Below are 118,925 nucleotides of genomic sequence, written 5' to 3' on the forward strand. Positions count from 1 at the left end.
AGTGTTTCCTATCCTGCCCCAGGGACAGATATATTTGGTTTCTATTACTTCCTTACGTGCAATGGAATTTTGTCTTGAGTGTTGGAGATTAAGAGAGCTTGTTGCCCCTGCTCTTGCAGCTTTAAGGCTCTTAAGGCAAGGGTCTGGGAAAGCAGGTCATGCATTGGGCATATCACCTAGTAAGTAGCAGCCTATCACTTCAGGTTTGCCTGTACCACTAAGGGCATCTCTTCAGGCCTCCTACCTACTCCCAAAGTTTCTTGTAGTTAGTAGAGGTCTAAATTCTCCTTCTGGCTGAAACTCCTAGATATTCTACAGACATGCTACCCCATACTTGGCCTTTAAGAATTTGCTAAAATTTTAATTTCTTATTCCACCACCTTTGTCTCCTACACTCTACTAAAAATGAAACAGTTCTTTTCATAGATACTGAGACCAATCTCAATTTACTTGATTGTCTTGAGGCTTTAACTATCTGATAGGTTAAAAAAATCATTTTTGTAAATTACCTGGCATTTTTTTTGTTACTTAGAATGTAGCTTTCTACATTCTAAGTAAAACCAGAACTGTCAACCGCTTATTCACAGATGGATTCTATACATTTCTTTTCCAATTATTAATAAAAATTATATTAGGATTTTTACTAGAATTTTACTAAACTCAACTTTGGGGGAATGAACATTAAACTATTTGGTCTACCCAACCAGAAATACTGGTATTTCCACTCATTTATACAAAACACACACTCCAGGTTCCTTAGATGGAGTCCATGATTTGTTAATTGATTTTAACTTAAATTCCATATTGTTGCAAACACAAATAGTGATTTCTGCTATTAAAACACAAAGATAAAATGAAAAAAAAGAAAAAAGAGAAAAAACTAAAACTAAAAAAAAAAGAAATGAACAAAAAAATAAAAATAAACACAAAGATAAGTAGGGAAATCAGATATTATTAGGTTGGAACCAAATAATCATATAGGTATTATAACAGAAGTTTCATAACAGAAATTAAGCATTATATTTAGCTCTGAGATTCCTAGGAGACAAGACAAATAGGGAAATAGTGGCTTATACAGTTCTCAGAAAGAACACAATTTTATCTGGAGAAATTTTTCTTGCATTGAATCCTAGGATTTTTTAATGTATTTCCTTCTAGAAATAAGATAGAAATTGAGTTCAAACAATGTTTTGTAGAAAATAGTCAAATGTCCTTCAGTTGACATTTCTTTTCCTTACCTTAACAAAGGTAAAGAGTACACTTCCTATATTAATAGAAAAATAGGAATTCTAATAATGTGAAAAATTGAAGTAACCCTGACAAGTTTTTCAGAACTGTTAAAAATATTTATTCAAAAACACCATTAACTGGAAAACAGAAACAAAAAGAGAAATACTACATTTTATAAAAGCAATAGAATGACATACTGAGTTTAGTTCCACATAAAAGCCACACCAATTTGTGTATGTGGCCAGGGACAGACGTGTGGAAAAAAAATGAAAACAGAATTGAGATAGAGGTAGAAGATAACTCTTTGCTTACTTCCTGCAAGTCTTGTTCGGAGAGGAACCTCTGAAAAACCATGAGTTAGGAAAAGTCTAGTCTACTAGCATGCCAGAGGCAGAACCAATATCATCTCCTGAAATGTAGGATTTGTGTCATTTCTCAGAGTAACACCTTAGGGGGGTTTAGTTCCACCAATGAATAAAGTTCCTAGTTCTACACTAAGCTCATCCTTTGGGACATCAATCTCATCATCTGCCTCTTCCCCAAGCTTTTTCCACCAGGGTGCTTGTACATGCTTCAGAGTAGTGAGATGGGCCTGCTTGGCCTTGGCCGCCACAGGTCTGGATCTACTTAGGAAGAGCTCAGGTTCTTTCCCTTCTGCCTCCTTCAGACTTGGTGCCTCTGTAGTAAACAGAAAATAAACAGATGAGTGGAAGAGTTCTGTACAAACAAGTAGGAACTTGGAAACTATAGAGTCAGAATTCTGTAATAGCAGGCAACGACAGGATTCTAACTGTGAATCTATTATCATTGCTAGGTCTAGATGGCATGTGACTACTCACAAGTTATAGCTGTGGCTGGCAGCAACTGCACCCACCCCCTCATTCTGTGTTTAAAAGAATAAGATGTAGGTTTATTTAAAAGCAGGAATATTTAAAATAATAGCAGAACTCCACCCTACAGATGAAAGGCTCAGCTATAGCCACCTATTCATTCAAAAATACAAAATTTGCAAGTAATGGCATTAAATAGAGGACCCTCTCTCTGCTCCACATATACTTCAAATGATTCAGATGCTGACTGAAACACTGTGGTTTCAGGATGGGATATCTCAGTAAGTGCACCAGTGAGGACCAGATGAATAATTTTGAGAAAGCCCTTCATTAAAAATTATATAAAATGGCACTGTAATCACTGTCATCATCTACTTCTAAAATATGATCAACAGCCCAGCTGGTGTAGTTCAGTGGCTGAACGTCGACCCATGAATCAAGAGGTCGCCAGTCTGATTTCCAGTCAGGGCACGTGCACGGGTTGCAGGCTCAATCCCCAGTAGGGGATGTGCAGGAGGCAGCTGATCAATGTTTCTATCTCTCTATCCCTCTCCCTTCCTCTCTCTAAAAATCAATAAAAAAATTAAAATATGATCAACAGCTTTTGAGACTACATAATAAAATCTGGCTAGTAAGTCTTAGCATCTTTAAAGTTAATAACTTTGTCTGAGTTGATACACATGAATGATAGGAAGGCCGGAGGAAGTAGTCAATAAGGAGGTTATGGGATCTGCATCATTTGGAAACACTGTGTGCTGGTGTGATCTAAAAGTAGAAATTTCTGAGGATGGGAGATGGACTAAAAGATCACTAAATGGTGTTTTCCTTCTGAAGATTTTGGATGTCGCAAAATCTTATAAAGGTTCCTTTTAGAAAATAAAAATGGAATGAGCACATACGCATTAACTGTTCAATGTTGGTGCTGATCTGAGCCTTCAGAGCCTCCCTGTGCTGCTGGGCTCTATCTTCTAGGGCTCTGCTCATGAAGTAGTGTCGTAGTCGTTCTTGTGCTTGGGAATGGAGCTCCCTGCTGGCCACATCTGGCATCTGAGAGGCCTTGGAACAGAGCACAGAAAAAATTGTTACAGGAAGGACATATATACCAAAGTATGTTTCACTCAAACACTTAGCAGAGGCTCCAGAATGCTTAGCTGTCTCTCATCAATTGAATGTTATAACTGATATATACCTTCTACTCTTTAGCAAGCATTTAAATAGAGTTTTAAACGCAGCTTTAGATGAAAATATAGGTGGGGAAGTTTGTTTTTAGTATGCTCCCATGCCTCACTTCCTCACACAGTGTGGTATTCTGGGAGAAGAGGTAAGATCTAGAAACCACAGAATTATAAATGGCTTGGTAAAGACACTGCCCTCGAAGAGAACTAACAAGGCCAATCCATTTGTTCTGGACACCACCTGATAAGACTTTCTTAAATATCTTATTCCCACTCCCAAACTTTTTAAAGCCATGTTATAACTCTTCTGATTTCACAGAACAAAAGACAAAATCAGCCAAGGACCATGTTCTTTTGTCTAGTCAACTACTATAAAGTGAATTTAACTAATTAGTTAGTTAACTTTAAAGCAGGTAAAGCTTCTGATACCACAAAAATTCCAATTCCTAGAGCTTGTTCCACCTAATACCTCACTTTTCAGCCATGGAATTTTACAGTATGGCTAAAGCAGCACTTATTTTTTAAACAGGAGTATGCATGAGAATCACATATAATGCATTTTTAAAAAAGGACATTAAAGACCTAAATATAAGAGCTAAAACTATAAAACTCTTAGAAATAAATGGAGGAAAAACTTCATGAATTGGATTTTGCAATAATTTCTTGGATATGACACAGAAGTACAGGCTACAAAAGGAAAAATAGACAAACTAGACGTCACCAAAATGAAAAACTTTTGTGCATCAAAGTTTTGTACTATCAACAGTGTAAAAAAAAAAAAAGCCCAATGAATGGGAAGAAATATTTTCAAATCATATATGTGGTAAGGAATTAATATATATAGAGAGAACTCCTAAAACTCAACAACAAAAATAAAACCAACCTGATTAAAAATAGACAAAGAACCTGATTAGACATTCCTCCAAAAAAAGATACCAAAATGGCCAAAAACCACGTGAAAAGATGCTTAAAATCACTAATCATTAGGGAAATGCAAATCCAAATTCTAATACCACTTCACCCATTAGGATGTAAAAATAGCAAATGATGGTGTGGATGTGGAGACAGTCTTGCTAATGCAGTATGGAAAATAACTGACTCGAAGCAAAGTCTCCTTCTGTACTACTGACTATGCCTTCTACGGCCCATGCAATTATAAAGACGACTCCAAATCCATTAGCTCTATAGTAAAAAGCAACTGCTTTACCTTATACCATCAACATATATTCATATATATTTGAGACGCTGCTTTGTTGGTGAATAACATATACTAAAATAATGTAACATTGATATAGCATAAAAGGGTACATACTGGATGTCTTCTGACATACTCATCCACTTGTTGTTTCAATTCAACTCTACGTGCATCAGTGAGTTCTCTGAGTCCTTGCCAAGGAGCAAATAGTTTCTTCTTATTACGGCATTTTGCTAGGAATTTAAGAGTCTGAAGAAAAAAAAAGATTTGTGATTTTTCTTCCCTAAGAGAACTATTTTCTTCCCAGAACAACATATGGTAGCAATAACACTGCAATAGTTGTTAACTCTGTGTATATGAGGAGAGGGATGGGACTGTGACAGGAGTGAGAGAGAACAATTAGTTTGTTTTTTTTAATCCTCACTGGAGGATATTTTTTCCATTGGTGTTCAGAGAGAGAGAGAGAGAAACATTGATGTGAGAGACACATCTACTGGTTGCCTTCCACACATGCCCTGACCGGGGCCAGGGATTGAGCCCGCAACCGAGGTACGTGGCCTTGACTGGAATCAAACCCAAGACCCTTCAATCTGTAAGCTGCACGCTCTAACCACTGAGCCAAACTGGCTAGGGCAACAATTACTTTTTAATTACATTCTTCTGTAGTGTTTTAATATTTTACAAGGATATATTCATGTATTATTTGTAAAATAAACAAAAACAAGGAAAAAAAGGAAATAAGCATTGAGTTCTAGTTTCAATTCTAGTCCCTTATCTACTTAGTGACCCTAATTCTATTTAGTCTCCAGGATTACACAGATCAAAGAGACAATCTGTAAGTAAAAGCTATGTAAATGAATGTTTGTCCTCATGTTCTTTAGCATGGAATTCTTGTAAAAAGGCAAGAAATTATTCTGCCCAGTTTTTTTCACTCTTCTCCCTTCTTTGTAGTTTTTATTTTCACTGAAGTTCAGTTTTTAAAGCAATGATGTTCAACCTTTTTCATCTCATGGCACACATAAACTAATTACTAAAATTCTGAGGCACACCAAAAAATATATTTTTTGCTGATATGACAAAAAATAGATATAATTTTGATTCATTTACACTGGACAGTTAGTGTTGTGCTAGCTGTTGTCATTTTTTTATTTGACAAATCTAAGGGAAAAGAGGTCAGTGCCCCTGACTCAATAGTCAGGTACTGCATGTTTTTTTGTTTGTTTTTAAAAAATATGTTTTTATTGCCCTAGCCAGTTTGGCTCAGTGTTTAGAGTGTCGGCCCGAGGACTAAAGAGTCACGGGTTCAATTCTGAAGGTCAAGGACATGTATCTCAGTTGCAGGCTCAATCCCTGGCCCTGGTCAGGGAGTGTGCAGGAGGCAACCAGTCATTGTGTCTTTCTCACATTGATGTTTCTCTTGCTCTCTCTCTCCCTTCCACTCTCTCTGAAAAGCAATAGAAAAAATATCCTTGGGTGAGGATAAAAGTATATATATATATATGTGTGTGTGTGCACATATATATATGTTTTTATTGATTTTTAGGGGGAGAGAAAGGGAGAGGGACGGAGAGATAGAAATATCAATGAGAGAGAAAGAGTATCCTGGACACCCCCTACTGGGGATCAAGCCCACATCCCAGGCATGTGCCCTGGCTGGAAATCGAACATTTTTCTGTGAAACTGATGGATTATTTCCTTTTCTTTCTTACCAAGGTCAACTAGAGAGGCAATAGAAATACAGGGTGGGGGAAAAGTAGGTTTACAGTTGTGAGTACGCAAAACACAGAGTTTTTTCTTGTAATTATTATTTATTAATTATTCTATTATTTTTCCGTATGAACTGTAAATCTACTTTTGCCCCACCCTGTATAATGGGAGTCACACATGTAATTTTGAATTATCTAGTAGATATATTGAAAAAGTAAAAAGAAACAAGTAAAACTAATATTTTGGACAGTTATTTATACATGTAACTCAATATATGTAAAACACTAGCATTTCAACATAAAATCAATATAAAAAACTTGATAAGATATTTTATACTCTTTTTTTTTTTCATAGTAAGTCTTCAAAATCTGGTGGGTATTTTACACTTAAAACACATTTTCATTTCAACTAGCTACATAAAAGTACTCAATAGCCACATGTGGTTACTCGCTACTGTATTGGGCAATACAAGTCCAATTAAGTGTATGTCTTAGAAATGGATGCCTCAAAAATGTGGCAAATGTATCCTTTACTAACCATTGCCCTATTCTGATTTTCTCTACTAGTTTCCTTTTTCTTTCTAGTCTGTACTGTCATTTTTCTTTCTCCTTTCCCTGTTTTAAAGTAACCCTCTTCTTTCCTTTTCTATTATTGGCTAGCTTTGCTTTGGCTTCACTTAATTTTTTTAGAGATAGAAAGGGAGAGACAGAGAGAAACATGGATGTAAGAGGGAAACATTGATAGGCCTCCCGCACATGCCCTGACCAGGGATCGAACCCATAACCTGGGTATGTGCCCTGACCTGGAATCAAACCCACCACCTTTTGGTCTACACGATTGATGCTCCAACAAACTGAGCCACACTAGCCAGGGCTTCACTGTTATTTTTAGTAGTAAGCTGCAAAGACTATAAAAAAATGACTTTTTACCAAAAAAAAAATCCTTTTTGATCTTACTTCAATGGAGACTCATTATTCCTCTTTTTGAGTGGTTAAGATATAAGGCAGATCTGACAAATATTTTTCCTCTTATGTCAAAGGAAAGCATGAAAGCCAAAACAACTTTGCTTTCACAGCCCTCAGATAGTCTTCTATAATGACCCTGCTTTTTTGTCAAAGGAATGGTGGACAAATGGGGGCATCTCACTTTAGGGTAGAGGGCCCTTTTACAAAGTACTGGGCTTATCTAAATCAGGCAAGGTAGTGAGTAAACTTAGTAAGGACCTAGTTAATTCTTTGACAGGAAAGAGTTTGAAAAGGAGGTTGCCAGGAGGTAAAAGTATTAGAAAGAACCCAAGGGTCCCTCTAAAAAAATGTCTCCAACACTGACATCCATGGGTTAATTCTTAGATGGTCTTATTTAGCAGAGGGTAAATATCAGGTGTGGGCGTGATTCAGTAGAGAAAATCAGTGGTACAGGACTGTTTGAAACAGATATAACCTAAGATTAAGAGCCTGAGGAAGGAGACTGCAGACATCTCTTCCTATTTTCCTATAATTTTCTTTTTTTTGAATAGTTTTAAAAAAATCTTTGTAAAAGGTTAATCAGACAATTCAGCAAAGAGACTTCAAAATCTACCACTGTGAAAAAACAAAACTGACCTAACATTCAACAATAAAGTGTTGTAAACTAAATGCTATAGGACCTGAAATGCTAACCATGTATTAGTAAATAACCAGATATTAGGAAAACTAGTCATTAAATGAAATAAATACCCTTGTGCTGTGCTTTTTCCAAGGTAGAAAAATATATAACTATATTCAAGATAAACCACAGGAAAATTATCATTTAAGAACACCTTTCTGTAACTCAAAAATTATAATGATCCAATTATACCTAAATACATTATCTGTGCATTAAAAACACCAAATGTGACATACTGCATTTGCAGAGAACTTGGCAATTTAAAAAACACTTTCCCATAAATTAGGTCATCTGATCCAAATAACAACTGAATGAAAATGGTAGGGTAGACATCCATTCATACATGGAGCATGTGCTGAGAGTTGACATAAATAATACTTAGTTCCTTAACCTTGAGATGTTCACAGCCCAAGTAAGAAAGAAAAAAAATTTAACAAATAAACACTGCAGTATGATAAATGTGTACAAGGGTCTATGAAAGTACTAAGGACTGAGCGTCTAAATTAGTTTGGCAAGTAGTAAGAAGGTCCTTATTTTATAGAGGAGAAACTAAGGCTCTGGAAAGCTAAATGATTTGACCAAGATTTTACAGTAGGTAAATAGCAAAGTTAGGTTTGAACCAATGCTTTTGCCTCCTAACCCAGTACTCTTTTTACTACATCAGACTCACTGCTCTCTGAAGTGTGACAGCTGCTTTATACTCCATGAGAGATGGCTTCTGTTGGTGAAAATTTTTCCTTTCCCTGTACCCTCTCCAATGTTTCTGGATAATCAATGCTGATTTCTCTTCTATTTCCCGATTATGTTTTTCCACCTGACCTAAAAGGAGGATAGATACTATTACAACCTACTCACTTCTATGCTTTCTCAAATTCTGGAATGAGGACAACAATAGTAACAAAAATCTTGCAATTTTTTGAATACTCTACTTATTTTCCCAATTTTATTTTATAATGGTTCTAAAATTTCAGAAACAAAGAGCTCCAAAAGGTTTCTCAGATTTCAGATTATACAGCTTCTTTAGAGAAAAGACTCATATGTTTTGTATCACAGAAAGAGAAAAGGGCTGAAAACCCACTAGCAAGAAAATTTAGAAAAAAGAATCAAAAGTAGTCCATGGTAAATTCATTTAGTACCACCAGAGGAAAAGGGCAAAACATATGCATGTGTTACTATTCTGTGTGCTTCTAAATTTCCCTGTAGTCACTCACTCAGTTCTACAGATGACTTTCTTTTTACTTTCTCAGAGTTTGTCAGCACATAGCCCAGAGTTCACAGTAGCTAACTGATAGAACAAGGCAGTAGAAGATAACAATAAAATGCGATGTATTTGAGAAAGAGTAAAGAAAAAAATTTGATAGGATTTAATGACCAGCTGAATGTGGTGGTAAGATAGGGAAAGAACTCTAGGATCTCTCACAGATGAGAAACTGAGTAGACTGTTGGTGCAGTTACCTGAGATTAGGAATACAGAGAAAAGAAATTAAAGGGGAGAGATAAGGACTAGATTTTGGGATGTTTGTGGACAGCTAAGTAAAGCTAATCCAAAAAGTAGCTGGCCACAGAGCTATATTGTCCAATATAGTGGGCACTATCCATAAATGGTTACTTAAATTTAAATAAAGTAAAATTAAAAATTCAGGTCCTCAAGTGCACTAGCCACATTTCAAGTACTCAACAGCCACCTATAGCCAGTGGCTAAGTATTGGACAGTGCAGATACAGAACATTTCATTTTGTAGAAAGTTCTGCTGGGCTAGAGCTTAGGAGAGAAGGTGAGGATGGCGACAAGATTTCAGAGTGCTCAGCACTCAGTAACTGAAGCCACAGTTATGGATGGGATGTCTTAGGAAGAGCAACATGAGAATAATGGGATGGAGCTGGAACACCAAGAAACATCTCGATTTATGGAAAGGAAAAGAAATAAAAAACTAGTGAAGGACACTGGGAATGAGTAGTAGGAAGGGAAGAGGAAGAACAAAAAAAAGAATTTTGAAACCAGTCAGATTTCTCAGGCTACACTTTAATATATTTTTAAAAGATATGTCTTTATTGATTTCAGCGAGAAGGGAAAGGAAGAGGGAGAGGGAGAGAGAGACAGAAACATCAATGATGAGAGAGTCACTGATCAGCTGCCTCCTCCACACCCCTCACCAGGGATTGAGCAACTGGCATGTGCCCTGACCAGGAATCAAACGTCGATCTCCTGGATCATAAGTCGATGCTCAACTGCTGAGCCATGCCAGCCGGGCTTACTTTAATATTAATTTCAACAAACAAGTACTGGCAAGGGAACCCTTGTGCACTGTTGGTGGAAATGCAGATTGGTGCAGCCACTGTGGAAAGCAGTATGAAGTTACTAAAAAAAAAAAAAAGGAATTTCTAGGAATTTCCATTTCTAGGAATTTATCCAAAGAAATCCAAAACACTAATTTGAAAGAATATATGTACTGCTATGTTCACTGCAGTGTTATTTACAATAGCCAAGATATGGAAGCAGCCCAAGTATCCATCAGTAGATGAGTGGGTAAAAAAGCTATGGTACATTTACACAATGGAATACTACTCTGCCATTAAAAGGAAGAAAATTTTAACCTTGCGACAGCACAAATGGACCTGAAGGACATCATGTTAAGTGAAATAAGCCAGTTAACAAGTACCATATGATTTCACTCATATGTAGAACTTAACGAACAAACTGAACTACTAAACAAAATAAAGACTCATAGACAGAGAACAGCTCTGGTGGAGGGGGCTGGTAGTTGGAGGGTGGAGGGATTGAGCAAAAGAAAAAAAAGAGAACTCATGGACATAGACAACAGTGTGGTGATCATGGCGGGGGAGGGTAGTGGGTGGAGGTGGAAGAGGGCATAGAGGGGATAAATGGTGATGGAAAAAATAAAACTAAATTATATTTAAAATTTCAGTTTAGGCCCAGCAAGCATGGCTCAGCAGTTGAGCATCAACCTATGATCCAGGAGATCATGGTTTGATTCCCGGTCAGGGCACATGCCTAGGTTGCGGGTTCGATCCTCAGCAAGGACCGTACAGGAGGCAGCCGATCAATGACTCTCATCAATTATGTTTCTATCTCTCTCTCCCTCTCCCTTCCTCTCTCTGAAATCAATAAAAATATTAAAAATAAAAAATTTTTAGCTTAGTGTGTCAAAGGTGGCAAGTAGGTGTCACAAGATTTGTACTGGGGTATGAGTCAAGTTCTTACGGTAGAAATGGCGCTATTCTAACTCCATACTTCAATTCAATGGATTCTTTCTCTGTCACTGACAGCTATCTTTAAGAATATGTGTAACTATTTCACTAATTTCTCTGAATGACAAAAATAGAAAAATTAGTGGAGAGATAGCTCATTATTAACTAATAGGTCTTAATCAGAAAAAATAGTAACTTTTTTTGACTCTAGATTTAATAAGGTTTATCTGAAAAAGGAGAAACCAAGAAAAGGTGCACATTTTAAAAAAAACAAACATCAGGTAGCTAGGAAGTTTGGTTTATCAAAAGATATCTTAAACATCCTTACACTTATAAAATTGATACTGCCACTCACCTGGATGAACTATTTCGAGCATACTCAACCGTAATTCTCGGGAAAGTCTCATGGCTCTCTGTCTTTGAAGTTGCAGTTGTAATCTGTGGTCCTCTTCTTCCTTCTGCCTATTTAGCTCTAGTAATATCTTTGCTCGTTTGGACCTGTGATGGAAACATTAAGTACCATACGTACAATTTTCATAAATCATATGTCCACTCAGAAGTGTATGAAAAATGCTTAAATTCATTAGTAAATCATATAAATACAGGTAGAAAAAATTTTTTAAGATAATTCTTAGTGTTGTTAGAGTATGACAAAATAAATTTTCATGTGCTGCTGCCACACAATCTTCTGGAGAAATATTTAAAATACATATCACCCTGGCCAGGTAGCTCAGTTGGCTGGAGCATCATTCCCATATGCCAAGGTAGTATGTTTGGTCCCTGGCCAGAGCACATACAAGAAACCACCAATGAATGCATAAATAAGTGGAACAAGTTGATGTTTCTCTCTCTCTCTCTCCCTTACTTTCTCTCTAAAATCAATAAGAAAAAAAATACATATCAAAAGCCTTAAAGATGTTAACGAATTAATTACATTTCTAATAATTTTCTTAAGGAAAAACCTAATATGTATGTTCTCCATAGCATTACAATAGTAACAAGTTGAAAACAAACTGTTAAGTCCCACAATGAGTTGGATAAATAAATATTCAAAGAATATTCAGTAACATGGGAATGTACCAACAATCTAAGTCAAATGAAAAAAAATCAGGATGTAGAAGAGATACAAGTTGTTTTAAATATATATAAAGAAAAGTAAATGATTAAAAACAAAACTTTCAACAGAGATATTCACTGCATGGCATGATTATGGATGATTTTATTTTTCTTCATATGCTTACCTATTTCTCAATTATTATTTTTATACTATGTGGTCACAAAATATTATTTAATTAGCATTTCTGTATTATCTGCTTTTACTCACCAAAATTTCTCCTTGACCATTTCTAGCCAGTTTTGAATGCTTCCTACATCACTATGTAAGGAGATCACATGTGTCAGTCTCTAGTAAATATGCTATACTCAAAATGCCTTCAGATAACCATATAAAAAGAAACCGAAGAGAATAAGAAGAGAAGCAGAATACATTATTTATTTTATCTCTAGACTTAATTTGCATGTATCTCACTCAAGAGCATTTGCTTTCTCTTAGATTCTTATAATTAAATTACCAACAAATGTAGTTAATTTGGCTGTATCTTTGTAGTCTTAAAAGGCAGACTTCATAGAGAAGAAAAATTCACAAAATAATTTCAATAACATTTCATGTGTGTTGTTTTGTTTTCTTTCAATTTCTTAACTGCTACTATTACAATTTATTTTCTTTGGTTGTTTTGTTTTCTTTCAATTTCTTAACTGCTACTATTACAATTTATTTTCTTTGGTTTATTTTCTTAGGCCAAAGTTCACTGTTTGTTTCAAAATGTCTTTCTTAACGATTCCAAGATTGCTGCGGAGTAGATGGAAGCTGCACTCACCTCCTCCCCACACCAAACCAGATTTACAGCCAAATTATAGAGCAATTAACCTGAATAACCAGCTGAAGGCTAGCTAAATAGAATTAATATAACCAAGGATTTGCAGAAGAATACACATAGAGAGGGATGAGTGGAGACAAGGAAAGGGCTGGCCCCTGCGCCCACGTGTAGCAGCTGAAAATCTAGAGGGATATCTTGGCTGCAAAAGTCCCCCCTGAGGAGTGAGGGGTCTCAAACCCATGCCAGGACCCCCAACCCAGGGCAGCAGAGCCAGGAAGAGTAGCCCGCATAGCATCTGACAGTAAAAATCAATGTGGGCTCTGACTGCCTGGGAGCGAAGGGAGTGTGCTTTTAGAAACCCAGGCGCTTTCTAAAAGGGCCAATGCACAGGATCTTGACCTCGGACACTCACCCGGTGCGCTGGTAGAGAGAAGGCGAATCGGCATATGGCAATAATACAGAGATGATTTGGGTAGCGTGGCCCTGAGGAGATCTGGAGAGACAGTCACCAAGGTCCCTGTGCTGAGTCCCTCAGATGGCATCATCCCAGGGCCAAGCTTTCCTCTTCTTACAGCACCAGCCTGGAAAGTGCACTAGCCAGTCCTCCAACTACTGGCAGCACCACCCTGCCAAGCTCAAGTCCTGCAGAAAGGTCTGTTGACTGCACCCAATAGGGACCTTTGGTGAGCTCTTTTTTTGGAGAAACTCTTGGCAAACAGTGAGTGAGCTGTGCTGCTTTAGAACAGGGGCCATTCTTCCCCCCGACTTGCGTGCATAGCCCCTCCCCCAACAGTAGACTCATTTGGCCTTTCTGATTCCCGGAGCCCCCACCCTGTTGAGCTCAGTCCAGCAAGGCAAAAGGAGTGCAGCACAGATCTGGGACCTTTGGAGTGCTCCTCCCTGGTAGGCTGTTGTTGGAGACTCAGATGGAGGCTGGGTTGTATGGCTTTGTGCTGAGCTGTGTAGCTCCAGTTGGAGGGGCATTCTTCCTCCACTCCCTATAAGAGCAGCCGGTGCCACTTCACCTGTCTTTCCAACTCCCAGTGGCCCCAACCTGTTGGGCTTGCTCCTTCGGGGAAGCTAGCTGGCTATACCCAAACTAAACCTGTGGTGCACTCCTGTTGGGGTAGCTGGGGGCAGAGACTTGGGCAGAGATTGAGTAGTATGGTTCTGGAGTAGGGGCCATTTTCTCCCCATTGAGTGCCTGACCACACTGCGCCCAAGCAGAAAACCCACTAGCCACACCTACCTGACACCAGCTGCCCAGCCCTACTGAGCTCACTCCTTGTGGAAGAGACTGCAGGTTGTGATCAGCCTGGGCCCTCTCAAGGAAGACTTGGCAAACTCAGGGGGTGGCAGAGAGGCCAGCAGGTGGAGGCAAACCTCAGGGGGCCTTGGGCCTTTTACTAATCTACCCATGGCTTGGAGCTGGAAGAAGCCAACCTTTGTACACAGCTTGGCTGCTCTCATGCACACCCAGGCAAAATAAAGACAGCCACAAACAACAAATCATGTGGTAGCTCCAGACAGGTAGCCCAAGGCTGGTTACAGGCAGTGTCTGACATCAACCTGCACTGGAACCCCTCCCAAGTGGACCCAGAACCATTACCAGTGGTGGGCTTCATACCACACCAGAGCTTGACCAAACTAGCCACACAAGTGGTACACCCAAAGGGAGATCTTGGCAGGCACTAGATCCTGCTGGGAACAACTCCGCTTCAGGGAGCAGCCCCCACATTTCGGCTGATACATGGTGACCAAGGTCGATCCTTAAAGTCAGCCAGCCTGAAGGTAACCCTATTCGAGAATGGGTCAACAGCATTCAAGACTCAACTACAAAAGGAGGGTACACATAACTCACACAAGAGACATTCCTGAGCATCTGGCTCAGATGAACTTGAAGACTGTGCCACTGAGCCCAACAAGACACCTACAACTTAAAACAACCATAACAAGTTTGAGAGTCATAGCAGATATACCTTACATAGACAAACAAAAAGGCAGACAACATGGGGAAACAAAGAAACAGCCCCAAATGAAAGAACAAGAGAAATCCCTAGAAAAAGAGCCAAATGAAATGGAAGCAACCAAGATACCAGACACAGAGTTCAAAACAATGGTTATAAGGATTTTCAAGGAGCTTAAGAAAAAAATGGATGATCTCAGCGAGAACTTAAACAAAGAGATAGTAGGCATTAAAAAGGACATAGAAGCCATAAAAAAGAAACAGTAAGAAATGAAGAATACAATGTCTGACATGAAGAATAAACTAGAAGGAATCAGCAGGAGGTTAGATGAAGCGGAGGATCGAATCAGCAATTTAGGGGACAGAAAACACACAAGCAGAGCAGTAAAAAAAAAAAGAATTTTAAAACACAAAAGTCTAAGGGACCTCTGGGACAACATCAAATATAACAACATATGCATCATATGAATACCAGAAGGACAAGAGAGAGAGCAGGGGGTCGAGAACCTGTTTGAAGGAAAAAATGGCTAAAATCTTCCCATACCTGGTGAAAGAAAAAGACACACCTATCTAGGAAGCACAGAGACTCCCAATGAAGACGAACACAGAGGCCCACACCAAAATACATCATAATTAAAATGGCAAAGGTTAAAGACAAAGAGAGAATCTTAAAAGCAGCAAGAGAGCCCAGCCAATGTGGCTCAGTGGTTGAACACTGAGCTATGATCCAGGAAATCACAGTTCGATTCCCAGTTAGGGCACATGCCTGGGTTGCAGGCTCAATCCCCAATATGGGGTATGCAGGAGGCAGCCTATCAATGAATCTCTCATCATTGATATTTCTCTCTCTCTCTCCCCCTTCCTCTCTCTGAAATCAATACAGAAATATTTAAAAAAAAAAAAAAAAAAAAAGCAGCAAGAGAAAAGCTACTATAAGGTAGTTCCCATAAGACTGTCAGCTGATTTCTCAACAGAAACACTCCAGGCCAGAAGGGATTGGAATGAAATATTCAAAGTTATAAAAAGCAAAGACCTACAATCAAGATTACTCTTTCCAGCAAGGCTATCATTTAAAATTCAAGGCAAAATAAAGAGCTTCCCAAACAAAATAAGCTAAAGGAGTTCATTACCACCAAACCAATATTATAAAAAATGTTAAAAGGTCTTTTTTAAGAAGAAAAAGAAGAAAAAACAACAGAGGAACACAGTTGTAAAGAATAAAATAACAATAAATAAGTACTTATCAATAATCACTTTAAATATAAACAGATTAAATTCTCCAATCAAAAGACATAGGGTAGCCCAGCAGGGGGTGGCTCAGCAGTTAAGCGTCGACCTAAGATCCAGGTGATCAGGGTTTGATTCCCAGTCAGGGCACATGCCTGGGTTGCAGGCTCGATCAATGACTCTCTCATCATTGATGTTTCTATCTCTCTCTCTCCCTCTCCTTTCCTCTCTCTGAAATCAATAAAGATATATTTTATAAAAATAAAAAAAAAGACATAGGGTAGCTGAATGGATAAGAAAATAAGACCCATACATATGCTGTTTACAAGATACCTATGTCAGAACAAAAGGCACTCACAGACTGAAAGTAAAGAGATGTAAATAGATATTTCGTGCAAATGGAAACAAAAGAAAAACTGGGGAAGCAACACTTGTATCAGATAAAACAGACTTCAGAACAAAGACTATAAAATAGAGAAAGAGGAAATTAAATAATACTAAAAGGATCAATCCAAAAAGAGAATATAACCTTTGTAAACATATATGCACCCAATATAGAAGCATCTAAATATATAAAGCAAATCTTGATGGACATAAAGGGAGAGACTGGCAGTCAATAGTAGGAGATTTTAACACCCCACTGACAACAATGGATAGATTTTCCAGACAAAAAACAACAAGAAAACAGTGGTCTTAAATAACACACGAGACCAGATAGATTTCTTGGTGGGAATGCAGATGGGTGCAGCCACTGTGGAAAGCAGTATGGAGTTAACTCAAAAAGTTAAAAATAGAACTGCCTTATTACCCAGCAATTCCGCTTCTAGGAATATATTTGAAGGAACCCAAAACACTAACTTGAAAAAATATATGCACCCCTATGTTCACTGAAGCATTATTTACAATAGCCTAAGATTTGGAGCCAGCCCAAGTGCCCATGAGTAGATGAGTGAACAAAAAAGCTGTAGTACATTGATACATTGGAATACTACTTGGCCGTAAAAAAGAATCTTACTTTTGCTATAGCATGGCTGGACCTGAAGAGTATATACTACATGAAATAAAAGAGTCAGAGAAAGACAAGTACTATATGATTTCACTTATTTGTGGAATCTAATGAACAAAATAACAAACAAAATAGAAACAGGCTCATAGATATAGAGAACATACAGCTGTCAGAGGGAAGGGTAGTTGGGGACTGGGTGGAAAAGGTGAGAGAATTAAGCAAAATAAACCGAAAAAAGCAAACAAAAACTCACAGATACAGAAAACAGTACTGTGTATCAGAGGGAAAGGGGATGGGGGAAGGCAGAAGAGAGTAAAGGGGGGGATAAATGGTGATGAAAGGAGACTTGAGCTTGGGTGATGAACAAACAATATATAGAGAATTGTACACTTGAAACCTATACAACTGTATTAACCAATGTCACTCCAATGAATTTAATAAAAATTAAAAACAAAATGTCTTTCTTATCCTTATCAAAAGTAGAAAAGACCTCAAGTATGTCGGTGCCAAAAGAGAAGGTGTTTTAGAGTGGTTGTAGGGTGAGTTGAATAGTTTCTAAGTGTCTCTTACTTCTCATGATAGACAAAGTAAGAACCTTTCCCTCCCTTCCCAGTAGCTGATGGAAACATGTCTCACCCATGGAACCTGCCTCTAAAACTTCTGGGTTGTACAGCACGTAGATAAGGATGTTTCACCCTTTACCTACTTCTAGAGGGTAAAAGAGAACAGGCCCTAAACAGTATCTCCTTTCAATTTGATGAACATCAAAACAAAAAGACATTTGTTTCTAACCGAAGTGATCATAGATTATAACATCTAGTATGCAATACCATTATCTTTAATATACTAAACATAGCAATCATTGGAACTGCATCACTAAAATATTTATATGTCAAAAAAACTGAGTTCAATAAACAGCTTAGGCATATAGGCTATGAAATATGGCAAAACTGAAAGACTATGAAGCATGCAGGTGGAAGTAAGATAAACCAACAAGACAGTAGAAAAGTGAGGTTTGGTAATTGAAATGATGACTATAGATTGTAAATATGTGTTTCTGGATTCATATGCTTTAATTTCATGTTTAAAGGCATTTATAGGATTTAAAAATATATATATTTTATTGATTTCAGAGACAGGAAGGGAGAGGGAGAGAGAGAGAGAAACATCAATGATAAGAGAGTTATTGATTAGCTGCCTCCTGCACATCCCCGACTGGGAATCAAACCTCGATCTCCTGGATCACAGGTCAATGCTCAACTGCTGAGCCACGTAGGCCAGGCTATAGGATTTTGAATGTTTCCCCCGCTTAGTAACATTCCAGTGGATAAGACTGTCTATAATCATTCATCACTCAAAAATTAAAGTATTAATTTAACTGGTTTAGTAGGCATATGACCATCTGGCATTTATATTGCACTTCTGAAAAGGAAATAAGTGATCGAATATCATATTCTCAAATTAATTTATGTAAGTATATTCCTTGATTTACATTTAACTAATATGAATCTTTAACATAAAAGAGGGAGTTGACCAAACTATCTCCTGACAAGACATCAGAAATTCTTCAGGAATTCCCTTGTTGTGAAATAATACATATGAACCTGCAGAGTACCATATGAATTAATGAGGAAAGTCGTTGATGTATCCTGTTCATTGACTCAACAAACATTTTTCTGAGTAATTGCTGCCTGCTTGGTACTACTGTCCTAACAGAGAAGAGAAACAATTCTGCCATTAAGGAGCTCAGTTTCAAGGGGTAGTTAAAATGTGGCAGATCATGTTAGAGGGGAGTGGGGTGCGGGGGGACTGAATAAAACAAAGTGAAGAGATTAACCAAAGAACATATATGCATAGCCCATGAACACAGACAACAGTGTGGTGAAGGCCGGGGGTGGGTGGGTTGGGTGGAGGTGGGCAAAGGGGGATAAAATGGGGAACATCTGTAATACAGTCAACAATTAAAAAAATAAAAAGTAGCAGAATATGCCACTTTGGTATAAAGATTATTTTGAATTGGAGGCAAACAGGAATCAACAAATGCAAAAAGACTTCTCGGAGCTTCCCTCATCAAACTAAAAGCAAAAAGGTCTGAGAAACAAGGAGTACCATAAATCCCCCCATCCCAATAAAGTTTTATGGCCATGAAGAAGATGGATGTCCACAAATAACCCCCATCTTCCATTAATTTCCCCAATATATTTACCTTCTGACAGTCTGCTGGCCCTAGAAGCCTAAAACCCCTTTTTTTGTACCCATCATTTCTCTCTAAACTTATTACTTTGTTAAAATCTATATAAGCCCAAGCTCTAACCACACCTTTGAGTCATTCATCACGTGAGGTTTATTCTGTGTGATATGCACTGCATGAGTAAATAAACTGTTTTCTCTTGTTAATCTGTTTTTTTTCTTCTTTTTTTTTTTCTGTTAGTCTAATTTTCAGGGCCCCAGCCAATGAACCTAAGATGGGTAGAGGAAAAAATTGTTTTCTTCTCCTACAAAGTGAAAGACATATAATTAAAACACATAAATATCAGCTGACCCATAATAAAAGTAGGTAAATTGTGAGGTTTCATGAAGATAACTGGAGCAGCTATTAGCTGCTACAGAAAACAATGCTGAGGAAAAGAGTGCTTAACAGAAAATAAAGTTTCTGACCATGAGAAATGATTAAATAAACAAGAAACAGCCCTGGCCAGGTAGTTCAATTGGCTGGAGCATTGTCCTGATACACCAAGGTTGCGGGTTCAACCCCTGGTCAGGGCACATACAAGAATCAACCAATGAATACATGAATAAGTGGAAGAACGAACTGATGTTTCTCTCAAAAAATCAGTAAGTAAAAAAAAACCCTGCAAGAAAGTACTTTAGCAAGGGTGACTATGAAAAAGTGTCTCTTGCTAAATCTAAAGTAGCTTTGATGAATCTGGGCCCATAATTGTGAGTGGTGGGCAGTCCCTCCCCCTCCAAAAAAACAAAAAAGGGGAAAATTAATATGAAATAATGACCTAACCACAAAGAGACAGAAATAACCTTTGCAGAAAGCCCAGCTGTAAAGGAAGCAAGAAAAATTTGCATAAACTGTTGCAACTAATAAAGGAGGAATGCTACTGAAGCCTGAAGCAAACTTGAAATTAAAAATTAAAATAGAACCGGAAGGGTAAAACTATACTGCAGCCAGTCTTAAAACTTCAAACCCAAGATGCTGGAAACAAATTCATTATATAATGTGAGATTTAAATAATTTTGGTTTAAAAGCTTTTAATGAAAATATTTATAACCAATCTGGTTTGGTTACATAAAGCAATGGAATTTCTATTTTAAAATAGTGTAATATGAATTAGATTCCATAGACATCCTTTTAAGTGGACAAAATATGTAATCCTGGGATACTTTTAAATAAAGATTTAATAATGCAAGAGAAAGTAATCTGGCAAATTTGACAACTATTGTCAGACTAAACATTAAAGGTCTGAATTCATGTATGGGGCACATTTAAATGTAAGAGGATAATAGCTGAGAATAATAGCAGATAGAATCCGTAAGTAATAAGTACTCCACAGAAGGCAAGGCTATACTAAGAACATCTCAGCTCCTGAACAGAATATACATTGTGACTCTCAAAGCATTCATCATTTCCCTAATTTATGTGAACAAAGAAATCCTTTTTAAAATTTTAAAGGAGGCCCAGCCAGGTGTGGCTCAGCGGTTGAGCTTCGACCTAGGATCCAGGCGATCAGGATTAGATTCCTGGTCAGGGTACATGCCCGGGTTACAGGCTCACAGCCGATCAATGACTCTCTCATCGATGTTTCTATCCCTTTCTCTCCCTCCCTCTCTCTGAAATCAATAAAGATATATTTTAAAAATAAATAAATAAATAAATAAAATTTTAAAGGCGTTTTTAGGATAGACAATAAACTTTGAGCAATGCTGAAATGGATTATACTTTCCTCTCATGAAGACTATTTAACTAACTAGATTTGCAAATCTTTAAGGGCAAAAAATGTGCCATATGCATTTTCCTACCATTTTCTAAGTGTCAGGTACTATACAAAAAAACACTTTATATTAATCATATATAGTACATAGACAATTATCCCCAGTTTAGAGATGGGAAATTTCAGGCTGAGAGAGGTAGGGCAATTTGTCTAAGGTCATTCAGCCCATAATTTGCTGAGGGGGGATTCAAACTCAAGTCCGTTTAGCTCTCCCAATATCCAGCATAGCCTCTGACATACATTTGGCACTTGAAATATGTTTAAAGAATTAATGCTTTTTTTTTTTTACCACCAACAAAACTCATGCCCAATAATATTAATATCCTATCTTTAAGTCTTCTGTGAAGGAAACTTTCATCAATAAAAAGAATGTCTGCTAAGGGACATAGTTAGCCAGAGTGGCTTCAATAACTGCCACTAACCCATCTAGATTCTTACAGGCAATGAAAAGCTGTGTGTGCATGTGCTCACACACGTTAGCTCTTAGGTCATCTTATGAAAAAGTCATTTATGATAAAGAATCTGTTTGTCATGCAGTCTAACTTAAAGAGAAATTTTAGTTCACTATTTTAAAATATTTTTAAAACTGAGAAATGCAGCTGCAGTTATTAAAAGAACAGTTTCAGTTGTTGTTGTTTTTAAATTGACTTCTAGAACATGCAAGTTTCACTTTAGTAAACTAAAATTTAGCTTTAAGTTAGGCTGCCTGAGATGTAATCTCTGAGAAGGCTCAACTTTATCATAGATGACCTGGGAGCTAAGTCATTTGTGTGTGTGTTCTCTTCATTGCCTCTAAGAATCTGGATGGGTTAGTCATATCAAAACCTGGACCATGTCTTTAGTGTTTCATTTTTAGTCCACTTAAAATACAGACAAATGACAAACTATGTCATATCTCGATAACCATATCTATCCATGCCTTACTTACTGAGGGAGATTAGGTTAACATACTTAAATACATATACGTGTTTTTATCATAATTACATATAAGCAATTATGGCAATTTTTTATGTTAAGAGCTTAAAAAGGTAATTGATTATAACTGGCTCCCTCTGTTTTTGGCCCAGAAAAACATCTTATTAAGTGAATAAGAGTGTGTATTTGTTGTATTAGATTCTTTTCTTACTTTATGGCCTTTACTTTGAAAGAACATCTGGTTACTGGAGTGCTGGTACTCAGAAATGTATAGAACAATGAAAGTAAGGATAAAAGAAACAGATAAGAAAATTGAAATAAATAAACAACACATACAAAAAAACAAAATTTCTGTTTTCACTCAATTGTGCTCTAATAAGATATACCTAGCCTTCTTAGGTCATCATTCCTCTCACCAAAATTTTTTACCTGAAATTCCTCTGCAAAGTAATCACAGCAGACGGAAGCTTCTTTAATCTCCTTCTAGTTTGAAAACCCTTCCAATAAGCTTGAATCAAGCATGCTGCTTGATGTAGTTTCTGAAATTAAATGCCAGAATTAATTTAGAGACATCTCTAAGAAAGACTTTTTAAAAAGTTTCTCTCTTAAATTATCAGGCCTGAAGAAATATTAATCCCATCTCTAATAAATTGAGCAGGAGGCAACACTTTCATAGGCCCATGACAGGGAAGGCCTAAGAATATTAAACCTGACCTCCCAGACGAGGTATGTTAGGCTCACTTAGGCAATACCTATAATGTATTCAAGATATAATCTGATAAGCTTCAAATTCTCCAATTAATCTTACTTCTCAGTCCCTTTATAAGTATTTCATAGTTCTGCTTATTTAACATCTTTGCTTGACATCTTATGCCTGGCCTCACTTATTTAAAGATTCAAGGTATAAAGAACTCTGTACAGGCTAAAAAAGACAAAAAAAGGCTCTGGTGTTAAAAATTTAATCCATAAGTAACCCCTTTACCCATCAAACTATGACTGCTCTGGATCTTAGGGGGGATTAACTCAAAAAAGGGGGAGAGAGCAAATAAAAAATTTAAAAGGCTATCACTCCAATATTTTGAAACTAAAATATTTAGTGAAATGTTAGCAAATATCATGCATATTATTTTTATAATTTAATACCTGCTCTTCTACTTCCTGATAGACCTTAGGGCTTAACAGGCTAATGAGCTGTCTAAATTCATGACGAAACTCTGTCCCAGGCTTTTGTTTATTTAGTAGACTTCTGAGTCCTGAAATGGAGTAACAAAGATACAGCTATTAATAATAAAATATTTTGTTATCTAATCAGTATTAATTTGAGGTTAAAAATGCTAATTTAGAAACAAATGAATACAATAGGATTAATCACATTTTTCTTTTTCCTTCTCTCAAAGACTTTCAGATTGAGGTCTTTAGGATACTCCTCTGTCCTAAGAGTTCTTATGTGCTCTGTGTCCTAAGAGTTCTTGTGCGATCTGATGCAAAATTTATCTAATCAATGTCTTTAATTAAAAAAGGGGGAGTGGAATCATTGTGGTAAGTCTAAGAGTAGAGATGCATAATTTATTTTCTGTTTGAACATAAATACCTTAGATTGAAACATTTAAAAAAAGATAATGAATACATACTAAGTAATACCTACCCAGTGAAAACACTTAAGCAGGTTATTTGCCATTATTAATTAAAGTTATTATTAAATAAAATATACAGTAATATAAATAACTTGGGGCAAATCAATAGTTTCCTAAGCAAATATTACAGAAATGCTATAACACTATAATGCTGCGTATTCATCCCAAAATAAAACAGAGTAGTAGTATGAGGTACAAAGTAAGTACAATTTTCAAGATATGTTGAGATTATATATTATATGTATTCAATGTAAATAAGTAAGCTACAGTGGCTTTGGAGTGTACAAATAGGGAAACCACTATATGGATCTTTCCATGATTTATACTCTCTTTTAAGACTGTTCTCAGCAGTATTAATAATTGTAAAATAAATTGAAGAAATTGATTAAGTTCTACTATTGCGAAAAGAAAGGGAGGAGGATTGTTAAGGTGAAATTCCTTTATAATGAACTCTATTGTAACATTCACATTTCTATGGAAGAAATCTATTTAGATTTTTTAAAATGTACATTTGGCATAATATCTACTAGAGGGTTTTATTACTGGTACTTTCTCTCCCTCTCTAGCCCTTTAACAAAAGAATAACAACGTTCACAGTGATGACTGGTGCAAGGCAAGTACTAAAGTGCCATCAAGAATTATAAAGGGTTTTATTACTGCCATTTTCTCTCTCTATCCTTAGAACAAAATAATTACAATGTTCACAGTAATGACTGGTCTAAAGCAAGTTACTAAAGTGTCATCAAGAATTATAAAAGGCCGTTGTAATAATTTTGGTATTAAATGTGTCACATTGTATTATAATCTTTTAAAATTTCCAAATATAACCCTGTATAAATAAGTATTTTTAACAAACTAGAACCCACTTCCTCACCATGTTGAATACAAAAATATACTGTAATGAATTCATGGCTCTGGCTAGCAAAGAAATAAAACAAAACTAACACATAACTTTGGCAACTGGAAAAAAAAAATGTGGTCTTTATAAATTACCTAATTTTTCTGTGTCTCTGTTCCCACTGCTATAAAATAAGGATAAGAGTAAATATCTCATAGGGTTGTTATGAGGATCAAATATTTAATGCGTGTACAATATGTAGAATATTATCTGACACACAGTAAATGTTCAATTAAATGGAAGCTATTATATGGGAACGGTAATACACTGAGCCCTTTCCACCTTAAATTTTCTGACTTCTTATTCACATATACATTTAATATAGAAATAAGGGAGATGTTTTGTTTTTGAGGAAAGACAATGAGGGAGTTAAAGAGTAATTATTAATTGATGTAAAGATCAAAAGGACTGCCAACCTCTCAGGCACAGCTCTATTTTCTCCAGTAAAGTTAATCTTGGTAAGGTGACCAATCTTTTTGGTCACAATTTTATAACACTATATGGTATATTCAATATACAACCTTTTTTCGAGAGGAGTAAATATTCATTGTAAACTCATCAACAATGTACCATATGCCGTCTGTTGTGACATGAAGATAGCTTGATTACACGTATAAGGACTTTTTCCTGAATTGATTATCTGTTATGATAGGGTTTTATTTGCACATTTCAGTTACTGACTTTTTCAAAACATAGGAACTGTTTTCAATAAACCATCAATAAAAATGTTATTTTTTTGAATCTCAAGAAAAGAAAGAATATGTGTACTACCTTTGTAGCAGGCACTTAGTCTTAGTAAAATCAAAATTTCCTGATGGGATTCTGCCATCAACAGTAGGAGCTTTGTAGCAGTACTTCTTAGGACTGGACTAGGAGTTGATAAAAGCTTGAAAATAACTTCATCTAAAATTGAATGCAGGGTTTTTGCTTCTATTCTGAGTAAATCACCACTAATAGAACAAAATAAAAAGTACCATTACTAATTGATACATAGATATCAAAACAAATTAAACATAAAATGTTCAGCAACTGGATGCCTGACTGTGGCGTGAGCCAAAAAGGTAACCATTTTTAAAAAAAGTATAGCTTAGTTCCAAGAATGCAGCACAATAAATCAATTAATATTTATTGAATACATACTGTAAGGCACCATGCTAGGTAAAATAGGGAATACAAAGTAGCAAAAGGCCTCCTCCTCAGAAAAACCTACAATCAAATTATGGAGTAAAGATAAATGTGCAAAACATTAAAGATTATTCAAAAGCTTCAAGGCAACAATAAGAAGCAGAAGACAGTAGTATATGGTTCACTGCTTAAAGATGTATGAAGACAAAAATGTTATAGGAATTCAGTTATCAAGTACTTAATATAGAAGGAACATTATCTTTCTTTTGGTATTTCCTTCATCACAATAATAACCTTATCTTGCAGTACAGATATCATGAAAAATTATCTGAAACTTAGAAATAATCAAAAGGGATTACTGGGGTCCTTTACTCAACCAAGGAGTATTCGGTTTTCTCGGTGCGTGCACCTTTGTTTGACTATCTACTTACCATTGATTAGGGAATTTTGCAATTCTTAAAAGTAGAGGTTTCCTTGTAGAAAATAATGGCAGTGGTGCTTATCTGAGAGCAAAAGATTCTTATTTAATATAAATGACTTTTGTGCTGTAGGAAAAGGTTCCTACTAGTAGTCTCTATCTGTTCAACTTCTGTGATACAATGTTCTTCTGGTTCCCCCTCTACCCTCCACCCAGAGATTTCTGACCATTCTTTCTCAGTCTTCTTCATTGGCTCCCTTTCCCCATTATAAAGGTTATTCCCCAGGACTTCATTTCAGCCAATTTCCTTTCTCACTTTATTCATATTTCCCACTGAGCTCATCTTCTCATGGTTTTAACTGTCATTTGTAGGCTGATTACTCATAAATTTATAACTCTAGTCCAGGTCTCTTCCAGGAGGTCACAGTTTATCTATTCACCTGTCAATGGACATTTGAATCATCTTGTCTTTGGCCATTACAAATAAAGCTGCTATAAACATTTGTGTACACAATGGAATACTACTCAGCCATATAAAAGAATGAAATCTTATCTTTTGTGACAGCAAGAATAGACCTAGAGGGTGTTATGCTAAGTGAAATAAGTCAGAGAAACACAAATATCACATGATTTGGCTTATATGTGGAATCTAAAGAACAAAATAAACAAAATTGAAACAGATTCATAGATAAAGAGAACAGACTGATGGTTGATAGAGGGGAGGGGGTTTGGGGGACTGGGAGAAAAAGGTGAAGGGATTAAGAAATACAAATTGGCAGTTACAAAATAGTTACAGGTGATGAATTTCAGAAGGAAAGGGAGGGTGGGAAGAGATTAGCCAAAGAACTTATATGCATATGTGTATAACCCATCGACAGACAAGAGTGGGGTAAAGGCTTGTGGTGGGAAGGGAAACAGGTGAAGGGGAACAATGAGGGGAAAAAGAGGGACATCTGTAATAACTTTCAACAATACAGATAAATTAAAAAAAATAGTCATGGGATGTGAAGTACAGAATAGGAAATATAGTCAATAATATCATAACTATGTATGGGGCCAGGTGGGTACCTGAAATATCGCGTGGGTCACTCTGGAAAGTACATGATTGTCTAACCACTATGCTATATATCTGAAACTAATAGAGAATAATATTGAATGTAAACTGTAATTGAAAAAACAGGAATACAATAAAACATCCCTGAAAAACAAGTTTGCCACTTTGACTACATAAAATGCCACTAAATGGAAAAGTCTGAATGAGTTAAAAATAATTGAATCTATGCTAGTTATTATAACATGATGCTGGAATCTTGTACTTAGAAACACAGTATTTAAATATAATGATAGCTAAAAGAAGAAGACATGGCTTTATTAGTATGTAATATTTTCTCTGACTTTTATAAACTCGAGGAATAAACAGCAATTTTTTATTCAAATAAAAAAGTAATAGAATATAAACATCTTGAAAATTAAAAAACAACTTTGTGTACAAGTCTTTGCAGGGACTCTTATTTCACTGTCTGATGAATATATCTATCTTTGTTCCACATAACTCATGCTGAATTCGTCATCAGTCTCCCCAAACCAGCTCCTTATATATTCTTTGTTTTAGTTATACCACTATCTAATTTTTAACAACTTCATTAAAGTTTAATTGATATAAAACAAATTGCACATATTTAAGGTGCTCGATTTGATAAATTTTGACTTGTTTTACCACCATAATCAAGATAATGAATATATCAGACCTGTCACCCCCCAAAGTTTCCCTGTGCTCCACTGTAGTCCTTCTCTCCTTGCCCTCCCTGGCACCGTATCTTTAGACATGAAGACAAAAATACTACAGGAATTCAATTATCACTTAATGCAGAAGGAACTTTATCTATCCATTGGTATTTCCTTTATTACACTAACAACCTTATCTTGCAGATGTCATAAAAATTATCTAAAACTTAGAAATAGTCAAAAGGGGTTACTGGCTATCTTTACATTCACCTCATTGAGGAGTATGTGATTTTCTAGGGGTGTGTAACCACTGATCTACTATTTGTCACTAAAAATTAGTTTACATTTTCTAGGATTTTATGCAAATGAAAACATACAGTATGTACTTTTTTGGGCTGGCTTCTTTCCCTGAACACAATTAGTTTGATAATCATCTGTTTTATCACTTGTATAAAAGTTCCTTTTTTTATTGTTGAGTAGTAATCTATTGTATGGCTACACCAGCTTATTCACCTGGAATGGACATTTGGGTCATTTCTAGTCTTTGGCTATTACAGATAAAGCTGCTATGAACATTTGGTACAAGTCTTTGTACGGACATATGCTTTCATTTTTCGTGGGCAAATAAATACCTAGCAGTGGAATGGATAGGTAATATAGATGTTTATGTTTGCTTGTTTAAAAACTGACATACTATTTTCCAGTGATTGCATATTTTACTACTCCCACAAGCAGTGAATGAGTTCTTCCATATCTTTAACACTTGGGTCAATCACTATTTTAGCCGTTTAACAAGTGTGTAGTAGTATCTTCCTCATTACTAATGTTGCTGACCATCTTTTCATGTGCTATTTGCCATATATGTATATCTTCTTTCATGAAGTATCTGTTCAGATCTTTTGTCCATTTTCAAACTGTTTTTATTATTAAAATTTGAGATCTCTTTATACATTCTGGATACAAGTACTTAAGATATAAGCTTTGTATATATTTTTTGCCAGTCTCTATCTTGTCTTTTTTATTTTGTTAAACAATGTCTATTGAAGAGCATACTAAAATTTTGAAATCTAATTGATTTCTTCTTTTATAAATTTTACTTTTGGTGTCATATCTAAGAAATTTTGTTCAACCCAAGGTCATAATAGTTTTCTACTAGTTTCATTCAAGTAGTTTTATAGTTTAAGTTTTATATTTAGATCTATTATCCATTTTGAATTAATTTTTGTATATGGTAAGAGGTATAGATCAAAATTCTTTTCTTTACATATTGAGAGCAAATTGTTCCATCACTCTTAAAAAGACTATGCTTTCCTCACTGAAGGACCTCTATACTTCTTTTGAAAATCAATTGTTCACATATGTGTGATTCCATTTCTGGATTCTACTGTTCCAATGATACATTTGTATATCTTTGTACCAACACCTCATTGTCTTAATTATATTTGCTTTATTAAAGAAGTCTTAAAGTTAGGTAGTGTTAGTTCCCCAACTTTGTACTTTATTTTCAAAGTTGGTTAGAATATTTTATATTTTAGGTCCTTTGACTTTTATGTGGATTGTAAAGATTGGCTTGTGAATTTCTGCAAAAATGGGATTTTGATTGGGACTGTGTTTAAGGAATACAGTAAGTCTTCAATTAATGTTGTCGACAGGATCTGTTACTTTAAGCAAAAAGATGTGTAACCAATATTACCATAGGCTAATTGATATAAACAAGAATTAAGTTCCATCTCATCAATGTTATAATGAAACGATAAACAAAATGATGCTATTCAAAGACCTGCTGTGTATCCATTTGGAGAGAATTAAAATTTTAACAATATTGCACCACTGATAAACACAGTAAATCTTTTCATTTCCACATTCTTTATTTCCTTTCAGCAATGTCCTATAGTTGTAAGTGAATAGGGATTTCACATCTTTTATCAGATTTAATCCTACACATTTCATGTTTTTATGCTATTATAAATAGCAATATTCTGAAATTTCAATTTGAGTATTAATTGATGGATATAAAATTTTAATTTATACTTTTATACTGATTTTGTATCCTACTACCCTTGCTATATTCACTTAATTAGTTTTAATGGCTCCTTTGTACATTAGATTTTCTACATGGATAACTGCCATCTCCAAATACAGAAAGTTTTGACTATTCCTGTGTATATGGATAACTTTTCTTTTTCTTGCTTGACTGTACTGACTAGAAACTCCAGTACAACGTTTAGAAATGATCAGAGTGGGCATCCTTGTCTTGTTCATGATCTTACAGGGAAAGCATTTAGTAATTTACCATTAAGTATCCTAGCTGTAGGTATCCTAGATGAACTTCAAGATGATCATTAAGTATCCTAGATGTCCTTCATCAGGCTGAGGAAGTAGTACCTTCTATTACTAATTGACTGAGAAATTTTTTTTAAATTGAATTTATTGAGGAGACATTGGTTAATAAAATCATAGGTTTCACATGTACAATTCTATAATACCTCATCTGTATATTGTATTGTGTATTCATCACCCCAAGTCAAATCTCCTTCACTCACCATTTATCCCACCTTTACCTTCCTCTACCTCCCCTATCCCCCTTTCCTTCTGGTAATCACCATACTGTTGTCTGTATCTATGAGGTTTTTTTTTCTTTTTCTTAATCCCTTCACCTTTTTCACTCAGCCCTCCAACCCCCTCCCCTCTGACAGCTGTCACTCTGTTTTCTGTATCTATGAGTCTGCTTCGGTTTAGTTTATTTTCTTAGATTCCACATATAAGTGAAATTGTATGGTACTTGTCTTTTTCTGACTGGCTTATTTCACCTAGCATATACTCTCCAGGTCCACCCATGCTAGAGCAAAATATCTCCTTCTTTACTGCCAAGTAGTATTCTACTGTGTAAGTGTACCATAGTTTTTTATCCACCCATCTACTGATGAGCACTTGGGCTGCTTCCAAATCTTGGCTATTGCAAATAATGCTTCAATGAGCATAGGGGTGCATATACTCTTTCAAATTAAGTGTTTCAGGTTTCTTCAGATATATTTCCAGAAGTGGCATTGCTGGGTCATAAGTTCCATTTTTAATTTTTTAAGATAACTCCAAACTGCTTTCCACAGTGGCTGTACCAATGTCCATTCCCACCAACAGTGCAAAAGCGTTCCTTTTTCTCCACATCCTCGTCAACAGTTGTTGTTTGTTGATTTATTGATGGTAGTCATTCTGACAGGTGAGGTGATAACTCATTGTGGTTTTAATTTGCATCTCTCTGATGATTAGTGACATTGAGCATCTTTTCATATGTCTATTGGCCATCTGTATGTGCTCTTTGGAAAAGTGAATATTCAGGTCCTTTGCCCATTTTTTAATTGATTGTTTGCTTTTGGTGTTGAGCTGTTTAAGTCCTTTACAAATTTTGGATATTAACCCCTTATCAGATGTATCATTAGTAAATATGTTCTCCCATTCAGTGGGTTGTCTTTTCATTTTGATGGTTTTCTTTGCTGTGCAAAGTTTTTAGTTTGAAGTAGTCCCATTTGTTTATTTTTTTCTTTTGTTTCCCTTGCCCTGGGAGATACCAGAAAAAATACTGCTATGAGAAATGTCCGAGATTTTACTGCCTATGCTTTCTTCTAGGATTTTTATGGTTTCAAATCTTACATCTAAGTCATTAGTCCATTTTGAGTTTATTCTTGTGTCTGGTGTAAGAAAATGGTCTAGTTTCCTTTTTTTGCACGCATCTGTCCATTTTTCCCAACATCATTTATTAAAGAGACTGTCTTTATCCCATTGTATGTTCTTGCCTTTGTCAAATATTAACTGACAATAAAGGCATGGGTTTATGTGTGGGCTCTCTATTCTGCTCTGTTGACTTATATGTCTGTTCTTATGCCAGTACCAGGCTGTTTTGATTACTATGGCCTTGAAATATAGTTTGATATCAGGTAGTGTGATTCCTCCAGCTTTGTTCTTTCTCAAGATTGCTGTGGCTGTTCGGGATATTTTGTGGTTCCACATAAATTTTTGGAGTATTTGTTCTAGTTCTGTGAAATACGCCATTGGTATCTTGTCAGAAACAGAGCAAGCAAAATGACGGTTGAGCAACATTTTTATTTCTTTAAAAAAATTTTTTTATTATAGTTGACATACAATATCATATTAGTTTCAGGTATACAACATAGTGATTGGACACATGTATCTTACGATGTGATCATCATGATCAGTTTAACAATCATCTGTCACTCTGCAAAGTTATTATATGTTATCGACATATTCCCTATATTGTACATTACATCCCTGTGGCTTATTTTATAACGAAGTTAGTTGAGCAACAATTTAAAAATACTGAAAGAAAACACTGTCAAACTAAAATTTTATACTTAGCGGAAATGTTTTAAATAAAAGGCAAAATATTTCTTCAGAAATCACCAGCAGATCCACACTTCAAGAAATGGTTAAGGAAGCCCTTCGGCCAGAAGGAAAGATTTACACAAAATATGAAGAATATCAGAAATGGTAATTAGAGTAACTGTGGCTCTCTTTTCTGTGATATTCTGTCTTGTGAACTCTAGCCATTTTGTTTTCCCCAGACTCTCAGCTCTATCTCTTCAGCTCACTCTGGCTGGGATACTTCTCCCTGCATCACAGCCTAGAAATTCTCTCAGTGCTATAAGTTACAGAAATTGTTAGGTTCACCTTGTTTTTCCTTTTTCTCAGGGCTCACTTCCTTTCGCTGACTGAAGTCCAGTTTCTTGAAAACTGTTGTTTCATGTTTTGCTTGGTGTTTGTTTTTTTTCAGGTTGTGGGGTAAATCAATTTCTATTATTCCATCTTGATCCCAAGTACAAGTAAAGTCCTGATGATTTTTATTCATTAGTTTTAAAAATCCATTCCCGTGGTACCAGTGCCAAAGGCCAAAATGTTATTACTTTCACTTGGATTACTATGGTTTCTTTCTTTAACTGCCTCTTTGTCTAGAGCCTTATTCCCCCTTAAATTTTTCCTCCACAGTGACCAGAGTGACACAAGTGAAATATAATCCAATCATTTTATCCACTTTAAAAATCTTTCAGTGGTCCCCATTTCCTATAGGATAACACTAAGTTTCCTTTACACAGCATATAAACTCTTCATGACTTAAGTCTCTGTAGAACTTACTACCCACCTCCACATACCGAACTTTATTTTATTATTTTATTTTTTTAAATATCTTTATTGATTTCAGAGAGAGGAAAGGAAAGGGAGAGAGAGAGACAGAAACATCAATGATGAGAGAGTCACTGATCGAGCCCGCAACCCGGGCATATGCCCTGACCGGGAATCGAACCCCGATCGCCTGGATCCTATCTTAGGTCGATGCTCAACTGCTGAGCCACACCTGGCCGGGCCACATACCAAACTTTAAATGCCAGCAAGAATGAACTGTACCTACTCTCCACCCTCAGCATGTTGTTTCTTATCTCCAAGCATTTGCTTATTTTGTTACCTCTACCAAAAAATAATGTTTTCTCTTCTTCCTCTCTGGCTAATTTCTCAATCTTAAAAGTTTCATCTCAGGTGTTACTTTCTCCAGGAAGCATTCCCCTTCAGTTTGGGTTAGGAGCTCCTTTAACACTGGTGCACACCTTTAAGGTCATAACTTAATACCCTCTCTTCCACTATATTATAAGCTATTTGAAGACAAGGTTTATATATTAATCAGTTTTGTAAACCCAATAACAGACAAATACTGGGCACATAGCAATACTTAATAAATCCATATTGAACTTAAAAAAATCAATTATTTCAACTGTGTATGTTCTGCTTTTCCATTTTATCTTGGGGAAATGGCCTATGTTGATTTTTTTTGTCTAATCCCTTCACGTTCTATCATCTAGTCCCCCAACCCCTCTCCCCGCTGACAGCTGTCAGTCTGTTCCACGTATCCATGCCTCTGTTTCTATTTTGTCAGTTTATTTTGTTCATTAGATTCTGCATATAAGTGAGATCATATAGTATTTGTCTTTCTCTGACTGGCTAATTTCATTTATGACCTTCTAAAGCACGTGGCACAATACTGAGCTTGCAGTTTGCTAAATAAACATATGATTACGCACTTTTTATTGTGACCTCAAAATTTTTCTTCAGAAATGACAGTAATTTTTCTTCACTGTGAGATTTGTTACAAAATCTTAAGCTCTCAGATTAGATACCAATTCAATATTAAATTTCCAGTATTTTAAGGTATTTTACATTCATTTTTTGCTGAAAGACAATGGTAATAAATGTCATATACAACCCATATGCAATTGATTTCAGCAAAACTGGAATAAAATTGGTAATGCTGCTAATAAAAAATTAAAAATATTTTGTAAAACCAAGTCACCTGTTGATCTGTAGTATGTTCTGTACCATAGTCATGACTGTAGATCCTATTTGAACATTATCAGTTTGCAGTAAGTGCAAGAAATGATCACTTTGTAGTACTAAAGTAAAAGAACAAAAGAAAAATTAAAACAAAGATTCTACGATGATACAATTGGGATTTACTTATCCTTTCAAAACCAAATCGAAGCATAACTACTGCTGCTAAACTTCCTGCCTGTTTATACTTAACAATAAAGATTTTAAGACAGGAAGCTTCAATAAGCATAAATAAGTCATTCCATTTTTATGAAGTTATTATAAATAGAAAGCGTCCACCAACACTAAGCTAAGAATCTCTTATCTCCCCTTAAATGAAAAATAAAATATATCCTAAATTTGAATCTCTTTTTCTAGTAGTGAATTTAAGTGAATAAAATTTTCTGTGACCTCTGAGAGAACATGGAAATGGTACAGACAACTATAGTCACACATCCCTAAAAAATTTAATTCTGTTATACAAGTTTGCTAACATTTTGTCTTAAATAATAAAAATCATTAACTACAAAACAACATTTGCCTTTATTGGTTAATAATTTTTAGACTCTCAGCAGCCAGTTACAAAGACTTGGCATGGGATGCTTACTGCAAGTTGTTTAACCTCTTAGAACATTCATTTCTTCACCTATAAAACCAGAAATAACAGTTGTCTCACAGTCTACTGTAGAATGTCCTACAACAGGGTAGTTTCCCAGTAAATGTCAGTTTCTATTCTCTTCTCCACTAACTAATCAGAATTTTAATTAAAGTGGGATCAGGTGTGTGGCAAGGAAGGTCTGTGAACACTCCCCTAATTTCTACAAAACAGCTTATTCCTTTCCTTTTTCTATCTCCTGAGGGAACTTATTTGATTTCTTTCAGATACTGACTACTGTTCTTCATGTCTATTTATATAGTCTAATATTTCGATATTTCACTAGATACCAATTTTTAAAATGTTTAACAACTTCCAAAACAGTTCCACTACTATTAAATATTTCTATGGCTTATTTTCCATTACTTCATAGTAAAAAAATTCTTCTAAATAGCTGGGAAAAGTACATCATTCCATTTGTACCTACTTAAAGATGTTTTATGAACTCTTTAATTAACTTTGAATTCACTAAAATCATGTAATATATATTCTGTATATTAGTTTATCTTTTTTCTATATTGGAAAAATTTATGCTAAAATAATTTGTTAGTCATTCCATTTTATTTATTTTTAATTTTTATTTTTATTTCATCCTCACCCAAGGATATGTCTACTGATTTTAGAGACAGAGACAGGGAGACAGGGAGAGAGGGAGACAGGGAGACAGACACACACACAGAGACATGGGTATGAGAGAGAAACATCAATTGGTTACCTCCCGAACTTGTCCCATCTGGGGATTGAACCCGCAACTGAGTATGTGCCCTGACTGGGAACAGAACCTGCCACCTTTTGGTGCACAGGCCATGATCCAACCAACTGACTGGCCAGGGCTACTTAAACTTTTTATAATGAAAGTTTCAAACATACTAAGAGTCAAGAAAATAGTATAATGGCCTTGCATGTACCAGTCATTCAACTTTAGCAATGATCCTGGTTCACTGGCCAAACTTGCTTCACCTACCACCCACTTCCTACCTCCCATTTTATTTTATTTTTATTTTTTTAAATATATCTTTATTGATTTCAGAGAGAGGAAAGGAGAGGGAGAGAGAGAGCCAGAAACATCAATGATGAGAGAGTCATTGATTGGCTGCAGCCCGCAACTCGGGCATGTGCCCTGACCGGGAACCGAACCCTGATCACCTGGATCATAGGTCAACGCTTAACCACTGAGCCACGCCCGGCCGGGCCTTACCTCCCATTTAATCTGAAGCAAATCCAACAAATGGATTCATTTTATCTACAAATATTTCAGTATATATTCACAAAAGATACGAATTATTACATAATAAAACACAACGATTAACCTAAATAACCACAATTTCTTTTTTTTAAAGTGATCTTTTTTAAAATTAATTTTAGGGAGGAAGAGAGAGAAGGGAAGGGGGAGGGAGGGAGGGAGGAAGGAAGGGGGAATAGGAGAGAGAGAGAGAGAGAGAAACATTGATGTGTTGTTCAATGCTATGCATTCATTTGTTCACTTTTGTATGTGCCCTGACAAGAAATCGAACCCACAACCTTGGCGTATCTGGAGGATGTCCTAACTAACTGAGATACCTGGCCAGGGCACGATGTGTTAATTTTATCAAATATCCAGTTAGTGCTCCAATTTCCAGTTATTTTGTGAATTTTTAAGTTTATTTGAATTAAGATATAAGTAAGATCCACACATTGTAACTAATTAAATTTCTTTTAGTCAACTCAATCGCAATCCTCCTTTACCTTCTTATTTCCCTTGAAATGTATTTGTCGATGAAACTATGTCAATTGCCCTATGAGCTTCCCAGTCTATTTTTGCTAACTGCATTCCTGGGGTATAATTTAATATGTTTCTCTGACCTTCTATAAATTAGTAGTTGGAGCTAGAGAATCAAAATGATGCAGGTTTGATTCTCAGCCCCCGTTGGGGCCTGTATCGGAGACAACCAATCCATGTGTCTCTCTCACATAGATGTTTCTCTCTCTCTCTCCCCCTCCCTCCCTTCCTCCCTTTCTTCCTCTAAAAATCAATGGAAAAAAAATATCCTTGGGAGAAGATTAACAAACAATTGATGCAGGTTTGAATTTTTAGCATATATATTTCATATGTGAGTTTATGATGAGCCATTAGGAGGCAATCAGTATCTGGTTGTCTCTCCTTTTCTGATGGATGATTAATTTCTAAATCTGTTAACTAAAGGTTGCAAAATAGCACTATTCTATCATTCTTTTTTCACTTATTAGCTGGAATTCTTTTACAAAGAGAAATTTCTCATCAATTATGTAAGAAAAGGCAGGATAAATGCTGGTGTCTCTGTCTACCAAAATTAACTGGTTCCTAGCAGACTCTAATGATAATTTTTAAAAATAGTCTGACAGTATTTGATGTGTTTCAATTTCACTGTGATTATTATCCTGATTACCATTCAAATTTACCATTTTTGACTAGTAGATGCCTCTTTATGTTGGCTTCTGAGTCCTTTTCACAGAATCCTAATACACTTTGATTGCTACCTTCCTATCTGGTATTTCAGATACTTCCTACTCCAGATACTTCCTACTCCAGACCTATAGTCAGCCATTTCTCAAAGCAACGGACTCTTTAGAGAGAAAAGGTTATTGGAGATTCCAATTTTGTACCCACTTATTTTCTGCATATAAATTTCACAATCGCTTAATTTAGTTTTAATATCTACTATTGATATTTTAAATCTACAGATGATCTGAGGAATATTGTCACTTTTGTTATAGTTATTATTTTTTAAGGAAAATACGGCACATGTTTTAAATTATTCAAGTATTCTCTCTCTTGCTCTCTTTTTATGAGGCCTTTTACATCCCACTATAGTGAGACTAAGTACTTTCTATTTTTTGTAAAATAGCTCTTTATATTGGGAACTTTATAGTAATAATATTTATTCCATATGGGAAAAGAATGTTTTATTTATTTATTTGCTTATTTATTTTTGTGAATCCTCACTCAAGGATATTTTTTTCCCCCACTGATTTTTAGAGAGTGGAAGGGAGGAAAGGGGAAAGAGATGGGGAGAGGGGGAGAGAGAGGAGAAACATCGACGGAAGACAGACACATTGATCGATTGCCCCCCACATGTACCTCAACTGGGGCCGGGATTGAACCTGCAACCCAAATACGTGACCTTGACCTGAGAATCAAAACTGCGACCCTCTAGTCCAAGGGCCAATGCTCTAACCACTGAGCTACACCTGCCAGGGAAATAATGTTTGTTTCTTTAAAAAAAGGAAGTATCTAAGCATGTTCCTTAGCTCTATAGGAATATAACTACCAGTTGTATTATTAGTTGTATAAACTGAAAGTAGTTGCCCTGGGAAATGGGACATAGAATAAATGAAGCATGAGAACCAGGGATTGTGTTTTTGTTTAATAATCTTCATAGAACTATTTGACTCCTTAAATTATATGCATGAATAATTCTAAGAGAAAAAAATAAAAATTCAGTTTATATTTTAATTTCTAAAATAAATCAGTGTTTTTGTATTATTCTTATATAATTATATTAATCATAGCTTAAATCTTTCAAGAAGATAGAAATGCTGCCATAATAACCATTAAGGATTACTTTCTCAGTCTTAAGAAAACATAATATAACACTAACAAATACTTTATTTTTCAATGTAAGTGTAGAAATATCCTATAAGATAGCTTTCAAGTTAAATGTCATTATATAAAGGTTTACTCTTACATGAATAGTCTATGAGTTAAATTATATATACTCTGTACATAGGGATTTCTCTCAAACTAAGTCTAAAACACAACTGTAATCTTTGAAACTTAAAAAAATTTCCTCCCTAAATTATTAAAATTATCATTAATTCTTACCTTGGATTTGCTAAATAGAAAAAGCTAAGGAGAAAGTTATAGTTTAGCAACTTCACCCTTAATATAGTATTTACATTGTCAATGTTGGCTATTTGAAGCTGGAATGTTCAAATGGGCTTTTATTTTGTTGTATGTGGTGTTATTTCAACATGGTTTCATTTAACTATGGTTATGCATATAGTTAATGAGGTACGTACTTTTAGAAAAAAAGATCAACTTGTTAGCAGATGAATTTATAATGACTATCAGTTACATTAAATATCTTTTCTCTTACCATTTTGGATGAGTTGAACATGGCCTCCCACTAGCCAGAAGAGAGAATCAGTAACAATTTGGAAAAAGTGTAGTAATTCATCTTTTTCTTCACCCTTAACACACACAAAAAAACCAATTTAGTTATCTGTAGTTGCTTTATTAAAGGAAGAGAGAGAGAGAGACACCTCTCTCTGAGGAATTAGAGGACCTGGTTTCTAGATCTAATAGTATTTATGAGGTAATGATCTGGAAGCCTTTACTTTCTTAATTTATAAATCTTGTGCTTACAGGCTAGCAATACCTACTCTACTTACTAGAAATGGTTGTTACCCAGAGGTTAAATAAGACAGTGAAAGTAGTATAAAAACTACCAGTGTTTACACTAGGATTTCTCCGCACTAGCTATGCATGAGAATCACCTGTGGAGCTTTTAAACTATACCATGCACAGGCATTGGTGCAAACATACTGATTCTGAATCTCCAAAATTAAAGTCTGGACATCTGTATTTTTACAAAGTTAGGTGGGTGGTTTGGTTATAAGCCAAGGTTGAAAATCACTACAATATGCATTATTAATAGTGGCTTCAGTTGCAGCTCTTTGACTCCCTGAGGGCAGAGACCATGTTATTTAGCTCTCCACTATACACTCAGTATCTAAAAACAATTCTGATACATAGCAAATATTCAATCAATATTTATTCAATATATAAATCACAATTTTCCCTGCCTCTTTTCTGGAATATAGGGTGAAAAATTATTCTAGATTAGAGTATGTGTCACTATGGGAAAGAAAACACAGATTCCATTCACAATTCTGTCATTTACTAGTCACATAGCTTTAGTAGAAAGTTGTATAAAGGCCACTAATCTTTTTCATATCCTGATGTTTGTGCTGCAGCACTAAAGTAATGACAACAGCAAAAGCATTATGATTGCTATGATCAAGAATTTCTTTAGCCTAATAAACTGCCTTTGCCAGTTTTACCAAAACACACAGCAGGTAATCCTCACTGTTGTCAACCTCAAAGGACAGTGCTGGGTTCCTACACTTCTTTCTTTAAAAACCCATTAAATAACGTCACCCATAAATTTATGGCCTCTAAGACTGGTTAAACAATTTACCCTTAAATCATTCCGAAATTCTCCCATAGGTGTTTTCTATTCTTATATATCATATATATTATTTATAGCCTTATATGATACATTCATATATATAAATATATATATTAGACCAGAATGTCCTGCCATGTAATCTCCTACCTATATGCCAGCTAATTTAAAAAATCTGATTGGGAAACACCTACGTAGATAGAACTAATAAATAAATTCAGTTTTCTTATTACTTCCTTTTTATCCCCCTTTTCAATTTTGTTCTGCGGTCAAGTAGTCCTCCTTTTCTGTAGCTGATTTATTCCCTTTGATGTATGTACTAAACAATTTTTTTCCTCTTATACATTATCACATATTTTTTATTTTTAAAAAATCTAATACTTTAGTATTAAAATAAGCTTTAGACACAACATCCTTTTCTCATCATTAAAAATAGGCCCACTTGAGACAATTATTCTGAAATCTATAAATGTGTTTATAGAGTGCATTGAAAAGCTAAGTATGTCAACATCTGTTAGGCTTTTTTTTTTTTTTAGCATAAAACATGCAACTAGTAGGTTTATTAAATCCAAAATCAGCAATTTAGTTCCAGCAAAATATTATCCATCACATTGATGTTTTCCATTTGAACTCTAGTGATTTTGTAAGTTTGTTTGTTTTTAATTAACATCTTTAAGTCCTTTAGCTAACAGTATTTAGGATTTTTTATTTCTATACAAATACAGTAACAAATAATATGAAAGTATAATGAAAAGTATTAAAGGACTATATGTAAATGGAAAAACTATAATTATTATTGCCCTTAAAGAGTGAATATTAAAGTGCTTTGAAGAAGACATAAAGCTTTCATAATGGTCTGAGCTATTCATGAGATAGAAATCATTTTACAAAGAAACTGCAGTACAGTGGAAGCAGGTGATAAAAACCCAGAGTTAGTCTGTGGCACAGCCAGAAAAAGAAATCAAGTCTAACAAAATTTCCATAGTTCATGCCACTTTAATCAACCTGAATAAAATTAAATCTAGCAAATATACAAATACTGGTTTAGTGCTAGCATCCCTCAAAAATGGCAGTGGACATTCTACAAGTAGAGTTTGTGACCTATAACACAGAAAGCATATATTCTACCACTAAGTTAAATCTTCTGCCAACAAGTCTTACACTCAAACCACTTGTCCATATTGTTGTACATGTCATTCAGTTTCACTCACATAACTTTTTTATTTCTTGTTTGTTTGTTTTTAATTAATAATACATTTGTCTTAGGTTTTTCTACAAGAAATGTCTAAATATCATCTATTTTACTAGCCTGGGAGTTTTTTCAAGTGCAAGACTATGTCTATTCCTTATATACTCAAAGCATCTGAAATAAAACTTAATACCCCATGGTGACTTGGTTATTTCTCTTCATATTTCACAAAAGTTGTGAATCTGCTCAATGTCCAATGTAGCAGTAGGTCCAAATGAACATATAGCCAAGAACTCTTCCAATGTAAAGGAGTTTCAGCCTTGTAGACCTATGATTCCTTATGTATTCTATAACCAAATTGATCTAATTGATATTAATGAAACATTACACAAACAACTGCAGAATTCATATTCCAGTATACATGGAGTGCTTGCTTTTGCATGTACCATGTTAAATGAAACTTGTGCATATTAAAACCTTTACAATGCTCTGACATGTGTGTTTCAGTTGAGACTGCACTGTGCAACGCAAGGACTGCTTGTGATGAAATATTCACCAAGAGCCCTGTCGGCGTGGCTCAGCGGTTGAGCATTGAACAGTGATCCAGGAGATGGCAGTTTGATGCCCTGTCAGGGCACATGCCAGGGTTTCAGGCTTGATCCCCAGTAGGGGGTGTGGGTAGGCAGCCAATCAAGGCAGCCAATCAATGACCCTCTCATCATTGATGTTTCTATCTCTCTCTCCTCCTCTATCTTCCTCTCTCTGAAATCAACAAAAAGACATATTAAAAAAAAATATTCACCAAGATAAAAACATATAGAGGGCCATAAAAAAAGTCTGAAAACATTTCAAAGGATTTAGATGTATAGTGTGTGTTATCTGACCATGAGAGAATTAAATAAGAAATGGATAACAATAAAACATCAAGAAAATCCTCAAATATTTAGAAATTAACAATATACTTCCAAGATAATTAAAGTTAATTCTTAAGTCTAAATTCTTTTATTATTACTATTTTTTTAATCCTCATCCAAGGATATGTTTTTTAATTGATTATAGAGAGACAGGAAGGGAGAGGGAGAGAAAGAAACATTGATATGAGAGAGAAACATCCATTGGTTGCCTCCCGCGTGCACTCCAACCGTGCCCACCTTTTGGTGCACGGGACAACACTCCAACTGAGCCACACCGGTCTGGGGTTAATTCCAAATTCTTAATTCCATGGGTCAGAAAAAAAGGACATATAGCATCTAGTACAATTCACCCAAGAAATACCTGTTGGATTGAAATGACCCTATGTTAAGGTTGAAATATTTTGACTAGAGAAGATTTAAAAGATCAAATAGGAAGTTCACTTTTATTTTGCTTCACCATTGGAGTCACTCGCCTTGGACCTAGAGAATAACACTTTCCTCTACTGTTAATCTAAGCAGAAGGTATGTTTTAGGAAAATGCTATAGAAATAAATGTCTACAGGTGCCGCTCAAAGCTGAGTAGTAAGGCAGATCCTTCAAAAAGTCATACAGTATGTTTCAGTCAGCACTTAAAATTTTTTAATGTAGCCATTTTTTTTATTGTAACTTTAAAAATGTTTGAATTGACTACTGTAATTGTACTTTCAGCCAAATATTGCACATTTGAAAAATAACATGGAACATCTTCTCAAGAATTAAACTGTTTTGGCTACAAAACACAAAATACTAAATAAACACATATACCTTAGCTGCATTGATGAAACATGTTTGCAACTGCCTCCCCAAAATCAGGAAATTTTCTGCAGCTGATGGAAGTAATTCATTATAAAATTCCTCTGCATCTTCTCCTGGCTCTAAGCCCACACAGCAATGGCTGAAATAAGAGCACAAGTTTGTGACTCAGGTTGTGTTCATTATAAATTTCAATTGAATGCTAAAGCTTCTATAGACACTGTGCCTTAATAAGAATTTTTAATATCTTCCTTTGGTTGTCAAGCCAATAAAGAACTTTTGCTGGAAAATTATTTAACAACTTTCTAGAAAAGTAATAGTCTTCTGGGCTTTGCCTATACTTAAGAGATAAGATTTGTGTGTCCTAAAAACCTACTTGTCAACCCTTCAGGAAACAAAATACACTTGACTCACAATAAAGAGAAATAAGGCAAGTTTTCAGAGAATAGGATACAAACGCTCTAAAAGCAATAGGATACCTTGATTAGTCTAATTCATTAGTCTCATTTGTATTAACTTATACGTTTTAGACATCAAATAGCTGAAAAATACCCAGGGTGAGATTAGTCTGCAAGGGACAGATTAGAAAATCAAGCACTCTAATTTTATACCAATTCTACTTTCTAATAGATCTACTTTCCTAAAATCTGCAAAATATCTGACTGCATATCCCTTATATCAGAAGAGAAAACCCAAAAATGGTGTCTATATGTGTAATGAGTAAGTACTGCTATCTGAGGCTTTTCCACAAAATGTGCAGACAATGATGAGCAACAGTGACTACATACAAGTACACTAAAAACTTAACTGGCTAATGCTCAACATATCTGTTTTGTTTTTGCATATCAATTCCTAAAGTTAATGGAGTAATGTTCATATGTATCAGTTTCTGTTTGGTTCCTAAAGTTACTTAGTTAAGAGTACCTATTTTGACTGAGAATACTAATAAATGAAATTACATTTTCTGAATATTCACAAACACTGGATTCCACTCAAGAGAACCAGATCAACCAATATTTTCATGAGCTTACATATCTGATCAAAACAAAGACATAAAGCTTTATTTACTTAAGGAAATAATCTTGAAAATCAAAGTATAAAAAAGAATAGTATGTACACTATTAACTGTTTTTTTCTAACAGTAGACCTTGAATCTGTCTTTCATCTAGTAACAAATTAGAAATAAGCAGTTTCAAAGCTAAGATCCACTTAGTAATGTCCATTTTCAGTTAGTTAAATGGGAAGTGGTTTAGACACTGAGAACATCTGGTTTATTTTGACTTCTTTAAAATAAAAACATTTTGATCTCTTTTCTCTTAATTTCTAGCATGGCAGTAGATCAGTAAATGCTCCTTCTAAATTCTATTGACAGGACCTGGGTTACCTAATAAATATACAGTTGAGATGGCTAAGTCAATACAAAGTGAAATGAATAGTTTCTATATCAGTTTTTCTATACTACTTTGCTTATACCTTTCATTTCAGCATCTATTTCATTCCTTATACAATAACTTCACATGACTGTGACTCCACCTCTATTGTAAATTTTTTCAGTATAGAGCCAGTGCCTTAATATCTTCATTTCTTCCTATATTCCTTAGTGTCAATAAAGAGTTTACTGGCACTTGGAATTCAATGGTGAGCAAAAGACATGATCACCATCTTCACAGAACTTATGGAGGAAAATTTTCATGAAATATTCACAAATATATAGTTATAAACAACATATAGTATGGAGAAGAATTACAACCATAACCTACTACAGGAGGTTGCCAATGCTTGTTAGGCAGGTGAATAAAAAGAAGCAAGTGTTGAAAATAAGAATCTACCAATATAGTCCTCAAGAACAAGCTGACTTGCTTCATTTTACCTTAATATCTGTGTAAGCTGGGAAATTGTAGTCCAACCACCCTGGATTCGAGAACAATCTTGACTGAGCACCAAGAGGCAATATCGAATGAGGTCATAACAATATATATCTTGTTTGATTTTCTTCAACTCTGAGCTTCCTAAAGGTGTGTTGTTTATTATTTCTAAGGCAAAAGAAAAGAAGATGTAAAAATTAACACCATTAATTTTAAAATGCTTTTAACCAAGATTTAAATTAAATTAACAGGTTATTTTTTTGTTTGTTATTAATTCACTGTTATTTTTAACAAATTTTAGTGAATAGGTCATATGTTGGAAAAAAACACTAGTAATTTCGCCAACATACATAAGTATTACATATCTACAACTATAATCTACATATTTAAATCCAAGAGTCACCACTCATAAACAATGTTCGGCAAATGACTACACCCCACCATGCTCAGTAACTGGTTCTACTGTCATGTGGCATGACCTTCTGCAGCAATTTTAACATGTACTGGCAAATGTTCTGACAACGTGAGCCAAGCCATGCCCCAGATGTGTGCATTTGTTTACTTGAGATGACTGGTGAATGTGAGACCTATTTAATATAAATTTAAAATTACAGTAATACATATAGAAAACCTTTCTGTGAAGTTAAACTTTTCATACATAGTTAACCTTAATTACACAAACATGTCTGTTCTACATAAGTAAAAACAGGTACACTAATTAATTTGTCAATTTTTTAACGTAAGCACTCTGAAAACCTACTTTATTATATAACGGACTTTTGGCTTTAACAGACAACCCCTTGCCCGAATTAGTACATTATATCAAGGTTTCACTGTAGAAACAAATACTAAAATTGTACACATAATGGAACTGTTTTATTCCTTAAACAGTGTTAGCCAATCACAAAAAGATTTTCTTACCTTTTAACTTCAACAGTATAACAGGGACATTCTGCTCAGGACTTTTTGCAACTTCAGCAGCTAGAGATAAGATCCTTGGGTCTGTACCTGTTGGCTTCATTTCTCATATCACCTGTATTTTAACAGAATCAGGAAAATAAAGGTCAAATATAATACCCTAAAATATTCACTCCCTAAATGTTGAAAATATAGCTTCAATATAAACAAAAACTTAACACCTTGCTGACCAGCTATTTCAAGCCCGAAGTCACTCACCTGTGTGGCCAGCTACTTTGGTCAACAAGGTGTTTAAAATGACTTAAATTAATGTAAGTGCAGACATGAGTTATTTCGTGACTGGTTAGCAAGGTGTTTAACTTTGCTTGCTTGCTTTGAGAAACGAAGAGTAGGGTTTTGTTGTTGTTGTTGTTTTCATTTCTCCCTTATAGTAAACTCTAGTTTTTCTAACTAGTGTGTCTCTAAAGGAGCTAGAGCCCCCTATGCTTTATTCTAACAGCTACAGCAGATACTGTTTATTGTGTACTCACTAACAGTCAGGAACTGTACCTAGGGCTTCACATTTGCTCTTTTTAATCTGAACAACAATCCTAGAATAGGAATTAATATTTTCTTTTATCATAAAAGAAAAACCCCATATGCATAAAAGAGTGAGCATAGGCCTGAGAGTACTATTTTTTCAAGTCTCCTTACAAGGCTGGCCCTTGGCTAGTGTCTAGGAACTTGGATTTCAGGAGGTTTCTACCATTCCCTAATAAGAATGACTCACTGTGCCTAACAGTGTGATTTATGCTGAATGCCTGCTTTCTTTCCTGAAGTTTGGGATTCTGGTACATGGTAGCAGAGGATGCCTACATGACCATCCTCCAATAAAGACTCTGGTCACTGAGTCTCTAGAGAGCTTCCCTGATAGACAACACTTTAATATGTTTTCACAACTCATTGCAGGAGAAATTAAGAATGTCCTGTGTGACTCTACTGGGAGAGGATTTTTGAAAGTTTGCACTTGTTTTTCTCTAGATTTCGCCCCATGGGCCTTTTCCTTTTGCTGATTTTGTTTTCTATCTTTTTGTCACTACAATAAATCAGCCATAAATATGACTATATCCTGAGAACTGTGAGCCCTCCTAGCAAATCACTGAACCTGGGGTTGGTCTTGAGGATCGCCAACACACAACTCAGAAATGCTGTGTAATTATCAAAGCTTGATTATAAAAACATTCTGAATAAAATCAATTCTCTTAAACATTTTTTAAAATCCACATCCCAATTCAATTTGTTGCTAAAACTTTTCTTTAAAAAAAATTTTGCCCGGCTGGGCAAGGTTCAGCAGTTGAGCAGGATCCAGGAGACCGTGGTTTGATTCCCAGTCAGGGCACATACCCAGGTTGCAGGCTCAACCCCCAGTCGGGGCATGCAGGAGGCAGCCGATCAATGATGACACTCCCATCACTGATGTTTCTCTCTCTCTCTCTCTCTCTCTCTCTCTCTCTCTCTCTCTCTCTCTCTCTCTCTCTCTCCCCCTTCCTCTCTCTGAAATCAATAAAGATTTTTTTTTTTAAATTTAATTTAAAGCATTCAAAGCCCAAAGATATCACTTTAAAAAGTATAATCTTTACTTACTTGTAATAAACAGAAGCTAACATATATTATTTACTATGTACTAAGCATTGTGCTAAGTACATTTATATGCATACCTTATTTAATCCTCACAACAAGACTATAAGGTAGAGCCATAATCATCTCTATTTTACAGATAAGGAAAACAAAGTTTGAAGAACTTAAGAAACTTGTAATGGGTCCACCAGCATGAATTCAAATCCAAATCAGTCCGACTCCAAGTCTGTGGTTTTAATTACAATGTTTAAAATTCCCTCCTGTGTAAAACAGTAAAAAACACAAAACATACCCCAAATCACTTACTTCTAACTCACTTTTTTAAGCTATCATTCTCTATAACTGTCCATCCTTTATACTGAAGAGCTGGCCATAATACAGGCACCCCAAATCATCCCTTATTAGATAAAATATGAATCATTAAAAAAAAACACAAATTTTCAGGAAATATTTTAAACAAAGTCCGGCACAACTCCAGCACATAGCTGGCATACAACTTTCCAAGAATGTGGATATAGTTATCTCATTCTTTCCAATGGCGGCATTAAGCTATGCTTCCTCTAAAAGAGTGAATCAAAATACAGTAGTTCCCCCTTTATCCACGGTTTTGCTGTCTGCAGTTTCTGTTACCTGGGGTCAATAGAGGCCCAAAAATATTAAGGGGAAAATTCCAGGAATAAACAATTCATAATTTTTAAGTTGCAGGCCATTCTGAGTAGCATGATGAAATCTTGAACAGACCCACTCCCTTCTCCCCTGGATGTGAATCATCCCTTTGTGCAGCGTCTTCACACTCTTCCTGCCCATTAGTCACTTAGTAGCCTTCTCGGTAATGACATCAACTGTCCTGGTATCACAGTGCTTATATTCAAGTAACCCCTATTTTACTAAATAATGCCCCAAAGCACAATAGTAGTGATGCTGGCCAATTTGGATATGTCAAAGAGAAGCTATAAAGTACTTCCTTTAAGTAAAAAGGTGATTACAGTACAATAAGGTATTTTGAGAGACCACATTCACATAACTTTGATTAGTTTAATACTGTGATTGTTCTATTTTATTATTAGTCATTGTTGTTAATCTCTTACTGTGCCTAATTAATAAACTTTATCATAAGTATGTATACATGGGAAAAAACATAATATGTATGGTTTGGTGCTACCTGTGGTTACAGGCATCCATTGGGGGTCTTGAAATGTATCTCCCATGGGTAAGGGGGAAGGGACTACTGTATATTTAAATATCCCCTCTATTGGAAAAGTCATTCAGAGTTTATGCTATTATAAGCAATACTGTAATGAATATCAATGTACATGTCTTTATGCTAGTACTTTATAGGATGAATTTTCCTTGAAGTTGGATTTATCATAGTTTTACAATTTTTATGTAGTCAAGTTAAACAATCTTTTCCTTTATGGCTTCTGTCATTGGTATCACGCTTAGAAAGGTCCTCCCTACCCTAAGAGCTAAATATATATTCTCCTAATTTTTTCTAGTGTTTTTTATGGTTTTGTTGTATTTACATATTCATTTAACTTACATCTTTATTTATATCTTCAATACACATGAATTTATTTTTATGAATGGTGTAAGATAGGAATCTTACCTAATTTTTTAGGTTAGATGAGGTTATTGATTAATGAAAAAAGAACAAATGTACATGGCTATCATAAATTCCTGAGGGAATTAATCATGAAGAGGTATAACAGAAGCAATCTGAAATTAAACTTGGGTATATTTTTGGACTGTATTTAGTTTATTAATCTATTTGTTCATTCCTAAGCTAGTACAACACAGTTTGCAGAAAATTCACACTAGAAGGTAAGCTCCATGAGGGCAAAACTCAGGCCACCCTTGATAGCTGCCTTCTTCCCTCCAGTTCACTGCTATATTCCCAGAGGCTAGACTAGAGCCTGGCATATGGTAGGAACTTAATAAATACATGTTAAAAGAACAAATAAAGGCACAAACTTTGAACATTCCAAAATTCAATTTCTTGACCCTCTGCTTTTCTCCTTGATACAAAATGGAAACCTCAGATTTCTGGTTGGAAGCCTTACTTTTTAGGTAAAATAGGCTTAAAACATTGTTCCTGTCCTCTGACTAAAATAATAAAACATCACTGAAACATTATCACCCAACGTGTGGGGAGCACTACTTTAGATGCAAAGGTCACAAAGATTTTATATAGTACATATTCCCTGCTAATGTTCTGATTGGGAAGGAAAAGTATACATACACACATAAACACAAAAATACATATATGTAGAATAAAATAATTATATAAAATGTTAAGTGCCAAACAGATGATGCAGCAGATAATACAGAGGATAGGGTCAGAGGACTGGGCTTCCCTGAACCAATTTTCTTATCTGTAAAATAAACAAAATAAGAATTCCTACTTCCTAGAATAATTCAAGATTTAGAAGAGAAGGCAGTCACCACAGATGGCCCTAAAATGTTGCATTAGAGTTAAGCCTCAATAATAATAACAGTTTGGAGAGCTTTTATTATGAGTTTTAAATGCTTTTATGTATTAATTCATTTAATTCTCCCAACAACTCTAAAGTGTAAAAACTATTATCTCCGCTCCCCCTCCCCAATTTTAACGAGAGTATATAACTTTGGTTTGCACAAAGTCACGCTGTAAAATATTAAGTTCAAACCCAAAGATTCTGGGTTTGACTTAACTACCACAAAAAACAGTCTAGTATACTTTAAAAGAGTCAAATTTAGACAAGCACATAGATTGTGGGAAACACATTCATCTACCTGCCTGGAACAATAAACTGACAAGTTAGCTAAGGTATTAGAGAGTAGAGTTTGATTACAGCATTAACCTTTTTGGAGGTGCTTCTCCTCTAATACAACACTTCTCTCATCTTTACTATTATTAAAATCATGAACTTTTTGACAGAAAAAAAGAGACAACTATTTTCTATTATAAATGCTTTTACCCTGTTGCCAGAGCACAAGCTCCGGCCTTGATCTTTCGGGAATCTGGTCGTCTTGGCTGTGGGGTTACTGCCTCCACGGATCACTGTGAAGTAAATAAATAAGACAACTCAGCAAATCTAGTTGCAACTGATTCTAAACATCTGCAGTTTCGAACTCCGAATCTTTCCGCCCCCTCCCCCTCCCCCCGCTTCACGCGCCCTGACCCTCTGGATCCTAACAGCACAGAGAACTCCCGCTGGAACAGGTTAACAAAACGATTGCCTAGGTAACGGCGTCGCCTTCCAGCCAGGTCCAGGGACCGAGGCTCTGAGGCCGCGGGCTCCTTTCTTCCTCATTCCAGACCCAACTTTGGCGCTCTACCAGGCCTTGGGCCAAACACCAGGCCTTGTGCCTCGAGTCCGCCCGCCCCCGGGCCTCAGTTTCCACACTAAATCTCCACAGAAAGGACGTGGAGCAGGCCTATTCTCCCGTTAAGAGCTCCGACATTCGGGGTTACTTGCCCCAAAAGTCTGGCGTCCCAGCCTCTTGGTACCTTGGGGCCCGCTCTTTCCCCAGCCACCACCGCAGTCCCGTTACCTTGCCCAGCTTCGCGTTCTTCCACCAAAGCACCCCACTCTTACCGAGCACCTCCGTGCCGCGGCTTTCCCAGAGCGGCGTGCGTCGCAACGCGGGAAGGAGCCTGGAGGCCGGACCAGGATCCTCGAGTCAAGGGGCGGGGCGTCTTTCTCCAGGCAGCCAATCATCACGCGAGATGCTCCCGGTGGGCGCGCGCGTCGAGCGCGGGGCGGAGTCTGGGGTGGATGCGCCAGCGGCTGCGAATGCTGCCCCTCAGGCTGAGGTGGCAGATGGTCCTGAGGAGCGCCGGCGGCGGAGGCAGAGCCGGAGCCGAAGGGGATGATGAATGGACCCTGGTACCTCGACAGACGCGAGCGGGTTCTCAAGTTAGGCGACAGTTTTGAGAAGCTGCCGCGCTGCGCCTTTCACACTGTGCGCTGTGAGTGAGGACAACCCTGGGAAAAGAGGGGAGCTCTGGGGATGGGGGTTTAGAGGCACAAACGTCTCCGAGTTGTGTTCCCACAGACTCCCTTCATTCTGCTGGAGAATGGGGTGCCCTGAGAGGCTCAGTGCCCTGCCTGGAGTCCTAGGGGGGTCGATGTGAAGAGCTGGAGTCCAGCAGGTGTGGGTAAACCTTGGGCAGAGAGATTTTAGTGAAACAAAAAGTCGAAAAGGAAATTTTGTGGAGAAGGTCTGCAGGAGTGACTGTGGCTACAGATGTGACTGATGGATGACAGAAAAGTGGAAGGCAAAACTGTAAGGTGACAAATGGCAGGGCGCAAAGGACCCAACTTAGAGGGATGGGAATGCCTTCAGGCTGGTGGAGAAATAATTACTTTTTTCTTCACTTTTTCTGTTTGGCTAATTAGGGTTCTTATTTAGTGTGTTCCTGGGGAGAGATTCTGAACCATTCCAACAATCTGCATCTCTTTTGGATTCCTGGTTCTCAAATATTGATTATCAAAGTATTGGAGGGTGTGTTATTTGTTATTGGAAAGATATTTACCTCCCTATGATTCCTCCTTTTGATTTTCTTTTGGTCATCCTCTGCAACTAGCTCTGATAAATTATTTTTTATGTTGTTGAGGTAGAAAAGGGAGCTCTTTTGCTTTAATAGTTGGATGGTATAGATTCCAGGAAGGAAAATATAGCATATTATGATTTGGTATGTAAAACATTCATCCTTTGCATAATAACCCTCATAGAATTATAGAGCAGAAAGGAAACTTGAAGATCATTGAGTCATAACCTCTTATTTTTCTGTGCCAGAATTGTAAAGTAGGTTGTTGTTTTTTCACTTCCTTTCCCCAGCTCTGACGTTCCTTAGTGTCCAGCATCTCATCATTACACTTTTTCAGTCATTCTGTTCCTAGACCATCCAAAGATCTTTATGGTTTTTACTCTTCGGTGTTCCATGCGTCAACCAAAACAACCAATTAAAAATTACATTCCCCAAAAGTTTACTTAAGTTTCAGTCTATTTATAGTAACTCACAGTAAAGATATGAAGAACCAATAGGTTTCTAATTTTCCAAGGATATATTTACATTTTATGAAGGGTTTTGTTAAGCAAAATTTCCAATTGATGGAAAAAATGGGGGAGATATTTTCGAACAGAGGTTCTTAATCAGTGTCCCTTGAGTATTCCTCTTCTCTGTTGTTCTAAGCTCCCCAGAGTGAGACAGTAAGTGCTGGCTGTAGAATTTCTTGCCTTCTTCAGTCCCATTTTACAAAAGTATGTTGTAGTTCTTATCTGGTTTCTCCGTGTGTTTCTCTCAAATAGTATTGCCTTTCTCCTTTCCTCTTCTTTCTCAGGTATGCAGTAGTATTAATTTTTCAAATTACAAAATTTAAGATTTAAAAATTTGCTCAAGAATATATTTTCAGGTAACTTAGGTATATACTCTCTTTTTAAGGGTGTGAATCCCAAATTAAGTGAATAAAAATAGCCTTTGAAAAGCACTTTGCAGGTGCTTCAAAGCCTTTCATTTATAAAAGTTGTCAACATGCTGGAATTGTGTCTCAAGAGTCTGAGAATCAGGTGATCCATCTACAAGAATGAAAATAAACAACCACGCCCTGCCAGCATGGCTCAGTGGTTGAGCGTTGACCTACTACCCAGAAGATCGAGGTTCGATTCACCATCAGGGTACATGGCCAGGTTTCAGGCTCAATCCCCAGTGGGGGTGTGTGCAGGAGGCAGCTGATCAGTGACTCTCTCAGCACTGATGTTTCTATTTTCTCTCTCCCTCTCCCTTCCTCTTTCTGAAATCAATAAAAATATATTTTAAAAAAACAACAACCACAATAAATCCAGATGTGTGAATACACTTTTAGTCCTGTGGAAGACATTAGAGAGGTTTTCAGCCCTTATTTTATTCTTGTTGAAGCAGGCAGAATCTTTCTAGATTTCTTTAAATAAAACCAGTCATTATTCTTGAGGATAGATTCATTTTCCGTATGATCCTCACTGTTAAGGACTCATAGTGAAGGAAGGAAATGACAAAATAGGAGATCTGACTTTCATACAGAGCAGGTGAACCTAATTTATAACAAACAAGTCATTGTAGTCTGGGAGAAAGTAACATACTGTCTTTATGTAAAGGGGTAATTGTGCCTGTCCAATATACTGAAGCTTTGGAAAATCCTGTATGTGAATTTTGGCCTCCAGCACAAATATATTGTGTGAAATGGTAATAGTAATATCTAAATTTTAGAGTTTTTGAAGAATTAAATAAGATAGTATAAACAACCTAGCACAGTATTTGGTGCATGGTGGAGAATAAATAGTAGTCACCATTCTTGAAGGGTTATATTTATGTGTGTATGAGGAGTGCCAATGAATGTAATTTACTTAGACTTTCAAAAGCGTTTATCAGGGCTTGGCAATAAAACTATCAAAAAGATAGTCTGGCATGTGGTAGAGAAGACATAGGATGTTCTATAAATGATAAGCTAAATGCTTAGCAGCAGATGTTTCAGAAGAGTTTTGAGTAATAGGACTCACCAGAATAAATTTTGGATTTGGGATAGTACTAGTTTTACAGTGTATATCCAGATAAGGGAATAATAATTGAAAATTCATTCAGGCTTATGACTTATGTTCTATTTTGCATGTTATATTTTAATAAAGAGTCAATCTAGAAAAAATAAATATAGCCCAAGGAATTCTATATCTGAATTATTAGTCATTGGTGTATATTGATGTAAATTATTTTTAAGTGGTTTTCATATCTTAGAAGTTTTTAAGCTTGTTCAGCATGTAAAATATATCAGCACCCAAAATTCCTTCTAGGTGATATATTTTAATGACATCATTTGAATTACAATTTAAATCAATATGAAAACTTATTTTAAGTTCTTCTGAAGTAGTAGATTTGGTTAAATTTATACATCCTTTAGTGGTGTACATATCCATGAAAAATATAAGCTGTTAAACTAAATAAGATTGCTTTTTCTTAAGTTTCCCCATGAATATGTATTTGCCATGTATTCATTCATTTTGTATTCTGCTAGGACAGCAGACATGTGGTAGGCACTCAGGGTGACTTAAAAAAAATTGTGGGAGAAAAAGACTGAAAATTGAAAACGTTCTACTGATACCAGTTTTTAGCCAACTGTGGAAACACTGACACTTAGTTTTTAGCATTGTAACATTTTAGTCTAGTTCATCTTGATCTAAACAGGATTCCAGGAAGCATGGTTTGAAGAATACTGTTTTAAAGTATAGCTATTTATTTTTTTCTCAGAATTATACATACAGAAGTAAACTGGATTGTGTTGTGTTTGTTTATTTGTAATGTAAAGATTCTTTTAAACCATTTTAAACTGGTAGTTGAAAAATTATCACTCTGAAACATGCTCATATTTTTGATATCCAGGTATTCTGGTGTTCCATCTTATAAAAATTTGTATCTGTATCGTTTTTTACTGTTTTTAGATGACTTCAAACCTGCTTCTGTTGACACTTCCTGTGAAGGAGAGCTTGAGGTCGGCAAAGGTGAACAGGTGACAATAACTCTACCAAATATAGAAGTGAGTATTTCTATATATTTAGACTAAAGGGATATTTTTGTAAGATTTCCACTAAATTAAACAAAATAATTACACAATTCATGTAGTGATAATCAGTTAAAGTAATTAATAAACACAGAGAAGGAAAAAAACACCTTTATTTTAGGTAAACAATCTTAAAATATTTTAATCTATTTTAAAAGCTTCAACAGTTATATCAAATGATTTGAAACAATTGGAAGTCTAAACAAATATTTATGAAATTACTTGTATAAGCCAGGTTTTGTACTCTAAACTAGGAATAATAACATATCCTCTGCTTTCTAGTCCTAATCTGTAATAGCAGACAGACATGTAAACACCTACTGCTATAAGTTAGAGCATTTACAAAATTCTGTGCAAGCACTTAAGTGGAATCAAATACTCTACTGGTGGAATCTTGAAAGGCTTCCAAAGAAGATCGTGTTTGAGCTAAAACTTAAAGGACAAGTAGAATTTCCTCAGGTAGAAAGGAAAGAATATTCTAGGCAGAAGAAATAGTATGTGAAGGACTAATGGAGAAAAAACAAGTTTGTGGAGTAAGTGAATGAATGTAGAACATTACAGAATAATGAAAAATAATTGATAGGAAAGGTTAGTTGGGATCAGATTGTGAAGGATCTTTTATGTTGTAATATAGAATTTGGACTTAATCCCATAGGTATTAGAGAATTATTAGAGGTTTTTAAGCAGAGAGCTAATGTGGGATAGATTTGTGCTTTTGGAGTGATTTTAGAAATAATTAGGGAATGGTTGGAAGGAAAGAGACTAAGGTCAGGGTGGCCTTAACCAAAGTTTTAAATTTTGATCATTTTTTAAATTTCCAGATGTATCCAAGTAACACTATCAAATACCATTTACATAAATATACAAGTTCTTTGTTATATGCTCTAGTTTTCTCAGTCCTTGAGTTAGAAATTTCTTAGCATTCAACTTGCTTTTTTTTTTCTTTTATATCGACTTGATCTATTCTCAGAGAAAACCAAGACTGTAACTTTAACATGTAAAGAAAACACTGGACTTTCTAAGATTTTTTTTCTTTGTTTTGTTTAATTTTTGTAATAGAAATGGTTTTGTTCTAGTTCATCCACATTCTTTTGCGTGCATGTGTAAGATGGCTTGTCATGGTTAGAGGGGTAGCAAGCAAACTTTCTTCTCGTCTTCTATCTTTTTCTTATTTTTATCAGTCAAAACTATTTAATGAGACTCCACTATTATGTCAGATTGTATCAGTTGATGCCTTTGAAGATTTTCCTAAGGTAAATTAAATTTTTGGGGGGCTTTTATTGTATATTTCTCATTTGCTCCCTTAGAAACTGGAGGAAATGAAAAAAATCTATTGATTATGAGACATTGTGGATTTGTATTACCCAGTATGGCTCTCTTATGAAAAAGTGTTCAGATTCTGGCATCTTTAAAATAGTTTGAAAATCTAGTACTCACTAATCTAAGGCTTTTTTTGCCTTATGATATTTATGAAAGAAAAACCTAACCTACCCACTTAATTTTAAAAGTTACTTAAAAGCCTTCAATTGATAACAGGCACCATGAATAGGATTATTCATCAGTGATGATTGGTTTGCAGAAAAACTTTAGTTGAGTTCTTTTTTGCCGTGTAGAATAATGTTTTCTCAAATTGCAATCCCCCATCCTCATTGCTTGCATTACTTTTCTACTTCAAGCAGATGGGCATTCTTAAATTTACTAATAAATTTTTTCATTCACACAGATCCTGCTTTAATCAAGAGTTACCATTCACTATGTGTTTGGTTATGGTCTCAACTGAAATATCTCCTAAAGAAATGACAGCTCTAGGAGGAAATTTGCAAGCCTTCAAATTGTATATTTCTGAAACAGCAAAGAAATCATTTTGGGAAAAAGTAATTATCTTTCCACCTCAGTCCACCAGAGATATGCCCAAAAAGAATATGCCTCAATATTTTTGTGTGTGGATATGTGTGCATGAGAAGGAGAGAGAGAGAAAGAGAGAGAGAGAGAGATGGACAGACAGACCATATATAAATATATCTTCTGTGTGATAATTCCTGCATTAGGTAGCTATTGGGAATACAGAGGTAGATTAGACATGGTCAGCATCCTAAAGAATGTTATTTAATGAGGAAGACAGGAAATAATGGATTAAAATGTAGAAACATAAGGACTATCATAAAGGTACTTACAGAATATTATGGGAATACAAAAGAGAGATAACTCAGCTAGGAGAGGGAGATGAGACAATAGGATATCCTGTTTTGAAAGTGAGTTGAAGTTGCCTAGGTGAAGAAAAGAGGGAAGAACAATTTAGGCAGAGAAAAGAAAAAGATAATGGGCTAAGACAAAGCAACAAAAGAGTCTGTTACATTTGAAGAACTACATATAAGCTACTATGGCTAGGTGGGAAGGGGTGCATGTGGGAACATAATGGGAGGTAGAAAAGTATTTAGGAATCAGATAGTAAAAGACCTTTGTGTAATGCATAAGCATTTGAACTTATCGTGTAACTCTTAGCTAGAATTAAAGAGCACTGTTAAAATTACTACCTGTCAAGAGCAAATTTTTTTTCTTTTCTGCTGGGCTTACAGTCCTTAAACAATTGTGAATAAGAATAGAAATTACACTTTCAAATGAACTGTGTAAATTTTTCCTTCTTAATTAAAGAACTTCTTAAAAACAAGTAGGAGGTTTACATTTCTTTAGTGTTCCTAATTTTATGGGTATTTTATGGAAATGTAATGATTATTAGTTTGAGGCATTTAGATTCTCCTATTTTCTTTATTAATGCGTTTTTATCATCCTGGTAAAAATGCCTAGAAGCTTGGAGTCATCCCATAAAATAGAACTTTTATTATACTATACTTTTAAGAAGATTCTGATGATTCTTCGATAGGGTAGATTTTCTAATTCTCATTTCTCTAGGGGTTTGTTTGTTGGTTGGTTGGTAATACCAAATAGAAGAAACTAATAAAAATAAAGACAGTTTAGCTGGTTAATATTGGGAATTACAAATCTCTCTTCTTTACAGATAGTTCTGTATGGTTGACTGCTATAAAATTTCAAAACGTTGAATTTTCAAAGGAAACGACTTACTTGACTGTTATAATTTGTCATTGATGCAGTCCAAGTTTGGCATGTTTTTAGTCCTGACTGTCTTGTAGGGTACTTTCGTAGGCCTTGATGAAACAGCCCACTGGAAACTTCCAAATACAATTCCTATTATGCAGGAAATGCATCTGTAGTAGTTGCTTATGACTTTATTCCTTAAACCTTGGACTTGAAAGAGTTCTGTATGTCTGGTGGGCTATTACGCCACTCTATATGACCCTCTTGAGCCAAGTTCCTTCCAGGATGAACCCAGTCTGATTCCTTTCATTAAGTTTACTTAGTTCACATGGGAAAATAGCCCACCACATTCTGGGGACTTCAGCCTATTTTAATACCAGAGTCCTATTTTAACAGCTTGTTACTATATTTTTAAATGAATTATATCTTATGTCATTACATAATCAACCTGTTCTGGTGATTTTTAAGCTTAAATTCTACCTTGTCTAATATTAACACTGCCACCTTTGCTTTCTGTTTGCGTGTTCGTGGAATCTTAGTTCTTCCTTTTATTTAGCTGACATTTTGTTTTAAGTATGCTTTTTGTTAACAGAATATTGTTTCATTTTTAAACCCAGTTTGACACATTCTGTTTTTACTAGGAGAATTACATTAACATTTAATTCAAAATGGACATACTTGATTTTTGTTTCTATCATTTTGTGTTTTTATTTTGTATGTTTATTATCATAGTGTATGTTTATTAGTTATTTTATTTTATTTCCTCTTTTTTGTTCTTTAGTTTCAGGTGTCTCTTCTTTTTTTCCCCCTTCCCCCCCCCCCATGTTACTTTAGGAATACTATTGTACTTTTCCATTCCATTACTGATTACTTTCCTGATATTCATAATCAGGCATGATCAGATTTGCCTGTCAGTAGATAAGAAACAAAACTGGAAGGGAGAGTATGGAGGAAAATAACAGTAATCTAGGTGAGATGATGATAATTGGGTCTGAGTTGGGTAACAGCACTACATGGAGATGATAGGATATATTCAATAGTTATTTAGAGGCACCCTGGCCAGTGTGGCTCAGTTGGTTGGAATGTTGTCCTATACACCAAGTTGTGAGAGTTTCGATTCCCATTCAGAGCATATACCCAGGTTTTGGGTTTCATCCCTGGTTGGGACTATATGAGAGGCAACCATTATCTCTCTCTCTTCCTCTCTCTAAAAATCAATTTTTTAAAAGTTATTTAGAGGCAAAGATAGTTCATATGTTTAGGAGTTTCTTGGCACTTTAATACCCCTTCCTTGGGATATGGAATAATATACTAGACAGAAATTAAAGTTTAAAATAAGAGTTGTACACTTGAAATCTGTATGGTTTTGCAAACTAACGTCAGCCCAATAAATTCCATAATAAATAAATAAATAAATGCCAATAGACATGAAAGAATGCTCAATGTCACTAATCATCAGAGAAATTCAGATTAAAACTACCGTGAGATATCACCTCACACCTGTCAGAATGGCTATCAATGAATCAACAAAGAGCAAGTATTAACTAGGATGTGGAGAAAAGGGAAGCCTCATGCACTGTTGGTGGGAATGCAGAAAGCAGTATGGACTTACCTCAAAAAATTAAAAATGGAACTACCTTATCACTCAGTAATTCCACTTCTGGGAATATATCCAAAGAAACCCAAAGCACTAATTCAGAAGAATATATATACCCCTGTGTTCATTGCAGCATGATTTACAATAGCCAAGATTTGGAAGTAGCCAAAGTGCCCATCAGTAGATGAGTGGATAAAAAGCTGTGAGACATTTACACAATGTAATACTAGTCAGCCATGAAAAAGAAGGAATTCTTACCTTTTGCGATAGCATGGATGGACCTAGAGAGTATTAAAAGTGAAACAAGCCAGCCAGAAAAAGACAAGTGATATGATATGATTTCCCTTATATCGTATGGAATCAATGAACAAAATAAACTAAAGTGGAGACAGACTTATGGATACAGGAAACAGACTGACAGCTGTCAGAGGGGAGGGGTTTGGGGCTGGGTGAGAAGTGTGAAAGGATTAAGCAAAGAAAAAAAAGATTCATGGACACACACAAGGATATGGTGATTACCAGAGGGAGGTAGGGGTGGGGGGAGATAGAAGAGGGTATAGGAGGAATAAATGTTGATGAAAGGAGACTTGACTTGGGATGGTAAACACACAATACAGTATACAGGTGATGTATTGTAGAATTGTATACTTGAAAGCTATATAATTTTGTTAACCAATATTACCCCAATAAATTCAATTAAAAAAATAGTAAGGTGAATGATTATATCTTAATCATTACTAAAATGTAGTCAACTATATTTCTGTCCCTTTTTAATTTTCCTAAGATAATGAAATATATCAATGACCCCCCAAAATATAGGTAAAATTAATAATTTAAATAAGAATGGTGCTCAATTTCATGAGAAAAAAGTTTAGTTTTTAAAAACTTGTTCAAAGTGTAAAAGACAGGTATAGAGAGTATGAAAGTCTTATTTAACTTGTTAATTATGATAAAAAATGTTCATATTGTTCGTATTCAACATTCATTGAGTATCTATGAAGGGCTTGGTAGTTTAGGTGCTAGGAGCAATAAATAAAAATTATGATCCAATCCTTATTTTTTAGTAACTCAGAGTACAATAATGTATTGTAATTTTAAGATGTATTCTATTCTAAGTAATAATACAAATATCTTCAAGAAGAATATATTGGATGATTCTCTTACCAATTATAATTTGGAGTCCTTGGGTTGCTGTTTTGGGGTATCATAGTCATTTGTTTTCAGCCAGGACATTTGAAAAATATACTTACCAGCCAATCGGCCCAATTTGTTGTGTCATGATCATGTTTCTGGCTCTTCACTTTACCAGTGCTTCACCTAAGTGCTCCACATCTCATTCTTCTAAGGCCACTCCAGACATGTCCTCATCTGTGTGCTGTGCATGCTTGGTTTTCTGTGATTATGTTAGTCTTAAAGATGAGGTGAAAAATCTGTTCTTTTCTTTTGGTTTCATCATTTTCTATCCCTACCTCTCAGAAATCTCTAATCTACACCCCACTCATTTATGGCATCCTTAATCACCAAATTTATCTCATACTACTACTTATGGTTACATGTTAAATCTCTAATGATTGTTAACTTTTAAAATATGCTATATCCTTTAGTCTTTTTAGAAGTCACCCTTTTCTAACCTGATCTAGTATTACTATTGTATTTGACAAAATTATTATACTCAGTGCTTTAAAATTTTAATGCACTTTTATAAAGTTCACAATCAAGCAAATATAACACTTTATTGTTTAGGGATACATATATATGGAAGACAGTTAGAGGATGTTAAACAAATTCCTTCAGGATTGAGAGATGCAGATGAAGGAAGGAGGAGGAGCACATAGGTCATTAGTAATGAATGATCTAGGTTTCTTTAACCTTTTATTATGGAAAATAGAATAGTATAATGAACCCCCATGTACTTATCACTGAGCTTCAATAATTACCAACATTGTTAATTTTTTAATATATTCTCCTACCACCTTTTTTCCTGGTATATTTAAAAGCAATCCCAGATAGTATGCCATTTCACAAATGCTTATGTATGCATCTCTAACTGACAAGGATTTTTTTTTTAACCTAAGTACCATGCTGTTATCACACATATAATACTGTGTCCATACTCACATATTCATGGTGGTCTCAAAAATATCTTTTTACAGTTTTCCCCCTAGGAATCCAAATAAGAGTCCTATAATATTTTGACATGATGTTTCTTAAGTCTCTTTTATTCTGTAAAAGCCCCTTCCCCTTTTTATTACCATAAGTATGTTAGAGAGACCAGGTTATTTGTCTTAGAGAATATACCCATGTTCTGGGTTTCAGATTACTTCTGTCTGGTCTGGTATTATTTAACTTGTTCCTCTATTCTTCATAGTTCCTGTAAACTGGTAGTTATATTTAAAAGGCTTGATGAGAGTTAGATTCTTTGTGGAGCTTTTTGTTTTGTTTGTTTTTAGCAAGAATACTTTATAAGTGATGCTGCATACTTACTTTTATGTCACATCATGAAGCATATAATGTCTGGTTGTCCCACTTTTAATGATGCTAAAATTAATCAGTGGGTTTAGTGTAACAGATCTTCCTTGATACATTCATTTTCTTTAATGTGCATATGGAAGTACCACTTTAAGAAAATAAAAGATTAAAAAAAAACTAAAATTATGAAGGAAGAAGAATGGTAGGAAATATGATTCGGGGCTTCTGCTCCCTTATCTGTAAAATATATTGGTTGTACTGGAATTGAATCCCAATTACCTGTTGTAGGCCAATGAAACAAATATTTACTGGCTCAGGGAAAGTACTTTCTCTATTCCCTTTCCTCAAGGATAGCAGCTTTAAGATCTCAACCTTTCTTCATCTTTGACTTTTTACTAAATTTAGGTTGTTAGGTGACTTGAAGTATAATCTACATTGAGAAACACAGAAGATCTCAAAGTCCCTCTCAGCTGAATTTATATGATAAATTTTAAGTAATGATAATTAACTTTTTAAACAGGGATCAACTCCACCAGTAACTGTTTTCAAAGGTTCAAAGAAACCTTATTTAAAAGAATGCATTTTGATAATTAACCATGATACTGGCGAATGTCGACTAGAAAAACTCAGCAGCAACATCACTGTAAAAAAAACAAGGTATGTGGTTAACAAAACAAATTATTTTATCAGCACATAGTTGCTAAGGAAATGTCAGTGAAAAAATTATTTGATTAAGTCACGTTGTTATATAAGGGTTATTTCTGTATGATACAAAAATATCTTAACCTTTTTCCAAGTTTAAATTAAGTGGAAAGCCTTAGCCAGAAGCTTGTACCATTTCTCTCTATGATATATAAAAATTTGTTTTGTTTCTGAATATTTTCTAATGTGTAGATATACCTTATTCTATTGTAGATGCTTACATAGAACTGGACTGAAAGGAGCCATTATGTACTCTTCAGCATAATTTCATCTTCATTAGTAAAAGTTTATTGAGCACCTACAACATGTAAGGCACTTGGAAAAGGAAAGTTTTCTATATAAGTACTAATGTCAAAACTTCTGCATTTTAATTGGATTAACATGTAATTCTATTAGAAAAGTCAATAAGAGAATATAGCCATCTCATATCCTTTTTTGGAAACAGGCAGGTGCATTAGTTGCCATGTAATATAAAAGATTTGCTCTAAAAGGCATACAAATAGTACAAAAATTGCTCTATGAATTAAAGTAAGGGAAAGATTATGGTTGATTGGAGCATTCAGGGAGCCCTTATTGATATAACTTGAGAGGAGGTTAAGATTTAGGGCTCTTTTCCCCTAAACATACTTGATGATAAGAATTACCTTTAATACTTGTTAAATATATGAGTTCCCAGGTGATTTTTATTGGTAGGGAAGTTTGAAAACAACTGATTTAATTGATCAGAGAGAACATGAGATGTAAGCAAGGTTTGAAGGCAGGAATATATCCCTTATTTGGGGCCAATGAATAAGATCTGTTTGAATAAGGCAGAGATTTATCTCTGTGCCTGCATATAAATACATATTGGAAAGTGAGGAATGAGGATAGTGGATTAGAAGTAAGGTCATAAAGGTAGGTTGAAGCTAATGCTTTCAATATGAACTATGAAATGAGGATTTCTTAATGGCTCCATTGGCAGTAATTATGTATTAATTTTTTTTTAACTAGGAATTAAATTTTTTAAATTAAAAATATTTTTGTTTTGAAACATTAATACACCAAACAAACTGAGTAAACTAAAACTATGTGGGAAACAGAAAAATGCATCCATAAACCACAATTTTGACAGTAGGAATGAAGAGAAAAGTGAGGTGCTAAATACTTTGTGAAAGAAGAACTGACAGGATTTGGTGACTGGAAATGGGAGAGGCAGAAAAGTCAAGCATAATTATATACTCTTCTTAAAAGTATTGAAAGGAAAGAAAGTGAATGAATCTGTTTCAGTAATATGCCTCAGAGTTATGAATGAAAAATGTGGAAGTGACTTAATTTTAGCAGAAATGATAATTTTAGAATTTAGGGAATACATTGTACCTATTATACACTTAGATATATTTTATGTTAGGCATTTGTGTATGCTTTATCTCTTCAGTTTTGAGCAGTGGACTTGTTTTTATTCACATTTGTATCCCTCAATGGAACTGTGTATATGCCATGCATATATAGCAGGGCTCCAGAAATATTTGTTAATTAATGGATTAAATTAATGTTTTAATTCTTGAATCCGTTTACAGATGCCTAAGGAAAAGAATAAGCCGTCAATTTTATCAATTTTATAAGTCGAACTTGTTACATTACCATCATACCTCTTTTAACCTTTGATATTCTTAATTGCAGAGTTGAAGGAAGCAGCAAAATTCAGTCTCGTGTAGAGCATCAGCAGCAACAAATGCGGAATTTAACTAGGACTCCCAGTCTTGTAAAAGATTCTCCATCCGAAGACAAGATGTCCCCAACATCTCCAATGGATGATATTGAAAGAGGTAAAATCTAAGTGTATATAATGTTTCTTTACAAGAAATTATTAAGAATAAGTGAAAATTTTCATTTTAATTAACAAGGGAACTAACTATAAAAGTTTTATTGCGAGCATAATATTTTTATGGGTTTTTGTGGGGGTAGAGTGTAGTTTGTGATTTGGTGTGTTATGTAATTATGTATCTGTATAAGAAAATTTGTATCTTTTTTTATTATTCAGAGAGAAAAGTGTTTAGAGGTGTGTAACTGGAGTTTTCTTCTTTTTGACAGTTGTGATGATTCAAATTCAGTTCTTCACAGCATCTTCCTGTCGAAGTTCTTTATGCATAGCCAGACTATAGATGTCTAAGATGTCACCAAAACAATAGTGAAGTGAGGAGATATAGTAGGCGGAAGCAGAAGGCAAGTCTGAATTGCTGCTCACTTCTGAGCAGAAAGTGTTTCTAGGGAGGCATAGTCCTTTTGAAAGTAAGGAAATTTAAATCTCCTTTTTTTTTTCTTCTAGCTGCAATTTGGGTGTTAGTGTTACAGTAATTGTGGTAGGAGTAAGACCCTGTTCACTGTTCACCAAAGTATATTTGCTTCTGTACTTTTCCTTTGTAAGTTACATGTAGCAATCCAATTCCAGTTGCCCTCTTCTAGGCCCAGTACAGTATTAGTATTCTAATATATTAGTGTTTCCTTTATTAACAGTAAGGAACAGTAAGGAAGGTAGTTCAGAACCCTTGTTGCTAAAAGGGATCTTGAATTTTATTATTTTATCATATCTGCTTCCAAAATGGATTTGAGTCATGATGTCATTAATCTACATGTATACAGTAAAATACTGGAAAAGAAAATCATGGTATTAAAGGGGAAGAGGAAGCAAATTTGTTAATAAAACATTAAATTTAGATCTGAGCTTCCTAGCCACTAACACAAAAATAAAGACCTAAGTAGCATATTTGTATTATCTAAGAGACAGATTCTAAAGAATTAGACTCTCCCCTGTTACTAAATTCTAAAAGAAGTTCATCATATGGAACCTCTTCTAGGAAGTATTAAACAGTATAGTATCTTCAACAATAATTGTACAATATAAGAAGTTCCTCTATGTATCAGTTTTTTAGCAGAGACCTTAGTAAAAGCATTGTATTGAAGCATTTTATCATAGAGGATAAGTTAACATGATCCAAGCATAAGATCTAACTTTGTATAAGAATTTACAATGAAATGTTATATAACCTGTTCCTTAGACAGTCGTCTTTTAAATATTTTCTTGACCCTACTCTGCCAGTGCCTCCTCCTATGACTGAATCATGTTTTCGGATTTCCAGTGCTTGTATTAGTATCTCTCTGGTTTAATTTTTACATTTATGTCTTTGAGCTATCTGGAATTTTAGAAATAAGATAAGAATCCAAATTTCCCTCTGCCCTAGAAGTTTCAATAAATAGTATTAATAATTGACAAATATTGTTATATATCAATATCCATTTATTGAATAAGCCATCATTTCTTTTGCTGATATGAAAAGCCATTTTATCACATGCAAAATTTCTGTATGGACTTGGTTCTTTCTTACAACATTAAATATACATTGGCTAATAAATAGAGTGGGGCAAAAGTAGGTTTACAGTTGTGAGTAAACAACACAGTTTAGTCTTGTAATAGTATTTATTAATTATTGTATTATTTTCTATACCAACAATCTACTTTTGCCCTACCCTGTATATAAAAAAATTGGGCAAACTCACTAATGCTTTAAAATGCAAATTTTAAGATTAAGCAATAGTTTTTCATTTATGAGGTTGGAAGTAGCTAAAACATTTGTCAACATCCAGTAGTGGTAAGAACATAAAGGGAAGCAAGTATGTTCATACATTTTTTAAGAAATTATAAATTGGCACATATTTATCTTTTTGTAGAGGAAATTTTTTTCCGCAAAGCACTTGAAACAGTGTCTAGGACATCTTAAGTACTATATGAGGGTTTGTTATCACCATCATCCTTATTTGCTAATAACTATTAAAATAAAAATGTGCATATCCGTTACCTAGAAAGTCTATAAGTTTCTCCTATAGCAAAACTTGTACAGATAGATATATTAGATATATACCTAGATATATCTATATCAGTTACATAAGAATGTTCCAACAATGAAGAATGTTCATAAGCAAAAAAGAAAATTTTTATACATAATATATGTTTATATGAATCACTTTTGAAAACAAAATTTGTGTAAGTTTGTAGATACATAGAAGAACTTGGAAGCATTATACAAAAATGTAAGCATTTGGGAGTTTGGAGTATAGGAACCTTTTATTTTTTATGTGCAAATTATTTGAATTTTTACAATGAACTTATTTTTTAGGCAATGATTATTTATTTAGAAGATAATATAATGTTGAAGAATAATGTTAATATAAAATCACTCAATCTCACCACCCTAATGCAACTGTCAATTTCTACCCATACTGTAAAATTTTTACATTATGTTTTTGTAGGTAAGCACATGCCAAGTATATACCAAGTCTTCCCATACATTATTTCAACTAAACTTTAAAATTTTTCTTAATGAATATTTCAAACATACAGAAAATACAGGTAATAATATAACAAATCATATACCTACAACTTAAATTTAACATTTTACCACTTTGACTTCAGGTTTTAAAAAAAAATTACAGAAGTCTCTTTCCTTTCCAACACATTCTTCTCCTTTTCCTGTCTACCTGTGCACATGTCGGAATGTACTCTGAAGGATTTATATACAAGATACTTTTCTATTCATTGAAACAGTTTGTATATGATAGGTTTTTTGATTCTTGATAGTTTGGGTAAATTTCTTTAATGACTTTAGGCTTACTCAGTTTTTTTAATTCTTTATTTAATTTGTCTTGAAAGTCGTCAGTTTAATTCACATTTTCAAATTGCTAGCTTAGCCCTAGCCAGTTTTGCTCCGTGGTTAGAGTGTCACCCCATGGAATGAAGGGTCCCCAGTTTGATTCTGGCTAAGGGCACGTGCCTCGGTTGCAGGCTCAATCCCCGGCCCTGGCTGGTGCGTGAGCAGGAGGCAGCCAGCCGATGTGTCTCTCACATCAATGTTTCTTTCTGTCTCTGTCACTGTGTCTGTCTCTGTCTCTCTCTCTCCCTTCCACTCTCTCTGAAAAGCAATGGAAAAAATGTCCTTGGGTGAAGATTAAAAAAATAATTAAAAAACGAACAAATTGCTAGCATAACTTATCCATACAAATCCCTACAATATTCATTGTTATGGCCCTTTTATATTCCTAATACTGATTAAATAATAAACAAATTTAATTTATTTAGATAATAATATAACAATATATTTTATATATTTGTGCCTTGTCTCTCTCATTTTCTTGACCAATATTGCTAGAATTTTATATATTTCATTATTCTTCAAAGAACCAGCATTTGGTCTTAGTGAGATATATAGTATGTGTGGTGACTGAGAATGATATCTTTAGAGTCAGACTGTTTGCATTTAAATCTCAGCTCTTTCACCTATCAGCTGTGTGGCCTAGGGAAAGTTACTTAACTCTTATTCTCTCTGTGTATTCCCATAAATTTGATAAATTTGATGAAATGGGCCAGTTCCTTAAAGGGCACAAAGTTCACTCAAGAAGAAACAGATAACCTGAATATTCCTAAATCCTCTAAAGATATTGAGTTGTATTTAAAACCCTCCCCCTACCCCTAAAAACACACAAATTTCCAGCCACAGATGGCTTTACTGGAGAATTCTACCAGTTATTCGAGGAAGAATAATATCAATTTGATACAAACTCTGTATTATGCTAAGGGAAATAAGCTAGTCAGAGAAAGACAGGTATCACATGATCTCACTTATATATGGAATCTAATGAACAAAATAAACTGACGAACAAAATAGGCCTGAAGTCATGGAAGCATGGCAGAGACTTACAGATCTCTGAGGGAAGGGGGGCAAGCAGAGAATAATGAAAGAACTTATATGCAAATATGCATAATCCATGGACACAGACAATAGTGTGGTGAAGACCTGGGGGGGGCGGGAACCGGGTAGAGGACAGTGGGGGGAAAATGGGGAACATCTGTAATACCCTTAACAGTAAAGATAAATTTAAAATAAATAAAAAAGGAAGGAATACTTTCCAACTCATTCTTCAAAGTCAGAATTACTGCTACCAAAACCCAACAAAGACATTACAAGAGAAAACAACACTATAAATCAATATCCCATATGAACATAGATGCAAAAATTTTAAACAAAATTTTAGCAAATTGAATTTAACAATTATATAACAGTGGTTTTCAGCTTGGGATGATATTTGTTCCCAGGGGGACATCTGGCAATATATGCGGACATTTTTGGTTGTCACAACTAGGGGGCAGTAGAGTTACTGGCATCTAATGGATAGAAGCTAGAGATGCTGCTAAACATCCTACAGTGCACAGAACAGCAACAAAGAATTATACAACCCCAAATTCCAGTATTGCTGAGTTTGAGAAATGCTAATATGTTAAAAGGACAGTATATCATGACCAAATGGAGTTTTCCCAGGAATACAGACTTTCAAAAGTCAATAGATATTCACCATCTTAAAAAAATAAAAGCCATTTCAAAAACAGCAGAGAGAACATTTGACAAATTTCAGGTCATTCTTTTTTTAAATATTTTTTCAGTTACAGTTGACATACAATATTACTTTAGTTTCAGGTGTATAAACATAGTAATTAGACATTTATATATAACTTCTGAAGTGAGCACTCTCATAAGTCTAGTACTTATCTTAACACCATATGTAGTTATTACAATATTATTAACTATTTTCCCTGCACTGTACTTTACATTCCTGTGACTTCAACTGTCATTCTTGATAAAACAAACAAAACTTTCAGCTTCACTGATGACTTCTACCAAATGTATAAAGAATTAATGTCAATTATTCTCAAGCTATCCCAGAAAATTGAAAAGAAGGGAACACTTTCAAATTTATTTTATGAGGCCAGCATTACCCTCATACCAAAGCTAGACAAGGACACTATAAAAAAAGAAAGTTACAGGCCAGTATCTGTTGAACATAGATGCAAAAATTCTCAACAAAAAACTAGCAAACAATTCAGTATCTGTTGAACATAATGCAAAAACTCTCAACAAAAGCTAGCAAACTGAATTCAAAATTCTCAGTGAAAAACTAGCACATTAAAACAATTGAACACTATGATTTAGTGGGGGTTTTGGGGATTTTTTTGCCTGGCATGCAAGGATGTTTCAACGTATGCAAATTTAAAAACATTATACACCACGTTAACAGAATGAAGACTAAAAATCATAATCATCTCAATAGATGCAAAAAAGCATTTGACAAAAATTTAATATACTTTTATGATAACTAATTTTTTGTACCCTTTAAGTATATACAATTTGTCAATTATACCTCAATAGAGCTGACAAAAAATGGAATTCATTTGTATGTATTGCATTGCATTATATGTGTTGGGGAAATAAGAAAAAGAATTAGAAGATGGTTTCTGCCTAAATAGGTTTTAATTTTTACAGTTTTAATCTTTCACATTTTTATTATATTTTATTTGAATTACATGTATATTTCAGTATAATAGTATAAATAAATGTAGTGTTAGATTTAGACACTGCCTATATCTTCGAATTGCCATTATTTCAACATTGAAGTAAGGCTTGGCTTGATGGTAGAGAAGTTGTTGTTGTTCTTTTTAATTTGGGGAGTTTCTTGAACTCTGTGTGTATGTTGTCCAAAAATGGAACAGGGAGAAAGAGGTACTACAGAGAAGAGCCAGAAAGGAAAAGTTTGGGTCCACGGATGTAGCTTTTTCAGGAAAATTTGAATTGCTCCTTTCTTTTTCTTTTTTTTTTTAACTCTTAGTTGGGTGGTGACAAAGAGTGAACTCAAGCTCTAACAAGAGGTAAGTTGGGTGTCAAAATCTAAAATGCCAGTTTCCAACCAGAATTTAAAAACATATATGGTTACAGGAAAGTATTAGAAGTGATTATCCCTGGGGGGTAGGCTTAAAGGAACTTAAGGCGTCGGAGAAGGATGTTACTTTGTATTTTGTATTAGTAGAGAAGCTTTTTAAATAAAATGCTGTAAATGTATGTTTAGTCTTATTCCTTGTCAACACTTTCTTGGCAACTGACACATTCAAATTTTATTGTATTTATTTAATATTTATATTTAAGGTTATTTATTTAACCTATCTATTAACTTCTGTTGTGTTTTCAGAACTGAAGGCAGAAGCTAGTCTAATGGACCAGATGAGTAGTTGTGATAGTTCATCGGATTCTAAAAGTTCATCATCTTCAAGCAGTGAGGATAGTTCCAGTGACTCAGAAGATGAAGAGTACAGATCCTCTCCTTCTGATGCAGGGAATTATATCTCAGGAGATCCTAACATGTCTGCCATGCCACAATGCAGAATTCCTGATATAGATGCTGGTCATAATAGATATAACAACAGTAGCCTTCTGATGAATACTTTAAGTAAGTATACATAAGCATGAGTAATTAGAAAAGTAAGAATACCCAGTGAAGCCATACTGATTATGATGTAAAATTTGTATAAAGAGAAAGACTCCTATTTTTATTCATTTGATGTTATTAATCATTATCTTCTTACTGAATTACTCATTTTCTTTTGACTCTGTGACATAATGTCTTACCAGCTTTTCTCCTATCTTTGTAGATACTTTTCTCTCCTTTGCTGGTTTATAATCTTTACTCAGTCATTAGAGCTGGAGTTCTTCAAGACTTAATCTTAGGTCCTTTTTTTCTTTTTCTTCTCTACTCTGTCCCTGGATAATCTCCATATTTCTGTTGCAGTCAATAGATAACTTGTAAACTTGTATCTTTGACCCAGATCTCAAAGCTTTAGAGTCATAAATCCAACACCATCCTTTAGTAAAAGGCATATCAATTCACTTTGTCCAAAACCAAGTTATATTTGGCTGAGTGTGTTACCTCTTACTAAAAGACGGGAGTCCTCTAATTATGCAAACCAGAAAGCCTGATTGTATTCAAGGCTTGACTTCCTCTCTTTCTTTACAGTATAGTCAGTCCTTCACCAAGTCCTGTTTATTTTACCTCCTTAATATTTCTCAAATTCATCTACTTCTCTGCATCTCTACCACTATCACTCTAGTTAAATATACCATTATTTCCTGCTTTAACTCTGTAATGACTTCCTAATTGGTTCACCCCATATCTACTCAGACCCATTTTTGATCTATTATGTACATTGCAACCATATTGATCTTTTCATAATTCAACTATAATTTGCCACCTCTTCTACTTTAAACTTTTTAATAGTTTGTAATTCTTTTAGGATAGAACAAAACATCCTAACATAATGGTCTTGTTCTTTCTGTTATAGCAACTTTTGCCTTCTTTTGCCACTATACTCAAATCCTTTCACCCACCTCAGGACCCTTATAAATGCTGTTCATTAATCCAGAAACATTCCTGCTTTTCATGTAGTTAACTTTTTCTCCTCTAGATTACAATTCAAAGTTTACTTTATCAAGAAAACCTTCCTTGACCTTCCTGACAAGGTCAGATCCCACTTTTTATAGACCTTCAGAGTAATACCTCCTTTATATCAAATTTCACAATTATAAATTTATATTTATTTGTGTGATTTGCTCTCTTCCAAAGTATAAGCTTCAGGAGGACAGCAATCTTCTTTATTGTTGCTTATCATTGAATGCTGGCACCTAGCACAGTATGTGATACACAGTAGATGCTCAGTAAATACTTTTTAATTAAGGCATTCAGGCTGATACTCTCTAGGGGAGAATGGGACTTTCTGTATGTTTAAAACTACTCTCACTGTATAAATTATAAAGTGAGCATCTAGGAAAGACTGACTAGCTCTAGCCTAATAATAGAATTAAACAAGAGGCAAGACTGGGTAGCAGAGAGAATAAGACTGTGAGTTAATTAGGGACCAGGAAAGGTCTTTTGAACTTCCAGTTATTCGTGTCTTTATTTAAAGCTGTTACTCCTAACTTGAGAGGTAAAATTGGAGCATCTGATTTCTTGAATGGCCAAATAATGACAAAGGGTTTAATTCACTAAGAGGATAAACAATTATGAATTGGTATGCCCATAATAATATATCTTTACCACATAAGTTCATATTATTACAATATGGAGTTATATATGTGTGTATATATAAAACAAAAATTGACATAAGTAGGAGAAATTGATAAGTCTTAGTGGAAGATTAGTGCATCTGTAATCAGGCAGACAAAATTTAGTAAGGGCATATAAAATCTTTCAACAACATAATTAACATACCTATTCTAATAGTAAATATAGAATCCTACAATCTAAAACTGCAAAGTGGGCATTTGTTTTGGGTATATATAAAACATTTATAGAAATTAATTCCTACTAGAATAAAGAAATAACACATTTCAAAGAATTAATATTTTATTGATTACTTTATATGACTATAACAATGAAAATATAAATAATTAACAAAAAATAATTTAAAATACATGCTTAGAAACTTCAAAGCCCATACCTAATAACTTACATGTTAAAAGGAAGCTACAGTGAAATTACAAAATATTTATAATTAGGCAGTATCAAAAATAATATATCTCAGCAATTTTGGAATGCAGCTGACATGGTACTTACAGGGAAATGTATAGCCTCAAGAAAATTTTTTAAATGAAAATAAATGAGTAAAAGTTTCACTTTGAGGACCTAGAAGAAGAATAACATCTTAAAGGAAACAGAAGAAGAAAATAATATAGATTATATTTTAAATTAATGCAATGGAAAACAAAGAAACATTAGAGGGTAAACAAAACCAGAAGTAATTTTTTTGAAAACTAATAAAAAAAGACCAACCTCTAACAAGGGCATATGAAGAAAAGGAGAAAAGACACAAATAATATTAGTAATGAAAAAGTGGTTAAAATTATAGCTATAATATGCTTTTATTTTTTAAGTTATATAAAAATTTCATCCCAGTAAATTTGGCATAGAAGTGGATGATTTTCTAGAAAAAGCGTAATTTACCAAATCTAACTCAGAGAGAAATGGAAAGCCTGAAGAAACTAATTAATGTCTCTTCCTCTTCCACTATTTCCATATCCCCAAGATACTGGAAAACTGAAGATAGTTTCACAGATGAATTTTAACAAATTCAAGGAACAAATAATTCTTTTACAAACTGTTTCAGAGTATAGAAAAGTAGGGAAAGTTACCCTTTTTTTTTTTTTTTTTTTACAATTCTAAGATAATCTCAAATCAAAACTATACAGTAATAAGACAAAAAGCAATGTGGATCAATTTCACTTAAGAACATGAATGCAAAATTACTAAAAAAGATATTAGCAAATTGAATGACTAGTGTACTTAAAACAAGCAAGCAAAATCATGACCAAATGAGGGTTATCACAAAAATGTAAGAAGTATTCAGTATCTGAAACAGTATCAATACAGTTCACCACATTAACAGGTTATAGGAGTAAAGCCATATGATCATTTCAGCAAATTTGAATTTGACAAAATTCAGTATTTATCAATTTTAAAACTTTTACCAAAGGCTGAATATAAAGGAATTTCCTTAACTTCATAAACATTAACTACAAAAAACAAAACTACTGCCAACATTATAAAGACTCTAGAAGCATTCTCACTAAAGTCAGGAAGAAGACAAGGAGGACTAATATCATGATTTCTATTCAACATTGTACTGAAGGTTCTAGCAAATACAATAAAAGAAGTGAAAGAAGTGAGATATAAGAATTGGAAACAAGAAATAAAATGAACCTTATTTATAGACAATGTAATTTTCTACATAGAAAATCCAAGAGAATCAGCACACTATAGAAATAATAAAAGAACTGGAAAGATTGTGGATACAAAAATTACATGCAAAAGTCAATAGTGATTTGTTATGCCAGTAGTAACTACTTTTGGGATGTCTTTTTTAAAAATTAGTGAATTTCGCCCGGCCGGGCTTGGCTCAGCGGTTGAGCGTCGACCTAGGATCCAGGTGACTGGGGTTCGATTCCTGGTCAGGGCACATGCCTGGGTTGCAGGCTCGATCAATGACTTTCTCATCATTGATGTTTCTATCTCTCTCTCCCCCTCCTTTCCTCTCTCTGAAATCAATAAAGATATATTTTAAATAACTAACTAAATAAATAAATAAAATAAAAATTAGTGAATTTCTTTTCTCAATATATTTTATCCAAACTGGAGATTTCCTAATAAGAGGAAATAAACCTTCTCTTACTGTTACTGCAACCATCCCATTTTTCAACCTTATCAAACCCAGTACCTTCTTTTATAACCCTCTTTTAAGTCCCCCTTACTGTCTTAAAATGAATTTTATAGCTTATGTACATACATCTTTGAAAATAATTAATTTAATGTAATAGGAAGACAAAATAAAAATAATTTATAGTAAATTAATATATATCTACTCTAAAAATATTCAGGCATGGATGACTATACCAGAAGACAACAAAGTAGCCGTATGTTTGTACTTACTTTTAATGAATAAATTTGAAATTAAGAGGAGCAAGACAACATTAAATTCATATTGTCAATAATTTTTACTTAACATGTTGAAATAAGGACTGGAAAATATATACATATATAGTCATACAGACAAGTATTGAGGTGCTATATTGCTGACCCAAATACAATGAGCAGCACTGAGATGACTAATGTGTTTTCCCAAACAATTAAAAAAAGAAAAGCTTTGTATGGTTCTAAGAAAAACAAAGTAAAGTATTCTTTCAGTTTAAATGATAATTATGTCCTTGTACATTTAGTGAATTTTAAATCTGTGCAAAAGAATACTTTCAGTTTATAAAAATGCAATTAGGTTATGGCATTAAAATTATAAACAGTTCTTCCAAGTACATGAGTATACCACTGTACTTTCAAGTTTTACAAAATGTAGAAGAGATCTTTATTGTACAAGACTGACCCCAGTATTGCAAGCTATTTACCATCCCTAAATTCCCCTCCTACTAAATGCCACTAGCAATCTGCAAATCATCTGGATACACAACACCTCATGTAAATTTCTGTAACATCTTCCAGGGGGCAGTATTGATCTCATTGAAAACCATTGGTTTAGATGTATGAATGCATTTGCTATGAGTAAACCCTTTTTCCAAGTCATAATTATCATTTTGATTGAAAACATATTGCCTGTACTAAGCATCTTATCTTCAAAGGCTAATCTCATATCTTCAAAACTGCCTTAACATTTTAACAACATGGTAATACTATGTATATAACCTCTATAGCATGAAGTTTAGTAAGAAAAGTAGAGCTCAGGATGTTTGGGTTGGTGTCACTTAAGAAACTCATATTACAGGCATCATATCAAGTTTAACATTCTTATGCCATTCAATAGTTGTATAATAAGTGGAAATTTAAGTATTGAAAGTAATAAAATGGTCATGGGAATCAAATGCACAAAAGAAGTATAAGCAGATTTCTTTATCAAATGATGTAATCAGTTCTAGAGTTCAAGTAACAGACTGAGATGTCTTACAACAACTTGTATATTGCCTAAAATCCACTCTTAAACTGTGTATTAACTTGAAAATATGCCAGCCTCTGTTGATTGTGGAGGAGTTAAAAAATATACTACTACTTTTAACCATTTTAACTTACTACCCAAATGATTTTATCCAATCCCATAGCTTCAAATAAACCCCTCCAATCAGTGACTCCCAAATCTTTTATTTCTAGCTCTCACCCCTACCTTGAGCTCCAAACTTGTATATCCAATTGCCTATAACATATATACTTAAATATTTACTAGGTATCTCAAATGTACCAATGCAAAAATTGAACATGTGATTTTTCTCATACAATCTTGTTCCTCTAGTATTTCTCATCTCAGTAAGTGACACAATCATTTATTCAGTTCAGACCAGAAACTTTGGGGTTCATTCTTTACTTTTCACTTTCATCTCATGCCCTATAAATCCAGTGCCTTTGAGAGTCCTGTAAGCTCTACTACCTTCACAGTATATTATAAATCTGCCCACTTAGCACTACCTCCACCTGAACCACCTAGTCAAAGCCAGTATTATTTCTTATGTGAGAAACTACAGTTGACTTTTAACTGCTCTCCCTGATTCCATGTTTCTTCCGCACCATTATAGTTTATTCACTAATATACAGCAGTGTCCAATTCAGTTGCCTGCTTAACATTTTCCGATGAATGCCCATTTCAAAAAAAATTCAAAGTTTTTACCATGATCTAAAAACTGAGTATCTTTCTGACCTAATTTCTTATCATTCGTGTCCTTCATTTCACTCCAGCCACGGTGGCCTTCTCATAGAGAATACAAGCATGCTTCTGCATTGGGGCATTTGTATGTGCTGTTCCCTGAGCCTGGACAGTTACCCCCTCCATATTTTCATGACTTTATTTTTACATTTGGATTTCCATTCAAATGTCATCCCTCGAGGAGGCTTTCCCAACTATGCTATCTAAAGTAGCACCTCTCACCACTCTCTCCATACCCATCTTTATTTTTTCATAGTATTTATACCTACTTGGCATTATATTACATATTTATTTGTTTACTGTCTGTTTCCCCCATGGAATGTAAGTTTCATGACTGTAATCACATGAATGAATTACAAAAGGAATCAATGGTGAGTTGCTCTTAACAAACACTATGTAATGATTTTGACATTTTAAGTAAAATATTATGTAATTTTTTTCACTCTTCAGAATGATGTAGTCTGATCTAAACTGTATTTTCTCTCATTTCCTGATGCTATTAAATCAGTGGTATAAAAGAAGGGTGATGTTGGTATGTGAAAGAAGACCAAAATGGAAGCCAAAGGATTCTAAAACTATGCTGAAGGTTAATGATGCTTTTTTTTTTCCACAGGTAGTATTAACTATTTAAATTACTAATGATGTGACTAAATTGTAGGATGAGCAATCTGATTATTAATGACAAAATGTTGGCTAAACAGGATCACTTGGGATTACTTTTGTATAATATTTGTTATCTAAAAATAAATATATTAAATATTAAAATATTAAATAATTACTACAGTTTTGCTATTTTTTGTTTTAGGAAATGACTTGCAGCTGAGTGAATCAGAAAGTGACAGTGATGACTGAAGAAACATTAAGCTGTAAATATAAAATTTACAAGATGTGATCATTTATATTAAGAATAAAAATTCCTAAGGCTGAGGAAAATATATAGTAACTTTAAATGATAAAAGAAATTAAATTTGATTCAGAATTTTCAGTTGTTACATTTTTTAACTTTTTATGACAACCAGCATTTTCATGTGTTTTTATTTAATCTTAAATTTTTTTTGAAGTTTTAAAGATGAGAAAACAGACTCAGGGGTTAGTAACTTGCCCACATATTGTTAGTTAACCAGTGGCAGATCAGGTGCTGTAGTGCTCTGTTTTACCACATTGCTGTCTCCAATTGTGAAATGTCAAAACTATGGATTTATAATAAATTCTGTGATTTTCATTATATCTCTGAGCCTTTTTTATCTCATATTCCTTAAATTTTTGTTGAAAATATATTAATTCTTGACAAAATTAAATTATAATTTAGGGTAAGATGAAGCTAACTGTTTTAATGAAATTATTATCTCAACATATTTTTCATCATTTTCTTATTTGGCTTTTCAGAGAAAAATAAACAGTTAAGTGTTGAGATAATTAATATGTACATCTCTAACATTTTTTAATTTGGATAAAAGATAAATATTAAATTACACTATAGTTGAAAGCTACTGACCAGTAGCAAGTTCTTTTTTATAATTTTTTTTTATTGTTGAGAGTCTTATAGATGTACCCCATTTTCCTTCCTTTGCCCCCCTCCACCTGGCTCCTGCCCCACCCAGGCCTTCACTGCACTGTTGTCTGTGTCCCTGAGCTATGCCTATATGCATATAAGTTCTTTGATTAATCTCTTCCCACACCCGCCTCCCCATTTCCCTCTGAGATCTGTCAGTTTGTTCCATGCTGCCATGTCTCTGGACCTATTTTGTTCGTTATTTTGTTCATTAGATTCCACATTAAGTGAAATCATATAAGTGAGATATTTGAGTTCTTGAACATCTTTCATTAGATTTACTCCAGGTATTTTTTATGCTATTATTGCTGATATTATTTTTTAAATACCCCTTTCTATTTGCTTTTGCTGAATTTACATACAATTTATTTTTGTGTGCTGATTTTATATTCATATACCTGTTAAACACATATTCTCTTTTAATTCCATATTTGCCTTTCCTCTCTGACTATATTAGTATCTATCATTTTAGAGCATCAGTCTCCTTTCTATACATGACTGTAAAATATCACTCTGCTGTCAAGCAATGAGGACACAAATGTTTTTATTTTTATCACAGATACTTTAGATTTTTCCATTTTTATTATCTTTTTTTGTCTCTGAAGGGTTTGTGCTCAAATCTATCCAAGAGTTACTTTTCTCTCTTCCCTTTTATCGTTATATCTGATTTCAGCTTAGCAAAAATAATGACAGGGTATAAGAGGCATACTGATATGAGTTCTGGTCCTTACTCTGTCCCTTCTGAGCTCTTCCATAATATTCTTCAGGCTAGTCTAGGAGAGGGATTTCAAACCAGTGTTCTCCAAATCCCTGTCATAATCAAAGGTGCTTGTTAAAAACCTGAGTTCCTAAAATCAGAGGTATCACACTCCCTGACTTCAAACTATACTACAAATCTAGTAATCAAAACAGTATGGTACTGGCAGAAAAATAGATATGCAGACCAATGGAATAGAATTGAGATCCCAGAAATAAACACACATATATGGCAATTAATTTTCAGTAAAGGAGCCAAGAATATACAATGGAGAAAGGACAGTCTCTTCAATAAATGGTGTTGCGAAAACTGGAAAGCAACATGCAAAAGAATGAAAATAGATTGCCATCTGACAGCATACACAAAAATTAACTCAAAGTGAATTAAAGTATTGAATATGAGACCTGAAACAATAAAATGCATAGACAAAAACATAGGCACTAAACTTATGGACTTTGGTGTCAGAGGGATTTTTGTGCTGTTGACCCTAAAAGCAAAGGAAGTAAAAGCAAAAATAAGTGGATGGGACTACATCAAACTAAAGAGCTTCCACACAGAAAAAGAAACCATCAACAAAACAGGCAACCAACCCAATGGAGAAGATATCTGCAAATGATACCTCCAATAAGGGGGTAATATCTAAAATATATAAAGAACTCATACAACTCAACAACCGCACACACACAGAAAAAAAAAATTACAAAACTGGGCAGAGGATGTGAATACTTTTCCAAAGAAGACATACAGATGGCCAACATATATATGAAAAAATGCTCAATATCACTAATTATAAGGGAAATGCAAATCAAAACCACAATGAGGTCCCAACTCATACCTGTTAGAATGACTATTATCAGTAAGTCAAAAAATAGCAAGTGTTGGAGAGGAAAAAAGGAAACCCATGTACACTGCTAGTAAGAATGGAAATTGGTGCAACCAGTATGGAAGACAGTACGGAGGTTCCTCAAAAAATTAAGAATAGAGCTACCGTATGACCCACAAATCTCACTTATGGGTATCTGTGAAAAAAATTAAAAACACTTGTAAAGATATATGCACCCCTATGTTCATTGCAGCATTATTTACAATGGCCAAGACATGGAGATAACCTTGGTGTCCTTTGATGGATGACTGGATAGAGAAGATGTACTACTCAGCCATGTAAAAGATGAAATATTGCCATTTGTGACAACATGGATGGATCTTGAGATTATTATGCTAAGTGAAATAAGACAAAAAAGGACAAGAACTATGATTTCACTCATGTGGGATATAAGACAAAAAGCAATAAATGAACTGACAAAACAAAAGAGTCATAGATACAGACAACAGAATGGTGGTTTCCAGAGGGGAAGGGGGCTAGGGGAGGCCAAGTGGGTAAAGAAGGTCAAATACAAGGTGACGGAAGGAGACTAGACTTGCAATGGTGAACACACAATAGGGTATACAGGTATTGAAATTTATATGTTATTAACCAATGTTACCCTAATTAATTTTAAAGGTTCTTAGATAAATTTTCAAGGGAAAGACCTATAAGTTTGTATTTGTGTGTGTATAAAAATACATATATATATAAATTAACATAAATGACTCCTCATCAGGGAAGCTTAGTTTACATAGGACAAGATTAAGATTTCTCCCATCTCTGATATTATTTGATTCTATGAATACTAGCATTATATTGCCATAATCAAAAGAGGAATTTCATCTACACAAAGGAGTATCAGAGAACCAATGTCAGTACTCTAAAGTTTGGTATTTGGGGTACCTATAAGCATAAATGAATTGGTGCATTGCATACAGGTGATATATCATCTGCTCTGCTAGATCAAATGTTATTCTAGAGGTAACCAGGCTAGAACAGGGGGAATTATTGACATAATTAGACCTTCAAGGCTTCTAGTGGTTAACTTGACTAGTAATTTCATTTTTTTTGCATCCAGGGTCATTAACCAAACCAGAAAGAGAAATACTTCCTGAAAGAATAACTACAGATTAATTATTAATGCCACAGTCAGAAATGAAGCTGGACTCTCTAGGTAAAGGTTTGTGGGACAGTGGGGATGAGTGTAAGAGAAGCTTGGAAGACATGGTCAAAGTCTGAAGTTGTTTATGGAGGAAAGGTCAGACTTTTCCTGGTTTTGTCAATAAATTACTCAAATAGGTAATGTGAGAATTTTGCAAGGGATAGAGTCATCATAGATTTGCTCTCATAGTCTCAGATAAAATAATTAATTCTCTTGTTTCCTGACCTCCTTGTTGGTTTCCTAATTTTTTCTTATAGCTGTCTTTTCCTTTTCCCTTTAACTGACAACTAGAAGGGCAGCCTATTCTTTTGTTCCTCTTTTACCTTTTTAAATTAGCAAAAATAATAATGTATAAAATTCATCTATCATCATGCTTGTTCTTGTTCCTCCTCTGATAAAGACTAAATATATTATGGAGTAAAAAAAAATAAGGAAAATAATATTTGTAATAGTACCTAGAAAATAACTGGTTCATAATTTTAGCTCAAATTTTTATTTATCAATGAAATGATGAATTCATCCTAAAGTGATGAAAACACAGGGAATGAATTTAGCAAACTAGAAGAATGACTCCCAGATGTACATCACCACACTCCTCTCTCATTTTCTCTAGCCCCAATCCTTTAATTGCTTGTAGCATATTTTTCTATTTGAAATTTATCATGTTGAAAACCAAAAATCAACATCTTTTCTGTCTCTCCAAATTCAATTTTGTGTTGACTTTCCCTCCAGTGAATTTCAAATTACTAATACCAATCTTTATCTGTCATGGTGAAATTCCAGTTCTGCCACCTACTGGCCACATGACTTTGGACAAATTACTTAACCTCTCGTACATTTGTTCCTATAAAATGAGCACAGTAATAAGAATTAGAATAGATAGATAGGTAATATATACAGGGTGGGGCAAAAGTAGGTTTACAGTGAGTACACAAAACACGGTTTATTTTTGTATTAGTATTTATTTATTACTGTAAACCTACTTTTGCCCAACCCTGTATATAATTATATGTACATTAACCTTGCCCATAATAGGTGTTCGGTAAATGGCAGCTATTGTTATCCTGAAATCAATGTTTAAATCTATGCTTGAAGGATAGTGTTCTTAACTATTTTTCATTCTTTTGCAATTCTCCAGCATTGTCTTTCCCATCTTACGATGTGTTGTTCACACTTCTCCATGCTTTAATTTTTACATAATTATTCTTTTGCACTAGTCTCTGAGACCCAACACTTTCTTTTTCCTATAGATTTGTGCTTTGGTCTGGATCAGGCAGTTGCTGAAGCCAACACCTACAGGGTTAAACCTAGTTGCTGAAGCCACCCCCTTTACCCCTCCCAGTCAGTCCCCCTTTCCACAGTAGGCTGGCAGCTGTCCCAAGTGCTTACCGCAGCCAAATGCTTGAAGAGAGAAAGTAAGGAGCCAGCTATGAATCCCTTCCAGAAAAATGAGTCCAAGGAAACTTTTTTTTCACCTGTCTCTACTGAAGAGGTACCACCTCGACCTCCCAGCCTTCCAAAGAAGCCACCTCCGGTGAGTCCCCAGATTCATTTCTGCCTCTAACAGGAACAGATGTGCTCTTTTGGTTCTCTTCCTTGGCCTCTTGGAGCTTCAGACTGAGCTATATTAGGGTATTAAAAACTATTCTTTCTTGGATTTAGAATTAACATGAAAACCAAATCTAAACAGAGGTTTCCTTTACTTAGGAGAGGAAGCAGCAGGAAGAGATAGTTAAAGCTCTTCATTTGAGATTCAGGATTTTGCTGTGTTTCATTGTATCTATATTCTGAATTTCTCTGGCGCAAAGGAAAGAAATAGCAATTGGAAAGTCCAGGGAAACTTGGCAAGCACTCCTGTATGGAGAACTGTGTGTGATTGTTCTTTCTTTACCAATATAAAAACGCAGCCCTTAGTTCTCTCTGTGTTCAGAGTCTTAGGCTGGACACCAAGAGAAGTTTTAGAATAAATTGTCTCTTTCTATGTGTTCCAGTTTACAGTGGGAGACAGGATAGAGAAACAAAGAAGCAATAATATTTTGCATTATATACTTGTTAAAACACTTCCAAATTCATTATTTCATTCAATCCTCACATCAAAATCCTGCAGTGAAGAGTTTATAGTAATAATAGCCAATATATCCTGAGTTCTTAATATGAGCTAAGAGGTAGTAGTATTCTCATTTCTTTGGAATAACAGAACTGAAGCATAAATACAAGTGTAGTGACATGGCCAGGGTCAGTATGTTAACCCAGCCAGTGACAATGTTACATAGCTAGTGAAAGTGTGTTAACAAAACTTCAGATTGCAGAATTCTCCAGCTGTGAGCTGGGAAGGTAAAAAGCCAGTTTATTGTGTCTTTCAAGCAAGTTATTATCATACATTAACATATATTAACATTTAGGAGGGTTGTTTTTATCAATCCATATGAGTAAAAGAATAAAAATAAAAATTATTTCTTTATTTATTTAGTTAGTTATACCTCTTCTGGCCCCAAACAGCCTAAGACTGCTTACAAAGATGCATAAATTTCTTTTGAAATAAGAGGCAGTATAAATCTCATAAGATATGATTCTCCCAAAGACAAATATCTCTATCTCCCCCTCACATTTGTTGGGCTATCATAATAGATAGGGATTTGAAAGACAAGATGACATTCCTTATATACTGACAGTGCATGAAATAACATAGTCCTTTTGATGTCCAGTAGGATTTCAAAAAATGTTATCAAATCTCTTTTATAGGATGAATGGACATTTAATTTTAAAGGATTTAAGAACTCTGCCCAAGATCAAGGTGATCAATCAGCTTCCCTTTAGGAATCAATGATGGGCCCTGAGCCTGGCTCCAGCAGCCTCTGAATGAGAAGCCATCATATTGCCAGATCTCCTCCCAGTGTGGTGAACAGGGCAGGTGGGGACAAGGGAGGTTAGTTTGCACAGTGAAGCTAGGCAGGTTACTGACACCTAAATGTAACTGCTTGGACATCAAGTGCTCCATAGGTTACCTCTTCGTTCTGTTCGTAGAAATAAGTAATGACTATTCTGCTCAGAGCCCCAGGCTTTTCCATTAGTAGTGGTTGGAAGATAAGATCTTGTATCTAGGATCAGAGAATGTCCCAGCAGTTCTATGTTAGATGAATGAGGAACAAGTCATATTCATAATAGTTTCTGTCTCTCCTAAATCAGCAGTGCAAGCACTTTTAGTAGATAATAGCTATTTCTTGAAGAGTAGACATCATTGCTTCACATTACCTATCATGGTGACTTAAAATAAATGAATTTTTCTGCTGTGGAACAGTCTAGAGGTTTAAATATAGGGGTTGGGGAGAAGCTCATGCTTGAACCCTTGTCTTTCTGCTTCATAGAAAATCTGTGGCTCCAACTATCCACTGAGCATTGTCTTCATTGTGGTGAATGAATTCTGTGAGCGCTTTTCCTATTATGGAATGAAAGGTAATTTTGTGTCCCAAAGTCTTACTTTTCTCCTCTCACCCTCACCCCATGTTTGTAATGTCTGGTCTTCTTGTATGTATTTATTTCCCTATCCACTCTTTCTGTCTTCATCCAAATTGGTCCTTTCCTTTGGCCAGGACTTCAAATAAATTCCTCATGGGATTTCACCTAGTAACAGATACAGGCCAAGAACAGAAAGGCCTAATAGAAACCAGAACACAGTCTGTGAGAATATAAATGGAAGACGCTCACCATCGGAATTCTATTCTCTGTTTCTGTTCTTTAGTTTTATGAATGTATTGTTGCTGGAAAGGAGAACGGAAGGGATATTAGAAGCACTATGTTATCTTTATGATGAGTCTAAATGATGTGAACATAGACTGAAGGGAGGAGTATTGCATTTGTACACTAAGAGCCACCCCATTCACAACTCCCACAGGCCCTGCTTCTATTGCCTGGCGATCACTCCTCAGCCACTTCACTGATAGGAGTGTCGAAGATTAAGATCACCTTCAAAGACCAGAGATCAAATGTACTTCTCTTCCATAAGTCATTTTAATGCATCTATCTTATTTTGCCTCCCCTTTTTTTACCCTAGCTGTGCTGACCATGTATTTCCTGTATTTCCTGCACTGGAATGAAGACACCTCCACATCTATATATCATGCCTTCAGCAGCCTCTGTTATTTCACTCCCATCCTGGGAGCAGCCATTGCTGACTCATGGTTGGGAAAATTCAAGTAAGGAAGATGAACGATCACATCCCCAGAAGCTTCACAGATTAACTGTACAAAGGTTACCACTTAGAGCCTCTTTTCCCAAGCAAGAACACACCGTGTCATCCATCACAAATTGAATCTCTCTAAGACAGACACATAGAAAGGCGTTTTCTCTGCATTGTCAGTTTTCCCAATATTTTTACATCCTTTCAATCAGGAGTTGTTGTTTTTCTCTTCTTAAATTTATTTTTAATCTTCAACCCTGTAGTTTAGGACCAATTCTTATTCTGATCTCAGGGGAAATAAAGATTGCTACCCACCATAAAATTTATAATTTTAGAGACCTCAGTGTAGTTATTTGATACATTCACCATCTCTTTTCCATATTGAATCATCTCAGTTCTTTTAGTATCTTATGAGTCCCTCTTTTCAGTTCTTTTGCCAACTCTTTAACCTCTTTCTGTAGTTTCCTTCTTAAGAATATAAATATTTTCATGAGTTAGACTAATGTTCTGTTCAGTTCAGGATCTTTTAAGTCCCTGAAAATAGCACCAAGAGACATTTGTAGGCTAGGGATAGAGCTTAGATATCCATCACCCAGTTATTTTCAATGGACTTGTCACCCATGGATTTATCTGAATTAGCATTTCTCAAAGTACATTCTGTTGAAAATCAATTGTATAGGATAATAATGAGCATTATGTAGGAAGATAAAGATCTCATGGTGAAATAAGTTTGGAAAATGCTAGGCTGAACACAGATTAAAATGTTTCTTTACTGCACGACTTCTTATAGTCTTTTACATGCTAATATGCACTGGGAAATCTTGAAGAGGTTATGGCACATAGTGTTTCCCAAACTTGTTTGACCATAGGATATTTTTTCAGGGTATCTTGTGGGCCTAGTGTATCAGTGAATCCTCTTTAGTAAACACTGGTTTATAACTCAATCGGCCTCTATATATTCACTCTTCTAAAGTGTTTAATCAGCATCTTAGACGTAGCTACAACCTATATATAAAGTACTAAACACATTTTTGACTCGAGAGGGGGATGGTGCATAGGTGACTGAGATCCGTGTTTGCTCCTTTCAGTTGCCAAGTCCATCCAAATAGGGGGTTGGCACTATGTGCAGAATAAAAAGTATAAGCCATAGTCTCTATTCAGTTATAGAATAAAAGACTCACATACATAACTAGTACTTTTATTGGTTTTTTAAAAATGACTTCCTTTAGCCCGTCCTGGCGTGGCTCAGCGGTTGAGTGTCGACCTAGGATCTAGGCAATAGGGGTTCAATTCCCAGTCAGGGCACATGTCCGGGTTGCAGGCTCGATCATTGATTCTCTCATCATTGATGTTTCTGTCTCTCTCTCTCCCTCTCCTTTCCTCTCTCTGAGATCAATAAAAATATATTTTAAAAAAAAATGACTTCCTTTAAAATTGAATAGTTCTGGGATTTGGTGAACATAGCTTCCTGTCTATTTCAGAGGAAATACAACAATGTCCACTTATGCCCTCAATCTTGATCCTTTTTGAGGTATTCTTTATTTTTAAAAATTATTTTTACTGAGGTATAATTTATATAAAGTACAAAAATCTGAAAGTCTTAAGTGTACAGCTTGATGAATTTTCACATGCGTATCACCATTACCTAGCTTATTTTCCATAGGGTTTCTGTACTCTCAATATACCTCTCTCTTGCCTTCAAATTTCCCCCTAGAGGCAGTCTTTTCCTCTACCTAGAAGCAGGTGCAAATCTCTGAGAACTCTAAACAAACAAAACTATTGTTAACCTTCCTTTCAAACTGTCTTATTTGTCTTATTACCATTCTCTCCAAAATTTAAAAAGAATCATCTATATTTGTTGCCTTCCTTTCTCTTCATCATCATTCTTTAGGGCAAAGTAATATAATATAATGCAATAGAATCCAATTCAGTTCCATTTAATCTGATAGAATTTAATTCAACAAATATTTATCAAACATCTATTAGTGCAAAGAAGTGCAGGGGATAAAGAGATAAATAAGACACAAATACCTGCTTCACATTGTTCACGTTCAACTACCTTTAATGCAGAGCAGCAGACTGTGGTGAGTACAATAAAACACAGCATAAATCATCTCTTTATCCTATTGAAATTCCTCTCTCTAAGATCATTGGTAGTGATCTCTTTGTTAACAAACTCCAGTGGTCTTTTCTAGATTCTGATTCACTTGGACCTTGTTTTAACGTTTCAGCCTGTTTATCATTCCTAGATTCTTGAAACTCCCTGGGCTTCTCTAACACTTCAATATCTGATTTTCTTCCTCATACTCTTTTGGATTCTTCCCTATTTGGCTTCTCTTTTGCTTTTTGTTTACTTCACTCTTTCCTGACTGTAGGCAGTTCCCCAGGGTATATCTGTTACTCTCTTTTCTTTCCCCAGATTCTCTCTTAGCAAATCCTGTGGTGTCAATATTACCTATATGCAAACAGCTCCTCCAACTCTGTAATCTTAACCTCTCTCTCATGTTCAGCATGCATTATAACTGCATATTGCCATTCACTTCCTGGATGTTCCACCTTATCCTCACTTCCCAAACCTATACACCCACATTCAATCAGTTACCAAATTCTACCAATTCTATTTCTATAATATTTCTCACGTTTATCTCTCTTGAACAGTGAATCTCGCTGCCATTAATTGCCACTACTCAAGTTTTGGTCTTCATTACCTCTAAATTGGGCTATGGAGCTGGACATCTAAAGATGTTATCACTGCCTCCCATATCCTTTTTTAACAACTGAGCCCACACACTACTGACAAATTAATCTTCCTAAAAGAAATCTCTGTTCACATTACTACTCTGCTCAAAGTTTTCTGCTGACTAACCCATTGTCTACTAATCTCATCCCAACTGACCTTTCTGCTCTAATTGTCATACTTCCTTTCAAGACTGTGTACTAGAGAAAACTTGAATACTATTGATATTAGCCTAACAACAGTCAATACATATATTTTCTATGTCTGTTTGCACTGTTTCTGCTTCACTGTACCTCCTTCTATCCCATTTTCCCATGTCCAAATCCTTTAGGGCTCAGTTCAAATGCCACGTATGTTGTGGCTTATTCTTTGCGCCTCACCTTTCACTACTAGTCAGAAGTAATCTAATCTTTTCTGAACTTTTTTTTTTTACCTTCATATGACATTTAGCAACTCTATCTTGTAATTATTTGTGTATAAACCTGATATTTTCTTCTAAACAGAGAATAATCTCATTTATATTTTTATCCAGAGAAGAGTGCCTAATAAATGTTTCAATTAATAAATTTATTCACCCTCAAATACTCAATTGTAGGCATGGGCAGGCATGAAGATGACTTTTGTCCCTAGTGTTGGTTTTTTTATACCCTATGAACCATGCCTATGAGTCTGGACTTGACCTTGGCAATCACTTATAACCACTCTCTTAAATGTCAAATATGCTTTTGGATGTCCTTTCTACACTTCTCCATTCTCTTTCTCCTAATGGGTCTATAGCATTTTCTTCCCGCTCTTTTTTTTCCTCTCTTTTTTTTCTTAATTGTGTGGTCAGAAATTACTCTCTTCACACTAGGTTTCTTCCTTTGCCACCACCGCACATACTCCTCAGCTCCTAAGCTCTAATTAAAATTAGTTTGGGTGGTGAAATAAAATTTAAAAGTTCTTCCTCTTTCCTTTTCTTTTTCCACATTAGCTTGTTCATGATAAAACTGAAGGAACACGGGACTATGAGTTAGAAAGTAGAACTTCTAGACCTAACCCCAATACTAATTAAAATGTCACTTTGGGAATATCCTTTGATCTCTCTGGATTTCATTTTCCTCATTTGCAAATGGAAGCTAGGTCAAGTCTATCTAAAACAGTTCTGTGTTACATAGTTGGAATTACAATGACTCTAATAATCTCATTTCAAATGTGGAATTTCCAAGTCTCTCTTGACTTCTTTCTCCTTCTGTTACTTTCCTGCCATTAGCTTCCTCTTATATTCTTCATATCCTAGACAAATTCCCTGAGTCTTTCACCTAGGAACTTGCCCATTTTCATTCTAAACCACTTACTCTTCTCTCATTCATTTAGTCCAATAATTTGATATTGCTCTGATCTCCCTACTCAGACTCTATTACTCCAGCTCAGACTTCTTTTGATTTTTCTCTCTGATGATCTAACATAGATCATCTCTTTTGGGTTTATGATAGCTGGCCTTTTTTCAGTCCTTTTCATTCCCATTCTATTTATTCTTTTTATTCCAACAAAAAGAACTTTTCTCTAGAAGACCCTATAAAATGTTTTGTGAAACCCTGCCCCTTCCTTCTGATATTAATTAGCCCTTCTGATATTAGTCACCCAATTTTTTATCCCCTAATTGCCATTATAAACCTTCTAAAGTCCCTTCTCTGGAGAAACAACCTAGGAAGATTAGACATTTAGAATGAGAAATCTACATCCTAAATTTCTGGTATCTTCAGCCTCTCTCTGATGCCTTCATTCCATTCTTTATATTCCACATTAGCATGTAATATTTTAAAATCACAGATGTAAATTATATCATTTCCAAGGTTCCTTCTAGTACTAACATTTTACTTATATATGTAGATTGCTAGTGTGGTGATGATATACATAAAGAGGTATTGTATATATGGCTGTATGCCTTATTTCAGTGCTTATATTCCTACATATATTCTTACTGGAATTCTAGGCTGAACCTGAGAGCATTTTTACCTCTCTATATATCTTAATGGTTTGATTTAGAGAAAGTTTATATTAGCCACTCCTTTTTCCTGTTTAATTGGAGTTCTTCCCTGTCAATTTCTAGAGCCAAAGACATTCCTTGAGAAAAACATCTCAAAGTATCCTCTTTTTCTGGTTCTACTTGAAAACAGCCTCACCTGCTACAAATTTATTCTGGGCTCGACATATCTGTACCAGGGTAGGAATGCCCTGTGTATGCGTAGAGTGGGGGGGGGGGGGGGAGAGGTCAGGTATGAAAAAGGAGCTTGAAGGGAATATCCATTACCTCTAACACTCAGAGCAAAGAGCTCCTCTCTCTTTTTCTAGCCTGTTTACTTCATTTACCATTATTATTTCTATTTGCATTTCTCAGGTAGGGTTTTCCTCCTCCACCCCTTGTTCTTTTCATTTCATTTACCCTGGCACCGAGATTAGTATGTACTCTGAGTCTGTATTACACAAGTCTCTGAATTCTGCTTGTAGACTGACTAATTTAACTCTCTCTACAGGACAATTATGTATCTATCCTTGGTGTATGTGCTTGGCCATGTGATCAAGTCCTTGGGTGCCTTACCAATACTGGGGGGACACATGGTACACACGTGAGTAAAATCATGGAGTAAACTGAATCATTTTTCTTCCATTAGACAGGTAAATATCTTATGCATTTATTACGGATTATTTTCTATTTACTTATCAAAGATGTCCCTTTATTTTACAACCAACTATTGTTTTATTACTAAATTGGTTAAGAAAAAGTTTACTTAGCAATTGAACTCTTTCCTTTTTCTGAACTCATTTGTTTTTATTAAACATTTGGGGATTTTAGAATGCCTAGTTAATATCTTCTTCATAAAAACTCATCATATGTTTGAAGACAATCATAAAAACTTATGTCTTCCATATTCCCTTACCTATTTACCCGTCCATGCATCTGCACTTTGCCAGGGTTAAAAAAAGAAAAAAAAAAGTCTGTTACATTTCCTTATAATTCATTATAGAAGTCATATTCAAAGCTTAGATATTTCCATTTATGTGTAGTTGCATATATTCCAGTTGCCCCATCCATTTTTACTAAAGCTATTGATGTTTATGGGGCAAGAAGCATTTGGTAGCTTCTGAAGTCTGTTGGTTCCATCAGTAAAGAGAATTACAGTTTTCAAGAGCCAGGTCATATGTATTCATGTTTATAATTTGCCTATACAAGTATTTATCCAGTGAGTTAAGAACTTTGTTTGAAATTTAATCAATATTAGATATCTCCTTATTGTTGTTCTGTAAAAAACCAGTGACACTTCTACTAATTATGATGAATTTTAATATTGTGTTTTGTAGTTAGTAATGGTATGTGGAACAAGGGTTCATAAGTCCTTTCTATTGAAATGTCTCTTTGACTAAGACAAGATTGAGAGCCAGAGCTTTAATTTTGAAGTTGCTTTAGTATCTGCTTCTATCTGTTGTACACAAGGGGTAAATGGAAATGTCAGGGACAGAATCCTCCCATGCAATAAATACTTTCTGGCAGAGACTCAAGGGTCATAAAGCTCTTAAATGCCCCCAAGTCTTTCCTAGCAGTAAAGGCAGATGGAAAGTGCCCACGGGTTAGAAATGTAAAGGGGATCTTTGTCTTTATATACTTATTTTCCTCCTATAGCTCTATATTCAATGTCTACAGTTGTGTTTAACATCAATATGGTTAGTGTCCTCACCTCTCCATTTCAGAGTCCTGTCGTTGGTCGGCCTGAGTCTAATAGCTTTGGGGACAGGAGGTATCAAACCCTGCGTGGCAGCTTTTGGTGGAGACCAGTTTGAAAAAACAGATGTAAGAGTCCTATTCATCTTGTATTTTCAAGAATGCAGAGCAGACATTAAAAGAGCTACCTGGCAGGTAGCCATTTGCCAAAATTGGTGAGATGATATCTGAGGAGTTATGTTCCATTCTGAGCACGGGTCATTAATAGAGAGAGAAACTGAAACATGTTCAAAGGAAAGTGACCAGAGTAGGGTGGTAAATGGACTAAAAGACACTTCTTATGAAGGAAGGTTGAGGGAAATGCAGATGTTTAGCCTGGATAAGATAAGAATTAGAAAGAATATTATAGCTCTCTGTAGATTTTGTACAGATGTCAGTAATCAAGCCTGAAATCAATGGGTGAAAGTTACAGGAAACGAGCTTTTTGCTTGATGGAAGGAAAAACTTCAAATAGTCAGAGTTTGAAGTAGTGAGTTTACTCTCACTTGAAGTAGTTAAGAAGAAATGTGGTTGGCGCTTTGCGAATGGGAGGGGATGGGTAGTATAGAGATGATTTAGGCATCTCTTGCTTTGAGATTCTATGAAAGGGCAAATGACCGAACAGAATGAGCTTCTGTAGATGAACTTGTCTAGATCAGTGATTTTCAACCTCTGTGCCACAATAATTTTAAAAACATGCAATACCTATTTAGTCAGGACCACTGGCCTCTTTTCCCCTAGACTGTCAAACAAAAAGATGACAACAGCCAACACAATAGCTGTCCAGTGTGAATGAATCAAAATTATACCTTTTTTCCTTTTGGGCAGATAAGCAAAAAATATATTTTATGGTGTGCTGCAGAATTTTAGTAATTAGTTTATGGGTCATGAGATGAAAAGGTTGAAAATCACTGGTGTATATGATCATTCTCTCTTTCCCCAAATACTTTATACTGTCAATGAGGGGAAAACAGTATAAATAAGCAAAAGCGAGCCTGTATGAGGAAGTAGTGAGAAGTAGGAAAGGGAAATAGTCTATTCTTAGATCAGCCAAAATTTCTGGCTTCCTCTCTTTTGCTCTCACTTTTCCTATTGGCCTGTCTTCATGTATCTATTCCTCTTCTATAGCTATTTATCATGCTTCTAGCTTTTCTCTCTCTGTTCTCTCTTCTGTGTCTTGTCTTCCTGTGATCATAACTCAAATGGTCTCTTACCCTGCAGAGTAAGGGTAATTATTTTAGTAAATCATTTTACATTCTTTTATCTCGCGGTGGGGGTCCAGAGATCATAACTGCTTGCTGAATTTGGAGAAATAACAAAACTTTGGCAAGTAGGATTCTATGCACAATGAACTCTACAAATATATGGGTAAAATAAGGTTTAAATGGAGAGCAGATGAGGAAGTGAAATACACTGTAAAACAGAAAATGGGAAGGACAGAGTGTTCTGTGTCAGGATAAGATCTGGGGTGCCAAAATGAATCACAGCAGTAAACAATGAATAAAGCATTAGCAACTTTATTTGAAAGTTGCTTCATTTGGTAACTGTTCCACAAAGATATTTAATAATAGGACAAATCCACCTCCAAGTTTTCATCTGCCACTTCTAAGCCCATGGACTTTCTTTTATACTCTTTGGCAGACTTCCCATGAGTACTAGATGAATTACCCTGCTTAATCAGCAATTTACTCTACTGTTCTATGTTCTAATCCTATTCCTACCACACACTCCACAAAATCTTTTCTTTAACTCAATCAATCATTCACTTAATTTGATCAATAAATATCTATTTAGTCTGTAGTATATTCAAGTGCTATGGAAGGTAGTAGGGGTTACAGAAATGAGTAACACATGATTTCTGTCCTAAAGGAACACACAACCTTCTGAAAGAAACAGGCATTTAGTGCAAAGAAATTAATATTATAACAGGTATGTATAGAACACAGTAGTGGCACAGTGTAGAGGATGATCATTTTTGGTCAGATAAAGGAGTAAAAGAATGTTAAAGAGGCTTGAACTGGGGTTTGAAAGATGGGTAAATGTTTGCATAGGGTGAGCCAGGTATGGTTTAAAATATCTAATACAATATTCAGATACCATGGAAGCAGTATCCGACTCTGTCTCTGTGTATGTACTTCCAGCTGAATCTGAACATAGGGTAAAGTGCAGGTAAGAGGTATATTGAACTGATGATGTTTCCTGTTTGTTTCAGGAAGAAGAACGGACTAGATACTTCTCAGTCTTCTACCTCTCCATCAATGCAGGGAGCTTGATTTCTACATTTGTCACACCCATGCTGAGAGGTTAGAATCTTTTATGAAGGGCCCTATATAAAGCTTTACTGCAGCCAGCCAAAAATCTGTCCAAGACTTCCTGCCCACTCCTCTTCTTTTATAAGGGCTTCAAAACCTGAGAGAGTTTCTTCCAGTCTTGATTTGTCTGGCCTCAAAGAAGGACTATGGATTAGGTGTTGGGAGGAAAGAAGACGTCTCTGTCTACAACCTGACAAACCTGAGTGTGCCTAACAGAATATCAAAGACTCAAGATTCAGGGTTACTTTGTTTCTTTTCTTTAGGAGATGTGCAGTGTTTTGGGGAAGACTGCTATGCATTGGCTTTTGGAGTTCCAGGACTGCTTATGCTGACAGCTCTTGGTAAGTCTAGCGGGGCAGAGCAAACTAGTAACTGATGCCTGCTAATGTAAAGCATCATGTAAGCACTTTACACAAATTATTTTATTCATTCATCACACTAACTCTTTTAGGTAGATGTTATTGTAGGGGTTGTCCCTAAACATTGGAGATAAATTCACTGAATTCAAAAACTTTTTTTTAAAAAAGTACTCAAGGTTATACAACTAATAAGAAGACTCCTGGAGGGCTTTAAAAAAGACTGAGCCCTAGGCTTGATCTAGGACCAATTAAATCAGTTTCTCTGTGGAATAGAACTGAGCATCTATAATTTTTTTAATATCTAGGTGATTCTAGTCAAAGTTGAGATCCACTGCTCTACACTGCAATATGTGAGGAAACAAGGACAATAAACCTTTCTCTCAAACTAGCTTAATTTTTTAAATTTTTTTTGTTAATCCTCACCTGAGGATATTGTTTCTGTTGATTTTTTTTTTTTTTTTTTTTAGAAAAAGTGGAAGGGAGAGGGAGAGAGAGAGCAAGGGAGGGAGAGAGAAATCAATCGATGTGAGAGAGAAACATCGATTGGTTGCCTCCCACATGTGCTGTGCCCTGACTGGGGCCAAGGATCGAACCTGCAGCCCAGATATGTGCCCTTGACAGGAATCAAACCTGCCCTCCTTCGGTGCACAGGCTGACGCTCTAACCACTGAGCCACACAGGCCAGGGCTCAAACTAACTTCTTTCATCTGATAGTTATTCATCTGGTAATTCTAAGACATTTTTTAATTCTTTCGGCCTTATAAAGTTGCTTCTAGGTTTAGCTGTGTCTGCCCTGTTCTGCAGTGTTCCCAAGGAGTTTGCGCTTGAGCAAAGAGAATAAGACGAGTTAGATAAGTAGATGGGGACTCATGCAGCTAAGATCAAGTGGCATTCTCTTTACCACAGAGAAGCAAGTAGTGGAAGAGGAAGGGGCTGTGTGAGTTGCTGAGTTTATGCAACCTAACTGGAAACTTGGACACGATTGTTTCTAATCATTGGCCTGGAAACCTGTTCTCACTCTGAGCCTTTGGGTAACACCCCACTGGAATATGTCCAGTCCAAACACATAAAGAACTCAATAGAGGAAAAAGAGCCCAGAGACTCAATGTTCAGTGTGATTATTTCCTACCAGGGGTAGCTAATAGTAATACTCAGATTCCAATTCCAATTCCAAGGAGATGTATGTGTTATTTAGGAGCGCTGTGATAATACTTTCCCTGCTTCTTTCTCCCTTTGAAGCTAAATATTTTCCCAAATAGTTTCCTTGTTTTCCAGTGATTAGAACTATGTCTCTTTCTCTGGATCATTGTACAATAATAATATTTGCATATTAGAGTAATCATGAGACCAAAAGAGATGCTGCAAGTGAAATTTTTAATAAATTATAAAATGCTAAACAAGTGTTAGCTGTCATTAGTCAGCTCTTTCACTTTTCTTTATACTAATAACTAACTCAATCCTCTGGCCTTTCACTGTAATTAAATTAATTCATTCATTTAAAAAAATTCATTCATTAAACAAATATTTAATGCATCTATTTTGTGTCAGATTCTGTGCTAGATATTGGGGTCACATTGGTGCATGAGACAACTACAGTTCATGCTTTCAAAAAACTTATATAGTCCAGCAGGAAGAGGGAGACAGACAAGTAGACAGGAATTTATAATACAGTATTTGTTTATACTGTATGTGTCCCAACTAGGGAAGTATATAGAAAGCTATAGGAACATGTAAGAGGGATGTCTGACTAAGACTTTGAGGGTCAAAAAAAGTTTGCCTAAACAAATGATATCTAAGGGGAGAACTAAAGAATTAACAGCAATTAATCAAAGAAGAGATTGGAAGTGGAATGGAAATAGGACATGGTATCTGTGAGACAAGGAAGTGAGAGATAGTGTGACATATTCAAAGGCTTAAAAGATTTCAGGTTGCCTGGAGCATAACAGAGAAAAATAAAGAAGAGAAAGAAACAGAAACCAGATAATGAAAGGCCTTTTAAGTAATTAAAGAATTAGAACTTTATCAGGAGGACAGTGGAGAGCTACGAAAAGATTTTGAACAAAGGAATGACTTAGATTTTTATTTTTCATTGGTGTTTCTGACTATGATGTGGGAAAAGGGTGGGTTAAGGGTGAGTAAAGAATACTATTTATCTTGATTACTGAAGTTTTGGAACTTCATTAAGTTTGGTGATCAAGGTGAGTACCTCACTTAGCTCATCTTGTCCCAATCCTAGTAGAATTGATAAAACTTGATATGATTAGATATGTGAAGTGAGGGAGAGGGTAAGTCAAAGTTGACTTAGGATTCTAACTTTGAGCAGCTGGATAGATAATGGGGTTATTAACTGAGGTAATGAGGGAGACCAGGTTTGGGGCAATACCAATAAATTTAGTTTTGAACATGTTACATTTTAGATATCTGGGAACATATAATTGGAGTTATCAAGCAGCAGTTATTTGGAAGTACAGGCTTAGAGCTCAAATAAATGTTTGGGTCATAGATAAATATCTGGAGCTATTAGTATCAGGATAGGGATTAACCCATGAAAATAGTGGAAATAACTAAGAGACAGCAAGAATAAGGTAAAAAGAGGGCTAGGATAAAACCCTGAGGAGCACCAGCATTTAAAGAATAGGCAAAGAGGAAAAGCCCACAAATAAGACTAAAAAGGAATGGCCAAAGTGGCAGTAGTGCTATGTTGGAAACCAAGGAGATTTCAAGAAGAAAGGAAATCATTCCCTGACAAATGTCACTGAGTGGGAGATTGAATTAAGTGTAAAAAATGTCCCTTAAATATAGCAACAAGAAGGTGATTGATTTGATGGTATCAATTATGGTAGATTGGTGGAGATTCAAGATTAATTGGAAAAGACTGGGAACTGAGTAAGAGGGAAGGCAGGGGAAAGTATTCATAGCTGAAAGGTGACATAGAGCCAAGAGAGGATATGAAGCACTCTTGAATATTGTTGGGAAGACTCCTTAGAGAAAGAGGTTGAAGATGCAAGATGAAAACAGTATAATGTTTTTCCTATAAAAATGGTATAGGAAAGCACACGTGGCAAATTTACCTTTGTACAGGAGGAAGACCATCACCTTTACCTAACTGGAGGGAAGAGAAGATGGGCATGGATATAGGATTTAATAGGTTTGATGGCAGGAAGTTGAGAGTTTCCACTTTTGTGAAGCAAAAGGCAACATTATCCACTAGAGGGATATAATGAAAAGGGAGTTTTATAATAAATCTGGCATGATCAGTGATTGAAAGTAACCTCCCAGAGTTATCTGGTGATAAATTCCTAACTGGCCAGGTCATGGTGCGTACCATGCCCCAGGCATATAACTGCTTTAGTAAAAAGTTTATCTTTGCCTTCTACAAGCCTTGTCCATTGTTTTTGTGCATCTAGGTTAATACACTTTTGACATGACTCTTTTCCAGACCCCTCAAAGCTGTGACCACCCTCAAGGGAGCACATAATCTTGCTAACTATCCTGTAACCCAATGCCCACCTTGCTTTCTCCAGCCTTTACGTAAGCTTCCTTACATCCTTTTAATTCCAAATGTATAAAAGAAACTGCATAACTGTCATTCTTCAGAGCATTTGAAATGTTGCTTCCTGGCATTCTCATCAGTTTGGCTCAAATAAATTTATAAAATTTGCTACAGGTTTGGACATTTCTTACATTGACAGGAAGGAGATAGTAGAAACTCAAGGCCCCTACTCATCTTCTTTAGAAGTAGCCTTGAAATGTAAATGTGACCTTTTTTAGCTGATTGCCTGGCCTTCCTTTTATCACTCTAATGTCACTATTGAGATCAGAATTCCCGAGATTACCAGCCTCTTTCTAGGATCATTCTTAGTTTCAGGAGCAATTTATTTCCTATCTAAAATCTTCCTCTTGTCTAGATACCTCTTTATTTGCCCACTTGTCTCCTAGGATTAGCATTCCTTTCCTGAACTGTTTTTTCTATCAATAATAAGAAGGCTGCTGTAGGTCAAGAGTGCTCTTTGGAGAAGCACTGGGTAAACTGAAGATGAATAAAGAAAAGGTGGTAGAGTGAACTTGACTGAGAGGAATGGAGAAATTAAAAAGCTAAGGTCAGTAAAAGAAAGGTGATTCAGGCATTCTCACGTGTAAGAAAATGCTACTGAGAAAGGCATCTTTGGTAAATGATCTGCTAGGGGGACATCTTTCTGGAGCAGAAAATCCCTTAAGGAGGAAAATATATCTAGGAGGGTTTCAAGATGGAGTCTTCCCATTGATTTTAGCTAAATTTAATATACTTGAATAAAAAAACACTTATAATTATAAAAATATTATCAGCTCATTGCTGATTATTTGGAAAGTAAAAAGGGAAGGTAAGAAAATAAAAGTTGCCTATATGATTAAAGAATAAAGATGTGGGTTAAGGGAAAAGAATAAGCTTAGGGAGAGAACTAGCACAGAACTGTTTGTAGGAACGATGAATAGTGGTTAGAGCATAGAACACCTGATGCAGAGCAATGAAACGAAGTGGGAAGCGGTAGGCTGAGGTGAGCTCCATTGTGGACAGAGGCCACATCTTTTTTATCTTTATTCCTAGTAGTGTCTAGCACAGTGTATAATGCAAGGTGGATGAGATGCTTTCTGATGAGTAAGAGCATAGATTTTTGAATCAGACAGGCCTCAGGTCTAAAGTGCAGTTTCTGGCAATTTCTAGTTTTATAACCTTGTACCAGTTGCTTAATTTCTTTAATCTTCAATTTCTTTATGTGTAAAGTGGAGAGAGGAGTACATATTTTGCCAGGTTAAATCAGTTCATGTATGTAAAATGCTTAACACTTTACATATAATAATAAACCTTCAATAGATAGTAATAATAACGATCAGGAAAGTAATGAATCTGGGATGGTCTTTCATGCCAGGCATTTCGGTTTTATTAGGTAGGTCCTGAAAATAAAGTTTTAATTTGGCATCACACAAGAGAAAGAAGAGACGGGGGAATGAGAAACTAAGTATTGGCCATTTTAATAACCCAGACATTGTGAGGTCCTAAATAAGAGTCAGAGCAATGGTAGTGGGAAAGAGGCAGCAGCTGAAGAAAGAGGGTCAATGAACGTTGGTAATATATCACATGCAGAGGTGGAGAAAGGAGTGAGAATTCAAAGATGACTTCCATTTCTGTTATTACAGGAAGGTCTCAACAGATAGCTCTTTTAACAATTGACTATTTTATTCTTTTTTTTACTCCCATAATTTTTATAACTCCAAAGTAAGGAAGTGTTAAGTGAGTTTCCTCCCTTTGTGAGATGCTCTGCCAGTTACTCCTACACTTCAGCAGTCTGTCCTTAGCATTGGCATACTGAATGTGCTAAATGAGAAGCTAAGAACCTTGTTTGTGTATCAACTGCAGTTGTGTTTGCAATGGGAAGCAAAATGTACAAAAAAACACCTCCGGAAGGGAACATAGCGATTCAAGTTGTCAAATGTATCTGGGTAAGTCCATGAATTGTTTACATGCCTTTTTCAATCAAAGACAAAGAGATGCTATGCTGAGCAAATAGGCCTTCAAACATGGGTATACATTTCTTTCAATAACCTCTATTCTACATCTGTGCCTTTTTGCAAATTGAGATTAATCAGTCTTCCTCTATGCCCCTACTTAATTAGTAAGTAAAAAGAAAAATGTAATCATTTTTTTAATTGGCTAAAATCTTCTGAAACATAGTTATAAGTGTCCCTCAGTAGATAAATGGATAAAACAACTATGGTATATTTACACAATGAAATATGACTCAGCTGTAAAAAAAGAAGGAAATGTTACCCTTTGCCACAGCATGGATGGGCATGGAGAACATTATGCTAAGTGACATAAGAAGTCAGAGCAGGCTGACAGCTGTTGGCAGGGGTGGGGAAGGGGTGGAGGGGAGAGTGAGATTGTGGAGGTATTGAGCAAAAAAGGAAAAAAAAAAAAGAGAACTCCATGACACAGATGAGTGTGGTGACTGTGGGGTGGAGAGGAGTAGAGGTAGAAGACGGATTAAGGGGAATAAATTGTGATGGAAATTAAATTAAATTGAAAAATTTAAAGGCATAAGAATAAATCAAATTCTATCTAAAATACTCTGAAATTCATCTTCTAGTTAAATCAAAGTGTTGAAATAAGTCCCTTAAAGTACGTGTGTTGGAGGGAAGGGACAATGAATTGAAAAAGGGAAGAGCTGGTTTCTTTTTGTCTCTCCTCTGATGTCTGTGCTCTGCCCTAGTTTGCTATTTCTAACCGTTTCAAGAACCGTTCTGGGAACATTCCAAAGCGGCAGCACTGGCTGGACTGGGCAGCTGAGAAATACCCAGTAAGTTGGAACTTCAGAAATATCTTATGCTTCTGTAACATCTTTCCTAATGTCCAGATTCCCTCCTGCTGCATTTACCTCTTCTCTCGCTCTCCTCCAAGCATGAAAACCATATCTAGCAAGTTAGCCTCTTCCTTCTTTCCTATTTGTTGCAGAAGCAGCTCATTATGGATGTGAAGGCACTGACCAGGATACTATTCCTTTACATCCCATTGCCCATGTTCTGGGCTCTTTTGGAACAGCAGGTAAGAATGGTTCTTTTGAAAGCCACCCCTCTTCCAGCCACTTCCCTCTTACAGAAAAGGGATTTCTTCTAACGGCATCTGTCTGGCCTAGGGCTCACGATGGACCTTACAAGCCACCAGGATGAATAGGAATTTGGTGAGTTGAAGAGATTTTCCAGACAAGTCTGTTATTTTCTTTATAATCCATCTAAAGGAAAAATTAATTTCTTTGTGTTTTTGCCTGAAAACTGACTTAAGATCATAAGACAGGTGCCTTTAGCATGAAAGTACTGAGTAGGCAAAGTAAAGAAATCTAGTCTAAAAATAAAAACCAGAATCTTATCTTTAGCAATCAGGAACGTAAGGATGGGAAAGGTTTAAATGTGCACAAGGATGTATTGAGAAGCTAACAAATGAAGCCATAGAGACCTGGGATGGTGATTGTTTTCTTTAGCCTTAAGCCTGCCCTGCACAGTAGAGACAGGTTTAATGCTGCTTGTATACAATTGGCCCCATCTCTTGGTAAAGGATCACAGCAGAGGACCTGGACATGGGGTATTCTATACATGGATATGGAAAGAATGGGAAAGTTGCAAGCATTACTTTCTCTTTTTCCAATCTCCATTCCTTGGCAAACCCACATAAAAGTTCCATCTCTGCTCTCAGTTATTCCACTTCCTAGATTATCGTCTCGTTTTTCTATCATCTCAATTGTGAAGAGGGTAGGGTGGAATGATGTCAGGGTCTTATTAGCCAGTCTGTTTGCAGCCTCCCAGATATAATTTTACCTTTTTCCTTCCTCTGGTTGTCCAGGATTTACCATGACTGCCCTTTTGACCCCCTGAACAACTTTGGCAACACTGTGTCAGTGGGAATCTTCACCCTAACTGTGATAGCTTGTCCTTCACATGAGTGCCACCTACGACTGCAGTTACTGAGATGAATAGAAACACACTGATTCTATTCTCTCTGAGGTTAAGGAAAGCATAGCACATAGAAAAGAATATTCTGCCTTAGGGCACCCGCCTTTAGCAAACATAATCTGAAACCATTCCCAGTCAGTTCCCCCACATATCCTTACAAGCATGATAGTAGCCCTGAACCAAAGACTTGATGAATTTTAACTTGTTTATTGCCTGCTAATTACTAAGATTGTTGATGTAGGCTTTTCCTGTCTTTAACCGCCTCTAAATTTAATTTACTATAATGTTTCAGGGTTTTATTGTGCTTCAGCCTGACCAGATGCAGGTAGGACTCTTCTTTATAGTCATGGGAACTTATTTCTTTTCTTATCTATACCTCTACCTATAGTATTAGGCTTTCCAATCATAAATTGATGTTATTTTTCCTTGTATGCTGAAGAGCGCTAAGCATAGGGATGAAAATATTCTCCTTAAGCCCCACACTTCTCTTTTATAAAATCTGTTAAGCAAGTAGCTCCTGCCCAACTCCAGGGAGAGTGAGTTTTGAGCTCTCAGGAAAAGTATAAACATTGGACTTTTTTCCCATGGCAAGGTGGTATAATGGAAATATTGTCATAGAAAGCAGAAAGCTTTGTTGTGTGAGCAACAAAGTCAGAATTTCTGTTCATCGGTGACTCCCAGTTCTTTTTTTAACCCCTTGCTCAATAATCCCCAACTCTTCCTTCTCTTTGTTTCTTCTGGCCAGGACATTTTCCTTCAGGCTGTGGAAATGGAGATAAGTGAAAATGGGAACTCCTGATTGATTGACAGAAAAACAGGTTCAGAGTGAAACTGGTTCTTTGGGATATTTGGAAACTAAGGTGCTAGGAATGGGAAATAGAGTCTTGGGTTTAAAGGGACTAAGAGATGTGGAATCATTTTGTTCTTAATATGATGAAAGTATCTTTGGATATGAGAGAGAACATGCAAAAGCAAATGAGAGCCCCCGCTCACACTTATGGCAGGAAAACACTTGTAACTAATCTTTTTTACCATGGTATTTCAGGTACTAAATCCCCTTCTGGTGCTTATCTTCATCCCGTTGTTTGACCTTGTCATTTATCCTCTGGTCTCCAAGTGTGGAATTAACTTCTCGTAAGTGCTCCTTATGCCTGCGTTGCTTGAGACTGATTCAGTCTTTGCCCAGTTTGATGAAGATTCAATGTCAGTACTTTTCGACTTAGTGATGATTTTTTTTTGTTTGTTTATCATTTTTCTGGTTCTGTTTACCTATGTTAGACTAAATGCCACTCATACCAGAGGATGGGAATTAGAACTAATTAATTCTTACTGTAGAGAGTCTAAGTCATTACCGTACAGTGTTGAATGGGCAGGTCTAAGTTTCATGGAAAGTCAAGAGTATGTGAGAATGGGCTCCTAAACCAACTGCTTGCTTCGTTCTTGAATATTTTCCTCTTCAAAGAAGTCTAAAGCCTTTGGTGACAGCTAATCCCTTTAAATCTCCTATTGCCCCTATGAAACAAGTACAGGGACCTGGTAAGAGTGGGGATAGACTTGTACATATTTACTGCTTTTTCCCAGTAGAAATGTTATTCTTTGTAAAGTTTCACAGAGGAGTTTTTTAAGCCTCTTCTAATTCCTGATTTAATAGCAATTTCCTTTTAACAACCACTTTAACATATTCAAGTTGCCTTTTGTCACTTACTCATTCATTGAGCAAATATTAGTGTGTTTAGCACCAAGTGCTATGCAAACGTAAAAGCATAAATCTTGCCCTCAAGGAGTTTACGGTTTAATAAGGGAGTGGAACATGTGCACAGATAATTATTACACAAGGCAAAATATGTCCCGTGCCGTAACGGAGCAAAGTGCCAGGGATGTGTAGAGAAGTCTGCTGCCAAGGTCAAGAAAAACTTCTGAACAAGAGGAAAATGAAGTAATAATGTATAGTGCCTGGCATATGGTAAATGTTCAATTAATCTGACTGCATTACTATTATTCTTGTTATTAAGACATGATGGGTTGAAAACCCATCATAAACAATAGTAGATGTGGGGAACTGTGGTGCATTACAAAGAGCCATTCAGTGTGACTGGAGTAAAGTGAGATAAAAGGATGTGTGAAGGGGAGTTCTAGGAAATACTTTCAAATGTAATTGAGGCCCAATCAGGGAAGGTCTTTAGTGGTAGGCCTAGGGGGTTTGGATTTTATCCTTTAAACTCTAAAGTTTAGATATAATTGTCTCTTCCTCTCTTCTGCAGATCACTTAGGAAAATGGCTGTTGGTATGATCCTAGCATGCCTGGCATTTGCAGTTGTGGCAGTTGTAGAGATAAAAATTAATGTGAGTTCAATACATCTTAAGCTCCACGAGTGCAGGACCTTATCTATCTTCACTCTTCTGGTTCCCTGGGACCTAGCACAGTGCCTGTTTTGAAGAAGGTGCATAATAAACATTTATGATAAATGAGTAGATACAGGGGTAAAGCAACAATGTAAAATGAGGCTCATCTCCTACCTGAGTGATTCAGAATATACTGTCAAGGAATTTCCAAACACTGATATCCAAGGTATCTAGCCATCGCTTTGGAAACGCAAGCTTATAGAATACCTTGCCAGATATTCATACAAATACCTTTTGGCAGATCGAATGGCCACTATTGAGGAATGATGTATGAGGCTGCAGCTGAGTCAAAAAGCATGAAGATTGTTGCCTGGCATCTGTGCTTGCTACATTGAACTGGTTTTTCCCCTCCAAACTGACTTCAGAGTTCCCTAAGCCAAATGCTCTTCGGAGGGAGAAAACTGTGTCCTCTTGACTAGATGGATTAGGCTGTCAGAGATAGGCCTGAGATATCTGTTCTCTTTGTATCCAAAAGGTTATTTATTAGTGATTCTGACATGTGTTCTCTGTCCTAAGGAAATGGCCCCACCCCAGCCAGGTCCCCAAGAGATTTTCCTACAAGTCTTAAATCTGGCAGATGATGAGGTGAAGGTGACAGTGCTGGGAGATGAAAACAATTCTTTGTTGCCAGAGTCAATCAAATCCTTTCAGGTGAGATATGGGCTTGAATGAATTAGAAACATTCCAATTATGCACCAAGGCAGCACATAATATAGTGATTAAGAGCATGCATTTGTGGAGTGAAACTGACCCAGTCCGATTTCTGGTTCTGCCACTCCCTAGCCATAAGACACTGAACAATTTATCTCTAAACTTCAGTTTCAGCATCTATAAAATGGCAATAATTTTTAAGTTGGAAGCTATTGTAATGATAAGTATTATAGTATGTAATCCTACGATGAATATCCTTACTCATAAATATTTATGCATGCCTCTAATTACCCCTATGGAATAATCCTAAAAATGGGGTTACTAGCTTAATGGATAATGTTGAAAGTATCTGATGAGGTCACTTGCCTTGGGATGCTATGAGATTATGATGTCCAAAACGGGGTAGAAGGTGAGTGTGATAGGTTTTTCATTCTACAGAAAATGCCACACTATTCCAAACTCCACCTGAAGACAAAAAGCCAGGATTTTCACTTCCACCTGAAATACCACAATTTGTCTATCTACACTGAGCATTCTGTGGAAGAGAAGAATTGGTACAGTCTGGTCATTCGAGAAGATGGGAAAAGTATTTCCAGCATTATGGTAAATTGAGGAATGGCCTTGGTTCCAAATTATCATCTTAGAGTATGATGATGGCTCGTCAATACCTTACCAGGGATATGCCTAATGATAAAATTTTCTGATTATTGGTTCCTTGTCAGCTCTGATTTTTACTTTCCTCTATTTAAGGTAAAGGATACAGAAAACATAACCACCAATGGGATGACAGCCGTGAGGTGTGGATGTAAAGGAAATCTGAGGCCACTCTATTCTCACGTCTCTTCTGATCTGTGGGGCCCCAGATGATGAGGCCTAACATTCTACTTGTCTCATACAGGGATTCTCTCTCCTAGAATGTCAGGGGCATGGGTGTCAGAAGGCATTTTCCAGGACACAGAGCAGATAGGCTTGCTTTCCCATGTGGTATTATTCAAAGATGACCCTGTATCTGTGTATGTCCCCTGTGCTCTTATGCATACATTTCCTCTACTGAATTTTATCCACTTATCTTTTTCTCAGGAAAATAACTCAGTGCTTTCCTCTCTGTGAGGACCAGAGAGAAATTTAGAAGTGAGCAAATAATGCTTCATCATTGGTAGTTGAATATCTCTTCTTACTGTGTTTTTAAAGTATAGTTTTTATTTTAAACTTATAGAAGCATCATGATGTAATAAAAGTAATGCATTTGGAGTTAAAAGACTTGGTTGCGAATTTGGAAAAGGCTGAAGGTCTTGCCAGACAGCCTGGGACAGCCAGAGATGGAGAACTGAAGAGGTCACCTGCTGTCTGTGGCAGTAATCTGATATGACACAGACAGATGCACATGCCTATGGCCATCAAGATTAGGTGGTTGCTGTTAAAAGCTGATAGGATTTCCCTGGGTTGGGGAGCCATAGGAACCTCCAGAAGGGGTGGAAGGGGAAATTTATAGATCAGTGCAGGATTATTTAAAGTCCAGGAATCAACAATAAGGATTCCAGAGGGAACTGCCCTTTTTATCCCATGGACCAAAGGCCAAGGCCAAGGCAAAATCTATCAAAATAGAAATGTACCAAAAACCCATACTGAGGGAACAATTTAGGGGCCTAGATTCAGAAGACTAGAAAGATCATTCTAGAAGGGTCCAGGATCTCTGCAGACTCCAAAACAATGATGACCTACTATGGACTGGGAGTCTGATTTTGCATCAGTTAAATCATGCTTCATTTATAAGAGGATAATTATCATTTTTATATAAATATTAGTATATATTTATATGTACATAATCATTTTTCTTAATGGAGTATTGGTGAACCCCACCATTATAAGGAGGAAGGAAATTGGGTACACCTAAACTGGATTAGTGAGGAAACTCAGATTGCCATGGGTGATCACGATAGTGTCCATCCCAGCTAGAGGTGAGGTGAGGGTATGGCAGATAGAAAGCTAATACCTCAGGAAGGAGATTGTTAGCGACAGCTAAGACTACCGATTACTTTTTACATTTGAGTCGATTCATTCATTCAACTAACAACATACATGATGTACCTTTTATGTACCAGGCACTGTTCTAGGCACTAGGATATAGTGGCAAACAAAACAAAAAAATTCCCTACCCCTTTATCGTGTGTTCTTGTTTGGGAAAGTTTGTCTGATCTGTAATAATGTCTCTGCCCTTAGGTTTGTTAACACTTTGCATAAAAAGGTCAACATCAGCCTGAGTACAGAAGATATCTCCCTCAATGTTGGCGAAGACTATGGTGTGTCCGCATACAGAACAGTACAAATAGGAGAGTAAGAACATCCATTACCCTTTGGACATTTTACTTTTATCAACAATTTTTTAATGCTTTCTTTGCATATAGCTGGGGTGGTATATCAAGATAGTAGGTATATTTTGGCTAACTTTGAGTGTACGTAGACTCCAGGTCTTTTTTGACCCTTGCCTCCTTCCCTCCATCTCACCTTTCTCTACACAGATACATTGAGATCAAGATTGCTGTGAAGGCCAAACTGTAGTTAATAAGGCCCATCTCTGGGAGGTTTGCAAAGTTTATTATGGGCTCCCACTCCTATCATTTGGTACTGCTTACTGGCTCATCATTACTTCAAGCTTATTCTTTCAGGTTCACTCTTTTATGCTGAGAAAAATTCATAAGACTTAGATGAGAAGAGTTAGGGCCTGGAGTCCACAAAAGAAGATGATCTGTGTCTTCTTTGTTCAAGTTTAAGTTAAAAAAAAACAAAAACTGACAGACAATGAAGGGCTCATATGAGAGGCAGAAAATCCTAGCATGAAAATAATTTACTCTTTGAGACCCGTCTCTTTAAGAGAAATGGTGGCTTCTTATTGATGATGTTTGACTCATCATCAATAAAGAGATCATGGTAATGGGAGTGCTTTTCTAAGCTGTGATGTTTATTCTAACCTAAACTACTCCTGTTCCAGATACCCTGCGGTGCACTGCAAAACAGAAGATGATGACTTTTCACTGAATTTGGGTCTACTAGACTTTGGTGCAGCTTATCTGTTCATTATTACTAATGTAAGTAGCTCATGGCCACCCCTGTGCTCTCCTTCCATAGAGCTGTATCTATATCTGTGTCTATCCTGGAATCCAAAGAGGAATATTTTATGGCAAAATAGGGTCACAGACTTATTTCTAGTGTAAAATGATAGATTCTAGTGACTTTACTACTGAGGTCTCCATAGGGGATGTTAAAAGAGATAACAGTGGCAGCGGGCATGGGATCTGTGGGAATGGAAGACATAATTTATCTTGAGTCATTGCTATGAGGTGATATGATCTCCTTCAGTCTCATTATGGCCCTAAGAAAACAAAGATTTTTTAATCTCCTTTTGACATACAATATCAAAATATTTTGCCACTTAAGGATTATATTAATGTTGAGATCCGAAGTCAGGCAAGTGAGTGCAGTGTTACCAAAAGGAATTTCAAAAGACTTGAAATTGTATAGAAATTGCTCAGTCTGTTGAAGGTAGTGAAAGGATGAAAATATACAGGAGGGATAGATATAAGATCACAGAATGCTGTAAGTCAGGAATATTTACTTGAGACTACTGACAAACCTGTTTCTTCTTTCCCTCACTAAGAGCACCAATCAGGGTCCTCAGGCCTGGAAGACAGAAGACATTCCAGCCAACAAAATATCCATTGCCTGGCAGCTACCACAATATGTGCTGGTTACAGCTGGGGAGGTCATGTTCTCTGTCACAGGACTTGAGTTTTCTTATTCTCAGGTAGGTTTTGCAAGTGGAAAGTGGAGGTGGAGATACTGCTTAGAGGATGGTGAATTTTAATCCTGGCACTGTCTTAAATAGGTATGTGACCTGGCCAACACCTTCATATATTTTGGCCTTAGATTCCTTATACATGACCCTAAACAGAGAGTCATCTTGATTCCCAGTATCATGGAAGTGCAGCATAGTAGCCTATGGTATTTGATATCTAGGAAAGGATACTTAAAAATTAAGAATAAGGGCTGTGAAGTCAAACTGCCTATGTTCAAATTTTGGCTGCACAACCCATTGTATAATCTTGAGTGAGTGAATTATCATTTCTCTAATGCTATTTTTCTTTATGTATAAGACAAGAATACTAATAGAACTTATCTCTTAGGGTTGTAATGAAGATTATATAATATGATGAGTTTAAATATTTGATTAATAAGAGCTCCATTCTTTTATTACTGTTAACATTATTAACACCCCGAGTCAATGTGATCGTTGAACTCAGTGGGGAAAGTTTGAATCTAGAAACTTTTGCAGAAGTTGTTTTCAGGATAGATGCACGGGGCATGAGGGTGGTGTATGGATTTTGTTTACTGGTAAACTTGTGTCCTTTCTAGGCTCCCTTTAGCATGAAATCTGTACTCCAAGCAGCCTGGTTGTTCACCATTGGAGTTGGCAATTTCATTGTGCTTGCTGTGGCACAGTTCAGTGGCCTGGTACAGGTATGTATCTGAGAGAAAGAGGAGCTTGTGTCTAAGTTTTCCCCTTCAAATTCCTCTTTGTTCTCCTCCCCCATCCTTCTGCCTCCCACATTCCTTATGTGAGATGGGTTAGATGCACACAGGCTTTGCCAGAAAAATAGAAATATGTATGTATCAGTAATGGCCACCAAATGCCCATGTGAGGAAAGGTCAGTGAACCCAGTCTTCTTCTAACAAACCTCTGCCTAAATTCTGAGCCTGGGTCAATCTGCTCCCCAGTTCTCATCCTTTGAAGATCCCTTTAGTTTCCTGTTTCTCCACATTTTTTTTCTTATATATATTTCTTCCTGCAGTGGGCCGAATTCATTTTGTTTTCCTGTCTCCTGCTGCTGGTCTGCCTGATCTTCTCCATCATGGGCTACTATTATATTCCTCTCAAGTCAGAAGATATTCAGGATCTAGCAAATAAGCAGAGTCCCCATATCCAAGAAAACATGATCAACCTGGACACCAAGAACACAAAGCTCTAATGACTCCCAGGACTCTGCCCAAGGCCCAGATTCCTGACTCTGGTTTTGGCCATCATTGAATTTCAAGCATTTATTTTCTCCTATTTGGTTAGGGGAGAGAGGTGGCATCATATATGAGCTGGTCTCCTTCACTTTTCTCCCAGGATAGAGGCAATTCTGTACTTTCTGGTACATTGAAGAGCAAGGCCCCTGAGACTGTGTCTTGTCATCTATCAGTGAACTCAGTAAACCTTGTGTAGTGTTGGTGAAGCTAGCCTGGTGTCCCCAAATGGCCATGAAAACAGAAATGTGTAATTGAGATTAGTCTCTGTGAGTAGGCAAAATTATGTGGGAATTCCTTTACCTGCTATTTAGAACGGATGACCCCACTTTTTGAGGTACTGATTTAAGGGCAAAATTGCAGAATAACAGAAAAATTGTATATCAAGTTTTCTTCATAAGCAATGTATAGTAAGTGAATTATTCACAGAGACCTTAAGAATTGGTACATCTGATATGATCTGGTCCAGGGGCTGGCTTATCAACTATCTAAGTGAATTTTTTAGTAGAACCTTAGTGAATTTTTTAGTACAGAATAAGAGAATGACATTAACATAGAAGATAGATCTTTCTTATAATTACAGTATTTTATCTACTAACCCCCAAAAGCCCCTTTTCAGGACTGCTAGATCTTTGGAAATCAAATTAAAGATAATTAACATTGATAAATATGGTTCTGGGAAACGGGAGTGGGTATAAATTGTAGAAATCCTGATGAACCCTTCTTCCATGGTGCACATTCTTCTGAGGAACTACAATGTTTCAGCCCTGGCTTCTGCCCTCCTCTGGAGAGTTGTGTAGACACTAATGAGAATTTTGAAACCCTGTCTTTTCAATGTTGTTGGGCCAGCTTGTTCTCACTATTATATCATGTCTTGCTTATTGCAACAAATATTTTATAACAGCAATGATTTTATGAATCTGTCTTTTTTATTATTACTCCCTTCAGCCTCAAACAAGTGGCTCCATTTTGATCATTTTTCTTGTCTTAATTTGCTCACCATTTTTAAATACCGTTTTTTCATTTAGGCATGAGAATGTCTTGCTTACTAAAAAAAAGTTACATTAATACTCTAGGTTTGGGCTTCTAAAATGGTGATGCTCAATGGAGGGGAATGGTTCCACATGAAGATCTTTTCACAATGTGGGGAGGAGAGGGAAGGGGAGAACATGAGGGGTTTTTTGTTTGTTTCTGTGTTAATGGAAAAGGTGAGAAACGTTATCTTGCATACAATAAATGAAACCTTGGACAGACATGGGACTGTCATTACAATGTATTGCTAGAGAGAATAGTTCAGAACCACGGTACTAGAGAGCCTCATTTTCTTTCTTTTTTGAAAAAATATGTTTTTATTGATTTCAGAGAGAGAAAGGGAGAGGAGAGAGAGAAAGAAACATCAATGATAAGAGAGTCATTGATTGGCTGCCTCCTGCACACCCCCCGCTGGGGCTCAAGCCAGCAACCAGGCCTGTGCCCTGACTGGGAATTGAACCTTGACCTCCTGGTTCATACAGCAGACATTCAACTGCTGAGCCACGCCAGCCAGGCGAGAGCCTCACTTTCATTGGTTTTACTGCATTATTCTCATTTAGACCTGTGTTACCTCTCACACTGTAAACGTAACAAGTAAGAGAAGTTGCTCCGGTTTCCCAAACATTACATACTTTAGTTTTAGTGGCCAGGGTTTCAGGAGTACTGAAGTGACAGCAGCAGCATCCAGTTCCCCCTGATATCTTGATGTGAACCAGAGCGGCTTTAACTCAGTCTGGTCAATGAAATATTGTTTGAAGAGATGCTAACAGTGTTCTGTGATTAAAAGTTTCTATGGACAAACACATTTTTGGAATGAGGCATATTATATCTTCCTCTTAACATTTGCATATTAAAGATTCTGAAAAATCTTGCGGTAAAAACACAAGCCACTTTGTATAGCCTAACATGGTGTAGTGTTCTGCAGAATACTAGGTTGGGGAAAACTGGTAGGCGATTCTCACTTATGCCGAACTTAAGCTGCTTCTCTGAAACCTCCTACCACGTTGGTTATTTCCTTTCTAGCTAATAAGAATAAGCATAACCCCTCTTTCATGTGGCAAGCTGTTTGGGGAGTTTCACATCTCCTCCCCAACCATCAGGTAAGAATTTATCAGGCTTAAGCTTCTCAGTTTCTTCAGTGGTTCCTCACAGGGCATAGTCTATCCTTTCACTACTGTTTTTCTTCTTCTGAAAAATAACCTTTGTCTGAAACGCATCAGTGGATCAGAATACCTCTTAATATGTGCTACCTAGAGCCAAATACAACATTCCAGAAGTGGTCTGACTAGAAGAACTAGGATCTGCCTTCCTCCAAACAATACACATCTGTTAATATAGCCTTTGGTAACAGATATTTGGGGCAACTATATCACAATGAAGGCTTATATTCTAACCATACCGTTAGCTAAAATCTCCAGCTTTTTAAGAGAGCTATTGTTTATCCAAATACACCTTTGAGATCTACCATATGCCATTCACTAAGTTAGGTGTTGGGAAAACAAAGATGAATAATCTACCAGACCTGTGTGCAAAGTTAGCTCACTTATCTTGATGAGAATCTAGAGAGTGCAAAGGCTTGGAAAAAGTAGGCAATGGTATATTGAGGAAGAGCAAAAAGGGCAGTGTGACAGCACTGGAGCGTGAAGAGGTAGAGAATGCAGTCCGAGGAAGCTAGGGCCCAAGTCATGTGGGGGCCTGTGACCAGGCTAAGACATTTCGATGTTATTCTAAGAGAGATGTGAAATGCTGGCAGCTTAGAACACACGAGAGACGTAATCAGATTCTCCATCTAAGCTTACTCTGGCTGCTGCGTGGGGAGTCGTCTGTGTGCAGGAAGGAAGGGTGTCCAGTTAGCCAATTGGGAGATTTTAGTAACAGTCCAGGCAAAAGCTGATTGTCACTTGGGCAAGGCGGCAGCCATGGATGTGGGGATGTGTTAGAATTTAACTCTAAGGTAGGCTGTCATGATTTAAGTACGGTTTATATATATGGTTTGAAAGAAAGAAATAAATGCTGACTCTTAGATTTGGGAATGGGTAAGAAGGAAGAATGGGTATGGAAGACCAGGGTAAGGGTGGGTTTCAGGTGTGAAGTAACTAATAGTTTTGTTTTATGTATATTAAGCTTCAGATGCCAATTAATTATCAAATTGAAGATGTGGAACTGGTAATTTCATGAGTCTGAAGTTCAGTTAAGAGGTGAGGCTGGAGATACAAATTTGAGAGTCATCGGTGTATAGATGGTATTTAAAGCCATGGCATAGGATGCGACATCCAAGGAAGTAAATGTGTATAAAGAAGAGGTTTTCCAACATTAGAGTCTAGAAGAGGAACAGGATCCAGCAAAGGTGATGAGAACGGGTGACCTCTGAAGAGGAAAACCAGGAGAATGTGACTTAATGCAGATGATACATTCTTTATCACAATTAGATAAAACTAAAATGAAAAAAAATAATCTTTGACCTAAAGGGAGCACATTAGTAATCTTGGGTTCTTTTCTTTTTTCTTTTTTTTAATTTATTGATTTTAAAGAGAGAGGAAGAGAGAGAAACATCAGCTTGTTGTTCCACTTATTTATGTGTTCATTGGTTGATTCTTATATGTACCCTGATGGGGGATGGGGTCCAAAACCTTGGCATATTGGAACGATGCTCTAATCAACTGAGCTACCTGGCCAAGGCTGGTAATTTCTATGTAAGTTTACCTAAATCCTTTTGCCTCCACAATTTAATTCAATTTAATGGACCTTAAAAAAAACAAAAAAAAACCCAAATCTACAAGACATTATGTCAGGAATTATGGGAGAATTAAATGGGTATAAATAGAGAGTCTCTGTTCTTAAGGTGTCTGAAGAAGGAAAATAAGGCATGCACATATACAACTACCATTTAAATAAAAAGTAGTGTAATAATTTGTTTATTTAGCACTTAACTTTTCACATGTATTATTTCAATCCTGTATACTGAAGATAGAATGTGACCTATTCCAAGGAAATGACAAAATGTTATGAAAGTTCATAGAAAGGAGAGAATGCATCTGGACATGGGAATTAGGAAAGAACTCATGAAGTAAACATGGAGTGGATACCATTGATCTTGAAGGTGCCTAGAATTTGACATGGAGGCAAAGGACATGAGAACATTCCAGGCAGAGCCTATCACAAGCAAATGTGAAGAGGCAGGAAAACAAAACATTGGGGGAAATGAGTAGCCTGATTTGTGCGCAGTAAAGAGAGTGCCAAAGCAGGACTGCATCTGAACATCAAGAAGACAAAGTTATGACAACAGAAGAAATGTAGAACTTTAACACAGACACTAAAGACGTTGAAATTGTTAAAGATTCTTCTTACCTTGGTTCAGTCATCTATTCATATGGAGTCTGCAGACAAGACATCAAGAGAAGGCTGAGACTCAGAAGGGCAGCAATGGAAGAATTCAAAAAGATCACCAAGATCACTAAAGATGTGTCACTCGAGAACAAGGTTAAGATAATCCACACCCTCATATTCCCAGTAACTGAATGGATATGAAACTTGGTCAGTGAAAACTGCTGATGGGGGCGGGGGGGGGGAAGATTCATCTGAAATACACTGTTGGAGGAGAGCTCTACAGATACTCTGGACAACCAGAAAGAACGAGTGGGTCCTTACAGGTTTCAAGCCTGTCCGCTTCTCCTTTCTCACTGCCACTTTACCTGTTAAAGCCACCACCATGTCTCTAAAGTACAACAACAGCCTTTTAAGTTTACTTTGTGCCTCCAATTTTTTCCTATGTTCCTAGCAATACGATCTTTCTTACAATGCAACTCATATTGCTCTACTGTTTAAAAACTCTTCATTGCTCCCTATTTACTCACATAAACTTTTGGCTCCTCAATAAGACCACAGATCAGGTCTCTATGTAGGCTCATCCCTACCACTGGTCCTGGTCAAGTTGCACACACCTACACACAGAGATCTGTTGAGATCTTAATCCAGATTTTATTGCATCTATAGATCAGTTTGGGGCAAGTTGGCATCTTTACCATTTTGAGCCTTCCAAGTCTCCTCCTCTGCACTTCCCTCCCTTCCCCTCCTGTCCCCTTCTCACTCTCTCTCTCTCTGCCTCCTCTCCCTTCCCTACCCACCTTTCCCTCCTGACTCTTTCTTTCTCCTTCTGGGACTCATACATGGAAACTAGAATATTTCATGTTATTCTTTATGTTTGTTATTTTCTATATTTTCATCTTTTATTTTCTCTCTGTGTGCCAGCTCTGTGGTAAGGTAGTTGTGCTGCTGGAGGAAACTGACCTGACTTGGAGCACCTCAGAAAAACTCTACGCCTGGGTGTTGTTGAAAAGAATAGCCATTGGCAGCAATATGGTCATGGTCAGCATCACAGCTGCCTAGGGCTACACTGTAGGTTGAAGCAGCCAGAGACCAGCCAACTGTTTTAAAAGGAGAGCTGGGGGAAACGAGAGCTATAGGGATTATTGGAAATTCCATTCCATTGTTCGTTCTTCTTTAATGAAGTCCCAAGCCTTGTTATTTTTTTTTTTCCTGCTTAGAGAACTTCCTTTAGCCATTCTTTACTGGTAGGTCTGCTGGTGACAAAGTGTCTTTATTCCTGAAGTATATTTTTCCTGGATATATGAATAGGGTTAACGGCTCTTTTCATTCAGCATGTGGACAATGTTTTCCACTTCCTTCTGACCTCCATGGTTTCAGATAAAAAAACTGCTGTCCAGTCCAGAGGCCTGCCACTGCTGCAGGGTTTGAGCTGTGCATGCTGAGTGGAATTGTTACCGGGAAACCCTGGTGGGGCTCAGGCTGCCTGTCACTGTATCCAATTCAATGGAGGCTGGGTTGAATCATATAAGGCTTTTATTGAGAAGGTTGGCCAACCAAGAAGGCCAGGAGCACTCGAGCATCCAAAACCTGTCTTCTGGAGTGGTCTGAGGGATCAGGTTATATGGGGCAAACTGAGGCTGGGAATCCTGCAGTCCTAGAACTCATCCTTTTGATCTTGGTCGCCTGGCGATGTCTTGATAAGGTGATATCCTAACCCATTGTTCACAGCTGCGCCACCTCCTTAATTGCTTCAGTCTGGGGTCAAGGGGAGTGTAGGGTGCAAAGGCCTAGGAGAAAGAAGCCTAAGGGAAAAAAAAACTTAAATCCCTGCTCACATAAGTATATGTGTGCTACAATTTATAAGTAATATAATTATATTTCAGATTAATCCAGGTGCTCAATCTTTGGAAATTATAAGTGCCCCTATCAGAATCACTTTGTATAATCAATAAATCATTTAACACATCAAAAAATTGTTGTTATTGGAACCATTTTTCCATTGTAGACAATGCATCATTTTTCTGTAACTGCTTTCAAGGTTTTTTTCTTTGTTAGTTTTTTAAAGTTTGATTACAATGTATAGTAGCTTGGATTTTTTTCTTTTGGTTTATACATTTTGTAACCGGTTTGCTAATCCTCTAGAATGTGCAGGTTTATGCCTTTCATCAGATCTGGAAAATTTTCAGCCTTTGAATACCTTGAAAAAATTTTAAGCTTCATCCCCTTTCTCCTCTGCTTCTGATGACATGAATGTTCAATCTTTTGATATTGTCCCACATGCCCCTGAGGTTCTGTTCACTTGTTGTTGCCCTGGTTCAAGAGCTTCTATTGATCTGTTTTTGAGTTTACTAATTCTTTTTTTCTGTCCTTTGTAACCTACTATCAAGCACATCTAATGAGTTTTATTTTTTCATTTACTGTAATTTTCAGTGCCATCATTTCTCTTTGGCTTTTATAGCTTTATTTCTTTGCATTTCTTTTAAGAATGTTTCTCACTGCTAGTTGAAACATTTTTATGATGACTGCTGTGCAGTCCTTGTCAGGTAATTTCAACACCTCGGGTATCTCATTGTTGGCATCTGCTAATTGTCTTTTCTCATTCAAGTTGTGACTGTTCTGGTTCTTAGTATGATGAGCTATTTTCAATTGTATTTACACACTTTGGTTATTATGTTGTTAGATTCTGATACTATTTAATGTTTTGTTTTTGGCAAGAAGTCACCCTAAGTAGGTGTAGTGCTCTGGTCAGGTGGGGGTGGATGTTCAGCTCCCCACTGGGTCCTATGACACCACACTGGGTCCTGTAACACCAAATGGTACCACCTCATTGCTGCTGGGTTTAGGTGGAAGTTGAGCTCCCTGCTGGGCCCCACTGTACCAGAGAAAAGATTAGAGTGCCAGCTAGCACCACCTCAAACTTCCCTCTTCTACCCCATTGCTACTGGGTGTGTGTGGAAGTTCAACTCTGCTGAGTTCCACTTAAACTGGGGGTGGGGAGGGTGGAGAAGGTGCAGGGCCAGTGTGCACCACCTCATTCCATCTCATTGCTGCCCGGTACAAGCAGAAGTTCCTCTTCCCTGGGCCCTGCTGACCTGGGGGCAGGAAGGAAGAAGAGAGCTGACTACCACCACCTTGAACCACCTTGTTTTTGCCTCTTAGCTACTAGGTAAATGTTGGAAGCTTAGTTTTTTGCTTGGTAATGCTGAAACTACCCAATACAGTCTGACCCCTCATCTACCACCCTGGTGGGGGAATCAGAATACTATCATTGGTTGAGGGATGAAAGTTCAGCTCCTTGATCAGTCTCACAGACACTATAGTGGAAGAGACAGTTTTTCCATTGGTGTTTGGCTGGAGTGGGAAGGGTATTGTCAAAAATGTTTTTTGTTTTGATAAAATGTTCTTTTTCCAGTTCTTTGACTAGAGGGGAACAGCCATTTTGGAGGATTTTTTTGGCCACATCTGTTGGTGGTTCCAGGTTGAGGCTTCTCCAGTATCCTGAGATATGTAAGAAGCAGAAAGCAAGCCAGGGAACTACCATGTCATTCCTCATATCCTGAGAAAGGCAATCCACCTTTTTCTTTCCACCTTTCAGAGTCTTGCCATGTTTGTTGTGCTATGTATAAGATTTTTTATTAGTAAGAGGGAGGAGTAGGAAGAAATGGGGCAATTCCGTTTTGGTTGGAACCAGAAATCCTAAGCTATTCTTAAAGGTGCATTATAAAGAAATGTATAAATCTCAGATTTTCTTGGCCACTGTTCTACTGAAGTATAGTTGTTTTTTTCAAATAGATTGATTACTATGAGTTTACTTTCTAAAAAACCCAAACAACGTGATTTTTATTTTATTTTGTTGACCCTTTCTTTGTTCCACAGACTATAGCAGAATCTTTTTAAGGGTGAGATCGATGGTTGGTATCACAGCCAGAGAGGGTTTATATATGATCCCTGAGAAATTATGAGGCCTGCAGAGTGGCATATAGACTGTGCTACAATGTGTAGTTTGAATAATGGCATGTAGCCTATTTCCTAGACTGGGTCATAACATACAAAGCCAGCCCAATCTACCTTTTACATGTCTGTTTTCTGCATTGCTCTGGAGCCTCCTGAGATGCTAGGACTTCTAGAAGAGGTAGATTTAGTCCTAACAAAAGGTAAGTTCCTTAGTGCTCTGGTTAGGAAGGCAGCTTTGAATCATTACAAGAAAGAACATGGACTCTGGAGCAGCAAACTCTAGTTTCACTCTTCTATTTACTGCTATGGGTCCTTTTGTAAGGTCTATTAATTTCTTTGAGCTTTGTGTAAAGAATGATAACTGTTAATAGAGTTTATGAGAGGGTAAAATAAAAGCATTGGGGATAGAGTAGGCACTCTATAAATACTGTAATCTACTATGTTAAGTTTAATAAGCAGGGAACAAAGTTCAAATCTTCAGTAAGTTAGAACTTTATTGTTATAAACCTACCCTGGGTTTATAACAATAATAATAATCTATAATCTCTGA

General features: G+C 35.9%; 3 protein-coding genes across 5 annotated transcripts; 2 read left to right on the forward strand and 1 right to left on the reverse strand.

Annotated features, from left to right (window-relative positions):
* Positions 1 to 752: 752 nt before the first annotated feature.
* Positions 753 to 50,927, reverse strand: IQCB1 (IQ motif containing B1). 2 transcript variants are annotated; one of them, XM_016199920.2, is made up of 15 exons: positions 50,843 to 50,927; positions 50,266 to 50,348; positions 45,695 to 45,806; positions 44,779 to 44,941; positions 42,921 to 43,050; positions 38,922 to 39,015; positions 34,135 to 34,234; positions 25,286 to 25,464; positions 23,126 to 23,235; positions 22,412 to 22,521; positions 11,346 to 11,488; positions 8,452 to 8,600; positions 4,548 to 4,679; positions 2,960 to 3,116; positions 753 to 1,908 (listed from the first exon to the last, which is right to left on the reverse strand). In XM_016199920.2, exons 3-15 carry the CDS (start codon positions 45,792 to 45,794, stop codon positions 1,679 to 1,681), a joined length of 1,797 nt encoding a protein of 598 aa, XP_016055406.1. In that variant the 5' UTR covers positions 45,795 to 45,806; positions 50,266 to 50,348; positions 50,843 to 50,927; the 3' UTR covers positions 753 to 1,678. The 2 variants fall into 2 exon arrangements, with proteins under 2 accessions (XP_016055406.1, XP_016055409.1); XM_016199923.2 differs by lacking the exons at positions 25,286 to 25,464; positions 34,135 to 34,234.
* Positions 50,928 to 51,139: 212 nt separating this feature from the next.
* On the forward strand, positions 51,140 to 78,144 carry EAF2 (ELL associated factor 2). 2 transcript variants are annotated; one of them, XM_016199924.2, is made up of 6 exons: positions 51,140 to 51,260; positions 54,761 to 54,855; positions 62,520 to 62,656; positions 64,361 to 64,506; positions 70,748 to 71,005; positions 77,608 to 78,144. In XM_016199924.2, exons 1-6 carry the CDS (start codon positions 51,161 to 51,163, stop codon positions 77,652 to 77,654), a joined length of 783 nt encoding a protein of 260 aa, XP_016055410.2. In that variant the 5' UTR covers positions 51,140 to 51,160; the 3' UTR covers positions 77,655 to 78,144. The 2 variants fall into 2 exon arrangements, with proteins under 2 accessions (XP_016055410.2, XP_016055411.2); XM_016199925.2 differs by lacking the exons at positions 51,140 to 51,260; positions 62,520 to 62,656 and having other exon boundaries at positions 54,767 to 54,855.
* Positions 78,145 to 82,549: 4,405 nt separating this feature from the next.
* Positions 82,550 to 110,550, forward strand: SLC15A2 (solute carrier family 15 member 2). The gene is made up of 22 exons (XM_016199927.2): positions 82,550 to 82,672; positions 84,504 to 84,591; positions 85,190 to 85,331; positions 90,569 to 90,661; positions 91,782 to 91,881; positions 94,004 to 94,094; positions 94,367 to 94,444; positions 99,858 to 99,940; positions 100,711 to 100,797; positions 100,953 to 101,042; positions 101,134 to 101,178; positions 102,237 to 102,269; positions 102,990 to 103,078; positions 104,206 to 104,287; positions 104,864 to 104,998; positions 105,437 to 105,601; positions 105,749 to 105,795; positions 107,219 to 107,332; positions 107,988 to 108,084; positions 108,654 to 108,800; positions 109,409 to 109,513; positions 109,846 to 110,550. The coding sequence occupies exons 1-22, from the start codon at positions 82,568 to 82,570 to the stop codon at positions 110,020 to 110,022; spliced, it is 2,193 nt and encodes a 730-aa protein (XP_016055413.1). The 5' UTR covers positions 82,550 to 82,567; the 3' UTR covers positions 110,023 to 110,550.
* Positions 110,551 to 118,925: the final 8,375 nt, after the last annotated feature.

The sequence above is a fragment of the Miniopterus natalensis genome, chromosome 6 (genome assembly GCF_054644295.1).
Source record: "Miniopterus natalensis isolate mMinNat1 chromosome 6, mMinNat1.hap1, whole genome shotgun sequence".
Classification (NCBI taxonomy): domain Eukaryota; kingdom Metazoa; phylum Chordata; class Mammalia; order Chiroptera; family Miniopteridae; genus Miniopterus; species Miniopterus natalensis.

Excerpts from the sequence above, each read along its gene's own strand:
- IQCB1 (XM_016199920.2), bottom strand. The coding sequence starts at position 45,794 with ATGAAGCCAACAGGTACAGACCCAAGGATCTTATCTCTAGCTGCTGAA. Across the intron at positions 8,601-11,345 it reads GCTCGAAATAGTTCATCCAG|GTCAGGTGGAAAAACATAAT; the intron begins GTGAGTGGCAGT and ends TCCTCCTTTTAG. Across the intron at positions 3,117-4,547 it reads AGTATGTCAGAAGACATCCA|GCCTCTCAGATGCCAGATGT; the intron begins GTATGTACCCTT and ends CTCTGTTCCAAG.
- SLC15A2 (XM_016199927.2), top strand. The coding sequence starts at position 82,568 with ATGAATCCCTTCCAGAAAAATGAGTCCAAGGAAACTTTTTTTTCACCT. Across the intron at positions 101,179-102,236 it reads CCAGGATGAATAGGAATTTG|GGTTTTATTGTGCTTCAGCC; the intron begins GTGAGTTGAAGA and ends ATAATGTTTCAG. Across the intron at positions 107,333-107,987 it reads AGAACAGTACAAATAGGAGA|ATACCCTGCGGTGCACTGCA; the intron begins GTAAGAACATCC and ends CTCCTGTTCCAG.
- EAF2 (XM_016199924.2), top strand. The coding sequence starts at position 51,161 with ATGATGAATGGACCCTGGTACCTCGACAGACGCGAGCGGGTTCTCAAG. Across the intron at positions 62,657-64,360 it reads ATCACTGTAAAAAAAACAAG|AGTTGAAGGAAGCAGCAAAA; the intron begins GTATGTGGTTAA and ends TCTTAATTGCAG. Across the intron at positions 71,006-77,607 it reads CCTTCTGATGAATACTTTAA|GAAATGACTTGCAGCTGAGT; the intron begins GTAAGTATACAT and ends TTTTTGTTTTAG.